The 115,326-nt window shown below is 53.0% G+C and overlaps 3 protein-coding genes, 2 long non-coding RNA genes and 2 other non-coding genes across 9 annotated transcripts; 3 read left to right on the top strand and 4 right to left on the bottom strand.

Annotated features, from left to right (window-relative positions):
- The first annotated feature begins 13,122 nt into the window (after window positions 1-13,122).
- On the top strand, window positions 13,123-14,945 carry LOC131816356 (uncharacterized). The gene is made up of 4 exons (XR_009348017.1): window positions 13,123-13,263; window positions 13,375-13,533; window positions 13,970-14,115; window positions 14,407-14,945. It is a non-coding gene; the product is annotated as an uncharacterized LOC131816356 (long non-coding RNA).
- A 2,403-nt stretch (window positions 14,946-17,348) lies between these two features.
- Window positions 17,349-22,311, bottom strand: TMEM92 (transmembrane protein 92). Its single transcript, XM_059149033.1, has 5 exons — window positions 22,153-22,311; window positions 19,504-19,529; window positions 18,459-18,533; window positions 18,122-18,317; window positions 17,349-17,878 (listed from the first exon to the last, which is right to left on the bottom strand). Exons 1-5 carry the CDS (start codon window positions 22,219-22,221, stop codon window positions 17,771-17,773), a joined length of 474 nt encoding a protein of 157 aa, XP_059005016.1. The 5' UTR covers window positions 22,222-22,311; the 3' UTR covers window positions 17,349-17,770.
- Window positions 22,312-42,035: 19,724 nt separating this feature from the next.
- Window positions 42,036-42,105, bottom strand: LOC131817229 (small nucleolar RNA U2-30). The gene has a single exon (XR_009348413.1). It is a non-coding gene; the product is annotated as a small nucleolar RNA U2-30 (small nucleolar RNA).
- A 186-nt stretch (window positions 42,106-42,291) lies between these two features.
- LOC131817232 (small nucleolar RNA U2-19) lies at window positions 42,292-42,371 on the bottom strand. The gene has a single exon (XR_009348416.1). It is a non-coding gene; the product is annotated as a small nucleolar RNA U2-19 (small nucleolar RNA).
- Window positions 42,372-77,222: 34,851 nt separating this feature from the next.
- On the top strand, window positions 77,223-94,720 carry COL1A1 (collagen type I alpha 1 chain). The gene is made up of 51 exons (XM_059148627.1): window positions 77,223-77,445; window positions 78,963-79,157; window positions 79,251-79,285; window positions 79,393-79,428; window positions 79,533-79,634; window positions 80,700-80,771; window positions 81,037-81,081; window positions 81,247-81,300; window positions 81,512-81,565; window positions 82,076-82,129; window positions 82,250-82,303; window positions 82,556-82,609; window positions 82,709-82,753; window positions 82,872-82,925; window positions 83,040-83,084; window positions 83,252-83,305; window positions 83,577-83,675; window positions 83,765-83,809; window positions 83,907-84,005; window positions 84,138-84,191; window positions 84,331-84,438; window positions 84,518-84,571; window positions 84,846-84,944; window positions 85,113-85,166; window positions 85,261-85,359; window positions 85,965-86,018; window positions 86,197-86,250; window positions 86,355-86,408; window positions 86,510-86,563; window positions 87,011-87,055; window positions 87,148-87,246; window positions 87,525-87,632; window positions 88,075-88,182; window positions 88,383-88,436; window positions 88,609-88,662; window positions 88,895-89,002; window positions 89,088-89,141; window positions 89,270-89,323; window positions 89,479-89,640; window positions 89,727-89,834; window positions 89,952-90,059; window positions 90,167-90,220; window positions 90,322-90,429; window positions 90,795-90,848; window positions 90,963-91,070; window positions 91,374-91,427; window positions 91,717-91,824; window positions 91,920-92,202; window positions 92,320-92,510; window positions 92,815-93,057; window positions 93,176-94,720. Exons 1-51 carry the CDS (start codon window positions 77,355-77,357, stop codon window positions 93,320-93,322), a joined length of 4,383 nt encoding a protein of 1,460 aa, XP_059004610.1. The 5' UTR covers window positions 77,223-77,354; the 3' UTR covers window positions 93,323-94,720.
- A 2,391-nt stretch (window positions 94,721-97,111) lies between these two features.
- Window positions 97,112-98,674, top strand: LOC131816410 (uncharacterized). Its single transcript, XR_009348060.1, has 3 exons — window positions 97,112-97,435; window positions 98,045-98,201; window positions 98,334-98,674. It is a non-coding gene; the product is annotated as an uncharacterized LOC131816410 (long non-coding RNA).
- Window positions 98,675-101,889: 3,215 nt separating this feature from the next.
- SGCA (sarcoglycan alpha) lies at window positions 101,890-112,858 on the bottom strand. Of its 3 annotated transcripts, none has more exons than XM_059149100.1 (11): window positions 112,765-112,858; window positions 112,505-112,606; window positions 111,842-111,906; window positions 110,719-110,838; window positions 110,228-110,300; window positions 109,671-109,869; window positions 109,108-109,270; window positions 107,766-107,974; window positions 107,541-107,567; window positions 102,343-102,535; window positions 101,890-102,081 (listed from the first exon to the last, which is right to left on the bottom strand). In XM_059149100.1, the coding sequence occupies exons 3-10, from the start codon at window positions 111,857-111,859 to the stop codon at window positions 102,355-102,357; spliced, it is 990 nt and encodes a 329-aa protein (XP_059005083.1). In that variant the 5' UTR covers window positions 111,860-111,906; window positions 112,505-112,606; window positions 112,765-112,858; the 3' UTR covers window positions 101,890-102,081; window positions 102,343-102,354. The 3 variants fall into 3 exon arrangements, with proteins under 3 accessions (XP_059005083.1, XP_059005080.1, XP_059005082.1); XM_059149097.1 differs by lacking the exons at window positions 111,842-111,906; window positions 112,765-112,858 and adding exons at window positions 110,463-110,617; window positions 111,907-111,962 and having other exon boundaries at window positions 112,505-112,660; XM_059149099.1 differs by lacking the exons at window positions 111,842-111,906; window positions 112,505-112,606; window positions 112,765-112,858 and adding an exon at window positions 111,907-111,962.
- Between the last annotated feature and the right edge of the window lie 2,468 nt (window positions 112,859-115,326).

Below are 115,326 nucleotides of genomic sequence, written 5' to 3'. Positions count from 1 at the left end.
CAAGGAGTCCCAGAGGGTGGCGTCCAGCCAGCAGAAGGTGACAAGTGGGGCTTTTGAAATGTGTTTCCATGTTCTATCAAATGCTTAGGAGACTAACTGTGCCAGTTCTAATTCACATTTTTTATTTGGTTAGGATTTAGACTCCAGCTTTTTTCCTCTAAGAAGATTTGAACCATTATGCTAAGTGGGAGAACTCAAATTAAAAATAGAACAGAAACCAGACAGACAGATCTCCACCTTGCATCCGAGCTGACTCTTGGGTCCTCAAGTTAGCTTTGAGTTTTGTGGAAGGTGAGGCCAAAGGAGGAGCATGGGGCCTTCGGGGGCAGGAATGGAGGGGGTGAACGCTGGCCCAAGCCACAGTCTCCGGGCTGGGATCTAGAGGCTCATTTTTGCTTTCTAGCCTCACAGTCCAGGGTATTTTGAGCTCGTTTTACAGAAGTGGGAACAGACCCAGTGAGGCCAGCATGTTGACCACGGGGCAGAACCGTGACCTTTCCCCCACCTCCCTCTCTCTCTCTTTAGGGACAGGATTTTCATTTTCTGGTCCTCCTTTGAGGTCACACTCATCGGACTGTGTCCAATGACCCAGCTTCACAATGAGCTGTGGTTCGCACAACGGTGGTGCAGGGCCGGGCCTCTGTGTCACAGATGGGCGTGGGGCACACGGCGTTAAGGGTGGAGGGTAACAAGCCAACTTGGAATTCCTGGAGACTGGGAGAAACTGGTTCAGTCCTATTGTTTTCTGATGGTTTCCTCCCCTCTGGTCACGTGGGCGCCCTGGACGTTCCTCCAGACACACTGCTACCCTTTGTCCATCATCAAAGCCTCCTTCAAGTCTTGACTCTAAGGAGTCTTTAGGGGGCCTGCCCGGATCTTTGGATTTACAGTTGTACCCCCTCCACCCCACAACACTGAGCCCCCTGCCCTTGCTCTATGCCTTCCCGTGGCTCATCAGCTGGGAACATAGGTAAAAGTACATTTATTTATGTCTGATGCCTACTTATTCATTCATATGCTTCCTCTGCTGTTGTTGGGGTTCTATTGAAGACTAGTAATTTGCAATTACTTCAGTGATTGCCCTGCCATTCATTTCTTGCCTTCAGGAAGGCACGGCTTTTAGTTTTTTTTTTGGTTCTCTGTTGTATCCACTGAGCCTAATACAGTGGCTGCCACGTTGAGTAGGAACTCAAGAATGAATGAATGAGCTACCCTCTTGGTACATGTCAGACACACACCAGGCCTATCAGAGACAAGCTGCCCAGTGGGCAAGTGACTCACATAAGAAATTTGTATGAGCACATGTGGCCGACACATGCATGATGTGTCACCCACCTTGGCAAGTGCTAGATCAAAACATGACAGAGGGAATGTGCAATGCACATGTGGACACAGGTGAATCAAGGGACGGGATATAAAAGATATGGGAGGGAAAGGTGGTGGCCCAGGCCGAGTCCACCGAGGGACACAGGACGGATCAGATGGGGTGGGTGGCAGGCACATCAGAGACAGAGAGGCTCGTGGCAGGCCCGTGGAGATACTACCGTCTGTACCTCCGAGTCTTCGGCATTACCTCGCAGAAACAGATGCCCTTCCCAAACAAATGGCTTTCACTTTCTCTTCAAAAAATAGAATTCCACTTTTCCCCCAACACCCCAAATATCTTATGCCTGGAACCTCTTCACAGAGTTCAGAGATTTTATTTTTATTTTTTAATTTTAATTTAATTTTATTTTTGCCCTGGGCCTTTTTGGCAATCTGTGGAAGTCTGTGGACCCCTTCTCAGAAAAATAAATAAATGTGCTTTTAATGTATAACATAAAAGACATAGGAACAAAGACACAAACTGTATTAAGATTCAATAACCAAAATATTCAGGAAAATTATGATTAAAATAATGCATGTGCCTCTTTATAAAAATAACTAAATATTAAGACATCTGGCAGTGAGTCTAATAACTACCTTAATCTTAAAGTAGTTCTGAATGTAAATGATATTTCAAGGCACTGACAAGGCCTGTAAGGTGTGACAATATCTGTGGCTTCTGTGGGATATATTCACAACTCCTACTGTGGCTTGTTGCCTACCTTCACACCAAATTGCAGGTAGAGGTTTCTGAAAATCAAAGCATAATAGCTTTCCCATTTCAGTTCACGGACTCCCTGAATTCTCTCCAGGAAACGATTGGGGGTCTGTGGACCTCATTGTTCAAATCTGCCTTCCAGTCGCCCTATGGAAAACAGTCTATCCTGGCTATAGGAATTCAGCTTTAAGACTCTCTCCCATCGAGGAGGTAGAAAGTGAAATCTCAGTGAGGAGGAGCGGCATGCTGGCAAGGCTTGATTTTGGTGGGTCTGGAAGGAGGAAGAAGCAGAAGGTCCTAATCACCCATCAGACGTTTTGCCATCTGCTCACGGAGCTGTTGACACTGATCACCGCTGGAGGCTTGAGCCAGTGGGGAGCAGCCTACCCCTTGTGGCCAGGACTGGAAAGGTTCCCCCCACACCAAAGAGACTGAGCTGGAGTCCTCCATGCGCTTGCGGGTCCAGTACAGAGGGCCTGGTGGAAATGGCATCAAAGAGGAGCTACAAAGGAGGGGAAGCCCAGGAGGAAGGCAGTCAACCTGACAGGTGATGGCCAGGTGCTCTGGGGAACCTGGATGGAACAGATCACTGTCACTGAGCAGTTCCATGGGACTGCCAAGCGCTCTTGACTTTGAACCCATCCAGTTCTCACAGCTTGTGCTTAGGATTCCAGAGGCTCCCCAAAGCTTTCTCCTGTGTCTGTGCCTGAGAAGCTGCCCTGGGGAGTCCCCATGTTTCCCGGGTTAAATGAGAGTCGGGCAATTGATCCATTCCCATTTCTGGTGTGAGCATGGTGGGATCCATGGAAAAATAAATAATGACAGTAGATCTGGATTTTCTAGGAGAGTTCTGCTGGTGCAGACTGAATGCAGTTAAATGGATAGAGAAGATGTGGTATGTCTCTATACAAGGGAATACTACTCAGCCATCAAAGATGACATTTTGCCATTTGCAATGATGTGGTTGGAACTAGAGGGTATTATGCTTAGTGAAATAAGTCAATCAGAGAAGGACAATTAAATGATTTCACTCATTTGTGGAATTTAAGAAACAAAATAGAGGAACATGGGCGAACAGAAGGAAAAGCGAAACAAGATGAAATCAGAGAGGGAGACAAACTATAAGAGACTCTTAATCATAGAAAGCGAACCAAGTGTTGCTGGAGGGGAGGCGGGGGGGGGATGGGTAAGGAGGTGATGGGCAGTAAGGAGGGCACATGATGTGATGAGCACTGGGTGTTATACAAGATTGATGAGTCACTGACCTCTACCTCTGAAACTAATAATACACTATATGCTAATTTAATTTAATTAATTATTAATAAATAATTAAATTAATTAATTTAAGTAAATTTTCAAAAAAAGAATGTATGTCCCACTTTTGGGTATGGGGAGTGCAGTAACCACACACGTGGATCAGGTTAATGTTTTGGAGATGGGGTACATTTGTTTTGCTTATATGAAAACTTTGGCTAGGGTTTGTGAATGGTATCTGTTGGTCCAGAATTCAGCAGAATCACTTTTACAGAGACAATTGCTCCCTGGATCAGGAAAAGCACCTTGACTAACATTTTTGTGCACGGAAAGCAAGGCCTCAGAGAATGGAAAGTCTTAGATAAAAAGAGTTAAAATGCTACAGACTCAGCCCACTCTGGAGGAGTCTGGGGCTCTTTTGGGAACACGGGGAGAAGAAGAGAGACGCAGCTACAGCTGGGGCCCAGGGAAACCCCATGCGAGGTGGACCCGAGCTGGGAGGGCTGGAGTCTCAAGGTCAGGGATGACTAATACACATCATGTATGTGTTTGAAATGTAACCCTCTGGGGATGCCAGGGTGGCTCAGTCATTAAGCGTCTGCCTTTGGCTCAGGTCATGATCCCAGGGTCCTGGGATCGAGTCCCACATTTGGCTCCTTGCTCGGTGGGGAGCCTGCTTCTCCCTCTGCCTTCTGCTCCTCCTGCTTGTGCTCTCTTTCTGACAAATAAACAAATAAAATCTTAAAAAAAAAAAAGAAAGAAAGAAGAAAGAAAACAAACAACAAACAAAAAAAACCAACAACAACAAAAAACAAATGTCACCCTCTGGGCAGGTTCTACGGAGGTTGGGGTTTGGGGTTGCCCAGAACTTGGGCTCTGCCTCAGGAACCCAACCGGAGTGCCATGTGATGGTGGCCGGCTCAGGGGGCACTAGAGGCCAGTGGGCTGGGCCCTGTGGCTTCTCAAGGCATCCCCCCCAGCCCGATTACTGGAGGTATTCTGCCTGTCCTGGGTAAAGATCTGCCATGTCCGTGGTAGCTTTAAGTGGAGCTCACCAAGCAACTTGTCCTTCCAGCCAGTTCTTCCTGAAACCCTCACACAATTGCCTCATGGGGCTGTAAAAGCTGCTTCCAGAAAGTTCCCTGGGGTGGAACTAACAGGTGGTTCAGGAAACAAGTTCTTGCTTACCACAGATTTCCAGTCCAGGCTCTTAGGTCATCTATGTAGCAGTGACCACATTGTTCCTGCATATATATCACACGACCTTCCAGGCCCATCGCCGTTGTTACCCCAAATTTTCAGGGAATGTCCCATACACAGGACTTGGTGAGTGGGGCTTGGGAGGTTGGTGGGGTAAGGGAAACAGGAGGAGAGCGCCACCTGCAGGACCTCACCGGGATGGCAAGGTGGAGCCACTATGCAGAGGCAGGCACCTGGACCTTGCCTCCCTTGCTCCCTGCATCTTATATAAGGGTGACCTCAGAAGCCTGGAAGGCTTGTGGACTCATGGGCAGCTGGCCCTTGAGTGGGTCTCGCATCTCCCGTTAGCCTGGATTGGGAGGATTTTTTACTGGCTCAGTTTAAACTGAATCCTGCAGGACCTGCATGAGAGTTTTGCAAAGAGATAAAGATCTCCTTTGATCCCATCTTCCTTATGTGAGAGCTCAGCCACAAATAGTGTGGTGTCCTTTTAGTTTCTACCTCTAACAAGGCTGACTTTGTTCTTTCCATTCTCAGTTTCCTGTGTCGACCCTGCAGGTCCTAGTTTCCTAGTTCTGTTTTGGTGGTCTCCTATTTTTATCCTTTTCCCTTTGTTTTGAGGATAGGAGGTGGTACAGAGGCATTTCCTTCCAACTGAGGGCTTTGGAAATCTACAGTCTCCTACAGGCTTTAGAAATGTCACATGGCAACTGCAGGAGCAGTAGCTGGGCAGAAACACATGGGACCTACAGTCTGGAAACTCAAGATTTCATTATAGCCCAGGTACTCACTCACCCCGCAGCCTTTGGGAAGTTAGGGCCTTTCTCATAATCTGTTTCTTCACCTGTAAAGCGAGGGAGTGGGGCTAGTAGGTTACAATGGGCTCTCTGGGTTGCAAATGACAATAAACCAACTCACACTAGCTTGAGCAAAGTGGGGACTCTTAGCTATTGGTTGCCAAAGAAGAGTGGATGGCAGCTGGACCTCAGGGAAAAATGGAACCAGGCATTTAATGGTCATCAGGACTTTTTCTCTCTGTCTCCTGTCTCCACTTTCTTTTGAATGTTAACTTCTTTTTTTCCCACTCACCAGTTTTCTTCATGTAGTGGCCAACATGGGCCTGGCGGCTCCAGGTCCTCCATTTAACAGCTGTGCTGCCTGAGCAATCCAGAAATTAGAAAGACAGCAATGAGTTGCAAATCTAAAATTCTCATGGGCCCAGACTGGATCAGTGCCCCCTCCCCAACACGTCAGCTCTATAGCCAGAGAAGCAGAAACATTTAGTGAAAAATGGCTGCTCCCTAGTCCCGTGGTGATGATGTGAATGGGGATGCAGGTGCAGGTGGAGACAGATAGAGAAAACCTGGGGACAGGGCATATGGGGAAATATGCAGTATAAGAAATCTGGAGTTTAATTGTTAATGAAAGTTCTGTTACTGCTTTGTCAAAAGAGCAAAAAAAAATTATTTTCTTGAGTGTCAAAGCTCTTAACCACTCTTGTTCTGAGAAAATGTTGACAGGAGACTAAAGCAAGTTTTGGTAAGTTATTGGTTGAATTTCAGCTCTCATAACTGATTTCTCAAGCGGGTACAATTAAAATATAACCCTGCCGAGAGGATCCTGGGAAGATCACGGAGCAGGAAAGCAACAGGGATCTATCTCCTCACCTAGACTACAATTGCACTGGCAACTGACTGTCTGATGTAACTATTTTAGAAGTCTGCAGTCCATTAAAGGCTGGAAAGTTCCAGGGGAAGGCTTGGGCAGTAAATTGCAGTTAATTTCAGTCAATTTCAGCTCTTAGCACAGTAGTAGCTGCCCATCCCCCACCCCCATCCAGGTGGCAGACAGCTGTGCCTGAGTTCCTGGGGCGGCTTACACACAGTCTGTGGGAACCCTGGTGGGCAAAAAGGACCCTATCCTCCAAATAACGGGGATCTGTGCTCTGACTGCTGATTGCTACCTCTAATCTCACAGTCACAAAGAGGAGAGTCCCTCCTAGTAATGCAAAACCTACCAAGATAAAATCATGAAGGAGTAGACAGTTTGAATAGATCTATGACTAGTAAGGAGTTTGAATCAGTAATCAAAAATATTCAGGCAAGGGATGCCTGAATGGCTTAGTCGTTAAGCATCTGCCTTCAGCTCAGGTCATTATCTCAGGGTCCTGGGATTGAACCCCATATTGGGCTCCTTGCTCAGTGGGACCCACTCCTCCTGCTTGTGTTCCCTCTGTGTGTGTGTCTCTGTCAAATAAATAAATAAAATCTTTTTTTAAAAAAATCTTCAGGCAAAACAACAACAGACTCTGGACCCGATGGCTTCACTGGTGAATTCTACCCAATACTTAAAGAACTAATACCAATTCTTCTCAAAATTTTTCAAAAACCAATGATGAGGAGGGAATACTTCCTAAATCATTCTATGAAGTCAGCATTACCCTGATACTAAAGCCCCAGACGAAGACACTATAAGAAAATTACAGACCGGGGCGCCTGGGTGGCTCGGTGGGTTGGGTTGCTGCCTTCGGCTCGGGTCATGATCTCGGGGTCCTGGGATCGAGTTCCGCGTCGGGCTCTCTGCTCAGCGGGGAGCCTGCTTCCCTATCTCTCTCTCTCTGCCTGCCTCTCCATCTACTTGTGATTTCTCTCTGTCAAATTAATAAATAAAAAATCTTTAAAAAAAAAAAAGAAAATTACAGATCAACATCCCTTATGGGCATTGATGAAAAAATCCTCAATGAAATACTAGCAAGCTTAACTGAGCAACATATTAAAAAGATTTTATACCGTGACCAAGTGGGACTTATTCCTGGAATGCAAGGATGCTTTAACATATGAAGACTGATTGATGTAATACATCCTCTTAACAGAATGAAGGGAAAAAACATACATGATCATCTCTGTTGTTGCAGAAAAAGAATTGGACAGAATTAAACAGTTATTCATGATAGAAATCCCCAAAAAATTAGGATTAGAAGGAAATGACCTCAACATAATAAAAGCTGAATATTAAAAACCCACAGAATTTACAGAACTAGAAAAAATAATCCTAAAATTTATATGGAACCACAAAAGACCCCAGATAGTCAAAGCAATCTGGAAAAAGAAGAGCAAAACTGAAGGGATCATAATCCCAGATTTCAAGATACACAACAAAGCTGTAGTAATCCAAACAGCATGGTACCGGCACAAAAATAAACACACAGAAAAAATATATAGACACACAGACCAATGGAACAGGATGAAAGCCCAGAAATAAACCAATGATTATATGGTCAGTTGATCTTCAACAAAGGAGGCAAGGCTATGCAGTGGGAAAAAGACAGTCTCTTCAAAAAATGGTGCTAGGAAAAAAGAGACAATATCAAGAGTAACAGGGCAGCCCACTGAATTTGAAAACAATATTTGCAAATCATCTATCTAATAAGGAATCAGTACCCAGAATATATACAGAAATCCTTAAACTAACAACAACAAAAAAATGCAAACAGCCTGATTTTAAAATGGACAGAGGGCTGGGGCATGTAGGTGGCTCCGTTGGTTAAGCATCCCACTCTTGATTTCTGCTCAGGTCATGATCTCAGGGTCGTGAGTTTAGACTCCATGGAGGGCTCTGTGCTGGGTGTGGAGCCTGCTGAAGATTCTCTCTCTCCCCTTCCCCCCCAATCCCTGCTTATCTGCACTCTCTAAATACATACATACATACATACACACATACATACATACATACATAAAATGGACAGAGGACTTAAACAGACCTTTCTCCAAAGAAGATTTGCAAATAGCCAAAAAAGCACACAAAAAGATGCTCAGCATCACTAATCATGAAAGAAATGGAAATCTAGTGAGATACAACCTCACACCCGTTAGGATGGTTACTGTCCAAAAAACCCCCAGAAAACAGGTTATGAGGGCAATTTGGCTGGGACATCTGTCACCCCACTAATCGCCAGGATTGATGAGGCTGATCTGCCAGGCTAGGCAGGTGTCACTTCCTCACCCTCACCACTCTACGTGCTCGCTCCATGGAAGAGGATGCCCTTCCCCCATAGAGGAGGACTGTTCTTCCGGTCAAGGGTATACCAGTAGCTTTGTTCCCCTGCTAGGAGCTCCAAACAAGCTCTCGGGGTCCATTTGTAGGAGAATGTCATAGAGTCAAGCTTCCAAGTTTCCAGACACAGCTAGATGATGTGCCACATGTGGCTGTCTGCCTTTCAAAAACAAACAAACAAAAACAAAAAGCAAAACCCAGAAAATGAGTGGAAAAATTAAAACCTTTGTGCTCTGTTGGTGGGAAGGTAAATTGGTACAGCATGGTGGAAAATAGTTTAGCGCTTCTTCAAAAGACTAAATATAGGGGGATCTGGGGGCACAGTCTGTGGAGCGTATGATTCTTGGTTTGGCTCAGCTCATAATCTCAGGGTCGTGGGATCGAGCACGGCATCAGGGTCTGCTCTGTGTGGGCTCTGCTTGAGATTACTTCTGCCCCTCTCACTCATGCTTTCTCTCTCTTTCTCTCTCTACTAAATAAACAAATCTTTAAAAAAAAAAAACCCTAAACATAGAATTACCATATGGTCCAGGAACCCCACTTGTGGATATGTATACACCCAAAAGAATTGAAAGCAAGTTCCTGAAGAGCTACGTGTACAGCAAATTCAAAGCAGCACCATTCACAATAACCACCCAACCCAAGTTCCATGACACATGAATGGATACGCAAAATGCCGTATATGCATACAATGGAATATTGTCCGACCTTAAAAAGGAAGGAAATTCTGACACTTGCGACAGCATGGATGAACCTTGACAATGTTATACCGAGTGAAATAAGCCAGCCCCAAAAGACAAATTCTGGATGATTCCATTTTTGGGGCACTTAGTCATCTATGAGGGGTCAAAGTCATAGAGACAGAAAGCAGGATGGTGATTGCCAGGGACTTGGGGGGAAAGAAGGAGAAAATGGAGAGTTACTATCTGCTGCACAACATCACAAATGAGTTGATACCACCTGAACTGTACACTTAAAAATGGTTATGGTACTGGGTGGGGGATAGGGAGAGGGTGGCTGGGTTATGGACATTGGGGAAGGTATGTGCTATGGTGAGTGCTGTGAAGTGTGTAAGCCTGGCGATTCACAGACCTGTACCCCTGGGGCTAATACTACATTATATGTTAATAAAAAATAAAAAATTAAAAAAATATATAAAATGGTTATGGTAAATTTCCATGTTCTGTATCTTTTACTGCAATAAGAAAAAAATGGAAACTAAATCGGAAAAACAAACAAAACCACAAGAAAAGCAACCGAACACCACAGGCAAGCTGGGAGGGGGATAAAACATGGAAGAATAATATTTGTTTATATTATGTTTTAGTTCAGAAGTCCACAAACTATAGCATGTGATAACTATGTGTATATATTATATATTAATATGCATCTCATGCCCTACGGAGGTCTACCCAGATGCCCAGGAAACATCCCTGAACTTGAGATCTTCTTCCTCTTGATGTGCCACATGTGGTGACACATTTGGTGACAAGAAAGTCATGGTCAGGTGTGAAAGAGGGAGAAGATGGATTCATCTTTGCATTCACCAGTGCAGTGGAGCAGATGAGAATTATATCCCCCCACGCCCAAATGACTAGTTTAAATGAACTGCACATAAGGGTGCCTGGGTGACTCAGTGGGTTAAAGCCTCTGCCTTCGGCTCAGGTCCTGATCTCAGGGTCCTGGGATCAAGCCCCGCATCGGGCTCTCTGCTTGGCGGGGAGCCTGCTTCCCCCCCGACCCCCCGCCTCTGCCTGCCTCTCTGCCTACTTGTGATCTCTGTCTGACTTGTGAAATAAATAGATAAAAAATCTTTTTTTAAAAAAAGACTTTTTTAAATGAACTGCACCTGAACAAATGCAATAAATGAGGCTTTGCCTGGGACCCTGGACACATACCCTGAACTTAAATTTGACCTAATGATCTTTAACAACGTAAAAAAAAAAAAAAAAAAAAAAAAAAGAAAAAAACCTCTTGAACATGGAGGCAGAAAACTGACTTTTTTTTTTTAAATAATCTTTTTATTTTGAAATCATTGTTGGTTCATAGGAAGTGACAAAGACAGTAGGAAGAGGTCCCAGGTTCCCTTTGCCCTGTTCCTCCCAGTGGGTACCTCTTACCCACAGTCTCAAAATCAGGAAACGAATACCAGGACAATGTGTGTGTGTGTCATTTTATCACCCATGTAGATCTGTCGTAATCACCTCTGCATACAAGGTTCAGAGCTGTTCTGCCAAGGCAGAGACCTCCCTCCTGCCACTCCTTCATAGCTATACCTGCTCCCTCCCACTCCCAACCCCATGTCGCCCCTGACCACAGGCACCCACTAATTCATTCTCCTTCTTCATCACCTTGAGGAGACCGATGAGTTTTATTTTTTTTTTTTTTTTAAGATTTACTTATTTTTAGAGAGAGAGAGGGAAGGCGTGTGCATGTGCCCAGTGGGAAGAGAGGGGTACAGAGAGAGAAAAAGAGACAGAGAACCTAGAGCACACTGACTGCCCTCTGAGCGTGGAGCCCGACTTGGGGCTCCCTCTCATGACCCTGAGATCATGACCTGAGCTGAAATCAAGCATCGGACACCCGAGCGCCCTGAGACTGAGTTTTATCTTTATTTATTTATTTTTAAAGATTTTATTTATTTATCTGACAGATCACAAGTAGGCAGAGGGGCAGGCAGAGAGAGAGAGAGAAGAGGAAGCAGGCTCCCTGCTCAGCAGAGAGCCCGATGTGGGGCTCGATCCCAGAGGATCAGGACCTGAGCCGAAGGCAGAGGCTTTAACCCACTGAGCCACCCAGGCGCCCCTAAGACTGAGTTTTAAATCCAACTTTTGGTCCTGCCCAGCTGTGCGACCTGGGATGAGTCACATTGTCTTTTCTGGACTTTGTTCATTTCACCCATAATAATAAGAGGTTGGACTACATCAACATTTCGCTCACATTTCAGTAGGAAGATAGGATCCCAAAGCTCCGCAAGGATTGTGAGAAGGAAAACGGGTTTGTGTTGACATAAACTGCACCCAAGCAGTTCCTTAACTTAGTGTCTCTCTTGATGGGACTTTAGAGCTTTGCTTTCGAGGTGCCCGTGAGCACAGTGGTGACAGGGTGAGTCAGTCAACAAAGAGGGACGTCTGCCACACGGGCATTACTCTAGACTTCGGATGGGACCAGGGACGTGGCAAAACACGGTCCCTGAGGAGGCTGGGTGCAGAGCTGGGAAATAGAATGTAAACACGTAAGCACACAGAGAAACAAGAGCCCTTCCTGTCCTGGGAAGCACGGTAAGGAAGAGAGTGCGGCGCTGTGAGTGTCACGGAGTGGGGTGGTCAGGGAAGGCTTCTCGGAGAAGGTAACAGCTGAACTGGAACAAGCGTGATGAAAAGGTGGCCACCGTGTGAAGACTGTGGGAGAACTTGAGGGGAGGGGGACAGATCCAAGCAGAAAGGCGGTCAGATACCCTGAACCAGGCTTATCGGGACAGTCAAGGCTCAGAGAGACGGCCGCCATGGCTGGGATGCAGCGAGGAGGGAGGGGAGAAGTAAGAGGTGATTTTGGAGGGGATGGGAGGGGCCACACCTGGTGTGTCCTGCAGGTCAAAGTCAGGGGGGTGGATTTTATTCTGACTACAAAGGGCAACGAGTAGAGGCTTCCAAGCAGCGAAATGATGTGTCCTACGTGGGCTTTAGAAAGCTCTCCCTGACTTCAGTGTGCAGGATGAACAGAAGGGACAAGACGGACACGAGAGCAGCAAGACAGTTAGAGTGTCCCTGGGATGGCCTAGGCTAGACCTGACCGTGTTTCGGTCCAGTGCTAGGACAGTGAAATGGAGAAAAGTCGTATGGGTCTAACATGGAGGCAGGACGAGAGGATAAGAGACAGAGGGAAGTCACGATCCCTGGTTTCAGGCCTCCGCAGCTGGCCGACTGCCATCTATTTAGGATGCGACAACTTGGGAAGGACTAAGACTTGGGGCCGGCTGGAAGGAAGTAGAACCTAGCGGTGGCCGTGCTGTCTTCCTCCAGTGTCCCCGTGGAGATGTTAGGTAGCCGAAGGGGAGTTAAAGACAGACATCTGCAGTTCAAAGGAGACGTCTCAGCCCCAGATAAAGATTTGAGACCCATCGGGCAGAAGATGGTTTCTGACGACACAGAACCTGATGACAGCCACTCTGGGTGGGAGTGAAGGTAAGGACAGAGCGAAAGTCAACTCGGGTCCCTCAGGTCAGCTATCATTCAGAGATGGTGGAGGAGGGGAAAGTGAAGGAGCTTGACCGGGAGCTGAGGGCGAGTAGGAGGAAGCCCAGGGAGGGTAGCATCAGGGACATCTGGAAAACAAAGTTTTTCAAGGAGGAAGTGACCAAGTGTGTCAAATGTCACCGACGGACTGAGTATATGAGGTTGGAGAACTGATTTTTGACTTCGGCAAAATGTAGGTCAGTGGTGGCATGGACAAGAGAGTCACTGCAGGTCAATGACGGGGACAAAGGGCTGGCTGGAGCGCGATGGGACAGGATGTAGTGGGGGAGGGGGCACGGAACAGTGGGCGCGGGAATGAGGGTACCACGGCGGGGCTTCAATAAGACGGGCGATGAGGTGTACTTATGCCCAGAGGATAACGACAAAGGTCCACTTGGGAGGGAGAAATGGCTGATGAAGCATCACTTGGGGAATGAGGTACTGAGAGGGAACAAGGGGTAGAGCCCAGCAGGGGGAACGTCACCGAGGTTGGGGGGTGGCCGGTGTCAGGTGGCTCTCCTGTGACTGTATCCATTTCTGTCTCTGAAGTCCGTGGCACCATCACCAGCTGGAATAGAGGCCGGGAGTGTGGAAGATGCAGAGAGTAGAAGACAGGCATCAGCCATCTCAAGAATGAGGATGGGAAGCTTCTAGGGGGGTGTTGGAGGAGTTGAGGGCCCGCTTGGGATCTACAGTTTGGATTCTAAAGTGAGCCCAACCGTCCAGGTGTGCTGGTTCTTAAGCAAAACCTGGACCCAACCAGAGTCTGCGGTTTTGCCAGGAGAGTTTCATGGGTGGAGGGGGGTGGGGGGAGAGGCAGGGTCGGGGGAGAGGCAGGGCGGTGATGATCAGGCTGGATCTAGGTCTCCAGGCTGGGTGAAGAGGCGAGCGACGCGTGGCGCCATACGGGGCAAATGGCCCTGCATGGGGGCTAAGGCTCAGAGGGCTCAGGGGCTCAGAGAACAGCTGCCCTGGGGCTAAGGCAGTATCTGAGCTGGAAGACTAGGAGGTGACCTTTGGGGCTGGAGGTTTGACGGATGACACGGATGACACGCTGGAGTGTGTGGCTGATGGTGGGGGGGTGAGGGGTGGAGGTGAGGCTGTTGCAGTCAAGGGCGATCTGTGAATTCTTTGACCTCCTTAGCCCTCCCCACGTGGGAGTCCGAGAGCTACATCCTACCAGAGCTGGGAGCGATGAACCTCTCCACCGTACAGAGAAAATGAGACCCAGGGATGCCGGTGCCGGAAACCTCCAGATCAGAATCCGGAGTTCTAAATCTCAGCCTCAGGGTGGGGGAGATTCTTGTTGCTGCCATCCCAGTCCCCCATCCCCAACGTGCCCCCTGCTGCACAGCTTTCCCCTGCGCACCCCCTCCTCTCGGGAAAGTCTCCTGCATACACAGCCCCAAGGAGTGCCCTTCTGGTTTTGACCATGTCACATGTGTCCTTACAAACGTTCGGTGGCAGATCTGCACCCTCGTTCTGTCGTTCACCCTCCCAGTTAATTATTTTCTTTCGTTCATTCACTCATTCATTCATTCATTCATTCAGTGATTCCATCTTTCATCGTTCTTTCGCTAGCTTCGATCTGTTAAACTAGGTGCGAAGGAGGAGTTCTCAGCCACTGGGAAATTGTCATCCACCCGACCAACCCTCCAGACTCCCGACGTGGATGGCCTGCCTGCCAGTCCCAGAGCTGCCTCAGCTAACATGTGGGGATCACATGTCCTCAAACGCCTGGCAGGTGTCCAGGCTTTCGCCTGCCCGCTGCTCATCTCATCCCTGACTGCCTACGTCGTATGTGTGCCAAATGTCGGAGCTCTTCCAACCTCTCCCCCATAGCCGGCCTCATATATGAACTGCTGTCGACCAAAGTCCACAAGGCGAGTCTTCATAAACTTCTAAAGCTGCCTATATCTCCATTAAAAAAATCTTTTTTTTTTTTTAAATCCAAGGAAGCAATCCTTGCTCCTTGGAAAAAAATATGACAAAGTGGGGCGCCTGGGTGGCTCAGTGGGTTAAAGCCTCTGCCTTCAGCTCAGGTCGTGATCTCAGGGTCCTGGGATTGAGCCCCGCATCAGGCTCTCTGCTCAGCAGGGAGCCTGCTTCCTCCCGCCTCTCTGCCTACTTGTGATCTCTGTCTGTCAAATAAATAAAATCTTAAAAAAACAAAAAACAAAAAACGACAAAGTACACAAGGTAAAAAAATCCCACGGTGCCAACCACTGTTACAAGTGGGGCAGTGGGTATGGTTTCATTTGTATCTTTCTAGATCTTTTCTAAACATTCATAAAGGAAAGAAGCATATATATATGTAAATATGCATGATCGAGTATGTATTTACAAATTGAGATCACAGACTATTATTCTGCAACTTGCCTTTTGCCTGTGACAATAAATGATGAGCGCTGTGACAGGCTGGTGCTGCAGATCTCCTTTGTCCTTTTTATTTTTTATTTTTCATTTGACAGACAGAGATCACAAGTAGGCAGAGAGGCAGGCAGGCAGAGAGAAAGGGAAGCAGGCTTCCTGCTGAGCAGAGAGCCGGATGCGGGGCTCTATCCCAGGACCCTGGGACCATGACCAGAGCCGAAGGCAGAGGCTTTAAACCACTGAGACATCCAAGTACCCCTCCTTTGTCCTTTTTAAAGGCTGCACTGCACTCACACTGTGGATGGACCTGGCGTTGTGTAATTGGTTCCCATCAATGGCTGCGTAACTGGATTTACACCCCCAGCTACAATGCTGCACTGGACATCTTCCTGGGTTTCTCTGAGCTTCTCTGAAGGCTCCTTCCTAGAACTGGAACTGCTGGGCCACGTGCATTTTCGATTTTAACAGATACCCAGTGCCAGGCATAGCGCCTGACACATAGTAGGAGCTTTGCAAAGATTTGTGGTGGGAAAGGATGCTGCTATGTCACGCTTCAGGGTTATACTCTTTCCCCTCCCCGCAGCCATAAGCAGAGACACCTAGAACTGGCTGTTGTCTGCCACCAGGTCCCAGCAAGGCTGGGTTTCAGGGGGACCAGACTTGCCCTCAGGCCACTCTGGGGCTGCTGGGGAGGACTGAAGGGTCTTGTGCCATCTTCGATGAAAGGCGGCGGCATCCAGGCTGAAGAGGTCCTCCTCCTTACGGTCTGCAAAGCCCATTGCTTAATGTGCCCCCCGCCGAAGGTGGGTGTTTACCCAGTGAGGGCAGTATCAGCCCTGGGACTTCTCCACCTGGGGCTACACACACTTGCATGAAGCAGCAAAGACATCTTCCTTCTCCCCCACTCCGGATCAGTCCCAGAAACTCAAGGGAAACTTCTTGTGACTGTGCTCATTCTCCTAACTGCTAACTCTGACATGGTATTGTCACTAGCTACTGTTCCCCCTCGGGAGCTCTGTCCCCAGCCCCAGCCAGGCAGCCCCTCTCCCTAACATCTCTGGGGCTGGCTGTGCCTTTCTCTCTTCCCGGCCCTGCCACCTCCCTGGGTCATGACATCCTAAGTCTGGGTATTATTGAGAACACTGGGTATTATTGAGAACACTGGTGCAAGTCTGTGAATCTCCTGGTTTATACACTTCACAGCACTCACCATAGCACATACTCTCCCCAATGTCCATAACCCAACCACCTTCTCCCTCCCCCCCATCAACCCTCAGTTTGTTTTGTGAAATTAAAAGTCTGTTTTATGTTTTGTGTCCCTCACGATCCCTTCTTGTTTCATTTTGGGTATTATTGAGAACACTGGAGGCGGCATCCCCACCTGCAAACCACTGCTCGTCCTCCTTCCGAGTTTTGGCCAGTGTCTGGGGAGGAAGGCCACTGGCATTCGTGGGCTGCAGGGGAGCAGGGAAAAGATAGGGTCATGGCAGAGGTGGCATCCTTGCCTGAGCTCTGGGACACCAGCACGGAGGGGGTCTTTTTCTCTCTGCGTCTCCCATGCTAGTCCTCTAGCTCCACGTTCTGCTGCAGGCCCCATGCGGACTCATGCCCCGCGAAGACTCTCTCCCGTGATGCAACGACAAATGCTTCTTTCCTCTTAGGGGTTAACCCCACAGATAAGCTCAGGTGGGAGTGCCCAGAACCACACATGGGGCTGGAAGAGGGAGAATCTGCCCTTTCCTCTCCTTCCAGGAGCTTCCAGGGTGGGGCAGGTCAAGGTCTCTAGAGTCCCTGCCTCACAGATGGCTAGCCCCCTCCCTATACTCATGGTGAGAAAGGCAGGAGCTGAGCGCCACATCCCCTGGGCAGAGCAGTGGGAGACGGGATGGGGAAGAAAAGAAGAGTCACTCCTGCATCACCCCCAGCTCCCGGACCAGGCTCTTTAGCATTAAGCCCTGGGTCTGGGTCAAAACATCTGCAAAGATCCTCTCCCAGAGGGTGGTTCACAGATGGATTGTCTGCCCAAGCTCATCACCGACAAATCAATGGTGGGATGTGGGGTTCAGTGGCCTGCCCACACCCCAGCCCCCCAGTGGCACGTGGACTCACTCCCCAGTTACCTCCCCACACAGCCAGAGGCGGACTCTCAGTGACAATCAGTTAAAATTTAGTGAGTACACAGATTATGGGGGGCACAATGGGGTCTTCTCTAGAACCGATGCAGTCAAGTCTCCCAGGAACAGGAGTGCCCTCTAGAAGGTCTCGGAGCTGGCTGTCCAGTCGAAGATGTCTGTATCCCCCAGAAACAGGGTCCTCTCCATACCTCAGCACAGCCGGTCCCACTGTCAGGTACCTGACATGCTCCTCCCGCCAGCCTCTGACATGGGATTGGGGGTGGGGGTGGGGCAGATGCTGACCCTCCAGACCACTGCTCCTGACCAGAGAGGCAGCGGAGGTGGAACCGGGACAGGAAAAGCAATAAGTTAAAACCAGGAACAGCCAGAGACATGGCAGGACAGGTGGGGACATCACAGGAGTCCCAGGAGTCTCTGCAGGCAGGCGGCTGGGGTGCTCAGAAGGCTGGGTTGTTGATGCCCCTGGGCACCCTGGCATATTCTTCGGGACTGAAGCTGTAGGGAGGGGGCGGCTCCATGGGGGGCAGGACAGGTTTCAGAATAATCTGCAAGTGAAAGAAGGGACAGAGTCTTCTCAGGGCCTGGCACCAGCCATCACCACCCAAGTGTTGGCTGTGCATCCCTCCCAGGGAGAAGGGCGACCCCATGGTGGCTGCAAAGCCCCCTCGAGGTCCGGGGGGCCTGGCGGTGAAGGACGACCTTGCTATCCCCGTTGCTCTAAGAATCTGGACAATAGGGAGGTCAGGCCGGCTGAGGAATGGAGCAAGGAGTGGGACAGAGACACCCACCTCGCTGTAGGGGGGCGGGGGGTCAAAGGTAGACGTCCTGACCCTCTCTGTGGGGGCAATGGAGGGTGGCTCCGGGGGCCCCTGGTGATCCACTGGGGGGTCCTGCTCTGGTTCTCCACAGCTGCGACAGAACCGCTTAGCCAGGCAGCAGATGCACAAAAGGGGAAAGATGATGAGGAAGGTGATGACGAAGATCCTGGGGTGAGGAACCACCGACATCTCCCTGAGTCCCTGGGCTGTCCCCACCGCCCCTCCCACCCAACCTAGACCACCCCTTGGGCAGGAAGTCCCAGTGCCCCCGCCATGGGTATGCCAGAGGAGCCTGCCCTGGGCTCACCTCAGGGGACTGGAGAAGAGTTCATATTCTTGGCAGCAGCTGTCACCACAGCACTTGAATCCTTTGGGGCACGTGCTGGGGGGGGGGGAGGGTAGGGGAGCAAAGAGAGACTGTTGGTACCAATGTGGCAGGAAGATCCCAGACTCCCCCAAACTCACCCATGTCCTCTGGGCACAAGCCACCCCCCAGCAGGGTGGGGAGTAGAGGACCTGCTGGGGCCCTGGGGAAGAATCTGGGGCTGGGACTCAGGAGCTGGATTCTAGGCTCACTACTTGTGCCAAGTCACACTCCCTTCTGGGTCTCAGTCTCCTCATCTACGAAATGGGTGTAATCAATGTCCTATAGACTTCAGCAGGCAGGTGGGGGGGGGGAGTGTTGTGGAGAACCCTTTTTGATGCCCATGGACTAAGAGGTGAAAAGGAGTGTGTGTTCCTGGGAACATCCAGGCTAACTTTTTTTTTTTTTTTAAAGATTTTATTTCACAGGGGGAGAAGATCATAAGTAGGAAGAGAGGCAGGCAGAGGGGATGGGGAAGCAGGCTCCCTGCTGATTCAGGGCTCCTGAGATCTTGACCTGATCCAAAGGCAGAGGCTTAACCCATTGAACCACCCAGGCGCCCCTCCAGGGCTGACTTGATGGAAACATTCATCCCATCAGGGACCAGGCCACCTAAGCCCCTCCTCATTGCGCTCAGGCGTTCGGGTATTTACGTTTTAAGATGGGCACAGGCGGGTTTGCCGGCCCCACTCCCCGGGGGTGGGGTGGGTACCCTCCAAGGAGAGACTGCCTGAGACCCAGAGAGGGCGGAAAGAGGGGCGGGGATTAGACTTCAGACACGCCCATAAGTGCGACTCCGCCCCGCTTGGCTGGAGGAAGAGGGCGGGGAGTGGGGGCAACGGGGAAACCCTCTTCCGCAAAAAAGGCAGTGGGTGAACATGACAAACGAGGTGACTTTCTGCCCCGCACCCCCCATGAAGGCAAGTAGAGGACGACTCGCGGTGTCTCCACCCCAGACTGGAAGTTATAGCCCAAACCCCAAACTTACAAGAAGAGTCCACATTTGGCAGCAGCCTGTGGAAGAAAAGAGGCAGAGGTTGGGGGGGGTCATAAACCGGGGAGCGGCATCTCTACCCACCTGCTGCCCGGTACCTGAGAACCTGCAGCAGGTTCCCAGTAGATCAGCACCCTCCCAGATCTGTGACCCGAGCTCCACCTGACACGGGGCACCCCCAGCTCTTTCTCTAGGCACCACACCCGCTCACCCCCAGGTCTGTAAGCTCACGCCTCTTACCTCCCCTCTAGGCCATCTCCTTTCCATGCCTCATCTACAATCAGGGGCACCAGCAACTCCTCTCATCCCATCACTCCTCATACCGCAGGCCAAGTTCCTACCCAGCCAATCCCATCACCAAAAACCTTGCTGGAGGCTCCCCTTCAGTGGTCCCTGGTGCATGGACCCCCAGCAACCAGTCTCTCCTCTTTGCCCTCTTGCACGCACACACACACACACACTGGGAGTTCCCTGAACACTCCTGGCTGTTTTACACCAGGGAAGTCCTTCTTCCTCCTGCCTTCCTCCTTCACGACCAGCCAAACCCCTATTCATCTTTCAGATCTCTGCCTGACAGGGTGGGATGGGGTGGGGTTCCCTGCTCTTTGAAGCCACCCAGACCCTCCTCTCTGGGCCCAGCTCCCTCCCTTCCTCTTCTGCACCAGTTCTGTGGGGGTATCTTGGGTACGGGTCCAGAGTTTAACCACAGGAGTAGCAATGATGTGGAAAACCCTTGCCTGAAACAGTCTTACCCCAGGTATCTGTAAAGCTGGCTCCTGCCCCCCACCATCTTATTGAAAACTCCATCTCCTCCCCGCCAGCACCCCCACCACATTCTTCTGCAGCGCTCCTATCCACATCTAGCATACTCTAAGTTTCCCCTTGTCTTGTGCATTGGGTGTCTCATCAGAAGAATATAAACTCCGGGAAGGCAGGCATTTTGGCCTGTCATCACTGGTGAAAAACCCATCCGCCACAACGTGCGCAGAATGAAAGGAAGAGCCTTCACTTATTACCTGGTTTCATTTCCTCCTCGTTGCTCCCAGGCTGCTCCCAGACTGCAGGGAGGGCGGAGGGGGGGGGAATGCATGGGTGGGAACCGAGGAGGGAATGGGAGGTTATCTGTCACTCCACCCCAGCCTCGGGGGACAAAGAACCACAATAAGAAACACATGTCGACCTTGGCAACAAGACTATGAGTCTTCATACCTTGACTTGAAATAACTCAATCACCTTTCAAATACTAATGACAGTAAAGCTAAGAAATCCAATTGACAGCTAGTAACGCGTGGGCTGATTCCCCATTCCAGGCTCAGGTCCTTCCGGAAGCCTCCCTCCCATAAGCCTTGGCCCCGGGGGGACTAGAGCAGGAATCAACCCCCAAAGGCTGGCCCAGAGAGGCCTGGAGCTTCACAGCACACAGAGGCACCTGCAGAGCTGGGGACAGACCAAGGGGTCCAGGCACTTGGGGGTACCCTCTTCCCTCTCCAGATTCCAGACCCTGTCTCTCCCCACTCTCCAGGCCCCAACTAAGAAGGACAGAAAACGAACAGGTTTAATAAATTAATCTTGAGTTGGTGTTTGGGAGGGTAGATCTCTCAAATTCTCTTCCCCCACTTTAAACTGGGATCATCTTGTCTGAAGTGGCTCAGTTTTGAGTTTCACTGAGCATTAGCATGGTCCTTGGAGCCTAAGCTTCCAGACACCTGCAGCGGGGATCCTGTCGGCCCCTGCTGCCTGAAGTTGCTGGGAGGAATCAAGAGGATGCTCAGCCCAGGGCTGGCGCCCAGGCTTGCCTGGCGGCTGAGGAGGAGGAGCGCCAGGGCTAGGGGGCAGAGCCCCATGAAGCAACACGTTTGTGTGACTGTGCCCTGTTCTGGGGAGGGAGCCCGGGATGTCGCTGGCATTCTTTAGTAGAAGTGAAAAATTCCCATTCTAGGCCCATGTCAGTTGCCAGGATGATCTCCCATCCCAGGACGGGACAGATCTCCCACAACATTTTCGGAGTTTAACAGAGAACAGGAGGAATGAGGGGGCGCATAAACCCTGCGACCTGCTCAGAATCACTAATTTCAAAGATCAAGGCAGCCTTGGGTCCAGCAGCCAGATCAAATCCTGCCCAGGCTGGAATCCTACTGCTACTCCCAGGAGGGGTGGAAGGAGCCTTCTCTCCCCTAAGGCACAAACAGACACAGTCCCAGAGAGGGCGAGAGCTTCCCCCAAGGTCACCCAGCACTAGAGGAACAGGGTTAGGGTGACAGGCTGGCCAGGCATCCAGGCCTCAGACCCCCCTAATTCCCGCTTTCTGACGCGGCGGGAAGAAGCGGGAAGGACAAGCCCTGGCTAATAGGAGGGTCAAAGTCCCCACTCACAGCGAGGCACGAGGTGTCAGACGGTGGTGGGCAGGGGTGGGGTCCCTCTACACGGTCCCCCTGCAGGCGACAAGAGCCCAGACCTTCTCAGGGACTCCCCGGCTGCCCCCCCATCCACCTCCCCGGCAAAAAGAGAAAGGAAGTCGCTAATTGCGTTCGGTCACGAGGAAATCCTGACAATGGAAGGTGGTGACCGGGTTCCAGAAGTAGGCCCCTGACCCACAAGGGTAGGGCCCTGAAAGTTCTATACTTTCACTTCCCAAGCGCTCACCTGTTGGGGGCCGGTCAGCAGACCGAACAGCAAAGTGGGTACGAGGCCGGGGACCCAGGTGTCGGACATCCTGGCACGGGGGCCGAGGAGCTTCCGTGTGTGGGTGGAGGAGGGGAGAGGCGGGGCGGCGACCTCTCCCACTTCTGTCCACCTATGGGGCCCCGCCTGGGGATGGGGGTGGAGCTTATGCACCCGCGAAGGGCAGGACTAGGGGCAGGAAGGGGGAGGAGGAGGGGAGGAGAGGGGAAAAGATCGGGTTTGGGTATTGCGAGTTGGGAGGTAGAAGAAGTTAACCGGTTTAAAAAAAAAAAAAAAATGGGGTCAGTTCTCGAGCTACTCCTTGCTCGCCCCCGCCCCTCCCCTCCTAAGTGGCCCCGGGCTTGAGGGAGGTAGTGCTGGGCCGGGCCAGGAGTGGAAAGGATGCGGGCAGAGCGAACCGCCCACTTCAAACCCCTTCCCATCTGGGCTTGCGGGGGACAGAGGTTGAGGGAGAGGGAGGCCCGGGAGTGGATTGAAGGCATTGTATGGGGGCGAGGTATCACCTTTTACCTTCTTCTTTTTTTTTTTTTTTTTTTTTTTGCCAAGAAGAGAGGGAAGGGCGGCTTGGTTGATATCAGGAGCATAACATTAGTATATTTGTGTCCCCCCAGGGTCCCCTGCAATCCTGGGAGGATGTGTTCGTACACTTCCTTTATTTGACTCTAGGGGAAATTGAGGCCCAGGGTTCGGAGACTTGCCCCCTGGCTCGGCAGCTGCGGGAAAAGCGGAAGCTAGGCGAGCAGGGGCGCGGCCCAGCAGGCCCATCCGGATTCCTGGAAAGACCCCGCGGAGGCGGTCCCGGCTGGGAGAGCGGGATTCCCACCCTCAGCGGCCGCGCCCCAGCCCTCCAAGGCGCGCTGTGCTTCCCGGGTCCCGCCGGCAGGTGGCAGCATCGCCCAATGCCGGATTCCCACGGAGCTGGGCTGCGCTAAGCTGGGTCCCGAGTTAGGGTTTCCCTGAGCACCCGCCCAAGGGGAGCTGACTGGTGGGCGGAGTGGAAGGCCGCCTCCGGGGTCGTAGGCGCGGGGTGAGATCCAGATGTCCAAACACGGAGGAGATGTGTGGACCCCGTGCCGGAGCAGGAGAGATGCGGCCCGGACCCCTGGGGAGGGGGCGCAGTGGAGATGGTGGATAGGGGTGCTGTTCCCAGGCCGGGGGAGACGAGGAAGGGCTCCCGGCAGGAAGAGCTTTTTAGGCATCCCCTACCGCGTCTCAAATCTGACTTTGCCACTGAAAAAGATCCCCAACTTAGTAGGGATGGTCAGGCTTCCTCCTCTAATGTCTTTTATTTTTCCTTTTTCTCTCACCGCTTTCTTTTCGCCTCTGTTCTCATCTCCGCCCGTCTTCTGTAACTTCTCCTTGTCTCTCCCCATTCCTCCGGGTCCGTCCTCCTGTTTGTTCTCCCCCATCGCTGTCTCCGAGCGGTTCCTCTCCATCTCTGCGTGTTGGCTTGTTTTCCCATCTCTGTGAATCACTGTCTCCCTTGGAGTCTGTTTCTCTCTCTGTGTGTTTCTATTTCCTTTGTCTCTGATTTGGTCCTGTGTCTCCCCGACTGTATTTCTCACCAGCTCCCTAGTCTCTCTCTCTGTCCCTCTTTCCCTTTCTCTGTTTCTCATTATCTGTTGGCTTTTTTTTTTTTTTTTTTTTTTTTTGCCCCTAAGGACAGAATCTTCCAGTCTCCTGATCCAAGTGAAATCAGTGTCTGGCCCCACAAAATGTCCTCTATTTCCAGTTCCTGGTGACTCTAAGTTTGGCGAAGGTCATGGCCAGGGGCATCTCTTCCCTCCTACCCATGCAGTTGGCCCTGGCCCCCACTAGCCCTTTTACCAAGGAGGGGGCCTAATCCATCAAGTCCTGGAACCTTCTCCTAGCAACAACCACACTGCTGTCTCCTTAGTGAAGTTGCTGCTAACCTGGGCTTTCCTCCTGACCCTCTCTCCCCCCTGCCCCTGCCCTGTAGCACCAACAACCCTGGCTGGGATCCCCTACCACTCTGTCCAGACCTGGAGTCCCACAGAGGCATGGCCTTTAGGGGAGATGAAGATGGATGAGCTCCAGGCAAGAGGCTATCGTGGGGAGTGCAATGATGGAGCTGAGAAGGGGATGGAGGACTTTGGGGGAGTGGATGTGGAAGACTGCGAGGACTGAGGAGGTGAAGGGACCAGTGCCACGAGCGGCAGCCAGAGGGCAGGAGGCTGGCATTGCCAGACAAAACACAGGATGCCCAGTTAGATGAGAGTTTCAGATAACTGAAAAAAAATTTTTTTAAAGATTTTATTTATTTATTTATTTGACAGACAGAGATCACAAGGAGGCAGAGAGAGGAGGAAGCAGGCTCCCCGCTGAGCAAAGAGTCCCATGCGGGGCTCGATCCCAGGACCCTGGGATCATGACCTGAGCCGAAGGCAGAGGCTTTAACCCACCGAGCCACCCAGGCGCCCCTAAACTGAAAAATTTTTTAGTACGAATATACTAAGTATTCCCGTGCACTATCTGGAACATACTTACACTAAAATTTATGTGCTGCTTATCTGGAATTTAAATGTGACTAGGTGTCCTGTATTTTTGTTACCCATGTTCCTAAAATGTCATAGGCACAGACACTTGAGAACCCCTGTCCCACACACCCCCTCCCCAGTGGGAAAGAGAGGCCTGTGGGGCAGAATCCAGAGGCCCTCTGGCACCTGCTTCTTGGTCCCCAGTTTTTTTCATGACACCAACCTGCCTTTCTCTGCACCTTCCTGCAGCTGGGGACAGGGTGGGGACCCGGAGGGGGGTGGTCCCAGCTCAGTCAGGCCAAGAACACCAAACCTCACTGTCAACATGCCAGGGCCCCAGCATTCTTGATGGATGAGATTGGGGTGCGGGGACATCACGGGGCCCCAGACGGAGGAGGCAGGGGCCGTTCTTGGCCAGGAGCAGGAAGGTCCTGCACAGGGACATCATCTTCTGTTCGATACCTCATCTGGCCGCGGGCGGGAAGTGTGTGTTTGCGTGCACGTGTGTGCTTAGGCATGCGGGAGGGGAGGCCTGGAGGCCTCAGGCAGTCAGTGGGTCCCTCTGGATTCCAAGCCAAATTCCATCAGGAGTTTCCCAAGAGCAGCAAAGAAGTCAGAATGTCTTCATTCTCGCTAGCTGCCTCCCCGGCCCAGTCACTGAAGAACGAGCCGATTGTCTGCATGCCACAAGGGCCCAGCTGCAAGGGTCCTGGAGGTCAGCTGGCCCACTTGGTCCCTTCTCAGAGAAGCCAACTGGGGCCTGGAGGGGTGGGAAGGCCAAGTTACTCAGGAGCCTGGGGCTGAATCAGGACCCGAACCACGCACGTCTCAAGACCCCACACCCGCAGGCCACCTCGGAGGAACTGTGGGGTTGCTGCTGTGGAGGGAGGAACTCCTCATGGGGGCTGGGGTGGGAGGTCTTGCCCAGTCCCGAGAGAGGGGGAAGAACCAGGCTGAGTTCTGTGCCTCTCGGCCCCTCCCCTGTACTGTGGTGGACACTGATCCCCATAATGACTCATGGCTGAGGGGCTGGATCTTTCTTTTCAAAGTCTGCAGACCGCTGTTCTGCTCCAGCCCAGCTCTGTCTGTGGGGAGGGACACTACTGTGTGGGTAAGTGTGTCCGTGACTGCGTCATGCTGTGTGACCTTAGTCAAGAAGCTCACCCTCTCTTTGCGCCTTAGACTCTCTGTGGAGGGGAATGGGGGGGGGGGACACTACCCGCTTTGTCACAGGGGGTCATCGTGAGGATGACACAAACTGCTCAGTGTTGGCATAAATAAATGGTATATTAAATAAATAAATAATAAATGGTAAATAAATGTTCGCTTAGTCATCACAAGCAATAAATGTTTAACTCCTGGCAGAGGAACGGAGCCCAAAGCTCCTTCTCCCCATATCATGTGGAGGCCCAGGGAGGTGCCGCTGCGTCCAGTCCCCTGGGCCAGGCATCAAGTGAGTCCAGGCCCCACCCAAGAGCCAGATGAGAGAGGGCAGGGCCTGGGACCTCCCTCAGAGAGTGACCTGGTGTTGCTAACCGTCCTTTCTAGAGAGCTATGCAGGACTGGTTGTGGTGCTAGTGCTGGGAGCAGAGATTTGAGGAATTCTTTCTGCTCCCCCACTTCTGCTCCTCCACAGCCGGCTGAGCACTACCTGGGTTGGCCTCCTAGTGGGGGCCCACCTCTCCCTCAGGCTGAGAGCCCAGGGGGACTATGCCCGTGCTTATCACAGGTGTCTCCCCTGTCACCGCCTTCATGTGCAGTGACTTCCCTTGCCCCTGCCACCAGCCTTTGCAATGGGTGCTCTCTGTGTCCTCTGTGTTCTCCAGCCACCCCGGGGACCTGTGCGACCCCCCTTTTTTCCTTCTTCCCTCTGTGTGGGCAGTTCTCCCCACCTGGGTCCCCAGACCCCTCCCTGAAACCTGAGAATTTCTTACACATTTTTCAAGGCTCAGCTCAAATACCAGCTCCTCCAGAAAGCCTTCCAGGACTCCATCTTCACACCCAGGCCTTCTCTCTGGGCCTCTCTGCTGGCCCTGGGCCATTCTCCCTAGAAGATACTTATACATGTTCTAATGTTCCCACCAGACTGTGGGGGTTGGCCCAGTTCTGATTCATTTCTCATTTCCCCATGATGCTTTGTTCCAAGTAAACACTGGCTCCGTTGTCACTGAATTGAAACTGGTTGGGGGGCCTCCCAGGGTCAGGGGCCAGAATTCTCTGAGGGGATAGGGAATGAATTCCCAAAATCCTTTTGGGAGGGTGCTCTGATTTTGGGGAGAGGGTTGTCCCAGGCTCTCTGGGCTTCTCATCTCCACCAGCTGTGTTCGGGGTGTGGGGGGGGGATCCATGTCTTCTGCTTCTCGCCCCCCCCCCCCCAAGAGGACACATACCCTCTAAGTGAGTAAGATGGCTCCCTAGGGAAGGAGGAAATCCCATGGAGTGAGGTGCTAGGGATGCTTGGTTCCCTGACCACCTTCCAGGAGGAGGCTGGATGTGTGCTGGGCTGCCAACAGGAATTCTTGGCCATGGGACCAGGATCTGAGACTCCTTCCCAGCATTACTTCGGAAACTGAAGCCCACAAGTCTCTCACTCATTCTTGGGGTGATGGGCACAGGGTGGGGAGGTGACTTCTAGAGCTAATCCCCAGTCTGAGCCACCAACCTGTGGGTCAGCAGGGTGAAGGGTGGAGGGCCACCTGACAATGAACGCTGCGGGGGAGCTTATTATCCTAACCAGCAAGCCTCTGGAGGGGCACCGCTAACACTCACCTTCCCAGAGGCTTAGCAGAGACAAAAAACAGCATTTCGGAGCCATTATCCTTCCAAAGTGTAGGTTTCCCGGGCACGACCAGGGGTGGAGAGAGAGAGAAACACCTCTAACAGGTGGGGTGGAGGTGGGGGCGGGCTGGGGGTGGTGAGCTAATGTCCTGTGGCTGACAGGATGGCCTCTGGAGCAGAGCCACTGAGACCCAGGTAGGAGGGGCTCAGGCCAGACCAAGTTAAAGGTCTTGAGACACCACGCCCCCACTCCCCCACTCCAGGACCCCGCCAGCCCTGGTCCCCTCCCTCTCTTTGGGGCTCTTTCTCCCCAGGGCAGGATTCCCTGACACCCCCCTTTGGCCCCACTCCCACCCCTAGCCTTTGTTGACTGTTTTAGATAGAACCCTGTAGCCAAAGAGAAAAAAATGAATTGGGAATTCCCTAGGGTCCCCCACTTTCTAGCTTTGTTCTAGTTGGTCCCTTGAAAGAGGACCCTCCTGCATCCCGCTTCTGGGTGCCTTTGTGTCAGATCCTGATGTTACCGTGGCCTGGAGTCAGACTTCAGAAGAACTTCCCAGTCCCAAAGAAGCAGGGAGTTCTGGCGGCCCCGGGGGAAAGAGGAGCCCCTCCTCGGGCTGGGCCCATGGATGCGAGGGCCCCGAATGGGTCTGGGGGCTTAGACTACAGTGCGGAGAAGGCATAGCTTGAGACACCCCTGAAGCGGATCACTTCTTAAGGACCTGGTGGGGGTCAGGCAAGGAATGAGGGCGAGCAGAGGGGCGGGAGCAGTGAGGTGGGCTGAGATCACATTCTTCCGGCAACCCAGAGCTCCTCTCAGCAGACACATCATCTGGCCCCTGGCCCAGGACGGACTTGGCCCCAGCTGTGCGCACGTACCCATGTGGGGACGCATGTAGCATGTCTGCTTGTGTGTACACACATGTGCACGTGTGTATGCCCACCTCCTCGGCCGATGCGGTGCTCCAACCCACCGTCCTGGCCCCCCTTATCACCAGGCCAGCCGTCAGAAGGCAGCCTCCAGGATCCCCCTCACCCCAGTGGCCCTGTTAGCACCTCCTCCCTCCCTTGTTAGCACCTCCCAGCCCCTCTTCCGCCTCAGGCCCCTGCCATCCCTGGAGAGAGGCCCCGTGGCTCGAAGCCCAGTTCTCATCTTCCCACTCCTCTTGGGCTGCTGTTTTCCTTCTTCTCCCAGCGCTGAAGCCCCCTTTCCTCTCCATCCTCTCTCATCCACGTGGAGAGGTCCTTTCCCCAAAACAGGGAGCCGGGGGGGATTAAGTAAGGATCCAGACAGTGGGCCTCCTCCAGGCTATGGCACCCAGTGAGCCCCTCGGCCTGTCCTGCCTGCAGGATGGGAAGGGGCAAGTCTGGGCAGGAGCCCTGTTCTGGGGGCGGACGCTAAGCCCTGGTGCCCCTGGTGTCATCCTCCCCGGGGTCCAGTCTCCAGCCAGTCTGCAGCCCTGGTGGGGGGCGGGGGTGGTCGAATCTCCCAGCAAGCGGTGCCCCAGCGGAGCCTGGGCCGCTGAGTGGGACAGGGTGGTCCTCTGCCCGGAGCCAGGCTGTCAGGCCGCTAGGACTGCAGGTTTCCTCTACAGAAGGGCCCCTTCCTGGCCGGCTTTGATGTGTCTGCGAGGTTAGTGAAGGATGTTTGGCTTCAGGGCCCGGGGCCAGGATAAACTGCCTTTGCCTGCTGGGCCAAACCACTGCCTCCTCACAGCCTGGCTTGCCTGCGTCCCCCGCCCCCCACACCCGCGCCTAGGACCTGGCCTCCCCCAAGGCCAGCGCCATCCTGTCCCGCCCGCTGCGGCGGGCACCAACAGGCCAAGGTGGCTGCCACCTGTGAGACCGCTGGTGGTCAGTGGATGTCCCCATTGCAGAGACGGGCACTGGGCTGCTTTCCTGCCTGCTAGGAGATCCGGCCCTGGCCCTGGGCGGGCGGGGGCGGGGGCGGGGGTGGGGTGAGGTTGGCGGTGGAGGGGGTCAGACCCCAGCTCCTATGAAGGGTGGGAGTGAAATGCAGTTTGGGGGAGGGGTATCCACGTGGAGCTGGCTGCACAGGCTTCGGCCCTTCCAGATGTGCTGAGACTCCAGATGTGGGGATGACTCAGCCCAGAGTGGGAAGGGGTGGGCAGTCCATACAGGGTGGTGCGGGGGATGACAAGCAGGGGGAAGTGAGGCCCCTCCAGCAACTGCCAGCTGTTGCTCCCCTTCCTCTAGAGCCCCCAGACTGGGCTGGTGGAGCTGCCGGGAGCTGCCCAGATGTGCAACCTGTGTGCAGATGGGGGAGAGGAGAGTGTGAGTCTCCAGGGCCCGGTCCACTACCTAGGAGGTCGCCCAGAGATCAAGAGACAGAGTCAGAAGGTTGGGGAGGGGGGCCGCAGTGAGTGGGGAGGGGGGTGGGTAGAGGAGTTGGGAGGGAGGATACAGATGGGGGGAAGCTCATAATGAAATTTAGACTCCTCTTGGCTCCTTTGGGGGTGTGGTGCTAGGAAGAAGGTGTGTATGTATGTGTGCGAGCATGACCTTGCTGCTGGAGTGTAGTTTTGGGTGCGGTAGGGGTTAGGGGGTACGGGGTATGGGATAAGCAGCACATCTGACAACTATAAGCTGATTTGTGGGCTGAGTATTAGAAGACTGTGCATGCTGGCTGCGGTGGGCTGCGGGGCTCTGTCTCTGTGGTCTGTACGATGAAGAAAGAACACGGAGATAGTGTCTGTGTGGGGATTGGAGGGGTGGGGGGCTGGGACGGTGTGTGCTTAAGTGATGCTCCCTGTGCCTTTGGGTGTGGTGGGTCAGTCCCTAGGAGCTGGAGAGTCAAGAGGTGTCCCGGCATACCAGAGTGGGACTCCAAAGCCCTGGGGCTTCCTCCACCTCTTCCAGCCTCCCCACTGCCTGGGCCCCACCTGGCCTGTGAGATCATTTCTCGCAGCCGAGCAGAGAAGCCCCTGACCTTTGGGGGGGCTAGTGCCCGGTGGGCTGCTGTGCGAGGACCAGGTTTGCAGCTGTGCTGGAAGCCTCTCTCTGCGTCCCTCTGCCAGCTCCGCAGTCCTGGTCTCCTTTCTGGCCTCCAGGTGGGTCCGCTGGCTGTGTTTCTGGCCGCTCCCTGGAGAGCCCCACCTGTGCCAGCTGCCCATGCCAACGTAAACAGGGTACTAAGTGTCTGCGCCGGTGCCCGCCGCGCTGGGCACTGCCTCTCTGCTCTAGGCTCTGCTGTGGTTTGGGTGGCCTCCTCCCGCTGAGTGGCAGGTCCGATGCCCCAGGCCCCATAAACAGGGTTTTCTGGGCAGCTAGGGGTTATGGGGACCTGGTACGCAGCCGGATAATCAAGTTAATAGGGAGATGACATGTTACCACCTCTAAGTGGGGGGGAGGGGGGCTCTTGTAACTGGTGCCCCCCCACCCCTCCCAGGCAGCACTGGTGGAATCTTCTATTCCCTTCCCCTTGCTACCCCCCCCGCCCCCCCAACCCCCTCGCCTGGGATCTTGGCACAGTTCTTGGCACCTACTTTATTTGTGAATGCAAATATCTCCTTAGTGGTGGCCCCCTGGCGTGCTCCTCTTGTGCTGTCCTGTTTGCTCTCTCCTCAGTCCGTGGATAAGCCCTGTCCCCTAAATCACACACATGAGCTATGAACTTGGATGTGTACCTGGTCCTCCAGACGTGACAGTACTACACCTACCTCCCCATCCCCAGGGCCATCTCACTCTCTCCTCCCGGTACTCAGGTCTGTGAGCCAGCTCCTTGGGGGCGGGTTCTCCTGGCCTCCCCACTTTCTTCAGCATCCTCTCCCCTCCTCTGGGGCTCAGTCCATGGTGGGAGGGGGCCCTTATATACCTGTCCACCTCCTGAACTCACTTCTGCTCCCCTCTGCAGGGCATTGGAGAGGCAGGAGAAGCCCCTGAGGGGCAGGCAGTGTGGGTGGAGGGGAGGGGGTCCAGGGCAGGGGTGGGGCAGCGGGGAGCAGCAGTGGGACAGTCTCCCTCCTGGGGCGACCTGGAGGCCCTTTACCCACCCTCCTGGAGAGAAGGGCAGAGGGGCCAGGGGCCAGGGGACAGGCAGGCGTCTGGGCCCACAAGTGCCACACAGAAGATGCCAGGTGCTGCCAGGCCAGGGCCAGCCCTGTCTTCCCGGGCTTCGTGTTGTCACGCACCTCGGTGTTTCTGGGTCTGTGTCTTTCCTTCATTCTGTTCCTCTGTGTGCGCATGTCTCTCTCCCACTGTCTTCTCGAGTTCCTTCTCTCTTGACTTTTCCCTCCCTTCTCTATACTCGAGGGGAGCAGCTCCAGTCCGGAACTGGGATCCCAGAACAGAAGGTGGCTTTTCCAGAGAGGTCCTTGGCCTCGGCCTGTGGTCTCAAAATAACCACATCCAGCTTTCCACTATTTTTGCTCAACCTCTGCCTCTCCCACCCCCCGGAATCTCCCTGTGCCTGGGGCCCTTGGAACGAGAGCAGTCTTGCCCTTGCCAGGTTGGGGGGCAGGAGGGGCTGCCCATCTTCCGAACTGCTTGCTTGGCAACTAGGGGGCGAAGGCACCTCTTTCTCTCTCTCTCTCATTCCTGAGAAACCTGCATTCAGGGAGAGAGCAGTTTGGGCCCCATTCCTGGGTGACCAGATGCCCAGTGTGCCCAAGATCCAGATCTGTGCCCTTGCCAGGGTGTAATTGTTAGCAGCACCCCCAAAATATCCCGACAGGACTATAAATGAGATCCCCATGCCGGTCAGACCCTGAGGAACCTCACAGCTTCCCCCACACACTTGAGCCTCCTGGGAGAGCTGTGTAGCCTGCTTGGGCCTCACCCACCCAAGGACAGCAGGGCCAGACAGCAAAGAGGGGAGCTGTATAAATAGTCATCTTGGGGGGAGGCCCCCCAGCATTGGGCGGGGTGGAACTACTTGCTGCAGAGGGAAGAAGGAGAGTTGTGGTTGCCCCCAGGCAGCATGTAATTTAAGATTTATTTTGGGGCACTCTCTTCAGCTCGGGTGGGGCTGAGGTTAATTTAAGGGTTTAATGGGGTGGGGGTTAGAGAGGAGGGAGGGAGAGCAGCCTTCCCCCTCGGGCCTGTCTGGGAAGACTGCCACCCCCCTCGGACGCTGGGTCCATTTGACGAGCCCTCCCTTAAACCCGCTGCACCTGCTAGCCAGGGCTCCCACTTACAGGTCTCACCAAGAGCCGAGAGAGGAGCGGCCGCCTCCGCTGCCGCTGCTACTGAAGACAGCAGTGGTGGCTGTGGGGGTGGGGGGCAGCGGTCAGCTGGGTCAGCCAGCATGTAAGCCTGAGCTGGAGAGGGCCCTGCTGGAGGAGGCTCCTGAGCCGGGCTGAGGAAGCAGCCATTCCTGGGAGCTCTCTAACAGCTCAGCTCCCGCTCCTGGATGCTCCCTTCCTGTCGTTCCTCAGAGGGGCGGGGCTCCTAATCTGATGGAGGAGACCGGCTCTGCCCACAAGGAGCCCTGGGTCACAGGCTCGTTCAGTGGCTGGTCATTATTTTCTTCACAACCCCTATCATGATCTTCATTTTTAGTCTGGGTTTGTTGACAGCTTCAGAGTCTGTGTCTCATCCTAGAACTTAAACTCTGGGACAGCAGGAACTTTAATCTGGCCCCTCCAGCACTTGCCTAGCACATAGTAGGAGCTCAATAAATATTTCCCAGATGGATGGATGGATGGATGGATGGATGGGTGGATAAACAAGAAACAGCACCAGGTCGGAGAGCCCCAGGTCAAGAGACACCTGTGGACATGGTCTGGGGTCTCCCTTGGCACCCCACACCCCCGTGCTCTGGCCCTTTCACCTGCCTCCTCTTTGGGACCAGCAGCCACCCTGAGCTATGGGCTGCCATGCAGATGTAGGCACCTTTCCACGGACACACCCTTTCTTTCTCACCCTCCCCTCCTCCTGCGGTTCCTTTTGCTACCATGGCCACTTGGACCAAATCCTGCTAGTCCTTTCAAGCCCTGGGTAGAGTCGGTCACCTTTTTGGTGAAGTCTGTTAGGAACCCTCTTTGGGATCCAAACCCCCATAGCCTCTGGGCTCTCTGGGCCTCCGGGCCTCTGCGCCTCTCCTCTCAATGCTGGGGACATTGCTTCTTTCTCCTTTAGGAGAAAGCCTGGGGGCTAGGCTGGCATGGAGCTGTCCGGGAGCCTGGCAGCCCACCAGGATTTAATCTATGAGACCATGAGTCCCCCGGGAGGCCAGAGGTGGGCTGTGTGCTCTTCTCCAGCCCAGCTTCGGGATCTGGGTGATTCTCTGGTGAGAGGCGTGTGGGATGGTGGACAATGTTGTTGGTGTTGGAAGTGGTGGAGGTGGGTGATTTCAGGGGCTAGAGATGGCAGCCAGGACCCAGATGGGGGAGGGGGACATGGAGTTCCTCTTAGAAAGAGGTGGAGCCTTGGGTCAGAGAGAAGGAGTGAAGTTGGAGAGGGCACCTGGGGAGGAGTGAGGGGCATTGAAGGGTGGGGGACACGAGGGGATGGAGAGGGTAGGGGATCTGGGAACAGAGAGTCAAGGAGAGGCATGACCAAGGGTCAGAAAAAGGCAAAGGCTTCTTGGTCCCTAGACCATGTGTCCTTTCTCCGGCCTCAGCCTGCTTCACCTCTGTGGCCCTCGACATTGTTGGCCTTAAAAAGACCTCCTCCTTGGGGCACCTGGGTGGCGTGGTGGGTTAAGCCTCTGCCTTCGGCTCAGGTCATGATCTCAGCGTCCTGGGATCGAGCCCTGCACATGGCTGTCTGCTCAGCAGGAGCCTGTTCCCCCCTCCCCTGCCTCCTTATGATCTCTGTCTGTCAAATAAATAAATAAAATCTTTAAAAAAAATAAATATAAAGAAGACGCCCTCCTCCTTTGGGGACTTTGGCAGCCCCTCCTCTCCCGCTTTCCCGCCTCCCTCTCTGGCTACTCCTTCTCTAGCAGGCTCTGTCTCCTTGGTCTTCCCATAGGTTTGAGCCTGGCCTCTCTGCATCCCCTCCAGGAGCCCTTTGTACCTCCAGCCAACCCCCGGGGGGTAGGGGCAGCATCCCGTTGGATGCCTGCACAGGCTTATCAAAGCCACTGAGTTCTACAGAAAACTGCCCGGCCAGATGTTCCAACCAGAAAGCCAGGAGCCAGCCCTTATCCCTCTGCCCATCTGTCACCACGTCCTGTGACTTCTGCCTCTTTCCACCCTGCCGCCACTGGCCTGGGCCTGGCCGCTGTCACCTTCTACCTGGACCTCTGGTGACAGCCTCCTAGGAGCTGCTCCTCTTCCATTCTGATCACTTCCCAGCCAGTCAGTCCTCCTGAAATCTTCCTGGATCATGTCATCTGACACCCCCCCCAACGTGCCCCCTCTCCACCAACCACCCTAAGTGCTCCTACAGCTCCCTCCTTCCCTGCTCCCTTCCCCATCCTCCCCCTGCAGCTTCTATACCTGCCACTTCTATACCCGGTTCTCTCTCCTGCTGGGTCTTGCAGGGGCTGTTGCAAGTACTGCTCCCCGGAGGCCAGCCCCACTCCCCCTCAGGCCTCCAGTCTGGGAAGACTTTCCTGATGCTCTGCTCCCGGAGCTTGGGTCAGGAGTTCTCTCCCAGGGGCTGCTGCAGCCTGGACCTTACCTCTCCGCACCCCCCTACCCCCTGCATTGAGCTACAGCACACTTCAACTCCTTGCTTCCCAAAGCCCTCCTGGGGCAGAGGCTGAAACTGCCCATGACAAGGCCTGGCACCGGCCCGGTAGGTGCCAGGAATTGCTTGTTAGTGGAACATTCATTCAGGGGAGACTGACAGGGCAAGAAGGAGGAAGGCAAGGGGGCTTCCTCTCAGGACAGGGGAGTGAGGCAGGGGCATGGGGGAGCTCCCAGGGCCTGGGTTTGAGCAGGAGGCTTTGGTTGGGTGCTGGCCCCGGCATCCAAGTTGAGGCTGCCCTGGGCCCGTGCTGCTTGTCCTATGGAAACAGACCTCCTCTGGAGACACAAGACTCAGTAGCCGGCTCCGGCCCTGGCCTCTGCCTCCCAGGATGGGCTAAGGCTGTCCACCCTGACCCAGCAGCTGTGTCAGTACCAGCCTGGGGTCCGAACAAACTGGCTACACACAGATTCGCCCATGGTCTCCTCCTCCTTTGTGGCCAGTTCCAGGGGGGACAATGCTGTTCCCTGGCGTCTATGGACAGTGCCAAGTGGAGATCTTTTCTGAGAACTTGGAAAAGAAAAATTCATAGTCCGTTTTACTCCCTACCCGCTACTATGTCCTTGCATGTTTTAATATGAAAATAATGCTTTAAATCACTGACTACTGGGGGAAAAAAAATGGACACTCTGGGGAAATGAAGCAAATGACCAGGACTGACTTGGTCTTGCCCTTTTCGTGGGTTTGGCATGAGTGCAGACCAGGAGCTCGGGCCCAGGTCTTCAGCCCCGCTTGGCTTGCACAGAGCATGTCTGCAGCGTCCACAGAACAGACGGTGGGCCGGTCACGCGTTGGCTGAAGACAGTGGCCTGCATTCCATGGAGCAGTGGGTGTGAGGACCCAGTGATTCTCCCTGGGAACCTTAGGTGCCAGGCTGGAGGTCTGGGAGACTGGCCCTCTCCAGGCCTCCCTCTGGGACGGGCAGAAGCAGAAGGGAGCATCTAGGCCTATGCCTCTGGCCTGCAACCGCCACCCCCAGCTTCCGGGGAGCAGGCTGGGGGCTGGGGGTCCAGGCAGCGGCTGCCCCCTTGCCGACTAGAGGAAAGGGTGAGCTCACCCGCTGGCCCCCGCAGAATCAACCGGGTAGGAGAATAATTAAAATGCCAGAGGTTAGGAGGTGAAGTTACGATGGAAAGAATGAAGCCCGGCGCTGCCGCCGCTCGCCGGCTGCTCTCCCACCCCGCTCCCTCTGCCAAGCCCACATTTGATTTTTATTTCGGGAGCCGCCAGCACAGCACTTGGGAGGGAGCAGAGAAACCTCACTCCTGCCGGCCCTGCCACGTCTGGAGCTGGGGCCCCACGTAGGGGAGGGGCTCCTGGGGCCCTGAAGAAGAGCCTAGATGGCCCTCACCCTGGGACCAACCAGGCACAGGGGAGGGCGGCAAGTGGGACAGGAGTCGGGCTGGGAGGCAAGGAATGGAGACCCAGAAAGAGTGAAGGATATTCCTTCCTGTTTTCATTGCCCTTTGCCCCTTCGATTCACTCATTTGAAGTGAAGGAGAGAAAAAGCCTCCAGCCTCTAGCCTGCCCCCTTGTTCCAAATCACCCCCCACACACTCTGGGGATGTCCAGTCCGTTGACACGTAAATGTATGTGGAAGGGCTCTCTCTCCCATCTTGGTCCTCATAATTTGCTGTGTGATCCTGGGGAAGTTACTATCCCTCTCTGGGCCTGTGTTTTTCTGTGAAATGGGAGGGTAGGTAAGACAAGCAGGTTCGTGTCTAGAGGCCTGGGCACTGTCTTCCGCAGGGCATCTTCTCCCAGGCACATCTCTTATGTGCCCCCCCCCCTCCAGGCACTGGGAAATGGGGGAAGCTGCTGGCCCGTCCTCTGAAGAGCACCGAGCCCCTTCTTCCTGTAGACGGGAGCCTCGGGGGCCAACTCACATTTTCCTGCTCTCGGCTTTCTCTACCGCCCGTAATACACTCCAGATGGTTTCTCCATCCGAAAGCCGAGGCAGCAGATTCCAGAGGGAAAGTGGTTGGGCTCCTCTCTGGGCTCCTCTTTCCATCAGGCTGGAGAGGGGGCCTGGGTCAGGGACTGGGGTGGCTGGAAAAATGGAGTGGGGAGTGGGGGTGGCGTTAGATTGACGGGAAGAGGGTGGGAGATCTCCCCGGGCTCCTCTCTGCCAGACAAGGTGCTGGGATCAGTGGGAGAGACGGGGCTGTGCGGGGGGGGGGGGGGGGGGGGGGGCACGGCCAAAAGCACCTCGTGGCTTCCCGCAGGTTCGCTCCCCGACAGGGCAGCCCATCAAGTACTGTTCAGGGGGCTCTGGGCCCCGGGCAGGAAGGCTTTCCAGGATTTCCAGTGCTGGGAAAAGAACAGCATCCAATGAGCCAGACACAAATCCTGACTCTGCCACTTTGAGGCTCTGCAAACTTTGACTTCTTAGAGCCTCCGTTTCCTCCCCTATGAAATGGGGACGGCTGAAGCGGATTGGGGTCGTGGTGAGCGTGACGTGGATCATGGACAGAAAGGCTTCCAGGTGTCCAGAAATACCCAGGAGCTGCCTGGGGGACCCTCTGAGCACACAGCTTGCCTTCTCCTTAGGACAAAGCCCTGGACCGCCCTGACCAGGCACCCTCTCGCTGCAGCTTCCCCGTGGTTCCTTCTAGGACCCCAAGGGGACTTTAAGGCACCGTTTGGAGGCTGTTTTGGCCATAAGCCTGGGGAGAGGGTGCTATGGGCCTGAGTCTGAACCCAGGCCAGCGCTGGCCTCCTCCCAGGCCCCGCCCCCTCCACCTCAGCCTCTGAGGACTGAAGCCTGGGCCTGGAGAGCCACGTAGAATGAGGGGGCTGAGAAGGCGGGGCTGGGGGTGGGGTGGGGGGCAGTCTCTCCCAGCCAGGCCCCGCCTGCCCCTCAACTTCCCTGCCAGGCCAGCCTCCCAGCCACGCTCAAGCCTTCTCCTCTCCGCCTCAGCTGTACCAAGGGGAGCGCTTCGATTTTTCCACCAGAAGAGCCAAGAGCAAAATGGGAAACAAATCCAGCCTGGTCCCCCTGCCTGACCCATGGGGAATGGAAGGAAGCGGACAGAAGCCCCCAACCCATTCCCTACCCCCACTCCTATTCCCCCACCCAGGACACAGGCCTGCTCCAGGATGCCTGGGGCCAAAGGCCTAACTGAGGAGGGGAGAGGAGAGGTTGGGGGAAACCTCACTTCCCCACACCCACCACGAGGCAGAAAGTCTGGGGCTCACACTCTAGCTGCTCCCCCCATCCCTCGCCCTGGCTTTCTGGAAAAGAATGAGAAAAGAGGCCTCGTCTCTGAAGCTCTGCCTTGGGATCATTATTAGAGGGGAAGGGATGGTTGCTGCTCTCAGGTGCTCCCCGTCTAGACAAAGAGATGGGACCTCCCAGCCCCCTTCCAATTAATAACCTCCCCCAGTCTCTTCCCCTCATTGGGCTCCCTCCTGCCCCCAAGCTCCCCTCCCTCACTGACACCGCCCTCACTGAGTAGCTCTCCCCACCAGCATCTCCTGTTCCCTTGCCCACCTTCTCCACCTACCCCCCTTACCCTTCTCTGCAGTGAGCTTACCTCAGCCACTCCAGGAAACAGCCGCTGCACAGAGATGAACAGAGATGCAGGCAGGGTCCCAGCCAAAGTCCTGGACACCTGGCAGGCCTGAGTCTTTCCTTTCCTCACCCTATGAGGTGGTCCCCTCTCCTGGCCAAAGCCCGTCTCCCAGGGCTCAGGCGCCTCCCCGGGCTCAGGCGCCCCCCGCCCCCACTCCTGCCCCCGCCCCCCACCCCCAGTTCTCGGGGTGCTGCCTGCATCTCCCACTGGATGGGTTTCCTTCCCATCTGCCCACCGACACAGGCTACAGTCTCTCACCTCCCTGAGTCCCTGAAGCCCCACATCGCCTTCCTGGCTCTGTTCTCCCTTCCCAGCACACTTCTTCTAAGGGCTGTCTCAGCAGCCAGTGAGCTCATTCCTTAACCTGCCCCAATCTGGCTTAACTCTGGGACCCTGGAAGGAACTCTGTCTTCAGAAGGAATGAAGTTTTCCATGGAGGAAGATGGCATCAACCAGAGCCTCGACAACCTGTCCCACACAGAGTCTGCCTTTCCATAAAAAATTGCCAGGCGGCTGTCTTCTCCTCCTCCTCCTTGCCCTCCTCTTCCTTTCCCTCTTCCCTTCAGTTCCCTTTCCTTCAAGAGAAATTCAGTCCAGTCCGGAAGCCTTTGGATAAGTCAAGATAGATGACCCTGGGGGTTGGGAGTGGGGAATGCAGCGGTCCTGCAATGGTTTGGGGGCTCAAGTGAAGTAAGGAGGGCTTCTTTGCTTGGGAGGACAGCCAGAACAGGACCAGCAGTGGGGCAGGGGAGAGAGAGAGAGAGAGAGAGAGAGAGAGAGAGAGAAGAGAGTCAAAGCTCAATTGTGCAAGCAGATAGCCTCACCCACATGTCAGCACTCAAGCAGGAAGAAGGCATCCAAGGAGGAAGGAAGATATCTGCGTGCAGGCCAGCTCCATGAGGGAGATTGGTTGGACCCCGAAGGGGCATTTGACAAAGGTAGTGGCCAAGTGTTGAGAAGGGGGTTCTACAGGGGATGAGAAGGGCATCCCTGAAAAGGAGAGGGCAGGGCATCCAAAAGGTGTGGAATATCAGAGCCTGTTGAGGTGAAGAGCCCATCCATGTGGGGAACAGAGTGGTGGTGGTGGCCTGGGGTAAAGTGTTGGAGCCCAGGAGGGCACAGGATAGGGAGCAGGGGCAATGGGCCATTGGTTACCCATAGTGGAACCAATCCAATAAGGAAATATATTGAGGGAGTGAGCCAGGTTTCCCAATGCTGGCAAAGGATGTTAGAAGTATGGGAAGGGAGAAAACTATAATGAACCCTACAGTGTTGGTTTGGAATTGGAGGTATTGGTGAGAACTCATGATTTTCAAAGTAAATAGGTATAGAAATAAGTGTTGATATAAGTGTGTATGATATGTTTATGTTGTGTGTTTGTGTCAATGCATGTACATTTATATATATATGCATACATTTCCTAGCTTTACCCACTGAGAGGGCTTGGGAGCAGTGACATCCTAATAATAAAAAGCATAGCTAGCCCCCAAGTCTTGATTTCTTTCCTTTTTTTTTGGTTAAAATACAGTTGATACACCAAGTTAACATTAGTTTCAATAACACAGTGCACAATAACACAGTGATTCGACAGCTCTATACGTTATGCTATGCTCTAGTCTTGATTTCTGACTACCACTGTCCACCAGAAGAAACCAGGACTCCTTTCAGGAAATGGCTGATTACAGGGATGGGGCAGAGAGAGTACAAGACAAGCCTGAATCATCTTGTGCCAGAAAATAAAGAAGTACTCAGAAATGATTAAACAGAGTTACCATATGACCCAGCAATTCCATTTCTGAGCATACCCAAGACAAATAAAAACACGTGTCCACACAAAAACTTGTGCAAGAATGTTTACAGCAACATTGGTCATAATAGACAAAAGGTGGAAACCACTCTCAAATGCCCATCAACTGATGAAAACAAACGAAACATGTTCTCCATACAATGGATGGAGTATTATTCAGCCACAAAGAGGAATGAAATAATTATACCCGGTACACCTCGGATGAGCCTTGAAAACATGATGCTAAGTGAGAAATGTCACATATTATTTGATTCCATTCATATGAAAGTCCAGAACAGGGAGATGTATAGAGACAGAAAGTAGATTAGTGGTTGCCTAGGGCCGAAGTGGGGACAGGAGGATATGAGGAAGATAGCTAAAGATTATAAGGTTTCCTTTTGAGATGTTGAAACTCTTCTAAAATTGACTGTGGTGATGGCGGCACCCATCTGTGAATGTACTAAAAGCCACTGAATTGTACACTGTAAATGGGTGAATTGTATGGTATGTGAATTACGCTCAATAAAACTCTTCCAAAAATAAGTACTAAAAGAATGATGGAGACATATCAAAAGAGTACAGAAGCTAGCTGGAAAGGACCTCCATTGGCTGGATGGGGTTCTTCTGAGCATCAAAATCATTAATGATATTAATAGATTCTTACTTACTGAATAAAATAGAAATCCACGATTCCATACTGATATATATAAATGAATACGTGGAAAGTCTGTCGAGGAATGTAATATTTACACATTCTCGAAGTACTTTCCTACAAAATGTGTGTCAATTATACAGGGAACAGGGTAACTTTAGAGTGGAGAAGGCTGGCAGACACCAACTTGATCAAGTAGTCAAAGTGAACATCACAGTGATGGGACAATCATGCCCTACCCAATAGGATGCAATAGGAGAGAGACATAGTATCATTTCTGTGACATTCTTACATGAAATGCTCCACCTGAATTTAATCATGAGGAAACACCAGACCGAGTCCAAGGTAAGAGATCATCTAACAAAACAACGGGCCTGTAATCTACAAGAGTGTCCTCAAAGTTAAGAAGAGACTGAAACACCATCCCATATTGGAGGAGACTAGAGATATCTGAGAACCACGTGTAACATATGATTCTGTCCTGGATCCTTTTGCTACAAGGACATTATTGGGGTCGCTGGTGATACATGAATGGGAGGTGTGGATTAGATGGTAGTAATGTTCCAGTGCTAATTTCCTGACTTTGATGATGGTATTGTGGTTATCCAGGAGGATGTCCTTCTTCATAGGAATCATACATTGAAGTGTTTGGGAGATGGTGGCAACTTACTCCCAGATGAGTTAGTGAAATTGTTTTTTGTATTATATTAGGGACCATTCTATAAGTTTGAGATTGCTTCAAATTAAATAAAATTAATCATCATGTATGTGAAGAAACGGGACTAGTTCCTGAAACCTAAGAGAAAAACAGATCATAGAAAATACAACCTCAAAGGAGACCCAGATATTAGAGTTATTGGACATTGTTTGTTGTTGTTGTTGTTGTTTTTCAATTCTGAGCTCACATCAAATGTAAAAAACTACATAGTTATAAAGGTCAGTAGTAAAACCTTTTCATCATTGTTCAGATCTGATTGGCCTTTTATATACACGCCCTCATTTTCTTTCATCCATCAACAAGTCCTCAGTTATCTGTTGTCATCTTTACAAACACACACACACATGTGCATGCGTGTGCACCCACAGACAGACAGATACACACACACACATAGACCTAAGCCTTATTGTTTTAAATTACTTTAAATATTTGCTTCTCAGAACTACAGAGATCATGCATTAGGTAGACTGTAAGGTCTTCTGACGCTCAAATTTGGCTATTTTCATAAGACACGATTTGAAAATAAGATAATACTGTGTAATAAAAGAGATAACAAGTTGTAGGCTTTCATAAAAGAATTGGGATTAATGAACAATAAAGAATCAAATGGAATCCTAGAATGGAAAAAATACAATAACTAAAATTAAGAACTTATTACACAGATCTTGATGTATAGATGGAGCAGAAGAGAGAATTAGTGAGCTGGAAGAGAGTTCAGTAGGAAATACCTAGACTGAAGCACACCACAGAAAAAAAAAGATGGGAGGACACAGAAAATACTGTTAGTGTAACATGCAACACAACAGAAGTTCTAACATATGTTTCTGGATTCCAAAAAGGAGAAGAGAGAAATAATGGGGTAGAAATAATATTACTGGCCAAAATACACTAGCCAAAAATACTTTATACTTGACATAAGACTCAAACTAAATAGGATGATTACAAAGAAACCCTACTCAGGCGCACTGTAGTTAACTTGCTAAAGATTAAAAACAGAGATAAATCTTAAGAGGCACATTATTACTTTAAGGAAATGACCCAAAGACTGACAAATTGAAGAGATGAAACATACACGATCTAAATGTGTTTTGAATATAGTTTGAATAGATGGGATTAACAGCATATTAGACATAGCAGAAGAAGAGATCAGTAGACTCAAAGCCGTATGATGATATAATAGCAGAATGTTTCTTTTCTTTTCTTTTTTTTTTTAAAAAGATTTTATTTACAGACAGAGATCACAAGTAGGCAGAGAAGCAGGCAGAGAGACAGGGAAGCAGGCTCCCTGTTGAGCAGAGAGCCCGATGTGGGGTTCGATCCCAGACCCTGGGATCATGACCTGAGCCAAATGCAGAGGCTTTAACCCACTGAGCCACCCAGGTGCCCCTTCAGCAGAATGTTTCTGAAAGGAAGCACAGAGAGAAAAAAAAGAAGCACACCAAAAACATAAGAGAACCAGCGACCTATGAGAGGCTATCAAGTGCTCTAACATCCTAGTGGAAATCCTGAAAGAGAGGGGAAAGTGAAAAAGTAGTGACCCCAAATTTTCCAAATCTGACAAAAACTAGAAACCCAGAAATCAAAGGATCTCAACACTCATCACAAAATGACAGTGAGGTCTGTTATAATCAAGTTGCTGAAAGTCTGTGACAGTGAGAAAATATTAAAAGAAACTAGAGCAGAAAAAGGACATTACATACAAAGAGATAAAATTATCACAGCCTTATTGTCAGAGACTACACAAGCCAGAAGACAATAGAACATAATTTTTAAAGTTGTGAGTAAAAAAGATACTATTTAGGGGTGCCTGGGTGGCTCCCTGGGTGGGTTAAAGCCTTTGCCTTCTGCTTGGGTCATGATCTCAGGGTCCTGGGATCGAGCCCTGCATCGGGCTCTCAGCTCAGCAGGGAGCCTGCTTCCCTCTCTCTCTTCCTGCCTCTCTGCCTATTTGTGATCTCTCTGTCAAATAAATAAATAAAAATCTTTAAACACACACACACACACTTAAAAAAAAAAAAAAGATACTATCCAACCTAAATCTCTAAGCTTAGAGAAAATATCTTGAAAAAGAAGGTGAAACAAAAACTTTTTGACACACACGAAAGTGAAGGAACTTTATCATTTGTCAGCCAGCACTCTAACAAATGTTAAAGTTTTTCAGGCACAAGGAGCATGACGGCAGATGGAATTTGGATCTACACAAAGGAATAAATAGAATCTGAAATGGAAAATATGTGGTTAAATATAAAATATATTTTTATATATTTTATAATATAAAATATATTTTTGATATTTAAAAATTTGTTTAATAGACAACTAACTATTTAAATAAAAAAGAATAAAATATATTGTGGGGCTTATAACATGTAGAAATGAAATGTGTAATGACACATACTATTAGAGGGGGAAATGGGACTATACTATTTTTTAAAAAATTTATTTGACACACAGATTGAGAGAGAGAGATCACAAGTAGGCAGAGAGGCAGGCGGGGGGGGCTGAGGGAGCAGGCCCCCTGCTGTGCAGAGAGCCCGATGTGGGGCTCGATCCCAGGACCCTGAGATCATGACCTGGGCTGAAGGCAGAGGCTTAACCCACTGAGCCACCCAGGTGCCCCGGGACTATGCTATTTTCAGTTTCTAATTTTTACACAACGTGATATAATGTCATTTGAAGGAAAACTGTTATAAGTTAAAGATCCATATTTTAAACCTTAGATCAAGTGTTGGCAAAATTTTCCTGTAAAGGGCCAGATAGTGAATATCTTAGATGTCAAAGGTCACAGCCTCTGCTGCAATTCCCCTGTTGTCATAGAAAAGCAGCTATAGGGGCACCTGGGTGGCTCTGTAGGTTAAAGCCTCTGCCTTTAGCTTAGGTCATGATTCCAGGGTCCTGAGACGGAGCCCCACATCAGACTCTCTGCTTAGCAGGGAGCCTGCTTTCTCCCCTCTCTCTCTCTCTGCCTGCCTCTCTACCTACTTGTGATCTCTGTCAAATAAATAAATAAAAATCTAAAAAAAAAAAAGCAGCCATAGACAATATGTAAATGAGTGAACATAGCTGTGTTCCAATAAAACTTTATTTGTGGACTCTGAAATCTGAATTTCAAACCATTTTCATGTATCATAAAATATTATTCTTTTTTTGAATTTTTCAACCTTCGAAAAATGTTAAAACTGTTCTTGACAAACCTCTCAGGCAGAAGAAGCTAATTTATGAGATACTCTGTTCTCAAAGTTCTCATAACTCATAACTGTTCTCTACTCTCATAATTCCCCACTCCTTACATGTGGGTGGGCATGGTGACTTCCCTCCAAACAGTCCAGTATGGAAAAGGATGAAAGGTTAATGTTAGAGAATCAGCCAGATGATCGAGCTTCACATAAACATTGATAAGTCAGGTTGATAGTATGCACTCGTGATGTGATTAAAATGACACTTCACCTGTGTGATCTTCCTTAAAAAAACATCAACAGATATAGAAAAAACATTAAACAAAATCCAACCTATTCACGACAGCAAACTAGAAATAGAGGAAAACATCTTCCCTTAGCAATTATAGAAAAGCTGAAGGAAAAAAAAAGTGAGCAAAGAGAGAACTTAAACCAATATGAGATATATATATATATATATATATATATATATATATATATATATATATCAGTGTAGCCAATAACTTCAGGTTCATGTGCATAGAACAATTACCAAAATTGACCTTATACTAGGTCACACATAAAGTTTTGGAAAATGTCAAATAATGGAAATCATACAGAGTAGGATCTCAGTCAACCATGGAATTGGGCTAGCAATCAGTAACAAAAGGATAACTTGAAAATCTCCAAATGCTTCAATATTAAGCAACACATTTTTTTAAAAAAGATTTTATTTATTTGACAGAGAGAGATCACAAGTAGGCAGAGAGGCAGGCAGAGAGAGAGAGAGAGAGGAGGAAGCAGGCTTCCTGCTAAGCAGAGAGCCCAATGTGGGACTCGATCCCAGGACCCTGAGATCATGACCTGAGCTGAAGGCAGCGGCTTAACCCACTGAGCCACCCAGGCGCCCCAAGCAACACATTTCTAAATAACCTATTACTTAAAGAAAAATTATGCTTACTATCAGAAAATATTTTAAATAAATAATGACAAAATATATTAAACTTGGGATGTACCTGAAACAGTTCTTAGAGGGAAATTTATGGACATACATAGAAAGAAAGAAAGTTTGAGAAGTCATTTAAAATAACAAAATAAACCCCCTAGCAGAACAAACCTAATAAAATAGAAGGGAGAAATAATAAATACCAAGAATGACCATGAAAGAAAGAAAGGGCACCAATTATCACCATCAAGAATAAAATATCCTCACAATAAATCTTACAGACAATTAAAATATTATGAGGATATTTTAATGACTCTATGCCAATAAACTTGAAAATTTTGATGAAATGTACAAATTCACTGAAAAGCATGACTTACCAGTCTTACAGAAGACAACATAAAGAATAGTCCTGTGTCTGTTAGAAATATTTGCCAGTAATTAAATATTTTCCTACAATGAAAATTGTAGGTCCAGTAAGGCTCCACTGGTCAATTTTTCCAAACATTAAAGAAAGAAATTACACCAGTTTTACACAAACTCTTAATAGAGGACAGAGACAGAGAGAGATAGAGAGAGAACTTCCTAACTTTTTGGATGAGGGTGACATAATCTTGATATTAAAATCCACCTAGGACATTATCAAAAGTGTAACTACAGAATAATATCTGTTAAAATATGGATATAAATTCTAAACAAAATAATAACAATAAAATCCAGTGTTATATGAACATGATATTGCATCATGACAAATTTGAGTTCATTCCAGGAATGTGAGGTAGCCTCTACCTTTGGAAATCTGTTATATAATTTACAACATTAAAAGTATAAAGGAGTAAAGTCATATTTCAACAGATGTGAAAAAATTCAATAAAAATTCAACATTTATTCATGAAAAAAATTTCATAGCAAACTAGGAATAAAAGGAATATTGTTAATTTGATAATATCAAACAAAAAAGCTATAAAAAATATCACATTTAATAAAGTATTAGAAGCTATCATTTTGACACGGGAACAAAGGAGGATGCCCTCCACCATCACTTCTATTTAATTCTGTGGGAAACCCTAGCCATTGCAATTAGACAAGGAAAAGAAATAAGATGTGAGATTTGAGAAGGGGGGAAAAAAAAAACTGTAGTCATTTGTTGATGGCCTGATTATGTATGTTGAGAATCTCAAAAAATCTATAGGTATGCTAGAAGAGAGAATAAATTTAGCAAGGTTACTAGAAACAAGATCAATACACAAAACCAACTGTATTTTTATAAGTTGACAATAAGCAATTAGAAAATGAAAAAAGATTTCACTGACAATAGCATTTTTTTAATTAAAAAACCCTAAATACTTAGGAACAAAATCTGATAAAATATGTTTATAATCTACAGAGTATTACTGAGAGGAAAAGAGACTATTTATTAATTTATGTATTTATTATTATTATTTTTTAAATATTTAATTTATTTATTTGACAGACAGAGATCACACGTAGACAGAGAGGCAGGCAGAGAGAGAGAGAGAGGAGGAAGCAGGCTCCCTGCCGAGCAGAGAGCCCGACGCAGGGCTCGATCCCAGGACCTTGGGATCATGACCTGAGCCGAAGGCAGAGGCTTTAACCCACTGAGCCACCCAGGCGCCCCTGTATTTATTATTTTAAGTAGGCTCTAGACCCAATATGGAGCTCAACATGGGACTCACAACCCTGAGATCGAGACCTGAGTTGAGATCAAGAGTTGGATGCTTAACTGAGCCACTCAGGCACCCCGAAAAGAGACTTTATAAAAAAGAAATAGGGATATATTATGTTCATTAATAGTGTCAATATTGCAAAGTGGTCAGTTCTTCCCTCAACTGGCTAACAGATTCTATTCAACCTTAATAAAACTTAATACACTGCCAGTTACAATTAAAAATGGTGAAACGTCTTTGGAAAACAGTTGGGTAGAAACCATTGGTCAGTTTCTACAAAGGACACATGTAACATTGCTATGTGATCCAGCAATTCCGATCTTAGGTATATGCCCAAAAGAAATGAAAACATGTCCACACAGGGACACCTGGGTGGCTCAGATGTTTAAGCATCTGCCTTCAGTTTAGGTCATGATCCCAGGGTGCTGGGATCAAGTCCTGCATTGGGCTCCTTGCTCAGCGGGAGCCTGCTTTTCCTTCTGCCTGCTCTGCCTGCTGCTCTCCCTGCTTGTGCTTTCTCTCTGACAAATCAGTAAGTAAAATCTTAAAAACAAAACCAAACTATGTCCACACAAAAATTTGCACATGACTGTTCACAGTGGCATAATTATTAAATGCTCAAATATGGAAACAGCCCAAATGACCATCAACTAATGAATAAATAGATAAATAAAATGTGCTACATCTGTACAATGAAATATTATTCAGTCATAAAAAAGAGTGAAATACTGACACATGCTACAACATGGATGAACTTTGTAAACATTACACTAAGTGAAAGAAGCAAGTCATAAAAGACCACATATTTCATGATCCCATTTATGTGAAAAGTCCAGAATAGGCAAATTGATAAAGACAGAAAATGGAATTAATGATTGCCTAGGGTTTGAGTGGGAAGGAGTGATTGCTAGCGGACATTGAGTTTTCTCGAAGGGTGATGAAAATGCTATAAAATTTATTGTGCAAATGTTTGCACAACTCTGTGAATGTAATAAAACCCACTGAATCTATCCACTTATTTGAGTGGATGATTTGTATGGCATGTGAATTAAATTTCAAAGCTCTTAGTTTTTTTAAAACTCAATGAAATATTTATGAAGGCTTTTTTGGAGGAAATTGATAAGTTGATCCTAAAATTTACATAGAAATTCAAAAAGCAAAAGATAACAAAGATGGTCTTAAAGAAGTACGAAGTTGGGGCATCTCGGTGGCTCAACCAGTTAAGTGTCAGCCCCTAGCTCAGGTCATGTTCCTGGGATCAAGCCCCACATTGGGCCCCCTGCTCAGTGGGGAGTCTGCTTCTCCCTTTCTCTGTGACCCTCCCCCAATTTGTGCTGTCTCTCTCTCTCTCTTTCAAATTAATAAATAAAATCTTTAAAAAAAAAAAGAACTATGAAGGTGAAGGACATAAACTAGCTGCTAGGAAAACTTATTTCAAAGCTACAAAAATTAAAACAATAAAACAGTTAAAACTTATAGTTAAATAGATTGATAAAAATACAGTGGAGTGTCCAGAAGCAGATCCACACTTAAGAGGTCCAATGATATGATATGGGAAAAGAAATGACCTTTTCGATAAATGGTACTGGATAAATTTATTATCCATTTTGGGGGAAAAGAAAACTTTGATTCTTACCTCAAACTATAAAGAAAATTCATCCTATGAGGTGCCTGGGTGGCTCCGTGGGTTAAAGCCTCTGCCTTCGGTGCAGGTCATGATCTCAGGGTCCTGGGATTGAGTCCTGCATTGGCTCTCTGCTCCGCGGGGAGCCTGTTTCCTTCTCTCTCTCTCTCTCTCTCTCTCTCTCTGCCTGCCTCTCTGCCTACTTGTGATCTCTGTCTGTCAAATAAATAAATAAAGTCTTAAAAAAAAAAAGAAAAAAGTAAAATTCATCCTAGGTCTATCCTTAATACAAATGGAAAGGACAATAGAAATATACCTTTGCAATATGAAGGAAAACCATTTGTCTCGTGGAACTATATACCCAATAAAATGATCAGTTGAGTGTGAGGGTAGATTAGAGACATTTTCAGATATTTGAAGTTTCAGAAATTATATCTCCATTGCACACCTTCTCTAGAACCTGTTGGAGGATGTACTTCTAAAAACAAGAGAATAAGACAAGAAACAGGAAGATATAGCCTTCAGGAAAAGAGGGGATAGATGTAGGAGAGAAGCAAAGGAAACCCTAAGGAGGTTGGTGGAAGGTTCATGGGGGTTCATGAGGGTTATAGAGACATGGGATTGGGATGGATCCATGGTCTGCAGGAGAGATTGCTTCAAGAAAAGGAAACTGACAGAATACGTCATGTGTCCAAACGTTATAGCAAGGGATTTGGACAAGTGGGGTTGAAATAGTGGTCGTTAATTAGAAAACTAAATGAACACCAACAGCAACAATGAAAAGACAACTACTAACTCTAGAATAAAGAGCAAAAGTGATTATAGTACAGCATACAGTGCAGACGTGAATAACAATTACATGGTCATAATAGGGTAAGCACAGAAAACTGGTCTAACCCACACCATCATATAACCACATTGACAGGTTGGGTGGGACTGGAAGTGTGATCAAGTGTGGTAGAGGCAAGGAATTAAAAAGAATTAAATCCTCATCTTCTATCCTGGAAGTCAAAAGAGAACGGCCACAACTGAAAAATCAAGAATTGGCAACAAAGGCTTGTTATTTAGATACAATTTCTCTCTCAAAAAAATAAAATCAGTTGATTGAATGGAAAATCATGACTTGGGGAAGCAAGAAATAGGTATGAAGGGATCTGGGACTGCTATTTTTCTTTACATGCCCAGTAAGCTCTTTGCCTCTTAAACCATGTACATATATATCCTTGGCAAAACTTAAAACTACATTTAAAAAAAAATGTGCACAGTAAAAGAAAAAGAAAGCTTCTAGAAAAAAACAGTGGAGAATAGCAAAAGAAAACAAACCCATTATTTTAGAATTAGGCAAAGAATTCTTAAATAACATGCATAGCTAACCATAAAGAAAAGATTGTATCTTTGTAAAATCAAAGACTTAAATTTATTAAAAGACATGATTGAGTGAAAAGGCAAGCCACAGAGTGAAAGATATTTTCAATATATGTATCTGTCAAAGATCTTGTATCCAGAATATATTAAAATTATCTTATAAAATAAGAGAAGGGCGCCTGGGTGGCTCAGTGGGTTAAGCCGCTGCCTTCGGCTCAGGTCATGATCTCAGGGTCCTGGGATCGAGTCCCACATCGGGCTCTCTGCTCAGCAGGGAGCCTGCTTCCTTCTCTCACTCTCTATATGCCTGCCTCTCTGCCTACTTGTGATCTCTGTCTGTCAAATAAATAAAATCTTTAAAAAAATAAATAAATAAATAAAATAAGAGAAAAAGACAATTTCATTTTAAAAAATGGGAAGGACAACATACTTTTCATAGAAGAAGGTATACAGATAGCTAATATATAACCCTAAAGGCATTCAACAGAGTTATCAGAGAAATGCAAATTAATACCACAAGGAAATACCACTACACATTCACCAGAACAACTAAAATTTAAAAGACTGATAATACTAAGTGTTGGTAAAGATGGGGCCAATGGAACTCTCACATTGCTGGGACAAGGAAAATTTGTACCACACTTTACAAAAATCCTGGCAATAACTACAAAAACTGAGCATATGCTTTCATTATAATTCAATAATTCCATCCTCAAATATGTATCCAATAGAAATCCAATAGAAATGCACACATGTATGCACCAAAAGGGCATTGCAGGGTTGAGTTTAGCCACATTACTCCAAATGGTAAAAAAAAAAAAAACTAGAAAGAATCCAAGTAACCATCAGTAATGGAATGGGTAGATAAATAGTGGAATATTCATTCAATGGAATACTATACAGCAATGCCAAAGAACCATCTACTGCAATGCGCAAAAACATGGACAAATCTCACAAACATAACATTGAGTCAATGAAGTTAGTCACAAACAAAAGAATAAACTATGCATCTCATTTACATAATGTTTAAAAATAAGCAAAATTATTCCATAGTGCTAGAAGTTAGTTATCTTGGGGAGGGCAATAATCAGATGGTGTATGAGGGAGACTTCTAGGGTGTTGGCAAAATTCCACTTAGTAAAAGCTCAAGAAGTATGCTATTAAGATTTGTGCACTTTATTTATTTATTTGAGAGAGAGAGAGAGAGTGTGTGTGTTCGAGTGTGAGTGAGAGGTGGGGGAAGGGCCAGAGGGTCAGGGAGAGGAGAGAAAGAGGATCTCAGGTAGGCTTCACACTCAGTGCTCAGTGTGGAGCCTGATCAAGGGCATGATATCACAACCCTGAGATCTTGACCTGAGCTGAAATCAAGAGTTGGATGCTTAACCCACTGAGCCAACCAGGTGCCCCAAGATTTGTGCACTTAAAAAAAAAAAAAAAAGATTTTATTTATTTATTTGAGTGAGAGAGAGAGAGAGTACAAGCAGGAGGAGAGAGAGAAGTAGACTCCCCGATGAGCAGAGCGCCTGACATGGGGCTCCATCCCAGGACCCCAGGATCATGACCTGAGCAAGAAACAGACACTTAACCAGCTAAGCCACCAGGTGCCCAGATTTCTGCACTTCAACGTAAGTATGCTATACCTCAGTTTTTAAAATTCCTCTTCCTGTCTCTTTCCCCTTCCATCTTTCCCTTATTTTCCTTTCACTTCCTTCCTTTCCTTTGCTTTCCCTTCTCTACATGAACAATTTTGCCCTAAAATCATTAAGTAGGACAGAGCAAAGTAGGCGCCAGTGGTTGTAGTAGTGGAAGCCACAGTGGTCCAGAGGAAGGTATCAGAGCCAGAGGAAGGAGATGAGAGCAACCACCTCAGGGAGGGGGTGGCTGGCATGGGCAGTCAGTCTGAAAAGGGTGATAAGGGTCCATGCATTGGAATGGTTCCATCCAATTTATTAGAGCCTGGGTGAGGAGGGCATCCCTGTGTGGGGATGACCTAGAATTGGGAAGCCACAGTCGTGACATAACCATGTATGTGGTTATAAACATACCATGTTCATAACCATGTTATGACATGGTCATAAACATACCATGGTATGTTTAAGAAGTATTCCTTGTATATGGGGTGGCTATGTGGGGGTGTCAGATTAAGAAAAGTAAGGAGGGCATCCACAGAGGGGGGTAACCAAGTGTGAGGAGTCAGCCTGAGTGGCATGGGAAAGGCAGTTCTGCAGAGAGTTGCCTGGAATGAGATAACAGAGCCCAGTGCAGAGAGTGGATAGGATCCACATGAGGACGAAGCGGCAGCAGAAATGGGGATTTGTTACAAACAGGGGACTAGATCAAAGAAGTAAATATACTAAAGACAATGGAAGTCAGGTTTCTTGTTGGAGGACATTACATGTAAGCAAAAGGAGAAAGCTAGAATGAACCCTGTGGTTTTGGATTAGAATTGGAGGGTATCTGAATCAATCTATAGTTTTTGATGTATAAAAATAAACAAATAAATACATGTAGATGGGAACATGTCTAGGTGTATGTATTCCCTAGTTCTGTCCTTTGAGAAGGGTTAGAAGCAGTGACATTCTAAAAGCAATGAGCACTTAGCACCTACATCTTGGCTTCTAAGTACCCCTTTCCACTAAAAGGAACCAGAAGTCTTTGAAGAAATGTCTGACTCCAGGCCCAGGACAGGGAAAATACAAAATGAGACTGGGGCATCTTGTACCACAAAGGAAGGAATTGTTCAAAGAACAATAGGGACTATATTAGTTTGCTAGAACAAAATACTGCAGGTTAGGGGGCTAGAACAAGAAAAATCTATTTTCTCACTGTTCTGGAAGCTAGAAGTCCAAGATCAAGGTGCTGGCAGGTTTGGTTTCTCCTAAGGCCTTTCTCCCAGCTTTCAGATGACAGCCTTCTGGTTGTGTCCTCACATGTCCTTTCCTCTGGCCATCTTGGTGTCTCTTTCACCTCCTATAAGAACGCCAGTCCTATTGGTTTAGGGGCCCACCCTTTTGACCCCATTTAACCTAATGATCTCCTTACAGGCCCCATCTCCAAATGCAGTCGCATGGAGGGTTAGGGCTTCAACAAGAACTTTGGGGGAACATAATTCAGTCCATAACTGGGACAAATCCAAAAGACACAGATGTCAGCTTGAAGAGGTTCTGAATCTGGACAGAATCTGGCAATTTGGACATCAAAAGAAATAATATTAACACTGATATAAATAAATGAAGAAATAAATGAAGAAAAGATGAAGATTTCCATTGAGTAGAATAACAGAAGGGATGGTGGAACTAGATAGTCACTATTTGGCAACTATCATAATAACAATATTTCAGCCAAGAGAGAGCAAGGGCTACTAAAATTAATATCCAAGTTGGATGACAAATGGGAGTTTGCATAGTACTTTAGAAAGTACCTCCCCATGAGAAAACATTAAACTAGGGAAAGGGATAACCTTACAATAGATAAACCTGGCAGACAACATCTTAAGCCATCAAAGTGAGCATCGTCAGTAATGGGAGAAAGGGAAATCATGCATCACCCGATAAGGAGCCGTGAGACCACAGCATCACTTCTGTGACGCTCCTGCCTGCAAATGCGCAACTTGAATCTAAATTATGATGCTAGATTGGATCTTTTGGCCACAGACAACAATATTGGGACAAATGGTGAGATGTGAATAAATTAAAATAATGCATCTCTAATTTCTGTGGTTGCCTCGTGGTTATTTAGGAGAACGTCACTGCTCCCAGGATTTATCCTATTCCAGGGCGATGGGACATCATGTTGAAAATTTGTTCTCAGACGCTTTAGGGGAAAAAAATGTCTGTGCTATTCTTGGAACTTCTGTGTAAATTTGAAATTATTTCCAAACAAGAAGAAAAAAACATGGTGACAAAAAAGCTTATAAAAATTATGTGTATGGAAAAAGTATGTGTGTGTATATATGCTAGCAGCCAAGGGGCAGGATATTTTCGACATCTATGGCTTCTGCCTTCCCTTGCTTTCATTCCTCTTTCCTCCAGAAATAGCGTCCAGATTTTATTTGGGGGAGCTGCCCCTCCCCCACACTTGGTCCATGTGTTGCTGGTGTGGGCACGTGCCCAGGTCATCTAGCCTATTTCTTTCGCCTGGCCACCGTCATTGGTTTGTGAAGGGCTCAAGTCAGCCCAATATAGGTCAACACTGGGATTTTTTTTTTTCTGAAACTATTGTGAAAGAAACTGTTTTTCTCCTGGGGTTGCTTAACTTTTGGAAAATAAACCTGGGGTTGCTTGAGACCACCCCATGGAGCCGGACTGTCTCAGGGCACAGGAAGCCATTTTAGAGGAAAGGAAAAAGAAGATACAGAGAAACTGAGTCCTCTTGATATCATTTAGCCCATAGACCCAGCTGTATTTGGACTTCTGGGTTCAGTAAGCCAAACATCCTTAATTTTCTGCGTAAGCCACTTTGAGTTAGGCTCTTGGCACTTACCACTAAAAGAATCATGACTAATGTTAGGAATTCCTCATTCAGCTGGGCTGGAGTTCAGGGGGAGGAAGGGAGAGAGAGCTGGAGCTGCCAGCCAGACATGACAGGGCCTCTGGGCATCGGCATTCAGTGGGAGTGTGGGGCCTTCAGGCGCACTTGAAGATAGTTTGGGAGAAATGGTGAGCAGGTGGCAGGGAGACAATTGCCAAACAGAAGTCCTTGAGTGACTCTGGGCAAAGCTCGGAGGCTTAAGACTTTATCCCCAATCAACCCCACCTCATAAGAGCTGCCCAGCCCGCAGCCCAGTGGCCACACCCTTGGCACAGCCCTGACTAGAGCCATTTGCAGACTTGGTCCCGCTCCCCACTTCCAACCTCATGGTGACTTTGCTTTGCCTTTCTTCACTCAACCTCCATTTACAATGTGCCTTTTTTCTGGTTTGTGCAATTGAACGTCGGGACAACTCTATGAGGGCAGCGGGGGCCGATGATTCCCACTTTACAGGCTTAGAGAGTAAGTCTCAGAGAGCTAACGTAACCTGCCCAATGTCACACAGCCGTTCAGTGGCAGAGCCAGGACGAGGGGACAGGGCTCCTCTCTCCAAGTCCAGCTCTTTCTAGAGCTCTCGGAACTTTGGAATTTCTGAGCTTGGGCTGAGGGCTGGCAGCTCTACCCTGGGATGCAAGGTGTGACAGAAGACAGAAACTCTCCCGTTGGATTTTGCAACTGCCCTTGAGTGATTGGGGACTGGGGTCTGGCTTTCAGGGGCACATGAACTTTCAGGAGAGGGGAAACAAGTGGGAACAGTGTCAGGGTTTAGGATGCTGACTGGGGCTGGGTAGGCGAACTTCACAGAATACTCAATTCCAGGGGCAGGATGCCCTATGCCATGTGTTGGGCAGGGCCCTAAGGAGTCAGGAATTGAGAAAAGATTAGGTTGGGCCCTACAAGGAAGAAGACTGCCAGTTTTATCTGTTAGTGGAAGAGATATGTACAAGGGACAGTAAACCGAAAACACAAAGGAGATTCATAGTAATTACATATTACCTAACGTATGACACAGGCTTCCTTATGCCAGCTCCTGTTCTAAGTGCTTTAACTTCTCACAGCAACCCTATGAGAAAGATCTATTATTATCCCCATTTCAGGAATGAGGAGACTGAGTCACAGGGCTGTTAAAGGAGGGGCTAGGGTTGGGACTGGAAGTCTGAGCCCAAGCACTCTAGAGCACCTCCATTCAGCTCCTACAAGATTCACTGAGCATCTACTGCATCCCAGGCTCTGGGCTGCTGGCGGAGCCAGGATGGACACGACAGACAGACAGACAGCCCTGATCCTCCCAGAGCTGCTCAGAGCGGGAGGGTGGGATGGGGGAGGGCCTGGGCTATCTAGGAGAAGTGTAGGTCCTGTGGAAGCCTGATGCGGGCTGGCGGGTCAGAGCCGGCTTTCTGCAGAGCTGGTAGCCAGGGTGAGTCTCTGAAGGATGAGAAAGGAGGCCAGTAGGTGGAGAGGAGAATGCTCCAGGCAGAGGAGGGGCAGGAGGCAAGGAAGGCTTCAAATCGCCCCTGAAACCCCCGGAGGGTGTGCAAGGTCACGGGGCTCCCGCGGTGCAAGGTTTCTGGACCTGGCCGCGAGGGGAGCCCTGTGCACTGAGGGGCCCTGGGCACGCTGCCTGAGAGCCCTCCTGGGGACGGGGGGTGGGGTGGGGGCCCATTTCCGAAATGCAAGCGGGACACAGCGAAGACAGGCAGGACGGCCCCCGGATTGTAGAGACATGGAAGAAAATGAGTGACTGGACACAGTGACTGGCCAGAGCAGGGTGGGTGATGGAAACGTATGTGTGTGTGTGTGTGTGTGTGTGTGTGTGTGTATAATGAGCCAAGGTAGCCCTCTAGGCACAAGATTCAAACCAAGGAAAACTGGGCCCGGTGGGGCCAGGGTGAGCTCACCTGGAGGGGGCCAGGACCCCAGGGGTGCCGGGGTCTCGGTGAGCTCATTCCGCCCTTCGGGCCCTCGGGGCCCAGGAAGGGACCGCGGGGAGTTGAGGGAGATCTAGGTGGGCCAGATGGGGGTGGGGCGCTGGAGATCCTGGCGACAGGATCCAGGCGGGAGTTGGGTGGGGAATCCAGCTGGACAGGACGCAGGCAGAGGGAATCCGGGCGGGGGCGGGTGGGGGGGAGGGGATGGGACTCGAGCTGGAGGGATGCGGCGTAGGAGGGGGCAACGCCCAAGGGCCCGCACGTTTGGAGCCCGGAGCTGTAGGCGCGGGAGCCAGGGAGGCTGGGCCCCAGGGGAAGCAAGGACTAAGGCCTTGCCCAGGCGAAGGGGGTCACTGCCGGGGCAGGGGGCAGGGTCCGACGGCGTGTGTGTGGAGGGGGGAGCGCAGAGGGGGTTGGAAAGAGCAGGCATGCGCCCAGAAGACCACCCAGGCCTTTTGGAGAAGGGCGGGAGCAGGGAGAGGAGTAGGAAGCTGCTGCGAGCACTCGAGGATTTGAGGATTCGAGGTTTCGAGGAGGAGGATTCGTAGAGGTAGAGGTGGCTGGCCAGGATCAAGGAGAGCTCTGCGCGGATCCGAGCCCAAGGATCCAGATTTTAGGGATAGAAGAACCCAGAACCCAAGAGATGTAGGTCTGGGGGTGGGGTGTTAAAAGCCCGCCCTTGGCTGTCAAACACTGAGACCAGTTTTACCACTCCCTAGCAATGCAACCCAGGGCAAGTTACCTAACCTCTCTGAGCCTCAGTTTCTTTGTTTGTAAAGTGGAGCTAAGGATCTCTCTATCTTACAGAGCTGTTGTAAAGGTTGGAGCGACATAAGCAAAGGGGCCTGGTACTCAGTAAGTCCCAAGGAAACCATAGCCACGTTTGGGATTTAGTTAGGTGCTTTTTCAAGGAAGAACCTTTTGGGGAGCGTGACAAGTCATAGGTTCTTGTCCTCACTCCTCTCTCACAAGCTGGGTGGCTTTGTGGGGGAAGCTCCCCATGGCTTCTGGGTTCTCCTCTGTAAAATGGGAACACTGATACCTCCCACATTGGACTTGGAGTGGAGCAGATGGGACATTGTGTGAGCGGGAGCTCGTGACCCAGCGGGAGAGGCGAGGATGGTCAGTCCAGCTGGCCCGTGGGTCTGCTCTGGATAAGCCGGGATGCCAGGTCTTAGGAGCCTCCCTGCCTTTGCTTTAGGGATTTCTTTATCTACCCTGGAATGTGCCGGCAATCTTAGGCAACTTGGAAGAATATTTCTCACACTCTTACATCAGCAATCCCCTAATAGGCATTGAGCTCACACACCAACCACCACATTTAAGCAAATTTTAAAAGAACATGGTGTTTCTAAAATAGTAAAAAAAAAAAAAAAAAAAAAAAAAATGCAGCTTTGTACAAGTAATATGAAAGATAACTGTTTTGTATCCTGAGAAGGATAGTACTTTCTGAAAATCTCTGCCCCGGTGTCTATGCCCTGAGACAAGAGGCCGTAAGGGTTTACACATCCTGTCAGTTCTTTTCTTACTCCTTATTTGTACTAAATTAGAAAATCCTAAACCACAATTACAGGTCATTAGAAATGGCAGCAAATGTTTGGTCGCTGTCAGATGGTTGTGGATTTGGACCAAAGAAGAATCCAGAAATCACGGCGCTGTTTCTCCCTGCAGACTCTTTTCCACTCTTCCGGACACTAGGTCAATAGTGACAAACCTTCTAAAAGTTGGAAGATTATTTCACTTAGAGAGAGAGAGTGGCAGACGCAGTTGTAATCCTCTCCTTGGTTGAATTTGACTCTAGAAAGAATTCTTTAAGTTCTGATGTAATATTTGGATATGGTTTTATATTAATCTTAATAATATGGCATTGATTCCATTCTGTGCAGAAACAGAAATCATCCAGTGTTGAGACATAATGGAGCAGTTGCAACGCAGTTTGGTTTTAAGTAATTTGGCTAAGTTGATCCCCAACAGTCTGTAATAGTCTGGTTATGTCTGGGCAATACAGACATTGAGCAGAATGCCATGTTAAGATCTTAGAATGGGTCTTAAGTGCCACTATTAGCTGTTCATTACAGAGATCCAAAATAACAGTGGCTTAAACAAGAAAGAAATCAATTTCTCTTCTGGATGGTATTCCTGAGATAGGTGGTCTAGGTGTAAAAGATGGTTCTTCCCTCGATTAGTTTGTCCAGAGATACAGGCTTCTCCTATCTTACTGTTCTGCTACCCTTAGGTCTTGCCCTCACTGGCATGCTTCAGGGTGGCTCACCATGACATGAGAGATTCCGAGCAGGAATTGAAGGAAAGTGGAGTGGAAAGGCATGCCCACTCCCTATGAAGACCTGCAAGTCATACTTCAGCTCACATCCCATTGGCCAGGACACTGTCACATGACCACAATTAGCTGAAAGGGATGATGCGAAATGGAGTTTTAATTCTGAGTGGTGATGCATCCTGGTAAAAATTGAAAGAGAAGGGGACAAGGGATATTGGGGGACAATCGCTGACGTTGCCAAAATGGGGGGGGGGGATCGGGAAACAGATAGAAACTGGCTTTCAGGCACAGCCTCTTTCTTCCTTAGAGGGGACCTTTGCTGGTGCTCTCTCAGCAGTGATTGCCAAACCGTCTTTTCTTTCTTCTAGGTTTTTTTTTTTTTTTTTTTTTTTTAAGATTTTATCTACTTTTTTGAGAGAGAGAGAGAGAGACAACATAAGAGAGAAAGAGAGATCATGAGCAGGGGAGAGGGGTAGAGGGAGAAGCAGAGTTCCCACTGGGCAAGGAGCCCCACATGGGACTTGATCCCAAAACCCTGGGATCACGTCCTGAGCTGAAGGCAGACACTTAACCAACTGAGCCACCTAGGCAACCCTAAACCATCTTTTCAATCCATATCATGATTCATGAAATAATTCATGTAAGCAAAGAATCTTTTTCCTGAAGCAGGCATTTTTAGTGATAAAACTAATAGTTATCAAATGCTTTTCTCAGATACATGAACCACACACATCCTAAGTATGGTTAGACTCTGCACATTATTGATTTTAAATGGGATTTTTTTCCCCCTAAGTTTATTTACTTAAGTAATCTCTATAGTTAACGTGTTGCTCAAACTTGTGACCCCAAGATCAGGATCTGCATGCTCTTCCAACTGAGCCAGCCAGGCGCCCCTGCATGTCATTAATTTAAACCCATGTCACACACATGGGCCTATAGGAAGGTTTGAAAAAAGAGATGAGTTGAAACCCTTTCTTAAAATCACCGATCATGGGGCATCGGGGTGGCTCAGTGGGTTGAAGCCTCTGCCTTCGGCTCAGGTCATGGTCCCGGGATCCTGGGTTCGGGACCCGAGATGGGCTTTCTGCTCGGCGGGGAGCCTGCTTCACCACCCCCTCTCTGCCTGCCTCTCTGCTTACTTGCGATCCTGTCTGTCAAATTAATAAATAAAATCTTAAAATAAAATAAAATCACCAATCACTTGAGACAAGTTCCAAGATCTTTCACAGCTTGCTCAGATGGCGGTATGTTCATCTGTGATAGTCCGAACCTAACCTTAGAGGAGCAGGAATGTTCAATTTTTAACAAGGAGGGTGAGATGGCTGGGTTTATTAAAACCGAATTATTTTCTTATAATGTATGCATCTGCTACTATGTGATGTCCAACACTGTCATTTGATAAAGGACATTTGCCAAAAGCTGGTTCTGCTTTCTTTCTGGGAAAAATGTGTCGTGAATAAACAGTTCTTCCACAAGCTTCTCAGATAACATTACTTGTATCCATGTTTGACTAAGAGGAGTGCGATTTTCAATGCTGCCTGCGTCATTTTGTTTTTCTTCTTGCCTTTAGTGGGGGGAAAAATCCATCAATTTTGTCCTGGAAAGCTTATTTTACTCTTGTTCTGGAAGGGAAAAAAAAAGAAGAAAGCATTAATGGTTTACCAGAAAGGTCACTGTGCTTTGTTTAAAAATGATGTTAAAATCTTGATGGCTTTATGCCACTATTTGACAAAGTTTCATAACACATAACACACTGGGGATTAAGATGGGCTGGTTAGCTGGTCCGGTGAAGTTCAGTGTTGGGTTTTTAACATCAAGCTCAGTATTTACACTTTCCTTTCTCATTTGCTTGTGTGAAATCATCACATGTGCTCCAGTTCTTAGAGATTTACATTTTTTTCGAACTAGATTTTTGCTCGCTATTTACTTTTATAACACTGTGCTCACTTGTAGTATTTGGATTACTATTTTCATCACTCTTCTCGAGCTTTAATGAGCCACTTTTGAGCCATTGACTTATTTGAGTTGAGGATATTACACATTACAAAACTAATAACCAAAACCCATAAATGACATGAAAATATATCGCCTGCGACAAACTGCCAAGAAGGATCGACCAAAAGCAAACCTTGCAGCTCATGGCACAATGTTGAAAAATGTGACAGTTATTAAGGACATAATGGGATTGTTGTGAAAATCTTCATCAGTTTTTGCGCTTGAATGCTATGAGTAAAATCATTCCAGCCTTTTTTTTTCCTGGAGATCTCCACCACCTGCGGACCACTTGTAGACCTCGAGGGAGCCCCCCTATCCAGAGCAAAGGTCCATGGACCACACTTTAGGAAAATTTCTATAGCCAGCAAGCCTACTGTCTGAGTCATGAGATGAGGGTAAGGGGTGTCCTGTTACACTGGTCTCTGGCCACCTCCAGCTGGAAGTGAGTGTTCTTGGCTGAGTGACATGGTTCATGGGAGGAACAGTGATCGACACATCAGCGGACATCCAAGAGAGATCTAGGGCAATGTAATGACCAGAAACCTGGGCATCTCCGTTTGAAGGAGACTCGTGGAAACAAGAAGGGTCTGTCAGAACCCAGCTCGTGATGGGCAACTCCAGTCACGTCATCCCCTGATGTCCCTACTTAGGTACTCTGCCTCGACCAGAGCCCTGTGGCATACAGAAGCTGTTTTTCAAACAGCATATAATCCTCCCATGCAGATGGCCTTTCCACAAAACCCTAGGGGTCTACACTGTGATTCTCATATTGGGGTATCAAAGTCTTTTTTGATGTCACAAATACCTCTAACACTGTAGGTTCTGCGGGTCCAATGGTGCCAGTGGCCATGCCCAGAACTGTAACAGAGCTCTATCCTCCTCTGGGTCTCATTCAAATTTGGCAGCCTTTCATGCCACCTGTAAATGGGTCAGAGCCGTATTCCCAAATGCAGAATATGTTTTCTCCAGCACTAGCAAAGCCCTAAGGATGCGCTTTCTTATTCGCAGTGAGAAGTACAAGAAGCAATTATGTCTCCCTGTCTTTGGAAGGATGTCCACACATGCCCCAGACCTCTAAACCCCTAAAAGGCTTCACCAATGTTAAGAGCTTCTAAACTTTGGTAACTTTTTTTTTTCTTCCCATCTCCTGGAATGCACATGTCTTATGAAAGTTCCCACCGCTTGCTCTTCTGGTCCACTTAACATGATGTCAGTTGTAAATTGTCAAATTAGATCAATCTGATATTCTGTAGAATGTCCTGATGATTCAGGTCCCTTCAGACTATGTTGTCACAGAGAGTAGGAGGGTAATACACCCTGGGACAAGATCTCAAATGTGTACCGCCATCCCTTCCAAGTGAATGCAAATTGTTTCTGCTGTTCTTGACTGGAAGGGAAAAGACTGCATTTGTTGGACCAGCGGCCACACGCCATGCACCCAAGGTGAGCTCCTTAGTTTTACTAAAGCTATCCCATCTGGCCCAGCAGTTGAAATGGGGTTACTTGGTAGTGTCCACTGTGGTCCTTCAGCAGCTCCCTGGTGACTTTCTGGTTTTACAGGACATATCCATTCCAGCATGCGCACTTCCCTGTGCCTTTCAAACACTGTCTATCTGCTCCGGCTTTCACTTAGCATGAAACTGACCCACAGTTGATCCAGGTCCTAAATCCTATTGCAGAAACTGCTTCCTGGGGCACCTGGCCGGCTCGGTCAGTAGAGCACGTGTCTCTTGATCTCGGGGGTGTGAGTTCAAGCCCCACGTTGGGTGTTAGAGATTATCTAAATAAATAAATAAATGAATGAATAAATAAATAAATAAATAAAATCTTCAAAAGATAAAGTCTGCTCTCTTGGACCACTCCTGGTACTTAAGACCCGTTTTAGGACAGGTATCTGGGAAATAGACTCTGAAATGGAGTTTTATGTGCAGGAATCTGTTGGGGAGTGAATGAACCAGGACTTAACAGAGGGAGGTCGTTAACTGCAACACATTCCAAATAGAAGCATCGGCCAATCCCACCAAGAGCTCTGGAGCTGAGGCGGCCCTTCAAGTTGGCCCCCTTGAGACAAGGGGTTGGAGCTTTTGTCTCTTCACATCAACCAGTCATGGGTCGATTGCCTCTGCAGAGGGAGCATGACCTCTGGCAAAGTACATCGCTTTGGCTGACGGTGATTCCTGGAGAGGGCTGGGGAGCCAGCAGCCTCCCATGTTGCTAACCATGGAGGGGTGGTGGCTGGGTGTCTTAGTCCTGCAGCAGTTGTCTGGGCAGCATACCCCGGGAGGTGTCTATGGCAGAGGCGGGGCAAGGCAGACTTCAAAGTCCTCTCCAGCCGTCAGAGCTTCTTTGAAAGGTAATGATGGCCCCGTCACTGAAAGTATGTGAGCCTGAGTCTATAATGACCTGTCCAGGGCTTTACAGAACAAAAGCATGGACCAAGCAGAGCTTGGCTTCAATGAATGGTTTTCAAATGGGGTTCCGTGACACCTTAAGGGTTTCTTAGAGTTCTTGGGGGCTGCATGGCAATTCGTCTTCAGGTTCATCCAAGCCCTTTCCCTTCATTGCTGTGACCAAAACAGCTCCCCTCTCAACCTGCTCACATGCTAGGGCTCTGCACAAGGTTTGGTTTGCAGAAAGGTTTTTTTGCTGCTAAAAAATAACACTAGGGAGTTCTACGGAATACCTACCTAATCAGGACTCCTCAAAGCTATCAAGGTGGGGAAAAAATAAGGAAATACAAAGAAAAGGTCATAAGCCAGAGGAGACCAAGGAGACATGAAAACCAAATATGGTGCGACATCCTGGATGGGATCCTGGGACAGAAAAAGGACATTAGTAGAAAAACTAGTGAAACCCCAATAAAGTCTGGAGTTCAGTTATTAGTGATGTACCAATGTTGGCTTTTTCAAATGGACTATGGTGCTGTAGGCTATGAACCCGGGGAGGAACTGGATAAGGGGTGTATGGAAAAATCTCTATGTTTCATTTGCAACTCTGCTGTAAATCTGAAATTGTTCCCAGATTTAAAAAAAAAAAAAAAAAAGGTTATTTTTTAAAATTGCATTAAGATCCCATCAGACAGGGGCGCCTGGGTGGCTCTGTGGTTTAGGCCTCTGCCTTCAGCTCGGGTCCTGATCTCAGGGTCCTGGGATCGAGCCCCGCATATGGCTCTCTACTCAGCGGGGAGCCTGCTTCCCCTTCTCTCTCTGCCTGCTGCTCTGCCTACCTTGCGATCTCTCTCTGTCTGTCAAATAAATAAATAAAAGTCTAAAAAAAAAAAATCCCATCAGACAGATGAGTTCTAAATATTTCCAAAAATGAGAACAAGGATGGGCTTTGCTGATGCAGGAAGGCTCCCAGGAAGAGGCCGAGCATGGATATTAGGAGGGGTTGGGATGTCAGAATGTTGGTGATTGGGTAGGATTCTTGCCCTCAGATTTCTATGTGAAATGTTGCATATGTTCCTGTCCTTCCTTATCTCCAGCTCCTCCAGGAAAGTAAGGACCCATCTGGGAAGAAGGGAATAGAAGTTGGGCTCACCTGAGTAGACTGGACTATTGAAACATTAAAGTTTAAAAAGGCTTTGAAGGGAGATCGAGAAGTTGGTTTGTGCTTCAGTCCCTCCATTACAGCTAAATATTCTCCAAAGCAGAGAGCCCAAGCTAAGCCCAGGAGAAGCCAGAGGAGGTCCTGCCCCCAGTCTGATGGAGGAAACCCATGTTATGAACTCAAGGAACCCCAGTGTGGTGGGGAAAGACAAAGCCTGCCCTCGGGGAGCCTTCAGTCTAAAAATGAGGAGACATAGTTCCTACCTTTGGGAGCCTCCTGTCTGATGGGAGGGACACAGGCTGAAGGGGGAGGCAGGACACCTTCCAGACGTGCCAACTCATGATGCCTAGGCTGACTTTCAGATATTGGTATTCGGGCTTGAAGAGGAGAGGACTATGCCCTTCGTAGAAAGAAACCAGTAGGAAAGGTCCTGGGACCGAGGGGATGGGTCCCTTGGAGGTGGGCCCTGCTCAGATATGGATATCCAGTCTACGGTGGGTAGGCAAGCCTCTGATTCATTGTCCTCATGAGGACTGAGGAGCAGCTGATAAGCAGTGAGGGGACAGGGAAGAGCAGGTGAGGGAGAAGAGATAGATACACACAGAGAGGCAACTAGGGAGAGAATCTTCCAGAGATGCCAAGAGAGGAATTGAGATGGAGAGATACAGAAGAGACGTGAGCATAATACAAAAAAAAAAAAAAAAAGGCAGAAGCAGAGAGCCCCTGTCCCGCCCACCCCTGCCCCTGCCTGCCCCACCCCAGCCCTGGCCCCCAGCTGACCCAGCCCTGGCCCCCAGCTGGCCTACCCCATTCTCATCTCCCTGCCTCTCTGCTCTCATTCAGGCTTTGGCACTGCCCCAGTGTTTTCCCTCACTAGGTGTCAAATGCAAACTAGAGCCAAAATCCACATGTCCTAGCTGGCTGGGAGGAGGCTCCCTGGGAAGGAAGGAGAGTGAGAGCCGGCACAGGCCCTTGTCCACTCTGTGGTGCCGGGCAGGAGCAGGTGGAGGAGGCGGGGAGGACCAGTTCACTTTGGTGTGCCGAGGGCCTGGCACAGCACTGGGCACAACGGGGCAGTCCGCAGTGGTTCCTGACTGGCTGAACGAGTTGTACCTGGCCCACCTTAGAGAAAGGCCTAAGGCATGGTGGCAAGAGCCTGGGTTCAAATCTCAGCTTCACAACTTCCTAGCTGTGTGACCTTGAGCAGGTTACTTAACCTCTCCGAGCCTGTCTCTTCATCCATAAAATGAGGATAAGGATATTAACAAAACCTGTAGGGGCGCCTGGGTGGCTCAGTTCTGCCTTCAGCTCAGGTCATGATCCCAGGGTCCTGGGATCTAGCCCCACATCAGGCTCCCTGCTTAGCGGGAAGACTGCTTCTCTCCCTTCCACTCCCCCTGCTTGTGTTCCCTCTCTCACTGTCTTTCTCTCTGTCAAATTAAATAAATAAAATCTTAAAAAAAAAAAATAAAAACACTGTATCATAGGATTGCTGTGGCGATTCAGTGAGCTCACATATTTCAGCCCTTAGGACAGTGTCCTGCATGCAGAAAACACCAGATAATTCAGCCTGTGGCATGTGGGTGCAACATGGCTGTGATTTTCCTGCACCTGTTCCCTGCGTGTATGTTCAGGGTGGACGTGGTATGGGCAAGGGATGCTTCTGGACGGCGGTGGGTGGGGTGCCTGCCGGGCCAGGCAGACTTGAGTTCTGGTCACAGCCTCACCAGGTCCTGGCTGGGGGCATCCCCAGCCAGGGGCTTCCTCTCACCTACAGAATGAGCATAAGACCTTCCTCGGGGGATTGTCGGCGAGGAGTAGCCAAGCACCACAAGCACAACCAAGGGCCGACCTTGTTCCCATGTTGTACGTGGTCTGTGGGACGTGGCTCTGCGTGTCTGGTGGTTGCATGGATTTGCAAACACGAGAGACATGAGGCAATGGAAAGAAGCCTGATCTGGCGGTTGGGGCACGTGGGTTCTCTCCCAGCTCTAAGAAGTGTGTCGCAAGGCAATGCCTCCATCCTTCTGGGTCTCGGGTTCTTCATATGGACGAGAGAGGTGTTAAGACCAACCTCCCAGAACTGTCAGACGGATCAGATGAGATGGTGTGTGAGCTGCTGCCAGCAAACAGAACTTCTCAAGAGCTTTTCAGCTGCGGAGGGGGGCGGGTGGGGGGCGCGGCTAGTTTCCAACCACGGGACACTGTGATGCTTTCCACGCATGCGCACAAAGGGAATGTGCGTGTTGGTGCAAACAGCCACTTTTTCGAGCAAGGCAGGAGGGCATCCCTTGGCATCCACCCTGGGTCTTTTGGACCTGTCCAGTGGTGGTGGAGCTTGTGAGGCTCTGGAGCCCAGCTGCTTGGGTGTGAATCCCAGCTCAGCCACTTGCCAGCTTTGTGACTCCAGGCAACTGACTTACCCTCTCTGTTCTTCTCTTTCCTCCTCTGAAATTGGAGACACTAATATCACCCCCCCTTGGAGAGCTTTGTGAGGAGGACTCAGTTCAAATGTGTAAAGTGCTTACGGCACAGCCTGGTACAGATGTTTGTGGTTATTCCCGAGTTGGACTAGGTCGGAGGGGTGCGCTCTGCTGCCCAATTCGCACGACTTTCCTGGCCAACAGATAGCTCATCCCCTGGAACCGTCCTTTCTGAGCTCTGACCAGTTTCCCTTAGGCAGAAGTTCCTCGAAGGGTGCAGCCGGAGGCACAGCAGCCAGCACAAGCAGCTAAAATAATCACATTTACAGGAGGTCCAGGATGTTGGTGGGACTGATGTTTTTGAAAGTGAATGTTAGTGAATTTCAGGAAAGAGAGACAGGGGACATGCTTCTGCAGGTCCCCAGCTGGCTGGGCGAGAGCAAGCTTTTGTGATGCCTCCCCCTCTCAGACCCTGTCCCACCCAGAACCTCACAAGGAGGCCAGTGACCTGAGGGGGCGGCGGGAATGGGCCTTGGCAGAGTCAGATCTCCCTTCCCACTGCTCCCGCTTTGCCCTTGCCCGGCCGGTGACTTTGGGAGGAGGAGAACCAGGACTGGGAAAATGGACAGGGGTGCTGGTGGGGAGTGGGGGTGAGATAGGAATGAGAGAAGAAATGGGGAACCCTCAGAGAGAAGGAAATAGATCTGGGGGGTGTCTGCCAGACTGAAGTAGGCTGAGGGTCCGGGGTACACGTAGATGTATGTGTGAAAGAATGCTTGCTGGAGTGTGAGCGAGTGTGTGTGTGTGTGTGTGTGTGTGTGCCTGAGCTTCTGTCTGTCTGACCAGGAGGAGACAGATCACAGACCCACACCACCGGCAGGGACTTTCTCTGACCAGACTGCTGTTCGGCAGATGGGGAAGCAGGCTCCGGAATGAAATGCCCAGTCCCTGGGCTAGAGACCTTTGCTCTCTAGACAACTACTCCAGGGCTGGGGGGTGGGTGGGGGGTGCCCTAGCCCTTGGTCTCCCCTCCAGCCCCCAGCTGGAGTGGGGGGAGGCAAGACAGCGTTGCCCCAGAAGATGGGAGAGGAGGAGGGGCAGGAAACAACCTTGAAGGGTGCAGGGCCCCTGAGGGAAGGGTCCAGCATTGGGCCTCCCCCTTTCCTGCAGACGTGGACTCCCCACCCCAGCCAGCCGGGACGTGTCATCCTTGGAGCCCGTGGCAGAAGCTGCAGCCTCTCCAGCTTTCCTACGGACCCGGCCTCGAACGTGGGGAGGGCCCTTCAGGAAGAGGTTTGGGCCCATTCCCAGTTTGGCAAAGCTGAGCCCTAACAGGGAGTGGGGAGGAGCCCGAGCACCCCCCCCCCCCCGCCCAGAGTTCTGGCCTTCTCCTACCTGTTCCTCCTCAGTTTCCCACCTGGGCAATGTGAGAAAGAACAGGATATTCTATCTGTGAGAGGTGAAGGGGAATAGGGGGGAGTTCTCTAAGCAGGCCCTCCCTGGCTCTTGCCTATGGCCTCTCTGCTCCGCGTTCAGAGCCCCCTGCCTGGGAAGGAGTACCCTCTGTTCTGAGTTTGCAGGAGGAGGGCAAAGAGGGTCCATAGCCAAGGAAGGGAAGCTGCAACCAGAGCAGACATTCCCGATGACTCACGGGCCAGGAACGCCTTGAGAGGGGGCAGGACAGCCCTCTGCTCAGCTGGGGCAGCCAGAGAAGACCCAGGCCCCGAAGGTTGGAGGGGGGGGGCAGGGAGATGAGGGGAAGGCAGAAGGTCAAGAAGCAGAGCCCTGGAGAGGCTCAGGGAAGGTCATTGAGAGGTGTCTTAGGGAAGAGCGACCATGGGCCTCCCCACTTCCATCCTAGCCCCAGGCTGTGTTTTCACTGCTGCAGGCACAGCGAAGGCTGGTTGTTACCAGAGACACCCCCCTTCCCGGACCTTCAGGGAACTCCCTTCCTGGATAATGGCTTGAGAGGAGGAAAATGTTCTGCCTCTACCCCTTCCTGGGATTGAAAATCATACCTTCCTTCCCTAAGGACGCAGGGGGACCGCTTTGATGATCACCACGGAGCCCCACTACTTTGTTCTTACCCACTCCAACTTCCCTCACTGCCTCTCTGGGGAGGGAAACTGAGGCCCAGAGCAGTTTGGAGGTACAGGGCATACAGCTGCTCCCTCCCAGGTCTGCCTGACCTGGCAGAGCTCTGGGCTCAGGGTGCCTGTGTCCAGTCCCTTCTCCCCACCCCACCCCCAGCAGAAGAGGCAGTAAAGCCTTTAGTCTACGTGGCAGACAGAGGGGGGCCTGCAAGGGAGGGGAGCTGGGAATGAGGTCAGCGGGTTGGATGGGCCAGGCTGTGGCTGTGAAGGCATCTGGGCTGCAGCAGTCTGGAAGGTAGGGGCCTCCGGGCCGGCCACTCCCAGCCCCAACCCGCCATCCACCCGCCCACCATGGCCTGTCTCCCGGCTCCTGCTCCTCCCCTCCCTGCAGCCCACACTCCAGCCAGGCCAGATGGTTCCCATCAAGCCTCTTCCATGTGGCAGTTCCACCCTGCCCAGCAGGCTCCCTTCCCCCTCCGGCCACATGGCTCAGCTGGGAGTTGGGGAACAACTCTCCTGCCCTGTCCTCCCCAGGCCTGGACTGGTATCATGTGGGATCCCTGTACAGGTCAACCCCTTCCCCTCCATCCCCAGTTCCTTTCCTGGCCCCTCCAGTTCTCCAGCAGCCGCCCCCCACTCAGGATCTTAAAGTGTAGCAGGGATCTTGCCTCGGGCCCCTCCACCTCAGCTGTGAGACCGCAAGCAGGTCAATTCCCTACTCTGAGCTTTAGTTTTCTCATCTGTGCGGGGAGGGGGGCAGAGCAGGGCAGAGTGAGCTCAAAGTTTCATTCTACCTGAACATCTGTTGTATCATATTTCCACTTTGAAAGAGTGTGAAGTCCCCAAGTCTAGCAACCATGGAATGCCAACTTTGGAGGGGTCATCTGGTCTACCTCTTTGCTGGCTCCCAAGACAAGTTTTCTTGATGGTTTGAGACCCACAGAGCCCACCCACTTTCCTTGCATCTCCCCATTCCCCCCCCCCCCCCCGCCAAGGACTTCAGCCTTCTTAGTTGGGCTCTGCTGCCACTGAGGTAGAGGTTTTCTGAGCAAGTCCTTGGCAAAAGGCTTCCAACCATACCCTGCTCAAAAGTGGTCACTGAGGGGTGCCTGGGTGGCTCAGTGGGTTAAAGCCTCAGTCTTCAGCTCAGATCATGATCCCAGGGTCCTGGGATTGAGCCCCGAATTGGGCTCTCTGCTCAACAGGGAGCCTGCTTCCTCCTCTCTCTACCTGTTTCTCTGCCTACTTGTGATCTCTGTCAAATAAATAAATAAAATCTTAAAAAAAAAAAAAAATCCAAAGGCTCTCTAGAGGTGAATGGATTTATTAAAAAAAAAAAAAAAAAAAGTGGTCAGTGACTCAAATTCCAGGCTTCTAGAAGTTGGCCCCAGCCTAACTTTCCAGACTTACCTTCCATGTTTCCTCTGCCCAAGTTCTTCTCTCCACCACCTCTGTCTCTGTTGGGGTCAGGGGGAGGTTTCTCAGGTTTGGTAGGGGCCCTCCCTCCCATGCCAACCCTGCCTTCAAAACCTGTCACTCACCTCCAAGGCTCAGCTCGAAAGCGGCTCCTCCTAAAATCTGACTTATCTCCTGTTGGCATTCTCTCATCACTTTTGCCTCTCCTTTGAGGCTTCCATTTACCAAGCACGACCCAAGCTGGCAAGGTGGTCTCACTACTACCCCATTCCACAGATTGGGGAAATGAGGATCAGAGAGATGGAGAAACTTACACAAAATCACAGAGCCAGCGCTGCCCTGGGTGAGGGATATTTCTGTCTTTTCTTTATTCCCCATCTGGACTCCCCATTTCCTGAGGACCGGAACTGTTGTCCCCAAAGCACTCCTCAGCACAGGGCTGGCCCCAGGACATCCTCAGTAACCATCCACTGAATAGAATTGACTACAGTGTTCGCAACAGACACCAAACTCAGGATGTTCTTCCCTACACAGGGCCTTACCCAACCTTCCCCCTTCCAGGGTACCACAGCAGCCAGTCTCTCAGAAGACCAGGAATCATCCCTGCTCTGCACTGCCACACTCCCACATCCACCCACCCCAGGGCCTCTAAACTCCACCTCTCAAAGTGCTCCTGATTCCATTCTCTTCTTTATGTCCATCCCCTTCAACCTGGTCCAGGCTCCCAACATCTCTCAGCCCTGCAGCAGCTAACTTCTACCAGAACCCTCCTGAGTGATGATGGCCATCTTCTACAAACACAGACCTGACTTTGTCCCTCCCTGCTTCAGACCCTCTACTGGGGTCCAGAGCTTTAAGGACCTGACTGAACCGTCTGCTATGCCTTCATTGTTTTCCGGCCTTCGGTTCCTGTGCTCCAGTCACTCTGGCTGTCTCTGGATTCCGTAGGCATCTAGAACTTGCCGTGCTCCCCTCTGCGCATGTATACCATGACACTCACGGTAAACCCCCACCCTGCCACCTACCCCTTACCTAAGGGGTCCCTAGCTCATCTGCCAACCTCTTCAGGGAAGCCTTACTGGGCCCTCAGGTCCAGACTCCCTGGGAGGCATCCCACTGAGAGCTCCGTGTTCCTTTCCTTCATGATCTTTACAGCTGCAACAATGTCATTCATGTCTATCCCTACCAGACAGAAGCTCCACAGGCACTTACTGCCCAGGTGCCAGTGCAAAGTGCCTGAGAGAACAACATGGTTGAGTGACCAATCTGGATCCTTTCTCAGTCCAAGCCGCATTCTGTCTAAAGGTGTGCTCTGCCCAGGACTTGTACCAGTGAGAAGACTGGGACCCCCCCCCCCCATCCCCTACGGAACACCACCCCCAGAAACTCCAAGATCCCAGGTTTACCAGGAGAAACTGGTGGCCGAGGTAGAAGAGGAAGGCACCAGACACCTGTGGCCAAGGCTTCTTTGTCGGATGGGGGCAGGGGGACAGGGGTGAAGGAAGCAGCTGGGCTCTGGACAGGAGCCTCTATCTCACAGAGGCTCCCCCTAATCCTTGCTCGTTTTCTTTTCAAATCCAAACTTCAAAGAAACCTTTGCACCCCCCTCCTAGGCACTTGGACCAGACCTCTGGCGGTGATGTGAGCCTCCGGGAGCCCTTGGCCCCGCCCCCTAGGCTGGCAGCTTGCCCTGGGTGGAAGCTTGCGCCCCGGCAACATCACTGCAGCATCGAAGCCTCAGAAGACAGCCCCAGGAAGAGACGGAGGAGCCAGAGATGCTGGAAGAGAATATGAGAGAAAAAGAAGGAGGGCAGAGGAGAGTGTGGGTGGAGGGGTCAGGACAATGGGACGGATGACGCAGAGGAGAGAAATACAGTCGAGAAAAAGATCTAAGAAGAGGAAGGAAAATACATGAACAGGAGAAATGGGAGTAGGGTGGGGGAAATAAAAGAATAAGAAAGAGGATGGAAGTGGGGAAAGACAACGGGGCTAAAGCAAGTACAGAACAGAACCATATCCGAAAGAGGTAAATAGCAATTCAATAAAACCTGCTGCACCCCCAGACCAGGGGAGGGCCAGAGATGCGATCTAGCCCTGGCCAGGTCCCGGGCCTGGGCGCTCACGCTCCAGCAGGAAAGATGGGCGTTGACTCCTCACGGAGCAGAAGTGAGAGCCCATCCAGCACCTTTTTCTCAGTTGGGACCCGTTGGGGACCCAGCGAGGTGGCTGGAATGGGCCTGGGGAGTCCTAATGTCACTGATGGATCACACTCCAGCCCCTCTCCCCCAGGTCAGCCCAGCTCCTTTCCCAGCTCCTCTGCCTCCACATTCCCCTTCTTGGACTGGACCCCTACCCCCAAGAATGGGGCAGACCCTGCTAGGACTAGAAATCAAGACTTCTCTTTAAAAGCCTGGATGGAGGGCACACTTTAGAAAAGAATGAGGTGCTGGCTGGGCCTGGATGTGGGTATCTGAGAGGAGGGAGAGCCCAAAGCACAAAGGACCCAGAGAAAGAGCTCAGGAGAGGGCAGGGTGGAGAAAGAACCAGAGTCCCATGGGAGAGAAAGAGGAGGGAGGCGGGGGACAGACAGACAGACAGACAGACAGCAGTGGGAGTGGGGGAGAGCAGGGAAAGAAAGACTGACAGGAGGGGAGTTGGGGCATCTACTCACTCTCCTCCCCTCAGCGCTAAACTCCTCCTCCAAGCTCTGTGCACTCTGACCCCATTTCCTGGGCTCCCACCTGCTCCTCATCTCCCTTCAGTGGCTTCCTCACCCGTCACTTCACCAAAACTTACGGGGCACTAATCAGTCACCACCATCCTGCCAAACCTAGGGAACATTTTGCCCCTTACCATGCTAATTCTCTCTGCAGCATCTAATTCTCCCTCCTTCTAGAACAATCTTCCCTTGCCTACATGACACGCACCTCCCTCTCCTTCTGACCCGTCTATTCCCACTTTTGTCCTGTCTCCTGTGCAGAGGGGCTCCTCCTCCACTTCCCACCCCTTCAGCCTCCAAGGTTCCAGCCCTTCATCAGTCCTCCCTCCATGCTGGGTCCGGAGACTACTCCTTCTACACCATTGTCTTGGGGGAGCCCATGTTTGTCTTTCCTCTGAGCTCCAGACCCAGACACCCAAGGGTTGCCCTGACCTTTCTAACTGGATGTCTCATAGGCACACACGTGGACAAACTTCATTGCTCTTCTTTCCTCTAAACCTGGAAAAGATGAAGAGACAGAGGGACATCTCTGAAGGCTGAGGGACTTGGGTTGAGGTTGAGGCTGGGAAAGATGAGAGCTGTGCCTGGAATTTAAGGAACTTAGCTGAGGACCCCAGGGCCTGGCCCTGAGCAAAAGGAGGGAGAAAGGACCCCACACACTTGGGGTCTGGTCTCAGGGACCCTCAACAGAACCAGAGCAGGGCTCTGTGATGGGGACCCACGGAGACCAAGCTGTGAACCGCAGCCACACTCTCAGACCCCTCCCCTCCTCTCTCCTCAACCCTCTCCCAGGGTTGGGGGCAGGGACAGGGGAGAGGAGTATTCTGGAAGGCCAAGACTGGGGAGGGAGGGCAGGAGAACTTCAGAGCAGCTGGAAAGGGCTGATCTCCCCTTACCCCCACTGGGTGCCCTACTTCTCCCTAGTCCCAAACCACAGAGTCCAGACTGGGGGCTTGGGGGGCTTCCGAGGGAGAGGGGCGCTGGGGGTCACAGGCCTGTCCCATCTCTCACGGAGGGAGGGCACTTGGAGAAATTTGGAGAGGGAGAGAACTCAGAGCTCAGCATTTTCCTCTTTCTGTTTTTCTTCTTGAGGAATTTTTTTCCCTAAGTGCTGATGACTTTACCATTGCTTGGGGGTGTGTGTTGGGGGGGGGAGATTTTGGCTTTCGTTCCCCCCAAACTCCAAATGCCCCACGAAGTCTAACATTCCACCAGAAGCCAGAGCTTCAGAGTTTCCTCAAGATGAGGTGGCGTCTCCTCCCCTCTCCCAGCTCCCTCCCTCCTCCCTCGCCCCTCCTCCCTTCCCCTACCCCCCCCCCCCCCAAGTCTCAAGCCCAAGGAGGCCCAGCCAGGCTGGGAGGAGACCCCAAGCACATTCTTCCTCTCACTGTCATGCTGCAGAAATTAAAGACACATCTTCGGGCTGGGCGCCCGCCAAGCGTTTCAAGTCGAAAGTGGCAGAGGAGGCTGGAGCCTCAGCTCTATGCCACGTGTAAAGAATGCTTGGAAAGCCTCCGCCCGCAATTCCTGGGACTGAGGGCTGAAACTGGATGATGGGGCTGTGGCTGTTACACACCACACACAAGCACCCCACCCCCACCCCAGGGGTCCCTGAACATCCTTTAGAACCTCCTCCTTGTCATCTGAGAGGCTCAATCTCTTCTTTAAGATAGGCCTGGGATACCTGGACCAGGAGCACCAGGGGAGGGGACTGGAGGCTGGAGTCCTGTGCTGGTTTCCAGAACTCAGCCGGAGAGGTGGGCAGGTCACAGCAACCCTCATCCTTAGCCTGTGACACTCCGCCCCAGACAGCCACTGCAGAGGGACAGGATTCTAGTCCCCCTTGTCCCGCTCATCCCCCTTGTCCCTGACCCCCAGGACGTGGAGTGGTGGGGGCAGGAACTGCCATCTCAGCAACCCAGCGCTGTCCTGCCTGTAGTCGCTGGCACTAGGCGGGGGCAGATCTTGGGCCACAAGTTGCTGCCACATGGTGGGGATAATTGATGAAGGCCCATCCCTCCATTGCTGTCTGCTCTCTGGAAACTCTATATTTTCCCTTTAATTATAGCCCCTGCTCTCTCCCTCCGCCGCCCCACCCGCACCGCTCATCCTGGCTGCCCACGGCCTACGTGGCTCCCTCCCCTTCTGTTCCCTTGGTCTTTTTTTTTTTTTTCCTTTGCCTTCGTTGCACAAAACCAGCTGGGGGAGGGCGTGGAGAGGGGCGGAGGGGGGGAGGCAATGGAATTTTGGATGGTTTGGGGGAGGCGGGACTCCCCGCTTCCACGTTTGCAGCTCTGGAGTGATGGGGGTGGGGGAACCCAGGCAGGAGGGACTGGAGTTGATGGACATGGCAAGGGGACCCCAATTGCCTTCTCTTGGGCCCACAGATTTCAGTAGGGCCAACAGTAGAGTGCTATTGGGAGATTGGGACCAGGGGAAGGGAGGACACTGGCTTCTGGGGGCATCCCCTCAAATATAGCCTGTTGTTCTTGGGGTCTCCTTCCCCCTTCAGGGGTTTCCAGGGGCAGAGAGCAATGCCCTGGATTTTCAAGAAAGAGGTGGGGCAGCAGGGAACATCTTCTAAAATCAGGTCACTGAACTTTCCCTGCAATTCCATCCCAAACCCCCTGACACCCAAATTCCCCCATATGCTCCAACTTTGAGTCCAGGTACAACCAGCTGCTCCCTGCAGCTCTCTGAAGGAGACTCTGAGGGATACGAGGGTCTCAGACAGGCCCTGGCCACCACCCGGGGCCTACCCTCACACAAGACCCTTTTCTAGGTCACTGATGACTACAGTGCTCCTGTGCAACCTCACTGGCCTGGGGCAGAGGGAAGGGTCCCAGCAGCTTCCCATCACCACTCTGCTGCCCTATCACTTACCCCCCAAGCTTCCTTCTGGAGAGATCACACAGTTGCATTTCTCACGCAGTCTCAACCTCCCTACCCCATCTCTCTCGGTCCCACCTTGGGTTTGGGGGAGAGCATCTGAGTCCATCTTGGATCCTCAAGCAAGGCAGAATTGATGTCCTCAAAATAAATCCCCTCTTGCCAACAACCCCCACCCAAGTATCTCATTCCTAATGTCTGCAAAGGAAACTGTAACTTCTTCTCGAAACATGTCTAAGCTCCCCCGCCACATCAGAAGACACCTCTAAACAGGAACATCTTTTAAATTCTCAGGTTCTTCTCTGTTTTAGAGGAGAACCCGGCCCCTTCATGCCCATCCCTTAGTTCTGGCCAAGGATGTCGGTAGGGTGAATGAGAGAGACATGGCCAAGACTACCCTCTCCAGACCACTGGAAGCTTCCCCTTCCAGCTCCCCAGGTCCAGTTCCTCCCGATGGGGGAGCCCCAGGAAGAAAGCCCAAGGGGCACCACTACCCACTCTCTAGTCCACCCTATACTGGGGACCTAGCAGCACCTCAGCAGCAGCATCTCTGGCCCAGGCTGGGCTGGGGGCTGGGGAGGCAGAGTTTCGAAGGGGGGAGATGTGCGGTGGACTCCCTTCCCTTCCCTCCTCCTCCCCCTCTCCCTTCCAACTCCCAAATTGGGGGCCGGGCCAGGCAGCTCTGATTGGCTGGGGGACGGGCCGCCGGCTCCCCCTCTCCCAGGGGCAGAGTTCCTCCCTGCTCTCCATCAGGATGGTATAAAAGGGGCCCTGGCCAGTCGTCGGAGCAGACGGGAGTTTCTCCTCGGGGTCGGAGCAGGAGGCACGCAGAGTGTGAGGCCACGCATGAGCGGACGCTAACCCCCACCCCAGCCGCAAAGAGTCTACATGTCTAGGGTCTAGACATGTTCAGCTTTGTGGACCTCCGGCTCCTGCTCCTCTTAGCGGCCACCGCCCTCCTGACGCACGGCCAAGAGGAGGGCCAAGAAGAAGACAGTAAGTCCCAAACTTTGGGGGAGTCCAAGGGTACTTGGTATCATGCCCTGCGCTCGGTCCCGGCGGTCTGCGACTTAAACTGAGACTCGGGATGCTCTGGAGACTCGGAGGGCAGGAAGATGGGGAGGGCTCTTCCTGCGCGCTGTGGGAGAGAAGGCAGTGCACCCTGGGTGGGGGCTGTAGATGAACGCCCGCGGGTGGTGAGAGGGAAGGATGGAGCGCCGCGGGAGTTGACACAGGAGGGAGTCCTGAGCGAGCACTGTGGAGTACCACGGGGGAAATGTGGGGTCTGGGCGCCGGGTAAGGGGAAAGTACGTCGAAGATGGGACGGGGGCGCTTTGCTGGGAGTTTGGAACCCAAGATGTGAAAGCGATCGGGAAGGCTGTGGGATGATTCATAAGGAAAGATTGTTTGCCCTCTCTGCAGGCTAGACAGTGTTCCTGGGGCCGCGGGGGTGCTGGGCTGAGGGGGGAGGGGGCGCGGAGAGTGGGCGGGTTGGAGGATGAGAAACTTTGGCGCGGACTCGGCAGGGCGGGGTCCTTGCGCCCTCTGCTGATCCACACTGAGCCCCGCGCCTCCCCGTCCAGCGCTTCCCCGCGAAGTAACTGCATTGAGTGGACGGGCGTTATTGCCGGTTGTGGACCCCACCTCTAGTCCTGGAAAATAAAGTTGGGGACTGGGTAGGCTCAGTCTCTCAAAGAAGTGGCCCGTCCCAGGGAATTGCTTAGTGTTGCCCGCCACCTAGTGGCGGTCTGAGTAGACGCTCGCGCGGTGGGCGTGGTTAGCTACTTTATTTAACTGTTTGCGGACTTTTGGTTCTTTGGCTAAGGCGTGACCCAGAGACCCTGGTTAGCTTTAGGAAAGAGGAGTTGTCCCGAAAGAGCGCTTTTGAGATGTCTGGGTGCTGGAGGTTAGGGTATATCCAACTTTGGCGGTACCATACAAGACTCTGGGCGGGACCTCAGGCCAATAGGCCCCGCCCCATCCCCTAGCCCCGCCCAGGCTATACCACCTGCCCTGGGATGGGGCGGAATGGGGGCTGGACCTCTCTTCTCTCCTCCTACCGGTCCCTCCGACCCCACCCCACCCCCCGTCTCCACACATACCACGCCCCCGCTGGATGGGGCCCCTCCTGGTCTCTCTCCTCCCCACTCCCCCACCTCCCCCCCCCCAATGGCTTTTTTATTTCACTTGGCTTCAGCGCCGATGGTCTGGGGTTGGAGTTGGAAGCAACTCCGGCCTAAAGCTTTGTTTAAATTCCTGAGAACTGGAAAGAGTTATAGCCGCCTTGGCCAGGCGCCTCGGCCCTGTCACTGGCCCTGATGAGGAGCAGATGAGCTTTTAAGGATTTGGGGAAAGGAGGGGGGACGGGGAGGAGGAGGAGGCGGGAAATGGAAAATCTAAAAGTGTCCTTACGACCGACGGGAGAGGCTACGGGTAGAGCTGGGGTTCCTGGAGCCCCGAGGTGGGGGGCCTCGAGCGCCGCTGACAGCCCCCCCTTTCCGCTCTTGCCCCAGTCCCACCAGTCACCTGCGTACAGAACGGCCTCAGGTACTACGACCGAGACGTATGGAAACCCGAGGCCTGCCGGATCTGTGTCTGCGACAACGGCAACGTGTTGTGCGATGACGTGATCTGCGACGAAACCAAGAACTGCCCCGGCGCCCAAGTCCCCCCGGGCGAGTGCTGCCCCGTCTGCCCCGATGGCGAGGGTACGGCTCGGGGGCCTGGGGATGGGGGAGGGCGGGGCCGCCGGGAGTACCCGGTGCAGACCCCGCCGCTCACCCGCGTCTCTTCTCCCCTAGCGTCACCTACCGACCAAGAAACCGCAGGAGTCGAGGTAATCCTCTGCCCTCGACTTTTGCCACCCGCCCGAGTGTCCTCAAGCGCCTCCCGTCTCTAACCCGGCTTCTTTTGTTTCTTCTCTCCCCACCCCCACCCCCATAGGGACCCAAGGGAGACACTGGCCCCCGAGGTCCAAGGGTAAGTAAGCCTGGTTTTCGCTCGGCTGTAGGGGTGCAAGTGGGCGTGGCTCCAGGCCGGCGCTCACCGCCGCCCGCCCTCTCCCCCCTCCTCTCCTGCTGCAGGGACCTGCCGGCCCCCCTGGCCGAGATGGTATCCCCGGACAGCCTGGACTTCCCGGACCCCCCGGACCTCCCGGACCCCCCGGACCCCCTGGCCTCGGAGGAGTAAGTGAAGACTCAAGAAAGTCCAAGCAGGCCCTGTGTGCTCCACTCACCTCCTGTTCTTTTACTTTTCTTTCTTTCTTTCTTTCTTTCTTTCTTTCTTTCTTTCTTTCTTTTTTTTTTTTTTTGTGGGTTTTTTGGCAGATGGCACACTATATTTTGAAATGATTTCAAACTTAGAGAAAAGTTTCAAGACTAATGCCAAGAATTCTCACATACACTTCACAGTTTGTCACATTTGCTTTATCAGTCTCTATGTATACATATAACTGTCGCTATTTTTCCTTCTGAACCATTTGTGCTTGAGTTGGCGGATGTCATGTCCTTTTGCTCCTAAATACTTTAGTGTGTCTTTCCTGAGGACAAGGACTTTCTCTTACGCGACCATTGCACAATGATTACATTCCAAAATTCTAACATTGGTACAGAACTATTATCTAACCTATGGCCCTTGTCCAAATTTCAACAACATCCCAATAATGCCCTTTATTGCAGCTTTCCCCCTGATCCAGGATCATGAATTGCACTTAACTGTCGCGTGTCTTCAGTTTCCTTTACTTTGGAACATTCCTCGGACTTTCTTTGTCTTGCACGACCCTGAAATTTTTTTAAGAAGCCAGTTGCTTGGTAGAGGCCAACTGTTTTTATGACTGTCCCTCAATTTGGGTTGGCCAGATATATCCTCATAATTAGAGTGGGACTCTGTATTTTAAAAAAAAAAAGATTTTTATTTATTTATTTGACAGAGAGAGACACAGTGAGAGAGGGAACACAAGCAGGGGGAGTGGGGGGAGGGAGAAGCAGGCTTCCCACTGAGCAGGGAGCCCGATGTGGAGCTCGAACCCAAGACCCTGGGATCATGACCTGAGTTGAAGGCAGATGCTTAATGACTGAGCCACTCAGACGCCCCTGGGACCTGCATTTTTGGCAGGACTGTCTCACAAGAGATGTTGTTTTCCTTCTTAGTGCATCACATCAGGAGGCACATGTCAATATTCCGTTCTCAGTGACATCTTCCACCTTCCAACTCCCTGATTTCTCATACACTCTCTCATTTTTTTTTCCTAGAACTTTGCTCCCCAGATGTCTTATGGCTATGATGAGAAATCAACTGGAGGAATCTCCGTGCCTGGCCCCATGGTGAGCCACTGGGGGGGCAGAGATGACAGAAGAGGAGTCCGTGGGGATCCAGAGGGGATGGGCCAGTGGTGGCTTATGGGGGTGGCATAGATAACTTAGGACATCAAGACAACCATTGGAACCTGAAGTCCAGAAGAGGATGCAAGACAGCTGGGTGGTCCCAACAGGAACCACTGGGGGATGGCAAGACCACACCCACATTGCTCTTCCCTACAGAGATATCATTATGACCTCTCTCTATATCTTTTTGTTTTTCCTTCTGTAGGGTCCTTCTGGTCCTCGTGGTCTCCCTGGCCCTCCTGGCGCACCTGTGAGTATCCAGGATGTCATCAAGTGCCATCCTGGGCCTCAGTCTTTAGAAGGGAGGATTGGGATGAGGGTAGCAAAAGGTACTCTGAGAGATCGATTAGTGATCTGGGGAAAGACTGGTAGGGGCCTGTCCTTCTAACTGAATCCCTCTTTCCTTCTTCTCTAGGGTCCCCAAGGTTTCCAAGGCCCCCCTGGTGAGCCCGGCGAGCCTGGAGCCTCAGTAAGTGCCCCCCCCCCAACTTGCACACTACTTGCACACTCCCTCTACAAATATGTGGATTCTCCCATTGAAGGACCCTTCCACCGCTGTCGTCTGGGCTGTTCCCTACTTCCTCCTTCCAATCCCTGCCTTCCCTTTTTTTTTTTTTTTTTTTTTGAATTTTCCCCCTTATCCTGGCTATTCTAATCACCTTTCTTCCTGTTTCCTCTAGGGTCCCATGGGTCCCCGCGGTCCCCCTGGTCCCCCTGGCAAGAACGGAGATGATGTAAGTATTCCAGGCGAGAAGATCCCAAGTAGTCCCCAACACCTCCATGGGTTAGGTCCCTGTAATCTCCACCCCAGTGCCGCACCACCTTTGGGGGTGATGCTCAAAGAATGGAAGCCAAGTTCTCCCTGATGCATGGGACTGCCCTTGAAAAATGACCTTCAGCCCTTGTGGGATGTTTCCCCATCTTCCCAGTGGAGGACTGGCCCTCCGGACCCTCCAACCACCTTAAAAGCATTCCCCATCCGCACCCCTTGGGGTGAATGACTTCCTTAGGCTTAATTATCTTAGATTTACCCTCCATATATAGAAATAAACAGAAATACCTTTGGAGGGACTCAAAATTCACCAAATAAGGATTTTACAGTAGATGTAAGCTGAGCTCCAAATTCAAAGATAAGATTATAGGCTCCTCGACCTGACCTTCAACAATACCAAGAAAACTCAGACCTCCCACACTTTCCTGGCCCATGGGTGCATGCGCACGATGGTCTTTTCTCTCCCTTTCAGGGTGAAGCTGGAAAGCCTGGTCGTCCTGGTGAGCGTGGCCCTCCTGGACCTCAGGTGAGCTGGAATGCGTGGCTGGCCATGGGCTTCTCTACAAGTGGGCTTCCCTTGGGAGCTGGGTCCTCAGTGTCATCTTCTAATGTCCCTACCTCTCTCCTCCTTTTCTCTTCTCTCCAGGGTGCTCGGGGATTGCCTGGAACAGCTGGCCTTCCTGGAATGAAGGGACACAGAGTAAGTCTCCTTTGAGCCACTGGGTGGCAGCTACAGAAATCCTAAGGGATAGGAGTAGGATTCCGAAAGAACTCCCCTCCACTGGGAAAGAAATCTCAATGAAGAGATTGGGTGAGCTCTTGGCCCATTTGGGGTTTAGTCTAGCGCAGAGACAGAGCCCGTGGGGAACCCCTAAGGCACCTTCTCAGGTCAGAGTGGGGACCAAGGTTCCCTTCCATCGGTACTCACCTTGGCCCCTTCTTCCTATCTTAGGGTTTCAGTGGTTTAGATGGTGCCAAGGGAGATGCTGGTCCTGCTGGTCCCAAGGTAAGAAGATGCCCAAATGTCGTGGGCCTCCCCCTCCCCCCACCCCCCGCCAGCTTACACCGTGTGAACAAATTCCCAACTTTATTCTCTGTTCTCTAGGGCGAGCCTGGTAGTCCTGGTGAAAATGGAGCTCCTGGTCAGATGGTGAGTATGTCCAGTTCTAGAAGGAAGAGAGGGTGCAGGATATAGGGGCCAAGATGAGGCTTGGCGGGGGAAAGGTACATCTCCCATCTCACGTGGCTTTTCTGGCTTTTGTCGTCAGGGCCCCCGTGGTCTGCCTGGTGAGAGAGGCCGCCCTGGAGCCCCCGGCCCTGCTGTAAGTACTCCTGGCCCCCTTGGGGACAGCTGGGCCCTGGCAGGGGTTCCTGACCAGTTACAGGGTCTGGCCTGTGCTCAGCACTGGTAACTGGGGCTCCCCTCTCTCCGGCAGGGTGCTCGTGGAAATGATGGTGCTACTGGGGCTGCTGGACCCCCCGTGAGTGTGACCTCTGGACCTCGGTGCCTGGGAGTGGGGAGGGCTCTTGGTGTCAGCTCTTGGGGGGATGGAGGCATGGGGCTCAGAATCCCAGGACCTCTGCTATTCCTGGCTGTGATTTGCAGCTACCACCTTCCTTCTTGCTGACATTTCCATTTTGTTCACAGGGTCCCACCGGCCCCGCTGGTCCTCCTGGCTTCCCTGGTGCTGTTGGTGCTAAGGTGAGCCCCCTGCCTTCCTCTGAGCACGGTTGCCACAGGCCAAGGTTGGGGGGTGTCTCCCCGCTCTCCAAACCAAAGGGACCAGAGAAGCCTATCCCCTTTGTGCTGGGATCTCCTTCTCTGATATGGGAGTCCTGATTCTTGGTCTTCCTGTCCCTGCCATACACACACACACACACACACACACACACACACACACACACACGGAGACATCCAAAGGGGAGCTGGGCTTCCAGGTTGGCTCCTGACATGTCCTTTTTGTCCCATCCAGGGTGAAGCTGGTCCCCAAGGAGCCCGAGGCTCTGAGGGTCCCCAGGGTGTGCGTGGTGAGCCCGGCCCCCCTGGGCCTGCTGGTGCTGCTGGTCCTGCTGTGAGTGTCGCCTCCTCAGCGCCCTGGGGCCTCCCCTCCAGTTCCCGGTCTTGGCCTGTCCCTCACCCGATTCTCTCTCTCTGCCACAGGGAAACCCTGGTGCTGATGGACAGCCTGGTGCTAAAGGTGCTAACGTAAGTGCCCCAGGGGTCTCAGAGCCACCCCCGTGGCTCCCCTCCTCCAGAGCCCCTGCCCTGCGCTCCTGAGCTCAACCTCTTCTGCCTCCCACAGGGCGCTCCTGGCATTGCTGGTGCTCCCGGCTTCCCCGGCGCCCGAGGGCCCTCTGGACCCCAGGGCCCCAGCGGTCCTCCTGGTCCCAAGGGTAACAGCGTAAGTATCCCTCTGCCATTGAGTCCGCCCCATGTGCTAGCTCCCGTGTGGCCCTCCCTGCGGGAGCAGAAGGATCCAGGCCAGTTGTGGACCCCAGAATCTTGCCTCATCCCCTTCTCCTCCCTCGTGCAGGGTGAACCTGGTGCTCCCGGCAACAAAGGAGACACTGGCGCCAAGGGAGAGCCCGTAAGTGTCCCCGCACGTCGGCCTGTCTGCCCTGGGGAGCCCTGGAGGGAGACCCTGCGAGGGGATGGGAACCCAGGGGCGAGATGGCACCCGGTCGGCCCCTCACTGCTGGCCGCCCCCTGGTCTCTGCCCTCTCCAGGGACCCACTGGTATTCAAGGACCCCCTGGCCCCGCTGGGGAAGAAGGAAAGCGAGGAGCCCGAGGTGAACCTGGACCCACTGGCCTGCCTGGACCCCCTGGCGAGCGTGTAAGTGCCCCTCTCTTTGCCCCCAGCGCCAGCCTGGTGCCCCCATGTCGGAGCTCACCGGCCTCTTCTCCTCTTGCAGGGTGGACCTGGTAGCCGCGGTTTCCCCGGTGCAGATGGTGTTGCTGGTCCCAAGGTAACGTCCCTTCACGGCTGGGGTGCGCCCTGCTGCGCCGCGGGCATCACCTTCCTCTCCCCCATGTAGTCGCCTCCCGCCTCCAGCCCCGGTCATTACTGCTCCAGACTGCGGCTGCAGGCTCTCCGTGCCGGACTTCACCCTGACCTTCCCCCTGCCCCCAGTGCCCCTCAGAGCAACCCCACCCTGCCCCACCGGGAGGAGTAAGATGCTGGGCCACAGTAAAGAAGCCCAGACCTAAGACCCTGATTGTCCCTATGACTCCCCCAACCAGGGTCCTGCCGGTGAACGTGGTTCCCCCGGCCCCGCTGGCCCCAAAGGTTCTCCTGGTGAAGCTGGTCGCCCTGGTGAAGCTGGTCTGCCCGGTGCCAAGGTGAGTTCTGACCCCTGTGCTGGACTTGTCCCAGGACCGTGCTGGACCCGTGTGGGGTCTGAAATGAGGCGCCCTGGATCCGGACCACGGGTCTGCCTCCTGAGGTGCCCCTCCCCTCCTCTGTCCCCCTTCTCCCCACCTGGCTCACACCTGTCTGCTGCCCCCTAGGGTCTGACTGGAAGTCCCGGCAGCCCCGGTCCCGACGGCAAAACCGGCCCCCCTGTGAGTATTGCTCCCCCCAGGGCCCCTCCCCCTCCCACCCACCCACCCACCCACCCTCCGACTTCACTTCTGGTTCTGTGCCTTCTGTCCTTAGGGTCCTGCTGGTCAAGATGGTCGCCCCGGACCCCCAGGCCCCCCTGGTGCCCGTGGTCAGGCTGGCGTGATGGGCTTCCCTGGGCCTAAAGGTGCTGCTGTGAGTATTCACTGAGGAACGTTCCAGAGACAGGGACAGGCGCTCCTGGATGTCCTGGAGTCCTGGAGTCCTGGATGCCAGTCCCAGCTTTGCCACTGACTTGCTGTGTGGCCTTAGGCCACTCACTGCCCCTCTCTGGGGCTCAGTCTCCCTATCCAAATAATGAGACCTCTCTTAACTCTACTCCCATTGCTCTCTCCTTGGGAAAAAGTATTGTTGGAGCAGCACCCCCCCCACACACACAGGGGAAGAATGGGCCTTTTTAATGATAGTCACCCCTAAATCTGGGTGTGCTCTTTGAGGTTGAAAAGGAGGTACCAGAGGAGATGAAAGCCCTTTGCAGCTTGGGTCACCATAGGCATATGGTGGCAAGAAGGAAGGGAGAGGGTGGGGGCAGCAGCCTGCAGGGATAGGTGGTCTGGGGAGAGAGGGCTCAGGGAGATAGGAAGGAACCCGCAGTAACATCCAGCAAAGCGTTTCCCCAGGACCAGAGCTGGGAGAAAAGAAAACCCCTTAAAAAAATGTCCCTCAGGGTAAACCAAAAGGACCCAAGAGGACTGGTTTCCCACCTAAGCCCCGCTGACTCTGACTCTGTTTCCCTGCAGGGAGAGCCCGGCAAGGCTGGAGAGCGAGGCGTGCCTGGTCCCCCCGGTGCTGTTGTAAGTAGCTCCCCGTGGTTTCTGTCCCCTCACTGCCCCTGCTTGTGACACATCCCCTCCCTGCAGAAGGGGTACAGAAGGCCGCAGCCTCTCACCAGGGCAGCAGGGGCTCCCCGTGGGGGTCTGCTCTGTCCCCTGCCTCCTCCCCAACCCTGAGTCCTTTGTTCTGTCCCCACAGGGTCCTGCTGGCAAAGATGGAGAAGCTGGAGCTCAGGGAGCCCCTGGCCCTGCCGTAAGTGTCCCGGGCAGGCAGCCTGGGGAGGGGGTGCTGCGGAGACACCCCGCCCCCCTTTTCACTGGGCCCTTCCAGGGACCACAGCGTTCTTTCTGTGACAGGGCCCCGCTGGCGAGAGAGGTGAACAAGGTCCCGCTGGCTCCCCCGGATTCCAGGTGAGGCCTGCCTGGCAGGGGGTGAAGGTCTGGGGTTCCCCTTGTTCTTTTTCAGATTCTAATCCTACCCACCTCCTGCCCCCCTCATTTCCCATCTACAGGGTCTCCCTGGCCCCGCTGGTCCTCCTGGTGAAGCTGGCAAACCCGGCGAACAGGTGAGAGGTAGCGGGCGGCCAGAGAGGTGGGGAACACAGGGCGTTTAGAGGAAGAGGCCAGCCCGCCTCCCTGCACAGATAACCAGCAGCTAGAGGGATCCAGGCTAGACACCCTGCAGGACTTCCCGGAAGCAGGGCGCAGAACACCTGCCCGATAAGATCTGGATGGGACTACATGGCTGCTGGTCCGAATGATTTTTTTTTTTTTTTTTTTTTTTTTGAGCTGTGGGGCTCACTCTGACTTTTCCCTCAGCCCAGAGTTTGGGGAGGGGGCTGTCTCTGACACCACCCCAGGAGGATGAGAGGGCTAAGCCCAGTTCAGTGCAAAGAAGGGGTTGGTCTGCAATGACAGACCCCAGGGGCCATCCCCCCAGGACATCAAGAACGCTCACCAGTGGGGAGGTCTGAGGTGGGGTTGGCTCACTCTCTGTCCTCCCTCCCCCTCAGGGTGTTCCTGGTGACCTTGGTGCCCCCGGCCCCTCTGGAGCAAGAGTAAGTAGAACTCCTGGCTGTTCCTGCCTGAATGCCCTGCTCTTGGCCCTGTCTCAGGAGCAGCCATCATGCGCCCCATCCTTCTCTTCCAGGGCGAGAGAGGTTTCCCCGGTGAACGCGGCGTGCAAGGACCCCCCGGCCCCGCAGGTCCCCGGGGAGCCAATGGTGCCCCTGGCAATGACGGTGCTAAGGTGAGGGCAGCAGAGGGACCAGGTCCAGCCCCTTCTGAGGCAGGGGCGGGTGCCTGGTTGTGGCCAAAGCCCCCTAGAAATGAGGGAGGGGTGGCAGGGGGACAGGATGGAGTGGGATCCATGGGCAGCCCGAAGTTCTGGGCTGGGAGCCTTTCTTCTTAGCTGGTGCTTATCTTTATCCTGGGCACCGAGACCAGGAGGTATTAAGAAGGGGGCACAGGGCTGTGACCCACTCCTGGGACCCCTGCCTCATACCAGTCCTCTTGTTTGTCCCCTAGGGTGATGCTGGTGCCCCTGGAGCCCCAGGTAGCCAGGGCGCTCCTGGCCTTCAGGGAATGCCTGGTGAACGAGGCGCAGCTGGTCTTCCTGGTCCTAAGGGTGACAGAGTAAGTTAAGCCCCCTCCCCTGAGCCGTGCGGGGCTCCCATCTCTGTCTCCCTCTGCTTGGGACACTCCAGCCTCTCTCTCTACCCTCCCTGGGCTCTTTCCCTCATCTCCTTAATCCTCTCTTCTTCCCCTCTGGCCTTGTTGCTGATAAACCCTCTACCAGCCTATCCAGGCTCTTCCTGCCCCACGAATCACCATGGTAACGGGAGGAAGGATGACCTGACGGATGGCATTATTCATCCCTCTACACAAGGCATGGGCCTCTTGCCCCAAGTTCCACCACAGCCCCCAAGCAGGCACCTTTTGCTCTGAAAGATCTTGAGTCCCAAGCACAGGCCGGGGTAGGGTAGAGCTGGGGAGGGGTCCCAGACACCAGGAGGACACTCCAGGTCACCTCCCTGTCCGCCTCCACCGCAAGTCTCAGGCTTTCCTCTGTCTTTAGGGTGATGCTGGTCCCAAAGGTGCTGACGGTTCTCCCGGCAAAGATGGTGTCCGTGGTCTGACTGGCCCCATTGGTCCTCCTGGCCCCGCTGGTGCTCCTGGTGACAAGGTGAGGTGGCCCCCACTGCCCCCCCCCCAACACACAGATTCCCCAGCAAGCCTGGGCACTGCTCCCAGGGAGAGGCAGGTCCTGCCATTCTGAGCTGGTCACCTGAACGTGGGAGGACCAGAAGACAGGGGAGGCTCTCCTGGGGTCATCTGTTGAGGTACTTACTTCTCTGACCTGAGCCTCTTGTCCCTCCCTCTCAGGGTGAAGCAGGTCCTAGCGGCCCTGCTGGTCCCACTGGAGCTCGTGGCGCCCCCGTAAGTATAGAAGACCCACACTCTGCCCCAGGCTTTGTGCTTCCTGCCTCCTCCTCTTCCTTCTCTCTCACCGGCTCTGGGCCCTGGGGAATGCTCCTCCGGCCATCTTCCCCTCCAGCTCTGCCCCACCCCAGCCCAGGACCCCACTCCAATCTGCCTCCTTTTCTCCTAGGGAGACCGCGGTGAGCCTGGTCCCCCTGGCCCTGCTGGCTTCGCTGGCCCCCCTGTGAGTACCAAGACCCCTACCATTCTCCATCTCCCACTGGGACACAGGACCTTGGGAGTCTGCATAAGGACAGAGGCGTGGGCCCGAGTCAGGGAAGGAGGGCGGGGAGGGATTCTTGTCCCGTTCTTCCTGGAGTGGCTGCCCTTCCCCAGCCCCATGGGGGCCCCTGATGGGCGAGGGCTGCCGCTGCCGTACCCCGCTCCTCCACTCACCGCCCTCCCTCCTTCCCCAGGGTGCTGATGGCCAACCCGGTGCTAAAGGCGAACCCGGTGATGCTGGTGCTAAAGGCGACGCAGGTCCCCCAGGCCCCGCTGGCCCCACTGGCCCCCCCGGCCCCATTGTGAGTATCACCCTCTCGGCCTGAGCCGCAGGTGGACCTGGGGCTGGGACCGGCCCGGTCTTAATGGCTCTGTGCTGTCCTCCAGGGTAACGTTGGTGCTCCTGGACCCAAAGGTGCTCGCGGCAGTGCTGGTCCCCCTGTGAGTACCTCACTTTGCTTCTCTGCTGGGGCTCCTGCTGACCTGTGTGCAGGGGGAGGGGCGGCCAGGTCAGCCTGGGGCAGGGGTGGGGGTGTTCTCCCTCTGACCTCTCTGTCCTCCTCTGCCAGGGTGCTACCGGTTTCCCTGGTGCTGCTGGCCGAGTCGGTCCCCCCGGCCCCTCTGTAAGTACTGTGGTGAAGACTCCAACGCTCTGTGGGTTGGCGGGGGGTGGCGGTGGTAAGGGGCACAGGGGAGGAGAGGGTGCTGGACCCCTCTGAGGCCTCCGCGGGGCTCCAGAATCCACTGGAACCTGACAGCCCCTCTTCTCCCTGCCCAGGGAAATGCTGGACCCCCTGGCCCTCCCGGCCCCGCTGGCAAAGAAGGTGGCAAAGGTCCCCGTGGTGAGACTGGCCCCGCTGGACGTCCCGGTGAAGTCGGACCCCCGGGTCCCCCCGGCCCCGCTGGCGAGAAAGGATCCCCTGGTGCCGACGGACCAGCTGTAAGTGCGCCCTCCCGAGGGGTCCCGAGCGGGGATGTACTCCCCGGCCCTGGCAAGGCACTTCATCTTCGTCTACCTGCACCCAGGGTGCTCCCGGCACTCCCGGACCTCAAGGCATCGCTGGACAGCGTGGTGTGGTCGGCCTGCCCGGTCAGCGAGGAGAGAGAGGCTTCCCCGGTCTCCCCGGCCCCTCTGTGAGTGCCCCCTCCCCTCGGGGCACCCCGAGAAGAACCATCCCTGGGGCTGCAGCCTTGGAGGCTGAGGGCCCTGCCTCTACCCCGTCTCTGGGCTGACTCTGTCTTCTCCCCCAGGGTGAACCTGGCAAACAAGGTCCTTCTGGAGCCAGTGGTGAGCGTGGCCCCCCTGGTCCCATGGGCCCCCCTGGATTGGCTGGACCCCCTGGCGAGTCTGGACGCGAGGTGAGCCATTGCCGGCCCCGTGGCAGTGCCCTTCGCGAGCCCACTTTGGCCTTGGCCTGCGCCTCCCTTCCCCCTGCTGATGCTCACACCTCCCTCTCTCTCGGCAGGGATCTCCTGGTGCTGAAGGCTCCCCTGGACGAGATGGTTCTCCCGGCCCCAAGGTAAGATGCCTGCGCCCCAGGGCCACGGCTCCACCTGCCGTGCCCCCGCCCCAGCCCGTTAGGTGGGACTGACTCCCTGTCCCCTCCTCTGCCGCTCTTAGGGTGACCGTGGTGAGACCGGCCCTGCTGGACCCCCCGGTGCTCCCGGTGCTCCTGGTGCCCCCGGCCCCGTCGGCCCTGCTGGCAAGAGCGGCGACCGCGGTGAGACTGTAAGTAGCTGGACTCCAGCCTGTCGTCTAGGGCCAGGGACTCTCTGGGCCGGCCTGTGGGCCTGCAGATGCACATCTGACTTCCCTGAGGCTGGGCTAGGACAGGGGGTCTTACAAAATGTCGGGGCCCCTGGCTGTCCTGAAAACCCGAGCCGTGGCACAGCCTCGAGGCGCCCCTCTCCCAGATAGACCATCGCCTCCCCTGGGAAAGGGGGTTTGGCCCCAGGAGCTTGCCCCATGTCACACGAAGCTGAATTCCCCTGAAGGTTCATCTGGGACTCAGGAAGGACGGACATGGCCGCGGTGTGGTTTCACCCCGCAGCTCAGGCTGTAGTAGGATCTGATGTACTTTCTGCTCTCCCCAGGGTCCTGCTGGTCCTGCTGGTCCCATCGGCCCTGTTGGAGCTCGTGGTCCCACTGTAAGTGCCTGACTCCGGCCCTGGTGTCCTGGATACCTGGCCCAGAGGTGGCCTACATTCTACTCGGTGCTAATGAACCTTCCACCTGACAGCCTGTTCCCTCTTCTCTTCTAGGGACCCCAAGGTCCCCGTGGTGACAAGGGTGAGACAGGTGAACAGGGTGACAGAGGCATAAAGGGTCACCGTGGCTTCTCTGGTCTCCAGGGTCCTCCTGGTCCTCCCGTGAGTATACTTAGCACCCCGCAGCCCCTAGCTGCCATTGAGCCCTGTTATACAATGGGGGGGGTGCCTCAGTTTCCCCTCTGGATAATCATTCTCATTCCTCCCTAGCAGGGACCGGGGTGTAAAGATTTGTGGACATTGCCAAGGGGCTTCTGGGAGGGTGAGGGACACAAAGAGAGGGTAGAGGGGGTCTTAGCCTGTGGACACCTTGGGACTAGATGTCCAGAATAATGGGGCAGGGGGCAGGTTGCTGGCCACGTTTGACCCACATGGGGTCTTACTGCCTTTGCCTCTGTCCTTCAGGGCTCTCCTGGTGAACAAGGTCCTTCTGGAGCTTCTGGTCCTGCTGGTCCCCGAGTAAGTCGTGCCTCTATCTACCTTCCCTTGCTGGGGCTCAAGTCCAGGCTCACTTCGGGGTCCCCTGTCTGGGACACAGGTGTCCGTATCTCTCTGTAGAAGGGTCTGGAGGCAGGGGTTGGAAGGAGGGAAGAAGAATCCCAGACGATCTCTCCTGACTGCAAGAATGAATGAGAAGGAGGCTGTGGAGGCCGAGCCGGGCCGGGAGGGCAGTGGGCTTCTCTGCAGAGCTGGGCTGGTGGTCCTGTGCTTTTGAGCAGGACTCCTCCAACCATCTTCCTCTTCCCAGGGTCCCCCTGGCTCTGCCGGCTCTCCTGGCAAAGACGGACTCAACGGTCTCCCAGGCCCCATCGGCCCCCCTGGTCCTCGCGGTCGCACTGGTGATGCTGGTCCTGTTGTACGTAGCCTCCCCAACCCCCGCAGCCCCCGTGGCCCTCAGCCCCAAGGGCTCTTGGACCGTGGTAATCCCGGCTCTCCTCCCTCTCTGTGCAGGGTCCCCCCGGCCCTCCTGGACCCCCTGGTCCCCCTGGTCCTCCCAGCGGCGGTTTCGACTTCAGCTTCCTGCCCCAGCCACCTCAAGAGAAGGCTCACGATGGCGGCCGCTACTACCGGGCCGATGATGCCAATGTGGTCCGGGACCGTGACCTCGAGGTGGACACCACCCTCAAGAGCCTGAGCCAGCAGATCGAAAACATCCGGAGCCCTGAAGGAAGCCGCAAGAACCCAGCCCGCACCTGCCGTGACCTCAAGATGTGCCACTCTGACTGGAAGAGCGGTGAGGGCCGCCTCCTCCCTCTGTGACCGTGTGGAGCCCCAAGGGGCCCGGATGACCAAGGGTGCCCCGCCGCCGCCAGTACCTCCCCTGACTCTGTCTTGCTCTGTCCCACCACAGGAGAATACTGGATTGACCCCAACCAAGGATGCAACCTCGATGCTATCAAGGTCTTCTGCAACATGGAGACAGGTGAGACCTGCGTGTACCCCACTCAGCCCCAGGTGGCCCAGAAGAACTGGTACATCAGCAAGAACCCCAAGGAAAAGAGGCACGTCTGGTACGGCGAGAGCATGACCGACGGATTCCAGGTGCGTCCGCTGGTCCTCGAGCCGCCCTCCCAAGATGGGGCTGGCCCAGGGCTCAGAAGGGTCAGGAGGGGAGGTCCTGGGTGGACTAGACTCCTGATAAGGGGGACGGACACTGCTGGGCTGGGAGGCAGGAGTCCTGGGCCCTTGATCCTGGCTCAGACATGGGGCAAGGGTTGCTACTTCTGGACGGGAGAAGGGTGCTCCGGGATGCTCTCAGAGGACTCCAGGGAGGGAGGGAGGCCAGGACTAGAGGCTCCAGCGTGGTCACTCACTTGCTTCTCCCCGCTACCCCTCTTCCCCCCAGTTCGAGTATGGTGGCCAGGGTTCCGATCCTGCCGATGTGGCCATCCAGCTGACGTTCCTGCGCCTGATGTCCACCGAGGCTTCCCAGAACATCACCTACCACTGCAAGAACAGCGTGGCCTACATGGACCAGCAGACCGGCAACCTCAAGAAGGCCCTGCTCCTCCAGGGCTCCAACGAGATCGAGATCCGGGCCGAGGGCAACAGCCGCTTCACCTACAGCGTCACCTACGACGGTTGCACGGTGAGTCCCGGGCCGGGCCCCTGTCTGGGCTCCGGCTTTCCTGGCAGGCCGTACTGGCCCTCACCCCACCGCTCCCACCCGGTGACACCCCTCTCCCGTTGTCTCCCCTTCACCCCAGAGTCACACCGGAGCCTGGGGCAAGACAGTGATCGAATACAAAACCACCAAGACCTCCCGCTTGCCCATCATCGATGTGGCACCATTGGACGTTGGCGCCCCAGACCAGGAATTCGGCATGGATATTGGCCCTGTCTGCTTCCTGTAAACTCGCTCCCACTCAACCTGGCTCCCTCCCACCCAACCCACTCACCCCTGACCCTGGAAACAGACAAACAACCCAAACTGAACCCCCCAAAAAGCCAAAAAACGGGAGACAATTTCACATGGACTTTGGAAAATATTTTTTTCCTTTGCATTCATCTCTCAAACTTAGTTTTTATCTTTGACCAACTGAACATGACCAAAAACCAAAAGCACATTCAACCTTAACCAAAAAAAAAAAAAAAAAGAATAAATAAATAACTTTTTAAAAAAAGGAAGCTTGGTCCACTTGCTTGAAGACCCATATGGGGGTAAGTCCTTTTCTGCCCGTTGGGCTTATCATACCCCAACACTGCCCTTTCTGCTCCTTTCTTCAACCCTCCTTGGGGCCTCCCCTTCACTGCTCCCCAAGTCTAAGTCTCCCCGAAAGGCACAGGAAACAATGCATTGTCTGCCCAGCAACCAAAGGCAATGCTAAAACACCCAAGTGACCCCCACACTCCCAGCCCACTCCCCTCACCCAGCACCCCCAAACCCTTGGGGGACCTGAGGTTCTCAGACTGCCAAAGAAGCCTCACCATCCGGCCTCCCCGTGGCTCCTGCAACAATCCACTCTTCGTGTTCGAGGGGGCGTGCTGGGGGACCCACGGGCCCCTCGCTGCCTGCCGGGTTTGGAGGAAAGTCAGGAGGGGCCACGACAAAGCGGAAGGAAACAGCGGAATCATTCAGGGACACGTGTCAATCCCCCGTGCGACAGGGCTGGGTGGGAGAGACTGCTCTGTTCCTTGTGTAATTGTGTTGCTGAAGGACTACCTCTTCTTGTCTCCGTGTGTCACCGGGACAACTGCGTGGGGGCGGGAGTGGGGGCGGGGTGGAAGGGGCTCCCCATTTTATATCAAAGGTGCTACATCTCTGTGACGGGGTGGGGCTGGGAAAGGATTCACTGGTGCTAGGGAAGTCAAGGACCCCCACCCCCAGGCCAGCAAATGTTCCTTTTTTGTTCAAAGTCTTTTTTTTTTATTCTTTGGTTGTTTTTTTTTTTTTTTCCTTGCGGATGGGGACTCGTGAATTTTCTAAAGGTGCTACTTAACTTGGGAGGAGAGAGTGTCGCAGCTCAGCTCGGTGCTCCCTTCCCCCACCTCTCCGCCCCCCTGGCCGCCTCTCTCTCCACCTCTCACTCTCTCTGAAACCCCACTCCTCAGCGGCTCCCATCCTCTCGGCCTCTCTGTCCTGTGTCCTCTCTCTGGGTTTCAGAGCACAACTTCCCAAAGCACAAAGCAGTTTTTCCCCCAAGGGGTGGGAGGAAGCAAGACTCTGTACCTATTTTGTATGTGTATAATAATTTGAGATGTTTTTAATTATTTTGATTGCTGGAATAAAGCATGTGGAAATGACCCAAACATACCTGCAGTGGCCTCCTGATTTCCTGCCTTGGAGTCTAGGGTTGGGGGAGGGGAGCCTGCTGGGGCGGGGTGGGGGGGTTGTGCTTTGGCAGGGGTGGGGGGGTGCGGAGCTCTCCTGTTTTTGCGCCTTCCCTCCTCCTCTTTATCTAGCACCCTCTGCAGTGGCTTCCCCGCTTCCTCTTGCCTTTCCTATGCCTAAACGCTTTCCTCCTCGCTCTTGTAGTCCTCCCAGACTGTCTCCCAAATGTCCTAATTCCTTAGGGTGCCACATGCACCCTAGCAACCCTTAGCAAGACGCAAGAGCACACATGCCTCGCTTCAGCTCCTGGGCTGCCCAAACCTCAGCATCAACACCATCAACTCCGCTCTCCGCGGGTGGGGACACCCTGCAGGGCTGGGGGTGCAGAGGGTTGGGGAGCACTGTGGGAAGCACTGCGGGGGGGGGTGGGGAGGGGGGCACTGGTGAGGACTCTCTGGGAACCCCTTCCTCAAGGCCTCTGCCCCGAGGAAACATGGACGGTTGGTTGTCTGGCTTCTCCTCCCTCCTCGCTCACTTGGAGTTCCCCCAAGGGAGCAACAAGCAGGACAGGTCAAGAGAAGGGTCCCTGAGGGCCCAGAGGAGAGGAAGGACTCTGGCTCTCCGGACCCAGGGAAGGAGGGAGGGAGCCTCCGTAGGACCCTCAGAGAGCTGCATTTCAAGGCACAGACAGGGTGCTGTCCTGCTGATGACAGGCCCTGACCCCACTGGGAGCTACCAGGTCCCTCTTGGCCTCCTAAGTCCCCATCACACCTGGGATCCAGGTGGCCTGGCAGGTCCTTTAGCCCAGCCTCTGCCTCCTGCCCATGCCTGATCCTTTTAAAAAAATTCTTGCTTCCTCTGCCTCCTTCTCCCTCTCTGTCTGCCTGCCCCTTCCCCCTGCCTGCCTAAGAACCTGTGGCCCCTGGAGGGAAGGTGACTGGTCAGATTCCCAATCCCAGGGAAGAGGAACAGCCCTGAGCCGTCACTGGGGCACAGAGGTCTTCAGAATTCTGGAGTAGACCAGGTACCCAGAGACCTGGAGACAGGGAGAAGCTGAAGCCTTGCCCCCCTCCCCCACCCACCCACCCAAGGTCTCAGGGCACCTAAACCCTCCAGGGAAGGAAAGCTCCCCCCACGCCTTGCTTCCCTCAGGTCTCAGAGAGACGGAGTCTAAGAAGCCACTGGCAGCCATGCTAATGCCATTGCTGTCATTAGGTGGTCATGACGACTAATTGTTCCTTTTAATAATTCATTGTTAGCACTTCTACCACAATCTGGACAGTGTAGAAAGGGAATTAATCTTGAGCGGTTAAGAAATTATGACACGTAAATGAGGTTTTCTTCCTAGGCAGCTTACCCGACCCGACCTGCGTGGTGATGGATGGGTGATGCCTTGGTCACCCTCGGCTACCCTGGCCTCCAGCATCCTCCCCACCCCCGCAATCCGGGGGCAACCAAGGCTCTACCTGGCTGTTACCCACCTGTCCCATCTCCCTGTCCCTCTCTTGCCACACCTATCACACCAGCCAGAAAGGGTGACCATGACCACAGCTCCCACGTATGTACCACACTTTCCACATCCAGACCTTTCTTTACACGTCTTCCTCTGCCTGAACTGACAGCCCTTATCTCTGCCAGCTCAGTGCCCCCCAATTCCCGGCCACGTGTACCCTCGTTCCTCCCGCCGTCTCCCCACCACCGCCAGTTATGCTCTTCAGGCCCGGCAGTCGAACTAAGGCCAGAGGCCAGGTTTAGAGATTGGGGAGATTAAAGTGAGAAAGGGGGTGAGGTGGCAAGGGGGAGCTTTCTAGGCCACTGTGGACAGGAGCGAGAGGAAGAGCAATGAAAACCAGCCCCCGTGGGGAGAGCAGGCAGCCTCGGAAGGCCCAAGGCCAGCGCCTTCTGCACCCTCAAAGCTCACTCTCTCCAGGGGTCTCAATAGCGTGGCCGCTAGCCTCACGTGACTCGGGGGCACTTGACATGTGGGTGGTGCCCATGCAGAACTCAATTTTACATTGTATTTAACAGGGATTAATTTTAAAGCTATAAGCGGCTAGTGGCCACCGCGTCGGGCATCTCCAGACAAACAAGGGACTATGCCCCTCAATAGGTGGGCACAATCTACACACGGGGACACGAGTGCATGCGTCTGAGGGCATGCGAGGTAACGCCATGTGGCAGGGCTGTGCCGGGCAGCTCGGATCCTGTGGTTGCAAGGCCAGAATGTGGTTTCAGTGTGTGTGCAGGACAGGAGGGGAAGGGGACAAAGGGGCCTTTGTGCCACACTCCCAACTCAAGCCCTCCTCTCCGCTGACATCACAGCTGCCCTAAATAGAGCTGCCGGGACCCGCTCCCCCAGACCCCGGGCTGCCCCCCGCGTCATGGCATAGGGCCGGCCGCTCCCGTCGCCGCTCCAAGGACTTTTCCTTTGTTTTTTATGTGAGGAGCCACCTTCCTAAGGTTGACTTCTCAGTCAACTTCAGATGGAACATTCTAGAAAAGAAGGAGGTTTCATTTGGATTTTATATTTTTTGCGGCTCTCTCAGCATCCTGGGTCCCTTCCGTGGTATGAGCCCATCTCCTGGCAGGATTTTTTTTCCTGACTGAAATGTGGCAGATTTCCCCTCCTCTCTGGGGTCAGCTCTTTACCCCTCAGCTGCCCTGGTGCCTCCAAGACTTTCCTGGATGGACATGGGTGAGGTTGAGGAGGGGAGAGGTGGTTGGGGTGGCAGGGAGTCTGCCTAGCTGGAGTGTGGGAGCCTCAGGCAAGGGGGGGCACGTGGGGATTGTGCGGTGAGCAGGAGAAGAAATGTGGGGCTGCTCTCAAAACCGGGACCCCCCAGAGGAACGTTGCTCGGGGCTGTGAATGTGGGAGGCTGTGTGAGTGGGTGAGGGGGTGGGTGCTGCCCACATATCCCTGTGTGGAGGAGAACGTGTCCCACTCTCTGCGGCCCGTCCACCCATAAACAAACGGGGCTGTGTTCAAAGGGCCCCACACACGTGTGGGTGTGCTGGGGTTGATTGGTGGGGAGGGGATGGTCTGTGGGTGTGAGGACTGCTCCCCCACACACCTGGCAGAGGAGGAGATGGAAAGGGTCTAGCAGTAAGGACCTGTGTCTGCATAGGGGCGACAGAGGGCATAGGTAGGCCTGCGGGTGAACAGGGGTGGCTGACCAGGGAAGAGTTGGGGAAAAACCCGGAGAGGCTGGGTTTGGGGAGAGACCACAGACCTAAAGCGTCAGGATCGCAGAGGCCAAGTGCTGGTAAGCAGGTGTCTCTATCCCCTTCCTGGTATGTGCTCCAGAGGGTACCAAGTAGAGCTGAGAGATGTCCACGGGCCAGTGGGCAAGTCCTGGGAAGAAGGATGGCCCTGGTCTAGCAGGGTAATTCAGACCCTTCTGCACATGGAGACGTCGAAGACTTCGCCCAGCACGTGCACGCGCAGAAAGGCTCGGAGGGAGGTGAGTTTCATGCACGCCGATGCGGGAGACTGGGGTTTTCTCTCCCTAAGACCATGGGAGGAAGAGGAGGATGGGGTGGGATGGGGACCAAAGCACATTTTAGAACAAGGAGGCCACATATTCACATTCTAGGTGACTTCACTGCTGTGGGGCGGACCTCCCGCCACCCCCAACAATTCCTTCAGGCTTTGGGAAACTCACGCCTGCACAAAGGTCTGTTGCAAACAGGTTTTCTGGAGAAAGTGAGGAAAGGGGCTGGGTTCTGGGTTTGGGTTGATCTGGAGTGGAGATAAAGGAAGAGCCGTGAACCCAGCACTGCCCAGGAAAAACAGTATGTTCGCCACAGATGTAATTTTACATTTCAGCCATATTAAGGGAATAAAAAGAAACAAGCGAAGTTAATTTTAATAACATGTTTTATTTAACCCAGTATACCCCAAAATATCATTTCACTGGCCAGCTGACCGACACCAGGAAGCATGGGCATTTCAGCCTCCACCCCCAACCTAGAGGCGGAGCATGAACCCTTCACAGGGCACAGAATGTAAATGGAGCTTATTTAAGCTGGACCTCCTGGGGTGGGGGGTGAGGGGACCCCACGGGCCTCTCTGGTTTGGCTGCGCTCACAGGAGGTTTCATGGGTAACAATGTCTCCTTTTTGGGGAGCGGCCAGATGCCAGGCATTTGCCTGGGGTTCATAAATTCTCCCAACAGCCCTAGGCAATTACGATTAATGTCTTACGAGCAAACGAACTGTCAGAGCCATGATTCGAGTTCTGCTTTGCTCTGAGCCCAAACCCACGCTGTAAATGCTGTGTGTGTGTGTGTGTGTGTGTGTGTGTGTGTGCGCGCAGAACTGGGGAGACACAGGCCCTGTGAGGACTAAGGCCAGCTGTGGGTAGGGCCCTGTGTTCCCCTCCAGCAGACATCCTTCTCCCAGACTGAGGGGATGTCTACAGTCAGGCCACGGTGAGGCCCTGTTGAGGGTGACAGCAGAGGCCCCACGCACTGGGTCCCGGAGCAATGGTGGCCGTGGGACCGGAGGAGCTGAGGGTGAAAAGCAGGGCATGGGGCCACATCTCAGGGTGGTGGGGGCTGGGGGGCCACGGTGGCTGGTCTTCCGTGACTGTGGAGGGTTGGGTGTGACTGCAGGAGGACCCCGCCCCTCGGGGAGGACAGAGGTGCTGAGTACAGCCGTGCCTTTCTCGCGTGCTGCCCAGGGGCCCTCGGGTGCACGCGTGCGCGTGTGCCCACGCACGGCTCGGCGTCCTCCGCAGTCACGCCATCCTTCCAGCTACTGTCTGGGCCACTTCCTCCCAGGCTGGCGGCCAGGCTCCCGTGTGCTCCTCGGAGCCAAGATCTCAAGGCAAAAGATGGGCAGCAGAGGGAAGCAAGGGGCCGGGAAGACTCCCAGCTCTGGCTGCTCCCGGGCAGGAGCAGGAGCGCAGAGACCTGGAGAGGGCAGACCCTTCCTGGAGGGGGCAAGGATGGAGGAGGGGCACCCCGGAGAGCAGGCTGGTGGCTCAAAGCCTCCAGCACAGGCCGACTCCGTGCAACTCCAGGTCTCCAGGTTTCGGCCAGATGAGGGGCCTCGAGGCAAAAGAGGAAATGAAGAGACAGAGACACAGTCCCGTTAGAGGCCCCATGTGGGTGGGGGGTGGCCACCCCAATAGGCACTCAGTCCAAAACGTCTACTGAGCACCTGCCCTGTGCCAGCACTGAGCCTCTGCCCGCCTCCGCAGATGCTTATGGGACAACTAACTAACTAACTAACTAGGGGGTACGGGATGCCCAGCGGGCAGGGCAACGTGAATGTAATGGTAGATGCACTAGCATTGGCCTTGCCTACTCCCATGGCCCAAAGAAGAGGAACAGCTTCCTTAAGAGCTCTGAGCACACCCAGACCTGGGCACCCCTTCAGGACATCTTTCCTGAGCACCCACTGTGGATAGGCGCTGCCCCCCTCCGCAGAAGGGTCCCTAGAACCCTGCCCTTTTGGAGCTTCTATCTAGGGTAGGAAGCCAGCCTGGAACAGGGCACGAAGGAGGTGCGGGGGCCCTGGAAGGAGGCGGGGCTGGTGGGGGCTCTCTGAGGGCTGCCTCTTGGACAGAGACCAAAACGGCAGTGAGGGGGGAGTTGTGTGGATGATCGGGAGAGAGGGTAGGGGATCCCAACAGAGGGAAGAGCAGGGGCAAAGGCCCAGAAGCAGGAGTGGGCTATGAGGCAGAATGTCTGCAGTGCCGTGTGAAGGGTAGACATGAGCTCAGAGGGCTGGGCAGAGCCAGCACGCCCGGTCAAGAGCGCGGATCTTACTCTCAGTGTGACTAGAAGGCGTTGGAGAATCAAAAGCTGGGGGATGTGATGCCCTGATCTTTCTTCTGAAAGGGTGGGCCTGGCTCCTGCTGGAGTTGAGGCTAGAGGGGCAGAAGGGACGGGGCTCCACGGGGAGGCTGTTGCAGGGGCCCAGAGGCGAGATCCTGGGGCTGCACCAGGATCCGAGTGGAGGCCATGAGAAGTGGATGGATTCCAGACATACTGGAAGGTGGGGATTTGGGGGAATGAGAGAAAGGGGAGGGGTCCCAGGGGGCACTCACCACCCCCTTGCCAGTACCTTTTGGAACACCTGGACACAGTATTCAGAAATTTAGCCATCCTCAGGGGCCCTTGGCCCTGGAGGCACCACCATGGTGTTGTCCCTCCTCATCAGCCCCAAGCCTGGGGCCATGCACGGCACCCCCAACACCCACTGCCCCCTGGGGGAAGGGAGAGGGATCCACCCATATCCCAGGGCAGTGGGTGGATCCCAGGCCTGGTGGGTCAAACTCAAAATGGGATTTCAAGGTCACCATGGAGGATGTTTGGATTTTCTTGGGAGTTGCCACCCAGATCCAGGGGCCTGAGACGGAGGCCATAAGTCCCTGCTCCTCTGCTACCCTTCCTTTATCTGGGTCCCCTCTTGGGCCCGATCTCTGGCTTGGCCTCCCAAGGCAGTGGTCAGACATGAGACCAGGTGTGGTTCAGGGCGGCAGTGGGCGGGGGCCCAGCCATCTGGGAGAAAGCAGCTGGGGGTTCGTCCTCGCCAGCTGAGCTCTCCAGGGCCAGGCTGGTGACACTCCGCTCAACAAGGGCGCCAGGTCACGCCGTGTCCCGTGACTTCTGCCCAGACCCTGGAGAAGCCCACTGGGTCATTGAGCTCAAGCATTCAGGGTCCCGTATCCCAACCGCTCTCTCCATATACAGGATAGGCTTCCTTGCAGCATGAGTTACAAAGGGACTCTTCCTCTAGGGGGTCCAGACAGATAAGAACCTGGACCTCTTGCTTCCAGAACCCTTCAGCCCTCTAGAAGGCAACGCGGAGGTGGACATACTAAATTCTAATCCAAACTCTGCCCCTTGCTTGCTCGGTGACCTTGGGTAAGTTGCCTTCTCTCCCTGGGCCTTGGTTTCCTCCTCTGTAAAGTGGGGCTGATGACCCAGTAATACCCGCAATCAGGTTCTGTCCAAGGACTAAGACCTGGGCCACAGATCAGATCCTTCCGTCTTTCTTCCAGAGAAGATGAGAAAACAGCAAAATGCCAAGAGTCTGAAGGGCAGGCTGGTAGCCCCTGGCTGACTCTGAGAGCTCCCAGAGCAGAAAGGGAAACTGAGGAAGCAAGGCTGCTGAGAAGGAGGAGCCGGCAGCCATAGGTGAGGACAGCAGCAACTATTTATTCGGGGGATCCTGACCCCAGACACCCTCACCTCCCCTGCCGCCATTTCTCTGTTTGTTCCAAGCCTGGGGGCCCTCAGGCCAGGAGCCCAAATCCCCAGGAAGGATGTGGCTGTGGGTCCGCGGCTCCATGCGTGTGGGGAGAGGAGGAGGAGGAGGCTGGGCCTGGAACTGGAACAGCAGAGGGAGGGCTGAGGGACCGTGATGGGGCTCCTGCCTCCCCAGCCAGCCCTCCAACCCCAAGTGCTGGGCCCTGGGGGACATAGCCCTGGACCTGCTGAGCAACCCCCACACCCCCAGCTCCTTCAGAGGAGCAGGCAAGGCTGTGTGCCCCGTCCCTTGACTTCCCTGCCCACCACTATCTACCCCAGCCGCGAGTCAGAAGCCACCTTGTCCCCAGAAATGAGGTTGGCGTGGCCCCACCGGGCCCACCTGGTTACGCCCTCAGTGCTGGTCCAGGATGAGGGGCACCTGGGCGCTGTCCACTTGCGGAGGCAGCCGCTCGCCGGTGCGCACGTTGAACATGGGCAGCGTGGACAGTGGCCGGGGCACCTCCCGACTGGATGCCATCTGCCGCAGCTCCTCTGTGTTCCCGCGGATGGTGCAGTGGTGGACCATCTGGATGCTGGGGGCACAGGGCCGACAGAGTCATCAGCTCTGGCTCCCTGTGCCCCTGCATCTGAGACACGCTGTAGCCCTCCACTTGCTGGCATGCGTAGGGGGAGGACAAACAGGCGGGTCTTTGGTGCTGGCTCAGGGTCCAGTGACCAAGGCATAGGCTGTGGGAGCAGACAGTCTGGATTCAAAGCTGTGTGTCCCTGGCAAGGTGCTGAACCACGCTGTGCCTCAGTGTCCTCAACCGTAAAATGGGCATAATACTAGAGCCTACTTCCTAGCACTGTGGTGGGAATTAAGTGAGAGAAATGTTTAGAAAAGCACCTGGTGCATGCGAAGAGCTCCCGAGATGCTCGACATGATACCCACAGTGGATCCGTATTTGAGGAGGTACACCATTTGCTGGATATTCGTTCCCATGACCCTCTAGGTCCCTTCTAGCAGTTTCCTCCACTAATACTCTCTCCTGCCATTGACCATCCAGTCTTCCCTGTCTCATCCCCCTCAGAGTCTGGCAAACGTCCCCCCTCCATCTCTTCCCACCTCCTACTTCGGCTCCTGCTATTTCTGGCCAGACCCCCACGATCTCCTCTTCCGGCTCTTCCCTTGTAGCGTCCCTGGCCTTTGTACCTGGACCTCTCCCACCCGGCCCCAGGACCGGCTCTGGGACACTGACTATCTGCTCTCTGCTTTCTCCCAGACCACAACTCCCTGAGGCCAGCCCTGGGCTCTGCCCTCTGTGGGCCTGAAATCCCCAGGGCAGTCTGGAAGTCCTTCCTGAGCCCTAGTCTTTCTAGAAGACTTTCTTCTTTCTTCTCAGAAAGCTCAGCCGCATTCTCATTTGAGATCCTCACAGCTTGCTTTCTGCTGTCCGGGGGCAAGCTTCCGTTCATTCTGAGAAGGACGGTAGCCCGGTGAAACCAAGCACAGGGATTTGCTTTGGGTCTGAGTGTGAGTTCTGCTACTCACTGCCTATGTGAACTTATGCAAGTCACTTAACTTCTCTGTGCCACTGTTTCCTCCATTGTAATGAAGTTCAGGTACAGACTGAATGAGTTAATACAGGAAACACACTTCAATGTCTTTTGGTCAGCATCACAGAGATAGCTAAGTTTACAGGGAACGTGATGCCGCCATCCTTATCATCAGTGTTGTTTTATTATAGGAAGCTCACTAATGTACTTGGCCTCCAGTAAAGGGATGTTCTTCCAAGCCCCTTTACATGAGCCCACCCACACTCGTCCAACCGGGACATACTTTCCCAGGTGAGACCAACAGCAGGGACTCTTCATTACAAACAATAAGAATTAGTCTCCTTGGGACGCCTGCGTGGCTCAGTCAGTTGAGCATCCGACCCTTGATTTCGACCGATTTTGACCAAGTTCATGATCTGAAGGTCCTGAGATTGAACCCTGGGTGGGGCTCCACACTCAGCCAGGAGTCTGCTTCTCTCCCTCTGCCCCTCCCCCCACCAACTCTCAAAATAAAGTCTAAAAAAAAAAAGGGAGCCTGGGTGGCTCAGTCAGTTAAGTGTCGGACTTCGGCTCAAGTCATGATCTATCAAACCTGGGATGGACCCCCACATGGGGCTCCTTGCTCTGCGGGGAGCCTGCTTCTCCCTCTGCCCCCTGCTGCTTGTGTTCTCTCTCTCAAATAAATAAAGTCTTAGAAAAAAAATAAAAAAGAATTAAGTTTCCTTAAAGGAGTGGGGACCCCAGGCAGAGGGAAGCTACCCTACTTGCCTCTGGCTTACTGATCAAATGAGGGAGGGGCAGTGATCCCCACCCCTGTCCCAGTCTCAGTTAACGGACACCAACACCAGGTCGAGCTTGGGATGGGAGATTAGACGCCGGGTCAGACTTTCGAGTTTCAGACTGAATGGGCCCCTGCTCTGCTCCTCGGGGCAGGGAGGGAGGGGGGCAGGACCAAGTCCTGTCTGGTTGCGGGGAGGAGGTGGAGTCCCCTTCTAAGGCCAGGGGAGGATCAAGATGAGCTCTTGAGTCTGGAATTTGGCAAGCAGAGTAGTCCAAAACGCAATTTTCCATTCCCAGGCAAGGGGAGGCTGAGGGAGAAAGGAAGCTAGAAGCATGGGGCTGCTTCGGGCCAGAGACAGCCAGGCAGGTAATGCCCTGGCCAGGGAAGGGCCTTAGTTAGGGGGCCCCCTCCCCGCCCTGGGCCCTGCATCTGGGTCTCATTACTCTCGCGACATACACAGGTGGAAAATGCTCTGGGGATGTTTTTCCAGAGCAGGAGCCGAAGCCAGCCCCACTGCGGCCTTCCCCCACAGCCCTTCCACATCAGCACTTGGGCAGACGAACAAATAGGCAGCCATTCCTACACACACACACACACACACACACACACACACACACTTGCCACCTCCAACACACACAGCTCTGGAGCCCCGTCTCTTGACACACAGACCACAGAAGAGGGTCAGGCAGAGGGACTTTCTGGCCAGCAAACTCTGATACAGGCCACAGTTGTGGATAATTTGAAAAATGGTAGACATTGAACAAGCAAAAAAATAAATAAATAAAGGAATTTGTAGAAATAAATCAACTCAAAATCCAAACCAACAAGGGCTGATAGGGCACACGGTAAGCCTGCTGACGGATTCAACACTGATGGAGGAAACAGATTTTCCTGAGCGCTTCCGAGCTCCAGAACTCAGCCAGCAGAACGGGCCGTGCTCGAAATCACCGGTCAGAAGAGAATTTCCACAATAGCAGAAGGTATAATTGATCAAATTTGGCATGGGCCAAAAAAATTGAGGAATAAAATGTTCCTTGAAAAACGGACATGGAAAATCACTCATTCCAAATGGGAAAAAAATTCTATCAAATAAAAATGAAAATAGGAAAAAAAAAAAAAAGCACAGTTTTTCCATGGCTTTGTGATCAAATTGACCAAGGAATCAAACTGACCTGGGTAGAGCAAGGGAGCAAGGCATGACAGTTTGCTCACTCTGGAAAGTATTTTCCCTTAACGATTCAGAAATGTGGGTATAATTCTGATGCTAAAAATGTTCGTATTCCTCAACCTACTGGGTTGACATGGTGGCATCAAAATGGTGGGTTTAAAACTGAGGTTTCATGGGGCGCCTGGGTGGCTCAACCAGTTAAGGGTCCAACCCTCGATTTCAGCTCAGGTCATGATTTTGGGGTCCTGAGAAAGAGCCCCACGTCAGGCTCCCTGCTCAGGGCAGAGTCAGCTTGTCCTTCTCTCTTCCTCCCTCCCCGCCACCGCTTACTCTCAGTCTCTCTTTCAATTAAAAAAAAAAAAAAAAAATCTTAAAAAAAAAAAACAAAACTGGGGTCTCTGAGCATCCTGAAATCTGCTGGTTCTGATGCATACATTTCTAAACACTCGCACCCGTGCTTGACACACCACGTGACCCCGCCGTCCACCCACCTGGCCTCCGCCCTCCTTCCCAAGGTACCTGGCTTGTCAGATGCCCACACTATCTGGGCACCTCCCAGGAAAGAACAATGGGACCACTGTGACCCTCATAGGATTCTGGCGACCTCACAATGTCCCCCTGAGGTCACCACCAAGGTAACCCTTGCCACCCCCTGCACCTGAGGCACAAATCTGTGGAGGCCAGCCGTGGGTGATCATCCTTGGTCTTACTTCTGGCCACCCAGGGGGAGGCTGGGGCTGGAGCCCTCCACGGGAGCCTCTGAGGGAACCAGGACCAGAGACTTGCCTCATCCACCGAAGAGCAACCCAGTGGAGACGTCCAGCCGTCACCCTGGAGGCCCTCGCACCTAGCTCCTTTCACCCGCCCCAGGGAGAGATGCAGAAAGACACTTCAGCGCCACCCCCATCTGCACCCTTGGCGGCCTCGAACCCACCGCAGGGCGTAGGCCGGCAGGCCAGCGCCTCCGGGGCCCCTAGCAAGAATGTGACTGGGCGCCGCGCCAGCCCCAAAACCCGACGGAAGCTCAGCATATCCAAGGTGATCCTGGGGGTGGTGGCGGACAAGGGCATGCACAACCGCGTGAGTCTAGCCACCCTGAAGAAGGCGGTCACCACCATGGGCTACGACATGACCCGGAACGCCTGGCGCTTCAAGCGAGTGCTCAAGGGGCTGGTGGACAAGGGCATTCTCAAGCAGGTGACCGGCAAGGGGGCCTCGGGCTCCTTCCGCATGGGCAAGAAGTTTGCCTCCAAGTTCAAGCTCAGGGGCCAGAGACAGCGCCGATCTGGGCAGCGCCGGCCTGGGCAGCGCCAGTTGCTAATGGGCTCCCAAAGAGGGCACAAGCGGCTACACAAGGAGGGCCGCAGGGTGGCCAGAGGCCGCCGCAATTAATGACGCAGGCGAGGCAAGAAGGCAGGGGTGCCAGGCCCGCCACAGGCTCAGTGCAGTGGAAATAAAAGGAGCCTAACTTATTTCACACCTGCCTCCTGGAATGTTTGGGGCTCAAGGGAGTGAGAGTAGAAGGAGGCTGGGGACAGAGGAGGGGGTAAGGCCATCGGGGGGTTCGAACGAAGAGTGGGATGGATTTGGGGTCAGGGCTGGAGGAATTGGGAGGACCACAGACATTAACTAGTTCAATGACCCCGTCATCTGGCAGGTGGAGGAACCTGGGGCCCAAGAGCCTCACGCGGATGGTGTGGCAGAAACCAGCCTGGAACCACACCTACTGTGTGACTCGGGGAAGTGCACGTGTGTGCATGTGTGTGCACGTGTGTGTGTGTGAACACAGCCTCTTCAATGGCTTCTCGAACCCTTTCCCCCAGGGTGGCCACAGGTCTGCACACTTGGCAGGGATCCCCTCCTGTGCCCCATCCCAGGTTACAGTCCTCCACGGAGACCCAGAAAATAAGAAGGCCGGGCCAGGAGAGGTCAGGCCCAGCAACCAGCCAGCCGAGACCTGGAGCTCAGAGGCCAGGTGCGGCCCCCATCAGCCCAGAGTAATGTGTGTTGCTCATGGAGGTTTGGGGGTGGGGTCTAGCTTGGCAGTCTAGGGGGGTGCTCCCACCCAGCCCCCCAGCTTTCCCCTACTCACTCCGAGGTGGCCAGGTCTCTCTTCAGCCTGTGGAAAGCCAAGGGAGGGGGATTAGCTATTACCCATAACACCCCCCCCCTGGTGCCAGGCTAGGCAAGAGGTCCCCATCTACTTCCTGGCTGAGGACCCCACTCCCTGAGGGCTCCCCAGGCAGCACAGCGGCCACAAGGAGCCCTGTGGGGATGAGCCACAGTGCCCTCCCTGCCCTCTCTCCCCCACACTCACTGTCCCTCCCGCCGGCAGCACATGATGTAAGCCAGCAACGCAGTGAGCAGCAAAGCCACCAGCAGGGGCACCAGGAGGGTGACCAGGGCGTCGGTGAGGAAGTCTCGGTCCGTGGCCTCAGTCGGTGGACAGAAGAACGGGTCATGCTCCAGAATCCCATCACCTGGGGTGGGCACTTCATCGGCGGGCTCTGGCACTGACTTATCCACCTGCTCAGAGAGCCCAGGGCTCACCGAGGAGCCGTCGGCTAGACACAGAGACCCCCGGGGGATGGGGCACGACCACAGGGTTTCCTCCTGCCTGTCTCCCCCTGCTTGGGTGAGGTCAAAGGACAGGTTTTGGACTAGGAACCGGGAGAGAAGGGCGAGGAGAGGCAGGTCCGTACAATGGTTAAGGCACATCTCTGGGGCCCGACGGCCTGGGTTTGAATCCTCATTCCGACAAGGGCTGTGCTGGATGACTTCCCTCCAGGTGCCTCCTTTCCCTCACGTGGAAAGGCAGAATGCTGATGGTGGCCCCTATCTCTGGGGTGGGGGCAAGTGTAAAGCATGTTGATTGGCTAGAGCCCAGCACACAGCACGTGCTCAGGGACGTTGTTGAGGATCAGTCCTTGCCTCACTGTGGGTCAATTATCAGGAACAGAGTATTCCAGGGGCTCCCAACCCGGGGAGTCAGGGTCTCTACGGACCCCAAGAAATTGTGCTCAGTATTCCCAAGAGCTGTAGTGAGTATCTTTGGTTTAGAACTTGGGGTAGAGGGGTGCCTGGGTGGCTCAGTGGGTTAAAGCCTCTGCCTTCAGCTCCACGCATGATCTCAGGGTCCTGGGATCAAGCCCCACATCTGGCTCTCTGCTCAGCAGGGAGCCTGCTTCCCCGCTCTCTCACTCTGCCTGCCTCTCTACCTACTTGTGATCTCTGTCGGTCAAATAAATAAATTAAAATCTTAAAAAAAAAAAAAAAAAAAAAAAAAAAAAAAAAAAAAAAACTTGGGATAGAGCTATCTGTTTATTATTGCAGGCAGATTTGCTAGGTGACACCTTAGAAGGAAGCAGACAGAGATGTCCCAAAGAGTCCCCTAGTGGGAAAAGGGTTTTTGGAACTGCCCCATTGGGGTGATTGTTCTAGCGGTTGGGTTGGGCGCATAGGAGACTTCTGGAAACCCAGGATCGCTTTTCTGGATTATGGACTCTGTCACCCTCTTGTGGGGTGAGGTGGAACTTCAGCGCGCACGCAAGCACAGAAAGAAACAGGAACAGAGAGATGTGGTGGAAACGGGGCTAGAGAGGAGACTGTGATGGGGATCATGCCCCATTCCCACCTCCGGACCCAGGGTCCCTTCTCACCAGGGACACATTGCACCAGTCAACGCGGAAGTGAGGCGCCAAGGTGTCATAGCAGGACAGAAGTGGAGGCTGACCCTGGGCACAGCGAGCGTGGCTGTCTGGAGATGCCACCATCTTCAGGCAAGTGGAGAAGGGTGAGGTAGAGCCCACCTTGATGTAAACCCTGGGCCCGGACAGAAGCCACAGTTAGCATTTGGGGCAGGGGGAGGGCTGGACACAGGAGATTTGGGGATGCAGGACCACCTTGAGACCTGGGTTATGGCGAGAGCACACAGAGCACCCTATTCTTCTGGGGAGCCTTATACTCCTAGGAATGTCTTTTGATAGCTGGGTCTTTTATGTTCTCGTGGGCTATCAGGGAGTCTAGACTTCAATGTAATTAGGGTTTGGGCCCAGGAAGGGCAAGAAGATGAAGGGGTGTGGCTGGAGGGAAGCTGACGGTGATGTGAAACTGGGAGATCCACGCGGGTATATGAAGGTGCAAGATGGTGCTCCATGACCACCCCTCCGGAAGGCCAGCTGTTGCTACCTCCTCCAGGAAGTCCTCCTGGGTTGCAACTTACCCTTCCTTGCGACCCTCAATAGGAAGGGGGACGCGGCCCCCACGGTCCAAGGCGGAGGTAATGTTGAGTAGCTGGAGCTCCCCCGGCTGCCAGAGCCCTCCCAAGGCTGTGAGGAAGCGACTGGCAGGCGTTGAAGGCAGCACCTCCTCCACATCGTGGCTGCATACGAGGAACTCAGCTTGGTATGGCAGCAGGGGGCCTGCAAAGACCAGGTTGGCACTTGAAACCGCACAGACCCTCCCCAGCCCTCCCCCACTCAATCTCCTCGTCATGCCCCTCCTCCTCAGTCATGCCCCCTCAGACTCCTCCCTTCCTCCCTAACTTCCCATCCTTCACAGGCCTCAAATGCCCTTCCCACAACCTCAGCAACTCCCCAAGGCCCCACAGACCATGGGCAGAACGGCTGAGAAGACAGCTCTGGAGCCCTTCCAGGAGCCCCTGCTCCTACTGCTCCCCAAGTGTCTCCACACCCCCGTCCCTCCTTCCAAGGGAACCCCCCGCAAGATTGGCATTGGCGGGGTGGAGGTGGGGCAGGGGTTCGGCAGGGCTGACGGTACCTTCTGGATCCCCAATCAGCAGCACCAGCCTCTGCCGGGTGGTGTCAAAGCTGTCCCGATTGTAGGCTGTGACCTGGGGCAGGGGGGTGGAGGATGAAAAGAGGGCTGAGGGAGGGGGCGAGGGAGGAAGCGTGGGGGGCACTGAAACACCCTCAAATCAGAGCATCTAAATTATGTAAATGAACATGCACAGATGTCCACAAGGGGCACAGCCCATTGGGGTCCTTGCCGGTACCTCGATGACCTGGCGCCCACGATCTTCAGGGGTGGGGGTGCCGTAGAGGAAGCCAGGCTGGCAGGGGCTGCGCTGGGTGTAGCGGAGCCACCGGGGCAGGTCTGGGTGTCCCTGGAGGTGGGCGTGGTAGGTGACAGGGGTGGTGGAGGGGACATCTGGTGGAAGGGAGGAGAGGGAATGGGAGAAGTGACAGGAGCCTTCACCGGCCCCTGGCCGGGCCTCTCCAGCCCACCAGTGCCCTCCAAGCCCCTCTCACCGGTGTGCTCGGGATGACGCAGGGCCGCTTCCTGGTCCAGGGTGTGCACGAAGACGCGGCCCACAAGAGGCTGCAGGGTGGTCTGCGGGGCCTCCGCATCCCCCAGCCCTGCCAGGAGAACTGTGGGGACCCCATATCCCCCCAAAGACACACATCAGCCTTAGTCCTGGGCAGGGGAGAAGCTCCCAGTGCCCCTAAGAGACGGAGGGCTCCCAGGAAAGGACGTTGGTGGGGTCCTAGCTATGCCACACACACCGGGATCAGTGACAAGTCCCAGATATTTCTGTCACTTCCCATTCATGGGAATTCCCTCCCCCAGTCCACATTTTAGGCTCCCTTTGAGGGGTCACACTGGGCAGGGGCTGCGGTCTGGCTGAGAGGGGTGTGGGGGTGTGGGGGGTAGATGCGGGTTATGGGCACTTGTGAAGGAACTCGAAGAATGCGGGTGTCAGGGGCGCCCGGGAGGCTCAGTCAGTTAAGCGTTGGATCCTTGATTTCAGTTCAGGTCTCAGGGTCTTGAGATCGAGCCCGCTTAGGGTGCTCTGTCTTCTTCTCCCTCTACTCCTCCCCACTGCCCCACAAGCGCTTTGTCACTCTCCCTGCTCTCGCTCTCAGAAAATAAACAAATAAATAGAAATTTTTAAAAAAGAATGCAGAGCATCTGGAAGGCTGGAGGGGAGGGGGAGAGGGAAGGGACTTTTGAAGGAGGTGGGTGGCCATTCTGGTACTCTCTCCCAACTTCCCTAACACACAGCGGGGAAGGCGCCCACAGTAGAAGCCAATAAATGCTGAGCAAAAGGGATCCTAAGCCCCAGGGAAAGGACCTGCCCCAGCGGGGGCCCCCACACCCTCCCAAGGCCAAATTTAGCCTGGGCCTAGAAAGAAGGCCAACCAGCCAGCCCATTAAAGGGCCAACTACACTCTGGGCCTGTGGTCAGGCCCACCTCGGCCTAGGACGCCCAACCCTTCTGAGCTCTCTGAAGCTCTCTGTGCCCCCCACATCCCAGAGCCCTGCTCCCAGCCCCACTTCCCTGGACCTCCTGCTGGACACAGCATGAGCACCCCAAGGTCCTTCTGGTCCCTGGCCCCAGACCCCTCCCCTGAGCTACCTCTGTCTTTCCACCTCTTTCCACTCGGACATCCCGTCCCTTCGTCCTGAGCCTCGCCCAGAAGAACGCGGCAACTTGCCTGCAAGAAGAATCCAGATTAGAGCGGCTGCCATGACTGCCCCAGCCTGCCGGCCCCTGTGAGTGACAGAGACAGGAGCAGGGGAGGAAGAGAGAGGGAGGGAGGGAGAGTGGGAGGGAGAGCCGCTGGGGGAGGTGTCCCAGAGCAGCGGGGCCCCAGCTTCTGCCAGGGGGTCCCTCCCCATCCCCACCTAAGCAGGCACTGAATCCAGGTTGAACACTCTCCTCTTAGGACACTATCCCTCCAGGGATCCCCTCCCTGTGGCCTGAGAACATTCTCTAAACCACCAATCCGAAAACCTTAGTCCTCCCTGGAAACACTCAGGGCTCCCCTTGCCCTGAGGCCCCAGCTCTTGATGGCTTTTAGACCCTGCCTGGGCCTGGCCAACCGGTCCAGAATCCCCGCCTCTCACCCCTGCCAACCACACACACACACACACACACACACTCTCTCTCTCTCTCTCTACCCCAGGCTTCTGCCCAGCATCAATCTGCTGCTGCCCCCTCCACCACCCCCGTCACTAAGTCCTTTGCACAAGCTGTTCCCGCTGCTTGCAGTTCCTTTCCTGCCCTCATCAGACCAGCCAACGGCCACGTACCTGGCAAGACTTGACACAGGCCTCCTCTCCTCCCTGCAGGCGCTCTGTGCTGCCTTCCTCTGCTAGGCCCAGCTGGGTGCCCGCTGGGCCCCGGGTACAGCACTGCAGGGGGTGGGGGAGACTAGAATCTTTTTATCTCCATATGCCCGGACCTGGCATGGGGCCTGGCAACCAGCAGGTATGGGGGGGACAGCACGCCGAACAGCAAGGTGCCCATTCACCCAGCCCTGACCCCCAGAGTAGACACCCCCAGCACGTACCCCAAGTCTGGGAAGAGAGAGAGAGAGTCCTGGGCAGGACTAGCCAGGTAGAGCCGGGGGAGTGGAGGAGGCGGCACAGGCTTGGAGACCTGCCAACTGGACATGAACCTCACCTTGACCCCTCACTGGAGACCTGGCCTTGGAAAACTTCATTTGCCCTCTCTAGGCTCTGTTCCCACAACTATAACCTAGAACGATAGTGCTCACCTCTCGGTGTGCTTGTGATGAAGCCACAACCTCATGAACTCAGTGCGTGCTTAGAGAGCAGCCCCTATTGGCAGGGGTGGGGTGGACGGGGTTGGGGTGGGGACAGACACGTGCCCCACGGGAGTGTGCACGCGGATGGGTACTGCCGGCTAACCCCCCCCTCTGCCACCCTGCACCAGGCTTGAATACACGGATACACATACACGGATGGACTGTAACTCCTTCCATCCCCGCAGCTGTTCCCAGGAGGGCTTTCATCCCCATTTTCAGACAAGAAGAATGAGGTACCAGCTCTTCATGACCCCCCACCCCACAGGGCCGTACAACCAAACAGCTGAGGCTCGTGGCCTGGCTGCGGGGGGCACCCTGTCCCCCTCCATCTTGCCTCAGTCAACGATCTGGGTCCAGGTGTGAAGGGGATGGCATGCCCTTCTCTCTGGGGGCTTCGAACTCAGAGCCAGCAGAGGGTACTCTCCCTAGATGTCTTGAGGAGGAGGTGGGGACCCAGGGGTGCCTCCTGGGTCCAGAATTCCTGGTGTGTGCAGGAGTCTCCCTCCTGGGCATCTCCATCTCCCCCCACCATACCCATTGCCCCACACAGGGGCGCCTGGAACCAGTTCTGGTCAGAACTGAGGGCCACGGCACGGCGTTGGCCTGCCAACTGGAATGACTAGGGTGCAGGTTACTTAGTCCTCATCTCTTTTTCTCTCTTCCTGCCTGACCGTCCCACCCATCCCTGGAGAGCCACCAGATTCCACAGTCAGCATCCACTCAGGCTCTCAGACAGGGCAGGGTTTGTCCCAGAGTCACCGTGGCGCCTCTCTGCCTTCTCAGACATGGAGACGGAGGGCATGAGGTAGAAAGGTTCTGGAGGCAGGCAGAGGGCTCTGAGGGAGTCTGGCCAGCTGCCCAGTCCTCAGCCCCTCAGCGGCCCCTCGCCTGCTCTTTTCTGGAGCCCCCCACTCACACTTTCAGCTGTCCTGAAGTAGCTGTGTCTGAATGCAGTGCCACCAGGCCCCCAGAGGTCAGTTTCCTTACGGATCCTTCTCGCCTTCTCCCAACCAAGGACTGTGCCAGGAGCCAGCCAGAAGTCCCCTGTGGCCAACCAGAGGACCTCAGAGCTGTCTGGATTGCAAGCTACTGCTAGAATTCTCAGCGTTTCTGTTCCCTGGGGCCTGAGCATAGAGAGAGGGGTCACAGGGTCCTTAAACTTCTTAGTTTGCAAATTTTATTTTATTTTAAGTAGGCTCTACACCGAGTGTGGAGCCCAGTGGGGGCCTTGGACTCTTGACCCTGAGATCAAGACCTGAGCTGAGATGGAGAGTCAGACACTTAACTGATTGAGCCATCGTGGTGCCCCTTAGTTTGCAAAATTTAAACAAAAGTCTACAGAATAGGGGCGCCTGGGTGGCTCAGTGGGTTAAAGCCTCTGCCTTTGGCTCCAGTCATGATCTCAGGGTTCTGGGATCAAGCCCCGCATCAGGCTCTCTGCTCAGCAGGGAGCCTGTTTCCCCCCCCCCTCTCTCTGCGTCCCTCTCTGCCTACTTGTGATCTCTGCCTGTCAAATAAATAAATAAAATCTTTTTTTTAAAAAGTCTACAGAATAAAAGAATGAAAGCTCCATATATCTACCCTCCAGCTTCAACTGTCAGCGACTTATGGCCAATCTCCTGTCACCTGTGCTCCCCCAACTCTCCCTCCTGTTTCATTTCCTCTGTCAATATTTTAGCATGTATTTTTGAAAGATGATGACTCTTTTATTTTTATTATTTTAATAGAATGACTCTTCTTTAAACAATCACAATTGTTATACTTCGTATATTAGTATACTTAAAGTTAATGATAATTCCTTGATATCAGACCTATAGTGTTCAGATTTCCAATTTCTCATGAATGTCTTTTTTTTTAACAGTGTATTTGTTTGAATCATGATCCAAATAGAGCACACACACCGAAACTGACTGATGTGTCTCCTTTAAATCTCTTTAAGTCCATAGGTTCCCCATCCAAACCTCTCTCTCTCTTTTTCCTTGAGAGAACCAGGCCATTTGCTGTGCTGTTTTCCAGTCTGGGTTTTGCTGATTGCATCTCTAGGGTGTTCTTTAACACATCTCTCTGACCTCTGTACTTCCTGTAAATTGTATTTCCTGTACATTGTTTTTTCCTGTAAATTGTATTTGGATTCAAAATCCTGATCAGGTATAGGTTCTATTTTCCTTGGCAAGACCACTTCACAGATGGTGGGATTGCTTCTTCCATCCAGAAGTACAGGAACTGTGATGCTCTGTGCCTCATCCGTCAGTCCCCCGCCCCCCACCCTGCAAATGGTGATACTCACATCCAATCACTCCTTCC

Source organism: Mustela lutreola, chromosome 15 (assembly GCF_030435805.1).
Source record: "Mustela lutreola isolate mMusLut2 chromosome 15, mMusLut2.pri, whole genome shotgun sequence".
NCBI lineage: Eukaryota > Metazoa > Chordata > Mammalia > Carnivora > Mustelidae > Mustela > Mustela lutreola.
The sequence above is the reverse complement of the archived record's forward strand: the minus strand, read 5'-3'. Positions and strand labels throughout refer to the sequence as shown.

Excerpts from the sequence above, each read along its gene's own strand:
- TMEM92 (XM_059149033.1), bottom strand. The coding sequence starts at position 22,221 with ATGTCCGACACCTGGGTCCCCGGCCTCGTACCCACTTTGCTGTTCGGT. Across the intron at positions 19,530-22,152 it reads TGCTGACCGGCCCCCAACAG|GCTGCTGCCAAATGTGGACT; the intron begins GTGAGCGCTTGG and ends TTTCTTCCACAG. Across the intron at positions 18,318-18,458 it reads CTCTTCTCCAGTCCCCTGAG|GATCTTCGTCATCACCTTCC; the intron begins GTGAGCCCAGGG and ends TCCTCACCCCAG.
- COL1A1 (XM_059148627.1), top strand. The coding sequence starts at position 77,355 with ATGTTCAGCTTTGTGGACCTCCGGCTCCTGCTCCTCTTAGCGGCCACC. Across the intron at positions 89,003-89,087 it reads CTGGCCCCCCCGGCCCCATT|GGTAACGTTGGTGCTCCTGG; the intron begins GTGAGTATCACC and ends GCTGTCCTCCAG. Across the intron at positions 91,825-91,919 it reads CTGGTGATGCTGGTCCTGTT|GGTCCCCCCGGCCCTCCTGG; the intron begins GTACGTAGCCTC and ends CTCTCTGTGCAG.
- SGCA (XM_059149097.1), bottom strand. The coding sequence starts at position 111,940 with ATGGCAGCCGCTCTAATCTGGATTCTTCTTGCAG. Across the intron at positions 110,839-111,906 it reads AATCTGGATTCTTCTTGCAG|TTCTCCTGGCAGGGCTGGGG; the intron begins GCAAGTTGCCGC and ends GGGTCCCCACAG. Across the intron at positions 110,301-110,462 it reads GTGGGCGCCAGGTCATCGAG|GTCACAGCCTACAATCGGGA; the intron begins GTACCGGCAAGG and ends CCCCTGCCCCAG.